At 48.0% G+C, this 144,179-nt stretch overlaps 2 protein-coding genes and 1 long non-coding RNA gene across 7 annotated transcripts in view; 1 reads left to right on the forward strand and 2 right to left on the reverse strand.

The window, feature by feature from the left end:
* Positions 1-12,355: 12,355 nt before the first annotated feature.
* LOC125939692 (monocarboxylate transporter 9-like) lies at positions 12,356-76,492 on the reverse strand. 2 transcript variants are annotated; one of them, XM_037710019.2, is made up of 5 exons: positions 76,258-76,492; positions 57,532-57,782; positions 46,832-46,975; positions 30,377-31,243; positions 12,356-12,595 (listed from the first exon to the last, which is right to left on the reverse strand). In XM_037710019.2, exons 1-5 carry the CDS (start codon positions 76,290-76,292, stop codon positions 12,399-12,401), a joined length of 1,494 nt encoding a protein of 497 aa, XP_037565947.1. In that variant the 5' UTR covers positions 76,293-76,492; the 3' UTR covers positions 12,356-12,398. The 2 variants fall into 2 exon arrangements, with proteins under 2 accessions (XP_037565947.1, XP_037565949.1); XM_037710021.2 differs by having other exon boundaries at positions 57,532-57,742; positions 76,258-76,491.
* On the forward strand, positions 52,029-55,031 carry LOC119445735 (uncharacterized). Its single transcript, XR_005190664.2, has 3 exons — positions 52,029-52,159; positions 52,931-53,037; positions 54,907-55,031. It is a non-coding gene; the product is annotated as an uncharacterized LOC119445735 (long non-coding RNA).
* A 29,447-nt stretch (positions 76,493-105,939) lies between the features above and the next one.
* LOC119445733 (monocarboxylate transporter 4-like) overlaps positions 105,940-144,179 on the reverse strand; it is a 228,214-nt gene continuing 189,974 nt past the window's right edge. The window contains exon 5 of one of the 4 annotated variants that reach the window (XM_049663570.1): positions 105,940-106,521. In XM_049663570.1, the coding sequence (XP_049519527.1) occupies positions 106,325-106,521 (197 nt within the window). In that variant the 3' untranslated portion in view covers positions 105,940-106,324. Of the gene's footprint in view, positions 106,522-125,090; positions 125,901-144,179 lie in introns of those variants that run through there. The other 3 variants (XM_049663566.1, XM_049663569.1, XM_049663565.1) reach the window with 3 other exon arrangements.

Raw genomic sequence — 144,179 nt, forward strand, 5'->3', positions numbered from 1 at the left:
GGCTGGGCCAACTGAAATGTAGGAATATGGAGCTTAAATTTGCGAGTTGGCCAACTTCAAATTAGGGGCGGGCTAACGTAAATGTGGGGGTTGGCCAACTTGATATTTGGAGGCAGGCCAACTGCAATTTTAGGGCAGGCAACTGAAATTTGGGGGTATGCTTATGCATGCTTGGAGAACTCCAGTGGTGTCTCATTTTTTATGTAGCCTGGTTGCATGGGCTCCTGGCATATTTTTGAGTTCCTTCTGCACTTTGACACGGTACCACTACGCTATTGGACTACGGCAGGGTGAGAAACATTGACAGTCTGCGCTGCATTTCAAGCAATTTAGGCTTTCGACACGGCAGCGAGCGTTGTGACGCAGTCAGCGAAATGCAGCTTGGCCGTGGGGACACAGTTAGTTTTCGCGCGTGCTGAACCTTACTGAGACAAGCATGTGGCACTTTCTCTGACCCGCAACAGTATTGTAACTATTTTTGGTACTTTTTGGGGGCACTATTCAGGCCCTGTGGCCACACCCCGCGTTGTGACGCAGTTTCGCGTTGACTGAATCTTACGAGGCCATGTTAGTTACGCTTTTTATGCCCCCCCCCCCCCCCCCCAGCCCCCAACAACATATACCTTCTTTCGGTACGCACGGCTGTCGAAACGTGACGAGCGACTACCAAGGGTGATAAGTTAGAGACCGGATTTTAGGCAAACGCCTTTTTATTGCGATAGCAATTATATGGACACTCAAAAGCAGATTTCTGCCGTCGGCGTCGCCGTCGGCGTCGCCGTCGCCGTCGCCGTCGCCGTCGCCGTGAGGTTCCGTATGACGTCATTTGGAGATGAAATCGTCGCCGCGCGCCGAACGCTGTATGTGCGAGTGAAAGGGCGCGAGGGGCGCGTCTTTCACGGGGAGTGAACGCACGGCGGAGAACAAACGCGCGTTCTGCGCCGTGCTCGCTTAAGGGCTGCAGAAGTAGGCGTCTCTTTTCTCCTTTACAATCACCATATATGTAGAGCAAACGCGCCTTCTTCGGACGCGCGAGAGGCCGTGGGGGAGGGGGAGGGAAGGGAGGCGACGTTTAGCTGCGGCACCAAGTGCCTATTTATATCAGAGGCTCCAGCAACAGTCACCAACGCCGCACGCATTTTGAGCTAACGCGCGCAAAACGCCGATGGCGTCGACAACAGTTCTGCGTGTTGTTGCTACCAAAGCCGCTCACCTTACTTCGTATGACATTGCTGTGTTGCTATCGCATTCATTGCTTCGCCCTTAGGGCGAAACTGTGACATTTTATTTGTTCCTTGGGCTCCTATCGCCCCATTTTGATATATGAGCATGAATTAGAGGTTAAGGAGGGCTTTCATAGTGTTCTTATAGTGCCTATAAATGCCTATTTCGGCGTTTGTGCCTAAATACCTATAACTGCCTCTTTTCAATATCAGAGCCTCTGTGAACACTATTTAGCCTCAAGTTTCGCTTTCGAGTGCAGTTAGAGACCGTTATTCACGTTACCGGGCAACACTGACTGTTCGGAATTCTATGCGGTTCAACCTAGTCCTTTAGTTCAACCAACTCCCGGACAACAGCTGCTAGCAGCATTGAAATGGGACGCGCCGGCCAGCATACGACGCCGCGCTGACATTGCGCGAGCGGTTGGCGAATGCGAAACCGCGGAGACCCGTCAGGGGAAAGGAGAGTGAAGAGCAAAAGAAGAAAGAAAAATTTGATGTGCACGCGGCTTTTGTTTTGCTTGTAATTTACTTTTTAAGGTGTTCACCGCCGTCGGGCGTTCCTTCTCAGCATACGAGTTCATTCTCAGTGACAAAGAGGAACAATTTTGAATCCAAAAATCTGGAGATGGTGGTAGTTTGCTATTGTTTTTACAATCTTCACAGTGATTCTTAGACAAGGTTCTGCGTGCTCTCCAAACAGATTTCTTCAAACACGTGCACTTCAAATGGGCGGAAGTGTATTTGGCCGTGTTGGGGCGTTTTGCCTGTACAATTCCGATAATTTCATTGTATATGAGAAAATTGCCAGAGCTGTACCTAACAGTCGTCATGTAAGAACATGTTAATTTCTTAATAAATTGTAGTCTCTCTTGCATTTATTATTTGTCTGTTCTTGTTGTGTCTTTTTCAAATTTAAGTGCGTCAGACAGACATAAAGTAGCGCTTTTTTAATCAGTATTCCCTGCTTTCAAGAATTCTTTTTCATGCTTGTTTCACTATATACGACGCTCGAGTATACATACAGTGGCCATTGAAAATGAATTTGAGCAGTGTGCTTATTGAATGAAGCCAATTGATCGTCATTAGTCCAGCAGTTTTATGGGACAATGGCACGGCTATGTTAAAGTGTTGGCGCCTTTGTGCCATCATAGACAATGACATTTCTTGTTTTCCTATCGTAGATATAGGCCGTGCACGTCTTCCTTTGAAATTATTTGCATTTTTGTAAACATTTAGTGCGCCTATATTTACGACGTTGGAGGCCTAAAACGTTGTTTTGCCTGCCTGTTTTTGGCGCCTAAAACGCGCTTTTTCAATGCCTAAAGATCCGGCCTCTAGTGATAGCACGCGAGTGTGTGTTGCTTGCTCCGGCAGAACGCGTGAGAGATAACGCCGAGGCACTCAAAAAAGTTGTCGCAGTTTCACCTGAAAGGCGAAGCATCAATTGCGATAGCAAACTTGTAGAGAGCTATACGGAGTAATGATATTAGCTTTATCAGCTGTATAAACTTGGACATGCAGCAGCATCGGCAACACGCAGAACTGTGGTCGACACCATCGGCGTTTTGCCCGCGTTCGCTCAAAATGCGTGCGGCGTTGGTGACTGTTGCCGGAGCCTCTGATATAAATAGGCACTGCGTGCCGCAGCTAAACGTCGCCTCCCTTCTCTCCCCCTCCCCCACGGCCTCTCGCTCGTCGGAAGAAGGCGCGTTTGCTCTACATACCGTGCTCCCTATAAGGGCTGCAGAAGTATGCATCTTTTCCCACCCCGAACCTCTACTACTACTACATACATGGTGATTGTGAAGGAGAACAGAGACGCCTACTTCTGCAGCCCTTATAACGCTGTATATGCGAGTGAAAGGGCGCGAGGGGCGCGTCTTTCACGGGGAGTGAACGCACGGCGGAGAACAAACGCGCGTTCTGCGAGCACGGCGCAGAACGCGCGTTTGTTCTCCGCCGTGCGTTCACTCCCCGTGAAAGACGCGCCCCTCGCGCCCTTTCACTCGCATATACAGCGTTCGGCGCGCGGCGACGATTTCTTCTCCAAATGACGTCATACGGAACCTCACGGCGACGGCGACGGCGACGCCGACGGCAGAAATCTGCTTTTGAGTGTCCATATAATTGCTATCGCAATAAAACCACGAACTTATACTCGAAAATTCCGTCTTCTGAATGACTGAAAATAGACTTTGCACCCACGCATTTGTTTTGAATGCGAGTAGAACGCATTTTGCGAGCGTCTAGCATGGGCTGGCTGGGAGCCTGTGTAGTGGCCTCTTCTGTGTACGTATAGTGCACCATCGCGTCGGCTGAGGCCAAGTGGTGCCAGCAAGGTGCAGTTGTCCGTGTACTTGGGCGTTACAGTGCAGGAAATAAGGCCCAGTAATCAGGTAATGCTTAGTCATATCTTATTTGAGGTATTGTTAGGGATGAGTCAGGTATTTTGTATGCTATGTATGTAAACATGAATTGCGTTTGTTGGTAATTTAGCCCGTTCAGTACTTTCACATGTTCCACTTTAGACGCGGTATTCCTATAGACTCAATAACAAAATGACTCATGCTTGCAATTCACTTTTCTTTTTCAGCTGATGCCGTCCGATGGCGCGTCGTACTTGAACTGTTTGCTGTTACCTCGTGCCACAACATTGGTTGAACGCACAAGAATCCCGGAAAGCCATTTATATAGAGCAAAATAACCATTTCCTCATTTCACAAGGAGTCTTGCGTCTACTTTATCAAATTGCACGTTGTACAGTTTTGATGGAGGCTTTTAAAGATTGTTCGCAATCATTTTCACTGAATAATAAAACGATTTTGCCGTAGAAGCAAAAACAAGTGCCGCGCATTTCAGCGTAGCCGCCGGAACACGTACCAGCTAGCGTTCAAAGCACGCTCCCAAATCCGAAACAGGAAGTGCAGTTCAGGTTTTAATGCCAGCCGCTTGGTGCGATACAGTCAGTTCGGACGTTGGGCTCTGTGGGAGTGTCCGCTTTAGTTCAAAGTCTTTCTCTGTGGGCGCGCTTTCAGGTGGTATCGAGTAGAATTACTGCATATGGCTCCCGCAGGGAGCTAGAGTTGCGAATAGATCCGCCATATTGCAATCCACTTTTGCGTAGTGAAGCCATCTCTCGTTCGCGAAGGGGCTACGTTCAAGGCCGGTCTCCTGTCAATCTTATTTATTGCTATTTTCTTTCGAGCGCGGCTTCTGTGTTGAGCATCGGCGTAACCATGCGAACGAGCGCAGCGAAAGATAAAAGGGGTAGCGCTGAAAGCGATGTTACTGGAATTGCTGAGGCCAAACGGAGCAATGGTGTCGCGGTAGGTCGGCTTCTATGCGGCAGATCAGAATTCCCCGTGACTGCGCTTAGCGAATGGCAACGGAGCGGCACATGGAAAACAGAAGCCCAACTCTTTCTTCCCGCCACAGCTACATAGTACAGTACCTCTAGTGTCGAGAGAGACGAACGCGATTGCTTGTAACCAGACGTAACTGCGAGCCGGCTTGCGCCGAACGAACGCGAAAGGCACATGACGACGCGAACGGCCCTGGGAATGCGTGACTGAGTGCATTAGTTAACAAAGCCGTCGTCAAGAAGGGGGGGCAATCGCGACAGCGCTACGTCCGTCTTTCGTGCGGTCGTTTTCACGGATAACGCATTTTCGCGGCGTTCTGACGCACGCCGCCCAGGCGTATCATCGGCGCAGAACGCGTGTACGCCGTAAGCCTTTTATTGCGATAGCAATTATATGGACACTCAAAAGCAGATTTCTGCCGTCGGCGTCGCCGTCGCCGTGAGGTTCCGTATGACGTCAATGGAGATGAAATCGTATATCGCCACCGATAAGTGGTTCTTGAGGGAAAGGGAAAGGTTGGCCGAACGCTGTATGTGCGAGTGAAAGGGCGCGAGGGACGCGCGCTTTCACGGGGAGTGAACGCACGGCGGAGAACAAACGCGCGTTCTGCGCTGTGCTCCCTTAAGGGCTGCAGAAGTAGGCGTCTCTTTCCTCCTCTACAATCACCATATATGTAGAGCAAACGTGCCTTCTTCCGACGCGCGACAGGCCGTGGGGGAGGGGGGGGGAGGGAAGGGAGGCGACGTTTAGCTGCGGCACCAAGTGCTTATTATTGCGATAGCAATTATATGGACACTCAAAAGCAGATTTCTGCCGTCGGCGTCGCCGTCGCCGTCGCCGTCGCCGTGAGGTTCCGTATGACGTCATTTGGAGATGAAATCGTCGCCGCGCGCCGAACGCTGTATGTGCGAGTGAAAGGGCGCGAGGGGCGCGTCTTTCACGGGGAGTGAACGCACGGCGGAGAACAAACGCGCGTTCTGCGCCGTGCTCGCTTAAGGGCTGCAGAAGTAGGCGTCTCTTTTCTCCTTTACAATCACCATATATGTAGAGCAAACGCGCCTTCTTCGGACGCGCGAGAGGCCGTGGGGGAGGGGGAGGGAAGGGAGGCGACGTTTAGCTGCGGCACCAAGTGCCTATTTATATCAGAGGCTCCAGCAACAGTCACCAACGCCGCACGCATTGTGAGCTAACGCGGGCAAAACGCCGATGGCGTCGACAACAGTTCTGCGTGTTGTTGCTACCAAAGCCGCTCACCTTACTTCGTATGACATTGCTGTGTTGCTATCGCATTCATTGCTTCGCCCTTAGGGCGAAACTGTGACATTTTTTATATCAGAGGCTCCGGCAACAGTCACCAACGCCGCACGCATTTTGAGCGAACGCGGGCAAAACGCCGACGGCGTCGACAACAGTTCTGCGTGTTGCCGGTGCTGCTGCATGTCCAAGTTTATACAGCTGATAAAGCTGCTATCATTACTCCGTATAGCTCTCTTCAAATTTGCTATCGCAATTGATGCTTCGCCTTTCAGGTGAAACTGCGACAACTTTTTCACTGCACGCACTGTCGCCGTTTTGACTGCCATGGTTAGAACCCCTTTCTGAAACTAAGGGCAGCCGACGGGCTTGGCGCGCAACAGATAAGGAATTCCAGGGAGTGTTTACTCGACAAGTGTACACCAGCTTGAAGTGCCGCAGTGACAGCTTTCATGGACATAAGGCCCACAATTACGACGCTATCTATTGTTCCGAAGGTCGTGCGCAGGTACAAGCGGGCGATGGGTCGACGCAGTAAATGTCAATCCCCCTTCCGTCTTAGTGTGCAGGTACTTCCTGATTATTAGTATTTCATTGCGCCCACTGTGCAGGTCTCTGGCTTTACACGGTGTACGCTTGATATGCCTTTGTGACCCTCTCCTTTGTTGCGTTCTTCTGTATGTTGTTTTTAGGTAGAGCAGCAACAACTTAAGCTGTGGTAAAAGGCAGTGGGCGTAGACGAGGTTCAATGCTTGAACAGCCGGTGGACCACTCACACGACGATCCTTGTGCATGTTTGGTGACTGTTGTGCCGGCGGACCTTCCCCAAAACCACTCGGCGGCGATTGGACCATAAATGTTTGGGGTGTGGCACCGAAGGATAGGAAACGTGGCCCCGCGGCCCCGACCAAGCCTGCGGGAGTAATCTTGAGGTGCTAAGCACCGTCAGCTCTCCCGATATAGAATCTTCCTATGTGTTCCTGTTCCACCTTGTATTTATATGTCTACTTCTTGTAACAAGCCCTTGTAAATACAAAGTGTCTAGAAGCTTCATATGTGTCTCCTTCCATTCCGTCGAAGCCGCCAGCCAACTTATCGCCGCTATCCTTATCGGTAATACTCTTCGCTTGCGTAGACCGTCTCTGTCAGTGCGTCTCGGACGCCCAAGGAGAAAACTAATAAATCTACCCTCGAGAGGGCGAAGAGCCTGTATCTTGCTCCCTGTTTTATAGTATTATAGTTAGGTAACATATTGTGTCAAATAAACGATGTAACCACTCCCCTCCCCCTCCCCCCCCCCCCTAATGCCTCATGCCGGGAGGGTAATACTGAAATAAATAAAATAAAAAATAAAGTGCCTCATTCGGGCTGGCTGAAAGAGAAGCCCAGTGATCCAAACTACGGCGAACTTATCTGACAGACTTTGTCACAACTCATCCAATATGTGTGGCACTTCCTTGAGAGGAAAGTGCCCGTTTGGGGTGTTTAAAGTGGGTATGCGATTTATTCTGCGACAAATTGAACACTTGCTGTCCGTTTCACCTCATTGGCTGCGTTACATGGGGTGTAAAGCGATTTACTCTTTGCTGCACTGAAACACAAAAATAAAACACTCGTGCCATTAGCAACATTTACTGTCGGCTGTATTTTTTCTCTAAAAGTGACTTTACACCTACAGCACCACCTAACAAATGATGGTATATTTGATATTGCGCATTCACTAGTATAGAATTTGCCATGCCTCTGTCGTCTAAGCCACTAGTTTGTTCCGTATTTCATTTAACGCCGTGATATTGCAATTCGTGGAAAATATTAGCACGGCTGGATGCATTACTTGCCTGGCTTCTTCCAAAATAAATCAGAATCAGAGATGAAGCATCTGTCGCAAAATAACACAGTGTAAGTCTTGAATAATTGATTGGTCAATTTATTCAAGGTGCTTAGAACCCGGAGGCAAGACAGGGGCAATGATAGACGCTGCAGCGGGATGCTCCGGTTAAGCTTTACCATCAGCAGCTTTTAAACTTGTATATAACTTTAGGCACGCAAGTGTTTTTTTTAATTTATTCTTTTCTATTTCAGTTCTGTATGTGCAGTCGCCAAGGCAGGGAGTGGTAAGCGAGAGCTTGGGCGCAGCAGAAGAACCCCATAGCCACAGAATTACCACACTGAATAAATTAGGCTGCAGGGTAAATGGGAAATTATATCCGAAATACAAATGGCGATATAAAGCATTGAAGAATGTTGTGAAAGTCAACGAAAGCTTCTTGTGTAAGCTGCTGCAGTTCCCCATGCCATCCGTTTTTCACGAAATCTTCTGGGCACATCAGCAGACACACAAAGAGGCAATCTCACTGCCAAACACAATGCTGACTGATACCACGACACAGTGCATTTTGTGTAATCACAGCAACCCCAGTTCTACCTGCGTAAGAACCCCCTCACCTCTCCCCTACCTCTAGTAACTTGGCTGCACTTTCGTTGCAATGGCTTTCCATCAAGGGGTCGGGCTCGACGCGTAGTTGCCTGTTATGGTTGGGGCACTACTGATCACCTCCTCTTCCTCCATTGGATGATGTCACCCGTGCGCGTGCTTAGCAATCACGTGCCATGGTTTCTTGTTTCCTTGCGTTTGCGCTTTCTCTCTTCGCTGTTTACTCTCCTCTGCGTTTTATAGTGTTCGTGATCGGCTGACGTCCATAGAGAGAAGTAGATACAAAAATGTCCCTTTATTATATTTAAGCATACGAACCCCTTGTGTCACCTTGACACATTATTTCTGGAAGATTGCCGAAGAATGGCGAAATACTAAATTTCGAATAAGCAATGTCGAAGCTCTCTCTTTGAGTACATACCGAGTCGAACATACGCAGCGGCCCAAGCTGTCTACTAGGCCAAAAAGCAGCCAGCAGGGAGTTGTATAATCAGGTACATTAGCAATGGCCCACGTTATCTGGTCGGCAAGACAGCAGCTAGCACATACTTAGTGGACAATGTTGACTCTCCTCTAGGTTTTACTGTGCGAGATCATCTAAGGTCCGTTCAAATGTGTGAAGTAGCGACGAAAGGTAGCGCTTTAAAGGGCCCCGCACCCGGTTTGACCATTTTGCGCTGATAAGTGCAGTGCCACGGCCGCTGGATAAAAAACTGCCGTGGCAGTGCATACAATGCGCGCTAATAACCATCGTGTCTCCTATGTACCACATCTCTACGCGCCGCGGAAAGACCTGAAATTTCAAACCATACGCCTTTTGCCCTTCTGCTCGCGGGCGCAGCTGGCGAGTGACGTCAATCGCGCAAGTGCGCTACCTATATTGCCATGCGGTGACGTGACTCTCAGTGGCACGTGACTGAGAAATATTCAAAGCAATAGCAGTTAATTGTTCGACCTGTTGCTTCAAAAGACGGATTGAAGTTTAGAGAAATAAGAAAGCCTACAAGCGAAATGTCTTCATGTCATTGCTTTACTTCATACCGTAGTTTCGTCCTACTTCCGTTTCGTCTGCTTGTTCCCATGTCGTGCAGTCGCGCGCGGAGAGAACAAAACTGTCATTTTCTACCGTGTACCAGCGCGCGATCATGCTGCGTGATCCGCTCGCGTCTGCCTCAGTGTTTGCGTCGTGCTAACTTATACGGCTAGTCAGTGGTCCTCGTGCAAAGCGCGCAAAATCGTGCGCTGCGCGAAACGAGACAAACGCAACCACACGCGCGCGAGACCGTCAGTGGAAAAAAAAGTGATAAAAAATAAGGCGGGGCCTATGACGTAAGCGTCACGCTATACTCCAACTCTGGTGTGGGGGAACGCTGGGAAGGAATTTCGTTTGCGGAGACTAGACGGGGGCAAGTGAAGAGAGTGTCTGTGTTGGCGGTGACGCTCGCCTCCTGAAGTCATGGATTCGCGGCACTGAAATATTTAGATATCGGCTATTAATCAACCAATTCGAAAATTCTTGCGGTAGAGTGCTCGCTAGAGGGCACGTAACAACTTCCAGCGTATACCGAAAATTTGCTATTCGGCCTGGTGTGGCGCCCTTTGAAAGACGTTGATACCGGATAAGGAAGGGGAACGTAAATCGTGTAGGTAGCGCACTCGGAGTTATTGCATTTCGTCAATGAGTGGCATCGGAATTAAGCTGCCAAATACATTAGTCGTACCTCATAGGAATCACCAATATGTGACCAAGATGCTATCGCATATTTGCGATGGGCTTTCTCCAGTAAACAGTAATCTTTTTAGGAGCGAAGCACCTTATGCGCCCGGGCTGTCGGCGTCTCCTGTCGTCGTCATTGTAGTCACGGCAAGCAAGCGGCTCGTGCCGAGTAAATTCCGTAGATATTTTTCGAGCAGAACATCTAGGGACTTGTTGTTGTTGTTGTTTCCTCAAAACATGGCTACAACAACTTTAGTGCCGAGCCCTTCCGCGTTAGTCGTCGTCGTCTTCCAAAGCTGGCTGCGTTGCCGCTCATCATTCCAGCGTAGTATTTCACTTCTCTTCTGTCGTCGTAATGGGGAGGCCGCGTTTACGGCGTTATGAACCATTGCTTAAGGCAGTATGAGCCCGTTAGCGGTGCATCACTGCATGCTTCGCACCTCCCCAGGTTTCACGTTAGTGGAGTGGCATTTCGCTCAATAGGTCATTTGACACTTACGCATAAAATTTAATTCACTGCTCAAACCGAGCCTACGACTTAACTCGTGCTAACTGTAATAACTAATAAAAACTAAAACAGTAAGAAAGGCTTCAATAATGGCCAAATTGCGGAGGTAGGTAAAGAAACGGTAACACTTCATTGTCAAAGAGATTACAAAGCTTGTCTTAATACTAGTGACGGCTTGGCCGCAAGACGGTTTCTTCTTTAAAGGGACACTAAAGGCAAATATCAAGTCGACGTGGACTGTTTAAATACTTTTCCAGAAACCTCAAACCTCCAGAAACCTCAAATCGTACAAAGAAAAGACTTAGTTTACGAGAAAATTGGATCTGAAGGGTCCAAGTACCTTTATAGCAATTCAAATCACCCGCCACGCCAACCGAGGAGTGGTGACGTTGCATGCGCCATTTTCTGCCGTTGGTGAGTGTAACGGCGCCCGAGAGATGGCGGTACGGTGCGCCGCTGCAGCGGATTTGGTAATGTGGCGTAGACCGTTCGGGCATTCCGCGACGTCGTATGGAAGTGGAATTCTCTGCTTCTTGCAGTTAGTGCGAGGTTCGCGAGCCAGAAAAATAAGCGCAACACTACACGATAACAGAAAAACTGAAACGCGAAAGTGCATGCGGCGCAGAGTCGAGCGAAAACGAAACCTTTTGACCGCCCGCGTCGTTGTCAACAGTGTAATGTCAGTTAGTTCTTTTTCGTAAAAGTGTAATAGAACTGGTGAAGTAGTATTTTCTTTCTTCTTATAATACAGTACAATGATGTTTTTATAACGAGTGGTTTAGTACTAGAGACAGAATTTAAATGAGGAGTGCCTTCGTCATCGGGCGAGTACTTGAATGTCCCGGGGGAGTCGCTAATCGTGTCCTGCATTTACCTTAATTTCTCTATTACTAAGGCTCTGCTCGCGATAATATTGACGCTTTACAGATACTCGTGCACTAATACATCACTTTAGCTTGACTTAGTATTTGCCTTTAGTGTCCCTTTAAAGTGAGTATTTCTTAGCAAAGAATACCGGACTTTGGTTATCATGGCTACTGCCATCTTGACAAATTGCTCAGACGCAGAAAATAATAAAATATGTCTACGAATGTGGGATTGAATTTCGGTCTTCCAGTAAGATAGCCCGAAGGCCTATTTAGCCACAATGGCCCACATACTTCCATCTGCCAACACCAAGTCGCTACATGAAACGTTTGGCGAGTGGGCCACGTTGTGCAGCACATGTTGCAAGAGCATGTGCACACGAGAGTAATTATAGTCGACCTCACCATCTGTCCTTCGCGCCGTAGTCATCTCTGCCTACTCACCTCTTCACCATTCTTCGTATGAAAAACACCAAGCATTGTCTTTATCCTCCTGACGTCACCACGACATCACCTTAATGTCTGCAGTTCTATGAACGGCTCTTGGCATTTCGGCATAGCTTGCGAACAGTGTAGTGGATAAACATAAAAAATATATGGCATTCAAGTGGTGACTGGTGTGGTGTATAAAAACAAAGTTTGCATGAAATTGAGCGTTTCGTAGGATGACAATAGACGATTGTAGGCATCACATCAGGTTTTATAGCATTCAGTTTATTATTTTACGAATGCTTCGCTTGAGGTAGGTTTCAACATGTGTATGTGTTCGACCCGCATAATTGTTTTCAACTCTACAGGGTCGTGCGTTGGCAAGTTCACAATTGATCGTTAACCACTTGGTCATGGAGCTCATACTCAGAAATTGAATAAAATACGAGGTCTGATATCTGTGCGTGAAGTTCAGCGGAGCTCTTCCGGCGGAAGCGTCCGAGCAGTGGCAGGACTCTCTAGTCGCGCGTTGAGATGTTTGGCAAGAACTGGTAATGACCTCTGCTCATTGCCTATAATGATACATACACGATGTGAGATTGTTATTCAAATGCACTGGTCTCTTCTGTCTCTGTTCTTTCCAGCGATGGCACAGGAGACTCAAACTTTGGGGGACAACATCGCCGCTGACGAAAGGCTTGAAACACCAGCACTGTAAGCAGCATGCCTACCCCGAGATTTAGTCCAGCAATCATGAAATAGAGCCTGTCGTAGGAGCCGCGGTTGTCCCGGAAGAAACCTGAACACAAAGAAAGAAAAGAAAACAAATGCCTATGTTGTTTTTAGAAACAGTATGTTTCCTTGTGAAACAGACGAATGGAGTTTTGATGCATAAACAATGGACTTCAGTTTTATCCTTATAAATGTACAAATGGAGAGAGACACACACTTGAATAAGTAATACGGAGGTGAGTCTAAATACTCCACTAGCTATGTCACTCAGGACGTTGTCTCTGAGGGATGAATAATGTAAACTGCGCGGTTAGGTCACTACGGGAATTTGTATAATGAACCCCCTACTGCGCAATGTTGTGGTGAGTGGCCAAGCAGAACTGACGCTTTAATGTATGACTCTTGTAATTTGTTCATTACTTGAAGTTTTAATATTATACTAACGATATTTACGTACTTCACGTGCAGCTCCCCTAGGAGTGGCGTAACCAGAAATTTTTTTTCGGGGGGGGGGCTCAAGTTGCAACGCGGCCTCCTCCTTATAAAAGTTGTCGAGGCATCAAGTACGTGAATAATAACTGCATGCCATTGCCAATGCCATTGTTTATTAGGTGCTGACAACGCATTATTTAACGTTACGGACTGTCAAGACAAGTAAATTATGTGTTTGTTTCATAAAAGAATAGCTTCGTATGTCCCAAAAATTGTAGCAGTAATAGCTGATATCAATGCTTCCGCTTTTTTTTGGGTCTGTCTAACAAGTACAGAAAATATCACACGAACTTTAGAACTATATCAGTTCGAAACCAGCAAAGCAGCGCATGCAGCTGGTATGAAAAACGTAAAGGCCATAAAATGAACAAGTTGACAAATATTTTGATGAATCTTTGTCATTTAACAACCTTGTTTACATTTTTGTACATATGCAACGGCCAGGGAAAAACCTCAATGACGCTGTCCTTCGTTGCAATGGATTGCACAGGAGCAGATGTTACCGGTCGTATATTGTAATTGCACCGAAATTATAGTTGCAACAACGAGTACATATAAAAAGCAGAAATTCCGCAAAATATACATTAGAAATGCGAAGATAGAGTGGAACATACAAATGCCAAGATAAACGGCAAGAAAGTGTCGCATGAAACCAAGTTCACTGCTTGTATACACAAAACCTCGCAACAAGATATTTAAATTTTCGTGTAAGTCTGCAATAAATCTACGTATCTAAGGAAACGTCACTGTATATAATCTGTCAAACAAGACAAAAAAACATGTTGCGCAGTCACAGGTAGTAAACTTCACGCATACGAGTATAAAGTCAGACGATCCAGGCAAGAACAAAACTATGATCTCAGAAATCGTGATATGCACTTGGGCCATGCTATGATCGCGACAGCACCATGTGGCTAGAATAATACAAAAAGAATGCAGAAATCAATACAAAATTGCGTATTTTAACTGCCTGCACAGCGGCAACAATTATTCTACGCCCAAAATCATAGAAGGCTATTGCTCGTTTCAAAAAAGAAGTAAAAACATGTAGCTAAAAAGGAAAGAAAAGGACAAACGAAAGCCACCGATGATGTGGCAAGTTGATTTACCTAACATCCGAGTGTGTTTTGGGGAAACGCCGCGTGTTCCGGGCTTTCAATGAGCAAGGATTTTCAAAATTGGTTAGTGATGTCCCCGGAATTTTTGTATTCCCAGGATAATTTTGATCATCATGCTAACTGTTACAATAAACGGTGAAAACTTCTGTTGTTTTAAAAGCTAATGAACAGTCATACGTTTTCATAATTACGAGCTTATATAGGAACGTGAAAGAGCAGATATTTTTACAAGCATTGATTTTTGATGCTTCGCTATCCAAACGATGAACTTCACTCGGCGGGGAGGTTTAGCGAAGCGTTCAATAACTTCGGACACGTTGATGGCGACGTCTCTGTAGGCGTATAGAAGCGCGAGCATAACCATGCGTTCCTCAGACACTGTAAAGCGCAAATGGTTTTTTTAGTAATCTCATGTTTGAAAATCTCTCTGCGCTGGCAGTGGCACTGGAAGGGTGACTAGAATCTGCAGCAGTTTGTACACACGTACATATAACCTGCATTCTCCATGAGAGAGGGCATCTATTCCTATGCTAAAACCTAAAAACACTCGATATCATTTCCTCAGCACCACGCTCGACAAGATAGACAGCCGTCCCCTCACGGAAGCCACAATTCTTGGTCCCTGGTCCCAGCCGACGTCGGAACCAACTGCTTTAAAAGCGCTAGTACGCTTTTTAAAAGAAACAGGACTTAGGGAAGAACTATAGAAAGTACGGAATGATACGTTTCTTTTTCTTTTCTTTTTAATCTTCTTTTGTTTCCTAATCTTTTCTGCCCTTACCCCATCCCCCTGTGCAGAGTAGCCAACCGGACACTTAACCTGGTTAACCTCTCTGCCTTTCACCTATTATTTTCTTTCCTTTCTTCATTTCTTCATTCGATATCGTTGACATCTTTGTTTAGGTACCTTGCACAGACAGTAAGCTGTTGGAATCCAGCAATATCCGTCGTTTCGTCAGCAAGTATGGAGAAGCAGCCTGCAGTGTTCACTTTTGCATCTAGACTTTCTTTGATAATTTCACCACAAGTTCCTATAATTTGGTTTTGTACATCTGCTTTAAATACGAGGCATTACTGGGGCAACTTTCCAAATGGTTCTTCAGATATGTATCTCCACAATCAGCTCGCATGCGAAGAAGCGCTCTGGAAATACAAGTATTTTCAGCAGGGGCTTTGCTTAAATCCATAAGACCAGTGTCCCTATCGCCACAGAGAGCCAGACCTTGCCGCCCGCAAAAAAGAACTGTCTCAAATTAAATAGGCCGTTGACTTTCGTCTGTTTTCTCTTATTTTACTTTGCCTGCCCTGGTCCAGCTTATCGATCACATTGGGTGCACTTCCTGAAAATGTTTGGAGAAAGTTATCAGATGCCAGCTGACAGTCACGGTGACATTTAATATTTTCGTGTGTGTGAAAGATTGCGAGCGCGTGCGTCCATTTCTGGAACGGCTTGGACACGCGCGTTCGAGTGCGTGCATGTTGGCCCAAGTTTATAAAAACATTAAACCCTCTGAGAAAGTTCCAGAATTAAAAATCAGAAGCACGCCTTTGGAAATATCAGTGCACTTTTCGCGTCAAAAGTGTATGAGAACTTTATACCCATCAAGTTTCGGAACCATGCGCTCCGTAGATTCCGGTGCCGCTGCGAGATGCCGCGACGCGCCCGCTCGCTATCGAAAAGCCCTTGAATTTTTGTGCTCGGCTGGGGCTCCTTACGTTATGTGACTCCAGGTGCATGGACGTTTATACGAAATCCACCCCGAGTTCGCAAATTTCGCGCCGAAATGTCTTTTCGAGTGTCAAAAAGACATTGTAGACAAAATCCAGTATGATTCCCGGCGCCGGTGGTTGTTTTGGTCGGCGGTGCATGACAGCACGAAAAAATTTCGGGGGGAGGGGCTGAAGCCCCATCAGCACCCCCCCCCCCCCCCCTGGCTACGCGCCTGTACACTAGGTATGCGAAGGTTCCGCCACAATTTAGCTGAATACATTTTACTGGGGAATACATCGCTAGCTTGACGAAACATGAAGGAAGGCGGGAACATAACAACACACTAGTCGTTTTTACAGCGAAGCTGTTAAGGGCTTAGTCTCCGATGGTCGTGTTCGAGTGCAGAAAACATTTGGCTGTGGCTTAACTCAGTTGTGCCTCGATGTGCGTAACGAGAGGTACGGTTAATCTTATTGTTTGGCGTGGTTCTCTCTACGATTACATCTTTATCGTTTAGCTTCGTAGGTCTGAGTGTTGAGGTTTGTTTGTTACTTCTCATTAAGGTATGGTTACATTAGAGACTAGACATTTGTAAAGTGTAATGCATGTATTTTGAAAGTATTCATCTTGTTGTTTCTCAATCCGCCGTTTGCATTGCGCTGTGGCGCCACCTTAGCGGGCTCCGCGAGAAACAATATGTACGGCATCGGGGCCCCGCGGGACGCAGAGGCACGCTGCAAGAAGCGAGCTGAAATGGGTTTCGGCATTTGTCAATCGTTGTAATTTTCGTTTTGTGTGAGTGGCCGCTTGTTGGACATGACGCCTAGGCCGGCAATGACTCTGGTGCGACTTACAACCGCAAGTCTTCGAAATATGATGACGGGATTTCGTGCAGCTACGCCGACAAAACCTGTCACCGTGCGATGTGCCTCTGAACGAATACATCGCACCGTAACGCGATTGACACGCCACCTACGCTTGTATTTCTGTTATTCGTATTTATTCGTACCGAATATGAGTCCAAACATGCTTTGGAAGTTGAAATGCACGAACGTGAGCACTCGCCAGGCGCCCACATGAAGTTTAAGCTGGGGTAGATTCCGCTCAGCGGAGGTTAGCCGTATCGTATGTAGCAGCGGGTTCATGCATTTGCTACTGTTAGACCTGCACTGAACGTACGCTAATAAGATGATAAAAACTGCTTTTATAGCTGAGTCTTGACCGCAGTGGCCATAGCTTTTTGAAGGGGCCACACTGCGCCCAAAGTATTTATGCAACGCAAGAACGGCGCATTTGTTTACATCGGCACGCGTACGACCATCGCTCGCTGTTCGCTTCAAGTACAGTAGAAACCGTGCACCGCGCACACGTATAAATGAGGAAATGTTCAAAGCATACATGAACACTTATCATGCACATATCAGAAGCGATCGCACTGAGATGACAAGGCATGAACGTCCCGGGCACATCGAAAACGGCGACAACGACCACCTAGCCGCACTGGCACGCGAAAATGCCGATGTCCGCCGTACTCGCGTGGCAACGAACGGTGTTGTTGCTTACGATGCAGTATCGAACGGGCCATCACTTGTTGCCTGTTTAGCATAAGAGGCAACCTGTTTTTTCGGTAACTACTAAATCTTGCAGCATAAAAATACTCTCCGTAGTTGCTCTTCGTTCATGGAAGCGCCGGCGACTGCGACCGACAGCCTTCGTTCAAGAACGGTGCCTGTACTACGGTTTTAGCACTGCACCCACTCTGTGTGTGCATCGTACTATGCTAAGAGTGGTTCACTTCAAGTCGGTAAGGTCAGTATCGAACTATATAAGCAGTTTCCTTCGTCGTACTTGCTTATCCTATATTTCAGGTCCGCCGGTAGCGGACGAAGTTGTAGGCTGTGTCAGGCCTAATAAAGCTGCCTGAACGAGATCGACACCGCCTCAAAATTGATGTGGAGGGCTTTAAAGGGCTGGAAATCGTGCATATCAGCGTCGGAAGCACGTTTCGACTCAATTTGAGCGTAATCAAATGCATACACGAGCGCATTTGCGGCGATATTCACGTTGTCGGTGTGATGTTCTCACTCGGCGGCCGCTCGCACGGCGATCAGCACTGGTTTTGTCGGCGCCGTCGGCACGAAAGCTTATCACACTACGATCACTCGCTGTCGACGGTCGCGTGGTCGGTCGCTCCTTCGTCATATACTTCTATGACAATATAGGTCTCCCACTGGCACAGTATCACAACTACAGCCGGTCGAGCGTTGGCGCCGGTGTGAGGTCGACTTCTGACCGACATCGGTGTCGTGTCGGCATATATTGTGATGTACCAGACGTTAACCGAAGATCGCTGTGAACAGCTGAAGTTTCTACCGAAACACAGCGCAAATACCGCGTCGTCGACCGGCACAGCGCCGGCAATAAAAGTTCGCGTGCTCGACTGCTATGCTGCATACGCGTGTGTCGTCAGCTGCACGAACCACCGACGCCGTATAAAACGTTTTCGCCGCTCGCCGCTAGGGTACAGCGCATGCGCACTAGGAACTTGCAAAAGGCGGATTGCCACAAAGACAATAGACAATAGATGGTTGGTGAGGCGGGAGGATAAAGGGTTGTCGTCCAGTTACTTGAACACATTTCGGGTGCTATCCTCCTCTGAATCCACTCGCCTGGCCGCTTCGTACTTACGACGCTTCTCGAAGCGTGCGGCTGGTTCTTCCTCTGTCCCCTCGGCTCGCTGTTTCCTCTTGGTTTCGTTCCGACGACGAAACCTGGCCTTTTCAATTTCTCCGACTCACTTTCCATATCTGCCGACGAATCCCACCAAGCCGGCCCTTCTATGCAACATCAGCACCTCCTCTTTGTAACGCGGTTTAACCGGCTCCTCCTCTGACGTCATGCCAGATGCAAGGGGCGAACGCTTGCAATGCAACTGCGGCGGCGGCGGCGCGTCGCCACGCCGTGGTAACTCGAGCAGCAGACGCTGGCGGCGGCGGCGCTTCGCGGGGCATGGGAACTCGAACAGACGACGCCTGATGGCGCTGCCAGCAGCTTCGGTTACTAGGCAACGGCTCAGCTCGCGGTGCGGCCACCGGCCACAGCGAAACGGCGAGAATGCGGCCAGTGAATCTCTCGCGACAGAAACACCGCCCAAGCACTCTGTCCAGATGGTTAACCACCGAAGCTGAAACGTGCGGCCCCGGCCTTTAGCAAGGGGGTAACCCCGACGCTGTATTGAAGCGTTTCTCAATTGGTTACGTGTTTGTGTTTCTAGGGGAACGCAAGCGCCAATGGCAGGCGGATGCTGTTAACCAGGACGCCGAGCTAACTCGAGATATCAAACGTATGCGACAACGGCGAGCTGAGGAGCCGGCGTTGCGGGCAGAGCAGGCATGGCGCAGAGAACGATGTCACTAACGGCGCTGCCAATGGCGCGCGCGCTTGGGTGTGACGTAGAGAACGACGTAACTGACGGCGCAGCCAATGGAGACGTTTAGAGAAACCTGGGACGAAGGGTTATTCGTTTCGCCAAGCCATATACAGTTTTCGCTGTAAAACTCTCATTGGCCGTTTGCTGTATGTGCGAGTGAAAGCGCACGAGGAACGCGCGCTTTCACGTAGAGCGAACGCACGGCGGAGAGCAAACGCGAATTCTTCCGTCGCTCGAAAGGCCGTGGGTCATATGCGCGTATGCAATGCGGGCATGCGCCACACGGGATTTTACTGTCGTTAATCGTGGCCTAACTGATGAGCATGTGATGTTATTGATGTCATGACCTATCAGTCATGTTAGTCATACATTCGTACCCTTCTATGCCAATTTTGTTATATACCAAGGGAACGAGACACGAGTCTTCGACACGTTCTCGATATGGTTTTAGCATGACAACACCCACCAACATCGAAATGCAACTCTTGCTGAGTTCGAACAAGGGACTTATCTAAGTTGCAAATACGTGTTCTGGACATCTCTTTTCCCACTCATACTGCAACATTGAATTAGCATTCATTAAACTCCTATGTATTGTTTCTTTCCATGTGGTTTCTTGTGCAAGAAAATCAATTACATTGGTGCATGTAAGTAACTTTCTCTTTGCACATCTAAAGCGTAGTATCCTGACTGCGCATTTAAAGACCAAAATGGAAAATGCCATATGGGTTGCACTCGTAATAAACGAGCACCAAAGTTGTAGTTAGACATGTCTGGAGTATGTCCGGTGCTCCCTGCAAAAAATCTAATAGGAGCGCGTTTCTTGGGATTCTTTTTATTTCCAGATAATCTGCTGCCGGCGATGTTCAAATTCGTATAATATACGTAGTTCGATGTGAGTTTTAAATTGCTCATTCTATTTCGCCTCAGGAGTATCCGACACTATATTTTTATTCAACAATCATAAAATGTAATGTTAATGTCACCACACGTTCCAATGTTCGAAGTGTATCTGGAATGCGTTCCTTTCGCATTAAAGGAACTCTTAACGGCAGCTCGTTTCAATATTCGGAAGGAACGAGAAACGAGCTTTCGTTCCTGTTTTAGAGGAACGTTTACAACACTGCCGCAGCGACCATAAGGCCATGGTCGCTGTGCTCCCTAAATAAATGAAGACCACCGGATCATATATATATCTCATTTTTTTCACAGTTGAAATAACCAATTCAAATACAAAATAACCAAACATCATATCCTAATAGTCATAATAGGAAATACATAATTCCCACCATAGTACCGCTTCGTTGGTCTTCCATCTACACCCCAGTGGAAGGGCTCACAGTTTTAACGCGATAGCGTTTAGGGCCCCGTGTCGCAGAAAATGCGGCGTCGGCATTGCCGTCCGCGGCCGAGAAAAGCATACCCAACCACGCAGTCCCTCCAAATATATTTTACCACTAAAGTTGCTCACACTTTGTCTTGAATTCTTTACAAAGTCATTCCTCGGAATTTTGATAGTTACAGCCCACAAACAGTTATCATGAAACAAAACACCGACAGCGCATGCCTTTTATGCTAAATCTTCTCAGGCTGAAATATGGAAGATGCACTCAGCAAAAGAAGGCCAGCCCACGAAGAGGCCGCGTTTCGTCAACGTTTTTGTTTGTATACTGTCGTTCCCCTTGCTGGCACACTTATGACAGCCCTCTCAAATGCATTTTTACGATTTCTTCGCTCGTCAAAATTTATTGAAAGAGCAAAGGCAACGAACGCTACAGTGCCGGCAAACGGAGCTCATTCCAGAGTGGTGTGGGTTTTTCATGCGCAGTTCTACACTCTGCAGCGGTAGCTCACATGGATAATAAAAGCATAAACGCGAGAACATAGCGTAGAACAATGTAGTTAAGGGACCACGGTTGCCGTGGTGCAACAAACATGTAAGAAACGCTGGCTGTATATGCCTTGATTTGTCAAAATTTATCTTGATTTTAACCCTCTAAATCTTGTTTGCTCACGACGAGGTGTTCATTGGCAAAATAATAAATTTTCGCATTCATTCACAGAAACGTTCAGCAGTAGCACGAGGACTAAACAACATATCAGGATAGTACACACATCAGTACCGTTTGATTTTTGAACTGCTTCTCAAAATTAATCCGTTCTTAACCAGTTCATCTTAAGCGGCGGTAATTTTAAGTAAAGCAAATTGAGGCTTTAAGCTGTCTGCCGCTCACAAAAAGGCATGCACCAATATTTATTCTCTTTTCAGTGCTACACGCTCTACCTAGTTCAACAATTTAGCGATGCTTGTTGCTTGGGAAGCCGTTCTGACCGATCTGCTTGGCGAAATTGACACAGTGGCTGGGTGCAACTTTTTGGGCGAAAGATGCCTTTTAGATCAAATGGCTGCAGCCAGCAAGAAGCCGTAGCTGCATTTGTTAGTGGTATTGGACACATAGAAAATATAAGCATTCACAAAAGGAGGCCAAAAATCAAGCGAATTCATATGAGACTTGCATATATAGTGTCGTTTATGAGGCTGGAATGCGAGGGGGTCTTTTATGGGCTGACGCAGCGATTAGTTTTCAGTTCGTATAATTAGACACCATTGTGGTTAGAGACATCGACATGCAGACGGTAGTTGCGTGACGATGTTGCACGACGACGCTGCTTGGAAGAGGCAGCCGAAGCTGCATTCTAGTGCCTCGAGTATGTTATAGCCATTCCAATTGGCGCGGTAAAAGACTTCTTCGTGGTTTTAATTCGACGTTGTAGTGAACGGAAGGGTTTCGCGAACAATGGGCGCCTCGTCATAACGTGATAACGATTGTCGGTTGCTTCCATTGCGCGAAGTGTCTACCATATTGCCTGTAAAGACCACTTCAGGCCACTATGAAACATTGCATGGTATGTAATGCCTTGGCTCTTGATCTTAACCACGCACGTTTTCTTTCCGGTGATTGCTATACATACATGAAGCGCAATCGTGTTAACAGCCATGTACAATGCTTTTTCTGGGTGGCTGTTTGGGATAAAGGTGAAAGTAGTAGCAAATTTTTACAGTAAAACATGCGCGCCTAGCTCTTGTTTTTACGCATTACTACAGTCCCCACTTTGAGTAAAATAACTCAACAGAGCAATAAGAAGCTTGATAAAAGCTTCGCAGGCGGTATCCTATTCTAACATGCGGATTTATACATAAAGTTGACACCAAATACCAACATTGCTGTTCCGTGTAAAACGAAATGTCTGCCATAACTAAGTACCGAAGGAATGATAGGTTTTGAGCGAAGCGTCGTACAATTAAACCTTTCCATACTGAATTTGCAGACATTGTTTTTACGCAACATTTATGAAGAGACACAGCGCACCTCGGCTTTGCAAAAGCAGCAACCCCTGCAACTCTATACAGCTTCGATATCCATGCAGCGAATTTTCACGATTCACGAAGTTTCAAAAAAGAAACTGCACTTTAGGAGTTGCAGCAGAAGGCAGCCAAAACAACCTTCAGCAAGTACGGCTGGCGCACTCCATACACCGAGTATGCACGTGCGCAGCAGGCGAGCGAGCCGGAGCGAGCGGCGTCCTGGCCGTGACGTCACTCGGGACAGGGCGCCACTCCAACTTCCCGCCGCTATTAGAATGCTGCGCTTTCGCTGCCGTGTCGTCACCGTGCCGAGCGCGCTCGCGCGTCAACGCTGCGTCGGACTATAATTTGGCCTTTAGAAGCCAACCCCCAGTATGGTCCCGATACTGGGGGATGGCTAAGTTTGGCTAAGAACCAACCAAGCCAAACCAAGTTAAGAGAAGGAAATAAAAAATAAAGCTAAGAACTAGCGAAGCGCAAAGTTAAAGCTAAGAACCAGCTAAGCGAAGCCAAGTTAAGCAAAGGAAAGCAAAGATAAAGCTAAGAACCAGCCAAGCGAAGCCAAGGTAAGCAAGGGAAAGCAAAGTTAAAGCTATGGAAAGTCCACCAGCTTCGCTGTTTGCCCAGTCTTCGCACCAATTAGTGTGGCCGGAACAGGCGTAGATGAAGATCCTTGGGATATACAGCCACGGAACTGGCGGCTAAAGCAGTTACGTCGGGCAGCGCTCTGAACCGTAACTTCGGCGTCGTCTTTCGCGAAGCGATCCCGATGCTGCCCCTGTCGGTGGTGTGCATCATCTGCAGTGCATGGTGTACGTCTTCTTCATCAAACAAGGATGAAACCGCGGCGTGCCGCTGTATGAATTGTAGAAATGCTTCAAAAGGAGGAGGAGGAGAGAAAGAGAAGGCAGGGATGTTAACCAGAAATGCATCTGGTTGGCTACCCTACTCTGGGGGACGGGAAAGAGGGAATAGAAAGATGAGGTAGAGAGATGAGGGGGGGGGGAGGTCACGGTGAGCTCGCGCACGCTCGCGGAGGGCCTGAGCAATTCAAAGGCGTTCACATAGGCCAGTCGTCCTCAAGTAAGACAACAGTGCCTTCACAGCTTTGTGGGCTGACGAGCGATGGGGACGGTCTTCAAGGAGCACCTGCACGGACAACGGTCGATCGTCAAGTCGTCGCAATGCGTTCGATAAAGTTTGTCTTTCCGACTGAAATCGATCGCAGTGACACAATAAATGTTCTGTTCTCTTCGCTGCCGAAGACGTCGCACTTTCGGTCATTCCAATCAAAGCACAGTACGCCTTCGTGAAAGCCACTCCCAACCACAGCCGGTATAGAAGCGATGCCTCACGTCGGTGAATCCCGGGGGAGGTCGGAGTTGGAGCGAAGGGTTCAGTTCGTGTAGCCTCGTGCGCCTTATATTTGGGGTGTTCCACTGTGTTAAAGAGAGCTTGCGTGCCAGCTGACGAAGCTGCCTACCAGCGTCTGTCCTGGAAAGAGGAATGGGAACGCCGTGTTGTTCTCGATGTGACTCTCGCGCAGCTTTGTCAGCGAGATCGTTTCCACTGATGCCGCAATGGCCAGGGAGCAACTCGAAAATAATTTCGTGGCCTTTCTGTTTGACGTCGTGGTGAAGTTTGACAATTTCGTACGTTAGTTGTTCGTGAGCTCCAGGTCGGAGAACTGCCTGCACACTTTGTAAAGCCGGTCTCGAGTCGGAAAACACGGCCCATGTACCAGGACTCTCTGCGTCTATAAATTGGAGTGCACTGCGCAGAGTCGTGATCTCTGTAGCCGTGAACGTCGTGTCATGTGACGTCTTGAATCGCATTGTTACTCCTCTCGTCGGTATAAACACAGCACCGCCAGAACTGGTCGATGTAGTCGGTCCGTCCGTATAGACGGGCACGTGACTGCTGTATCTCTCGTACAACAGAAGTAAGCTCATTGTTTGAGTGCAGACGGTGATAAATCTGACTTTTCCTGAAGTCCTGGAATTCTGAGTCGGACTTCAGGGCGGCACAAACACCATGGAGGAGACACCAGCCTGGCCGGAGGAGCATACCCCGATGTAATCGAGGCACGATATGCACTGACAGTTGTGCTATATGACGTGCGGGGTCTTTCCACGGTGAGTGCGGCGAGGTGGTGGCAAGGAGTCCGGGCAATGTGCCTGACATGTGCACGCATTGCCTCGATGGCGATGTGCGTTGTGATTGAATAATCTTGAGCAATGGCGATAGTTTCAGCCGTTGACGCACTGCGTGGTACTCCAACGCATATCCTAAGAGCTTGCGCCTGAATGCTTTGAATTGTACGCAAATTAGTTTTGCAGGTGTTGGATATAACAGGTAGGCTTTACCCGAGGAACCCAACAAATAACACCCTGTATAGCTGTAACATGGGTTCTGCGAATACCCCCCAGTTCTTTCCTGCAAGGAACTTGAACAGATGACAAATAGCCATCAGGCGCTTTTTCACGTGGTTGACGTGAGGAGTCCAGGACAGATCTCTGTGAATCACAACTCCCAAGAACCTGTGACTCTTGTTGAACGATATCAGTTGTCGGTTGATTGATATGCCGTATGCAGACATTGGCTTCCGCATAAATAAATGCCACCACTGCGCATTTTCCCACGTCACCTCCAGTCCTTGTTTACGAAGGTAGCATGATGTCGATGAGGCCGCCTTCTGAAGCCGAGTGCGAAGCTGAAGCCGTGTCACCCCCGACGTCCAGATACAGATGTCGTCGGCGTAGGTAGAGAGTCGAACGGGGCTTGGCAGGTTCTTGATTAGTCCAATAAGGGTCAGATTAAAAAGCGTCGGGCTAGGTACTCCGCCTTGAGGGACTCCGCGGCTACTGTAATACTGGGGTGTCGGGCCATCCCCGGTGAGCACGTAGAATGATCGCATCTGTAGGTAGCTGCGAACCCAGAGGTATGTCTTGCCACCTAGTCCTATTACTTCTAGCGCTTTAAGGGTGGCTTCAAGGGTGACGTTGTCGTAAGCTCCTTTAACGTCTAGAAACAAGGCAGCAGACAAGCGTTTACAGGCCTTCTGGAATTCGACATACGTTACCAAATCGACAACGTTGTCTATAGACGAACGGCCGCGCCTGAATCCTGTAACGTGTCTGGGTAAATTTCATAGTGCTCTAGGTACCACTCCAGTCGCGTTAGAAGCCATCCGTTCCATTACTACACCACTTGCAAGCGCGATCGGACGGTATGACGAAATGTCCAAAGGCGACTTGCCAGCTTTGAGGAGCGGAATCAGGCGACTTGATTTCCATTCCTGGGGAACGGTGCCTGTCTGCCACGAGTCGTTGTACAGGAGCAAGAGTGCCATTCGAGCTCGTTCACCAAGGTTACACAGAGCGCGGTATGTAATGCCATCTGGTCCTGGGGCTGACGAACGCCTGCATAAAGCGAGCGCAGCTTCAAGTTCGTCCAGAGAAAAAGGGCACTCCATACAGGGATCTCGTCAGGATGGTGAGTGGTCAGGCGTCTGCGTTCCAGTGGAGCTTGCTACACCGGCAATCCTCCTACAGAAGGATTCTGCGACTTCAATCTCCCTGCATTGTAGGTAAAGGGCCAGGGAATTGAATGGGTGGCGCTGTCCAGGGGTTGCACGGAGGCCCCGAACAGTTCTCCATATAAGAGACAAAGGCTTTCGGGGATCCAGAGACTCGCAGAAAGACGCCCATCTTTGTGAAGCCAGCTTATTCATTCGACGCTGTATTTTCTTCTGTGTGCGTTTTGCCAATCTCAAATCATGAATTGACTTTGTGCGCCTATATCTTCGTTCCGCACGGCGTCGAAGTGCACGAAGTTTCTCTAGCTCGATGTCGAATTCGGTCCGTTTGGAGCTTTTCAGAGTCGAATGTGTGGCAACCTGTAAGGCACCTTTTATTGCGTCCCCTAGGCTGGATGGCATCTCGTCTCGACAGCGGTCTTCCAGGATTGATTTAAATTTCGGCCAGTCGATGGATTGGACGGTACCGGAGCACTTGGAGCTAGTCAGCCCCTCAATCGTGAGATAAGTTGGGATGTGTTCATTTCCCGCGTTTCTACGTCCGCGAACCAGTTAACTCTTCGGTTAAAGGAGCGCGAAACAAAGCTGAGGTCAAGACAGCTACTATACGCCGTTCCTCGCAGATAGGTGGGGCTTCCGTCATTTAACAAACAAAGTTCTTGTCCAGAAGCAATCGACACCAATCTGCTGCCCCTCGAGTTAATCTTGGAGCTCCCCCAGGGCTAATGGTGGGCATTGAAATCCCCAGTGATAACCCATGGCTGTGGAGTCGTCAAAATTTCCCGTAAGCGCTCGCAGTTTAGACGACTTGATGGTGATAGGTAGGCTCCCAGAATTGTGAAGGTGACCTTGCTCTTCTTCACAGTCAAACACACGTACTGGTTTTCAGTGTCAGGTGGCACTGGATGATGAAAATATGTCAAGTCACAGCGTATGAAAACAATAACCTTGCTCCATTGCCCCTGGGTGGAAGACGTAATGCACTCATACCCGGACAGTGTGATGGGATATGACAGGTTTGGCTCACAAATGACAATAATGGGAAACTGATTTACAAATACAAACGGTCGAAAATCGGACATACGCGACTTAAGTCCTCTGGCGTTCCATTCAAAGACAGATGCATTCTGGACCTCCTCTCTGAACGATGATTTCTGGCGGGCCATTGCTTCACCCTAGGGCCACAAGCACTGGACCCAGGGCGTCCAGCACCTGCAGCGCGCTCTGCGCCGCAGGGGTTTTCATGTTGCTGAGTAGAACTCGCATAGCATCCATCAGTGACCGCAACATTATTATAACTTGGCGATCATCAGTCGTCGTTGGAGCAGTGGTTGGTGAGGGTGTCGATGGAGGTGGCATTCGAGGTGTCTCCGTGGCAGGTTGTGCACTTGGAAGCGCGGGCCACTCTTCGGGATGATCGACACTTGACATTTTCTTCGCTTGCGCGGCATCTTTCATGTTCGCGCTCCGCGTTGATGGAGCAGCCGTTGTGGCGGAAGACGTTGTGTTGCTTTGTGCGGTTTTACGTTGCGCTTTTCGGTGGCGGTGCCGTGGCCGTCTAAGTGTAGCGGCAGCCTCGCGGTGTGTGGAATGATCCCGAACCATGCGCTTTAGAACCGCGAATTCCTTCCGCACCCGCGGGCAATCCTTCGATGAGGCTTCGTGGGAACCGCCGCAATTAGGACACTTCAGGACGGTCGCGCGGCAGGCGTCTTCCAAATGGGACTCAGCGCACCGTGGGCACACGACATTGTTCACACAAACGCTTTTTATGTGGCCAATCTTGAAGCACTTGTGACATTGCAAGGACTTCGGTATGTATGGTGTAACTGGATGGCGGACATGACCAACTTTGACGTGAGAGGGAAGGCAATCTCCCTCAAACACAAGCTTCACGCAGCGTGTGTTTCCGAGTCTGGTAAGATGAGCGTTGAGCGTGCCTTCAGTTGCTGGCTTTATTAATATTGGCAAGTCGTCGCTAGAAATGGAAATGTCGACGTCATAAATGACGCCAACAGTGCCGTTACCGCCAGTAGCAATCTGTGGTCGCACTTGTACTTTGTCAATTTCTGTGACATTCCGAAGGCTTTGTAGTGTGCTACGATGGAAAACGTCTACAGCCATGACATTCTTCCGTGAGTTGATTCTCACATCCTTAATCTCATTCGGTGCAATACCCTCGAGTAACGTTGAAAGGACCTGCCTCTTCAGGAGCCGCAGATTGGTCGTGGGGTCCACTGGCAAGAAGAGCACAGTGTGCGGCCAGTGCTGTGGTGTATCCTTCACTGTGGAGACAGTTGCCGGCGATGACGCTCGCAGCAGTCTTCTTTTTGCCTTTCGGCTCATGACAACCTTGAAGTCGTCGTCCAAGGAATCGTAGCTGTCCGAGTACAACTCGGTGGCCTCGCTGTCCGTGTCACATGACTGGCTCCCGCGTTTCCTGGACTTAAGCTGGCCTGACGGCTGCGCGCCAGGAAGGTCCTCGGAAGTATCTTCGTCCATTGCCGCAACGAGGGAGCGGCAGCTTCCAGGGATTGCAACGAAACAAAGCGAAAACGCAGACAACAGTGCAAGCGTTCAGCTATAGAATCACTTCGTCGTCTTCGTCCCCCAAATGGGTTTGTGTTTGAGTTTCGGGGTAAGAGAATTATGTTTGCTCGTGTATTCAAATTACAATCTGACGCTGCCACGTCTCTAGGTGTTGGTTAGGTCGTACTTTATGATTTTTCGGACTGATTTTGTATGATTTTTCGGACTGATTTTGCTTTGAGAAATTAAATTTTGTTCACTAACGCCTTCCGCCACGCGGTGGGTCTGTGCGGTCGGTATGGATGATTGCTTCCGCCAATGACGCCGGCGAGCCCACGCCCACGCCGACACCGACTCCGGATTTTCTGCAACACGGGGCCCTTAACGCTGTCGCGTTAAAACTTTCACCGTGCACGTAAACGGCAAGGATGTCCGTATTCTTACTGACCGGCTGAAGCCAGTATACATTACTACAGACGAATCAGGAAACCCCAGGACACCCTCAGGCGTCAACCCACAACCCCCGATATCGTAGCCCGCTCCAGTTAATACACGTTACGGACATCGGGTACGCTTCACGCAGACAGGGCTTTCGACTCCGCTGCTGCGACTAACGCAATAAACCACCGTCCTTTTTCTATGTTGCGATTCGTTCCTCAGCCTTACAAAACATCACACACGATGAGTACGGCGCTCAAATTTCGCTTGAAGAAGTATCGTAATCATTGGTTATTTTTTTTCATTTCTGCACAACCAAAACTAAACTGTTATGTTTGTTTTGGGATATTCGAGAAATACCGTCATTGGTATCGTCATTATACCCTTTATAATCATCGGCCTATTTCAATTACACGGCAGGCCGTAGCAGCAATTTCCACTTATCGTTTTAATGCGTTAACATTCTTTGGGTTTTTCGCGCACTTTCCTGGGGTTATCTATGCATCTAGGTATGTTTTTGATCACCCGGTCTTTTGCATTTAACCGCTTTGCCGCCTACCTGGGTTATCGATTATCAGTGGTTTAATGGGTAGCCCATCAGGCTGCTGTGCTGAGGTAACACGGTTTGAACCCGACCATTCCACCAACTTGGGTCTCTGAGTACGTGGCAATGCCTACATACGTACCACGCTTAACGAACCTCTTTTACGCTGACATGGGTCACTGTAGACGCGGGACTGGGTAGGTAAAGCTGTTGGAAGCAACTCTTTGATGCCTAGTTGTAGCAATGAGTATGTGCCACTCGGTCGATGCTGATCTTCAATGAGCCTCTTTGTTGGCAACTTTGGCCACTGGGTATGTTTGAGTAATTGTGTGCCGCTGCTCAATGAAAGTCTTAGACGCCAGCTTGGGTAACTAGGTAACCCTAAGAATGCTAACACATTAATAAGCAGACGCACAATGAGAAAATTTATACACGGTATGAACTACAGCCCGTACTTAGCTCAAGCCAGCGACTCTGTAACTTCCTCACCTTGCAGTCAGTCCCCAAGATCCAATGACTGTGTAAACGAACAATATACTTGCATAAACCAGTTATTCGAATAAATATTTCAGTTTGAGAGTACAAACCGGAAAGTACACACATGCCATGTCACGTGGTGCAACAAAGCATTACAAAAACACTATTGTCTTGCTCGCTTCAGGAGCCTGTGCGTGCACTTACCAAGGATTGCTGGGCCAGAGAGGGACAGGGGTGCGCCGACGAGTCCTCCGATTCCATAACATAAGCTGAATCGATCCATGCCGACGTGGTCGGCGACCAGCACCGACCTTATACAGTGGATATAGCCTTGGGCCACGCCTGCCAGGCAAGCAAGTGCTACCATTTCCTCAAAAGCTGAGACAGACGTAATGACGGCAAAACACACAGCTGTCACAAGAAGGCATGCAACCGCAATGGGAGAGCGGCTGAAAGAAATTTTGTCCGACGCCAAGGGCACAACCACCCGCCCCAGAGCCTGTCCCAGAGCAGTGAACATAATAATTGTCTTGGCGCGCTCGAGCTCTGCTCCCTTGTCTGCAGCGTAATCGACTATGGTGGTCATGAACGTTGCAAAGGTGTAGTCCGCGATGACTTGCAGCAGCACCAATACAGAAAAAGGGAACCACTTAAACACTGTGAACACACTGGGAGGAGAGCTTGAGGATGCCAGCAGTTTCTTATTTGGAGAAGGCACAAACTGTTCCTTTTGTCTAACCGATTTCGTCGTTATTTTCATCGTGGGAGCGCTATCTGCATTAGCTTGCTGTGCGCTCATGGTATTATCCTTCTTGCCTTGGCAGATTTGTAAAGGGCGAGGTGTCCTAATTAGCATGACTAGTGGCACTATGTGTATCATGAAACCACCCGTGAGAAGAAGGCTGCCTTGCAGACCGTATTCCTTCACCAAAAGCGATGTCCAGGGAACGGCTGCTACACCGGCTGCGACCATGCCCACATCTTTGATGGCGGTGACAGTGGCCTTGTACTTGTCAAAATAGAGAAGCAAGTACATGGCGATGCCTAGCAGTGTGGTGCCGGTGCCGGCTCCTGCAATAAAAATGTTCGTAAATCACAAAAAATCTTAAAGAAGCTGGCGCTTACATTGTGGCAATAATTTATAAAAATAAATGTAATACCAAATAGTTCACACAAATATCATTTGTTTTCATTTTGTTTGTAGAATTTCGTATTATAAATATAGATAATAAACAGTAAATATAACACATACAAATAGAGTGAATTAACTTTTAGCGGTTGATCAAAATATATTCAGTTTTTTATCGGTAATTAAATTATGTTGATTAGGTGATACGTTTTAGATTCATGATAATTTCATCCGGTTGTCAATGTTTCTCTTTTATAAATCTTAATCAACCTACATATCTCTGGAGAACTGAATTGCCAGAAATATTTATACATTCACTTTAAATTGGTTTATTGAAAAAAGCAGAAAAAGAATGTAGCTTTTTCTAAGGCACAGCTTTAAACTGCGTGACACAGGACATGGCAATACAACCAAAGGCTCTGATTGAGAACCAAATGCTTTATTTCCAGGATTGACATGTTAAGGCAGGAGGGAGGAATGCGTGAGAGGGAAAGGGAAAAATAGGGTTATAAACATCCCAATTATGAATTGTCATATAGTGTGGAGCATTCTTTGTAATCGTTATTCATGAACCTAATATTATACCCTTGAATAATAATAAAATAATGTATGGGGTCTTACGTGCCAAAACGTGATTATGAGACACGCCGTATTGGGGGACTCCGGCTTAATTTGGACTACCTGGGGTTCTTTAACGTCCAACTAACTCTACGTACACGGGCGTTTTCTGCATTTCGCCCCTATGGAAATGCGGCCGCCGTCGCCGGGATTCGATACCGTGACCTCGTACTCAGCACACGATACAAACCAATACTGCCGTATTTTAGGAGGTAAGAAACTCCAAAAATTCCACGCATACTGTGACGATCTTTCCAATAATGTCGCTTTTACCTCCAATCTTGCGCTTGTTAATTGAAAGAAATGTACTTTTTTTTTATTCGTAATTTGCCCGGCTACGCGCGCGCCTGCGCTGCTATGCGTCCTCAGAAGCGCCTCTCCGTTGTTGCGGACGCAATTCAGGCGAAAGCCTTATGTGTATAATGGTGAGGGCTCCGTTTAAAGGCCGTTTAAAGGCCATGTAAGAGGACACGAAACGGTCCTCTTAGCATAAGCGGCGATAATACACACAAAACCGCGATTAAGGGTGGAGGAATGATTAGGCAAATCAACGGAAGTAATAATATGTTGCAAAGACGTGAATAAGGTAAATTAAGAGTGAATTGATGAGTTATGCAGTGGGGGAGTGACTTGCAAAAGAGATATGTCAGATTTGAGGGTCCAAATTAGAGTGAGAAAGCAAAAATAAAAAGGTCCGAGTAACGGTTCGAGTTTGGTGAACCATCTGAAGGGCGACTTAAAAAAACATGATGACTTGCAGAAATGACTAAATTGTGATTTCAGAGTGTTGTGACTCCGCAAAAAAGTGCCCAGTCACGCTTCGAGTTTGGTGAAATAAGGATGACAAGTTTGGTGAAATATGGACGTGTCATTGAGTTAGCGGCGCTCGGGCTTTCGTCTTCAAGTCGTCTTAGTAGTAGCATAAGGACCCCTGGTAATTTTTATATCATTGGTGGTGTTTTACGCGCGTACCTTGCACGCGCTATGCTCTCACCTGCGTTCTAACGGCGCCTCGGTAAGGCCAAATGCAAACGCGCTCGCTTGCCCGCGAGAAATTCAAAAGGATGTTCTATGCCACATGTCGATGCACACGTGTATGGCGTAATGGTTTGAATATCGGGCTTCCGAACTAGACGTCCCGTGTTTGAATGTTTTGGTGTTTATTTAACTCTTCATAAAGCAGTACTTTGCTTAAAGTGATGAGCGATGATGACGAAGCCGTTTGAAGCCAGAAGGACGTAGTTTGGCAAACCATAATTCCTACGCTGGCTGAGCTTCCCCGCGTGCAGCTCCCGTAGGCACAATTGGCAGAGCTCCCTTTAGGCAATTATGGTTTTGAAACTCTATGGCATGAGCTTTGGATTGATGTGTGTAAGACTGCTTTAACGGCGAAGCAGTTAGCCTCTAGGTGGTCGGGATTTTTGGTAGCGTACTCACCCAAGAAACGGCAAATGGAAATGGGGTTGATATTTAGGATTCCGTGTAAGAGAATTATCTTTCCTCTTATACTCGAATTACAATCCGATGCTGTCATCTCTGTAGGTTGTGTGTAATTTTATTACACATTTAAATTTGAGAAGTTCAATTAGTTCAATAACGCTCTCACGCCAGGCAAAGGGCCCCAAAACGAACAGCAGCTGGAGGACATGGTGTTTGAGTTTCCGCCTAACAGAATTAACTTTTCTCGTACGTTCAAATTACAATCCGATGCTGTCAAATCTGAAGGTTGTGTGTTAGTCGTACTTTACGAATTTTATGACACATTTTACTTTGACAAAATCAATTAGTTCACTAACGCACTTGCGCTAGGCGGAGGGCCTACAAGAATAAGCATGTACGCTGTGCTAACGATGCCGTCACCTGGCCTCCGCGGTCACTCAGGCAGACCTGAAACGACTACTGGAAGAGGGCTTTGTCTTTCAGTTTCTGCGTAACAGATTTATGTTTTCTCGTAGATTCGAGTAACCATCCGAAGCTATCATGTCTGCAGCTTGTGCCTGAGTCGTACTTGATGCATTTTTTGAGGCACTTTACTTTTAAACGTTAATTCAGTTCAATAAGGCACTTGCGCTTGGCGGACGGCCTAAAAGAACGAATATGTATACTGCACAACCTTACACGTGCGTGCGCGTGGCGTACGTCGCTTGTGGTGGTGGCGCTTGTCCAACGGCAGCACCAGCTTTTGTTGTACATCCACGTTCACAGGGTGGAATGTAGGCGGAATGTTTTGACGAAATATCGCGTCCGTGGTTCGTGCGCCCACAAGTAGGTCGAGGCAAGCGTAGGGCAGTGTGCATTCCTAGAAATTCACATATTCAAGCTTAAATGGCGCTCCGATACTTTTTGTTTTTACACGAAACGAAAGGGCTAACGGAAGGGAGCAGCCCACGATCCGGGGCGCTTAGTCAAAGAACGAATATGTACTACTACTACTAACCGAGCGATGGCGTCCTCTTCGAACCCCAACCCCTTACACTATCCCTCACAAAATCCCATCAATTTAAATGCAAAAGACATCCTTGCTCATCAGCGCGGAGTCCGCAGAAAATACCCACCGCCTCACCCACAACTTAGCGGGGAAGAGGCCGCCGATTGGCGCAAAATACAGACCGGGGTATTCCCCCATCTAAAACTGCTAAATGCCATGTATCCCACCCGCTATAGGGTCACATGCCCTTGGTGCAGTGGCATACCTACACTAATACATGTGACCTGGGAGTGTAGTAAGCACCCTCATAGGCCCACTAATAATATCTCAATGGAGCAGTGGGAGGCACAGCTCGCCCGTTCCGACTTGGCAGGACAAAAGTCCTTAATTAGCCAGGTCAGGCAGGCGGCAGAGGCCAGTGGGGCCCTGGACTGAGGGGCTACGACCACCGCTATACTTCAAATATTTTCCAGCCAAATAAAGTTTCTATATATATATATATAGTCAAAGAATGCTACGCATTTAAATTCTGGTAGAACAGATCTTACGATGAATGTGGGTGTTAATGCCGTTAGCATTCGTCACACTCCGCGTGAACGAGGCGCCAACGCCGGACCAAATTCCAAAGCCGACTTATCAGCTTCCGAAAATAATCCCACGAAAGCAAGGACAATTAGTAATGGGCCCTCTGGTGCGCCAGCGAACGCCGGTTGTGGCCCAAAGACCGCGTCCGCGCCCAGATTTGTCAAAACACAACAAAATATGTTCTTCACGCAAGGCAGTTACACACACACGTACCCACTTAGACTAGATACTTCACAATACAATCAGATGAGTATTCCCAAAACACAGGAAACTAATTACCGACAAGCAGTAAGAGTCTTAAGCACTAAGTGGTGGTGGCGTGTAGCAGAGGTAGAATACCCGGCTTCAAATCTGAAGGTCGTAAGTTCGAATCCTACTCCAGTGCACTACACTTTCAGGCATGGAGTGGTGCCTTACGCCGGCAAGAAAAAAATATGTTGCCGAGAGCTAGTGAGGCTATATTAGTTCAGGTGCAACCAAACTAGGAAGGCCAACTAAGCTTTATCAAAGTCACTCCCTCACCAGAACAGGAATTCGCCTCCCTGGTGCAGTATTCGCCCACTACCGAATGACTCCGACAATTAACCGTGGCCCTCAGTCTCCAGTGGCTGCGGAGCACCTGAACAAGGCGGCGGTCAGACCTGCTACACGGCAGAGGGTGCTAAGAATCTCTGGGTCCGGACAGGCCGCCAATCGAAACTGAACCTGGCAACGTTCAACACGCGCACCATCTCGAGTGAGGCTAGCTTAGAAGGACTATTGCCTGGGATATTATTGGCCTTGGTGAGGTCAGACGAACTGGTGAAGCTTATACAGTGCTGACTAACGGCCACGTCCTCTGCTACAGAGGTCTTCCAGCTAAGCGAGAATCCGGGGTAGGATTTGTAGTCCATAACAACATAGCGGGCAACATTGATGAATTCTGTGGCATTAATGAGAGGGTAGCAGTCGTCGTAATAAAGCTGAATAGGAGGTACAAAACTAAAGGTAGTACAAGCCTACGCCCCAACCTCTAGTCACGATGATGAAGAAGTAGAACAGTTTTATGAAGATGTTGAATTAGCAATGAGAAAGGGGCAAACTCAGTATACTGTAGTCATGGGCGACTTCAATGCAAAAGTGGGGAAAAAGGAGGTTGGTGAGCAAGCAATTGGCAACTACGGCATCGATTCTAGGAATGCAAGCGAAGAGATGTTAGTAGAATTCGCGGAAAGGAATAGGCTCCGAATAATGAATACCTTCTTCAGGACGCGCAGCAACAGGAAGTGGACCTGGAAAAGCCCTAATGGAGAAACAAGGAATGAAATAGATTTCATACTCTGTGCCGATTCAAGCATAGTGCGGGATGTAGAAGTGTTAGGTAAGGTAAAGTGCAGTGACCATAGGTTAGTGAGGTCTAGGATTCCTCTCAATTTCAAGAGAGAAAGAGTGAAATTAGTCAAGAGGAAACAGGCCAACCTAGAGGCAGTGGGTAAAAGCAGACCAATTCAGGCTGGTGCTCGTAAGCAAATATGCAGCTTCAGAAAAGGAAGATAAAGACAACATAGATGTAATGAATGAAACCGTAACTAGGTTGATCTCAGAAGCAGCAATTGAAGTGGGAGGTAAGGCATCAAGGCCACCAGTAGGTAAGCGCTCCCAAGAAACAAAGGACCTAATAAAGAAACGACAAAACATAAAAATGTACAACTCAAGATATCAGATAGCATTCACTGAACGGTCAAAACTTATCAACAAGAAGAAAGTAAGGAATATATGAAATTAGAACGTGGGAAAGATTGAGGAAGCCTTAAAATATGGACGAAGCATTAAATCAGTAAGAAGAAAGCTTGGCATTGGGCAAGGCAAGATGTATGCAGCTAAAAGATAAGCATGGTAATATCATCAGCAATTTCGGCGACATAGTAAAAGCAGCGGAAGAATTCTATACTGACCTGTTCAGTACCCAAAACTGCCAAGCTAGTTTCATTCGAAATAGTGATGAAACGGATACAGATGCTCTTTCTATAACTAGCGATGAAGTTAGAAGGGCTTGAAAGAAATGACCAGCGGAAAAGCAGCTGGAGAAGATGGAATAACAGTAGATTTATACAAAGATGGAGGAGGTATCAGTGCTTGAAAAGCTTGCGGCCCTTTATACGCAATGCCCCACAATTTCAAGTGTACCGGAGACCTGGAAGAACGGCAAAATTTTACTAATCCATAAGAAGGGAGACGTTAAAGAGTTGAAGAATTATAGACCCATTAGCTTGCTTTCAGTATTGTATAAAATATTCACCAAGATAATTTCCAATACAATCAGGGCAACACTTGACTTCAGCCAACCAAGAGAAACGGCTGGCTTCAGGAAGTTATATTCTATGATGGATCATATCCATGCAATCAATCAGGTAATCGAGAAATCTGCGCAGTACAGTCAACCTCTCTATATGGCTTTCATATATTATGAAAAGGCATTTGATTCAGTAGAGATACAATCAGTCATAGAGGCATTGCGTAATCAAGGAGTACAGCAGGCATACGTGAATATCTTAGCTAACATCTACAAGGATTCACAGCTACCTTGGTTCCCCACAAGAAAAGTAGAAAGTTACCTATCGAGAAACGGGTCAGGCAAGGAGACACAATCTCTCCAATGCTATTCACTGCATGCTTAGAAGAAGTATTCAAGCTCTTAGACTGGGAAGGCTAAGGAGTGAGGATCAACGGCGAATATCTCAGCAACCTTAGGTTTGCAGATGACATTGTCCTATTCAGCAACAATGGAGACCAATTACAGCAAATGATTGAGGACCTTAATCAAAAAAGTGTAAGAATTGGGTTGAAGATGAATATGCAGAAGACAAAGATAATGTTCAATAGCCTGGTAAGGGAAGCAAGAATTCAGGATCGCCAGTCAGCCTCTAGAGTCTGCAAAGGAGTACGTTTATCTAGGTCAATTAGTCACAGGGGACCCTGATCATGAGAGAGAAATTCACAGAAGAATAAAATTGGGTTGGAGTGCATACGGCAGGCATTGCCAATTCCTGACTGGGAGCTTACCACTGTCGTTGACAAGAAAAGTGTACAATCATTGCATTCGACCGGTGCTAACATATGGGGCAGAAACTTTGAGGTTAACAAAGAAGCTCGAGAACAAGTTAAGGAACGCACAAAGAGCGATGGAACGAAAAATCTTAGGACTAACGTTAAGAGACAGGAAGAGAGCGGTGTCGATCAGAGAACAAACGGGGATAGCCGTTATTCTAGTTGACATTAAACGGAAGAAATGGAGCTGCGCAGGCCATGCAATGCGTGGGATGGACAACCGGTGCACCATTAAGGTTACAGAATGGATACCAAGAGAAGGGAAATGCGGTCGAGGTCAGCAGAAAACCAGATGGAATGATGAAGTTAGGAAATAAGTAGGCAAATTGGAATACGCTAGCGCAAGACAGGGATAATTGGAGATCGCAGGGAGAGGCCTTCGTCCTGCATTGGACATAAAATATGGGCTTATGATGATGACGATGATGATGATGATGATGACTAAGAGTCCAACACGTAAAGTACAAAATGAATAGGATCACTAAGTGTCCAATCGTATTTATCCGTGCTGGTCTTGAGCCAGGTGATCTCGGCATAGCTCGAGGAAAATATCGAATACGGAACTTCTTCCGGAAACGCAGATGCTCGATGAATTCGTGGATTAGCTTGCCGGGGAATCCCCTTCTTCCGCAGACGGTCAGTATTCACGTAATATCTCTTCACCGCCGCTTTCTGATCCCCCTTCTGATTCCCGCACGGCGTTTTTATAGCTTTCACGGGCATTCTCTAATCTTCCTATCGGAGTCGTGATCCCGTAGCACGAACAAAGCCTGGGAATCTCCGTATTTTCTTGCATTTTCGGCTGCCGGTGTCGCAGCATCGTCGAGCAGGGTTGGTGAGTCATCCTGTTGGCGCACACTCACGCTGTAGTAATCTCTATCTCGACTCGCCGGGTGACAAGGTGTCTCGGCGTTCTCTCTCTCTGGTTACCGTCGCCTCGTTGATGCTTCTAGACGCTTAGACTCCGTTGGTCGCGTCGGTGGTTTCAAGCGTATGCGCTCTCCCCCTCGGCTGAAGGCAGCGTGCTTCTTTCGCTGGCTTGCGTGACACACGGCGCGCTTTGATTAGAACGGCCGCTGAACAGGACGCCCTGTCCAAGTAGTGCCGACAGAAGTACCCACACTTTTGAGATGCAGACGCGTACTCAAAAAGACACTTTTTCGGATACAAAAACATCCGCGACCAGCTCTTGTTCCGGCCGTAAGTCGTCAGGGTGTCTCGGCCTGCGCATGTGGCTGTCCTCGAGCGAGCGTATCCACGGAAGGACACGAGTACATTCGGGCTGTGTGCCACGTGCAGGGAAGAAATGTTTCGCATTGACTTAGATATTAATCGATAATTTTTTTACTACCCTCGTATGCCCGTGCACAGGCAACAGCTTTAGCAGCAAAACAAGAGGCAGGGAAACTGTCCAGTTTACAGTGTCGGGTTGCGCCATCAAGGATGCCTTCAGTGCCCGGTGGAAACATTCGACCATGCCATTTGCGATGGCGTGGTATGCTGTGGTGAGAATCTGCGAAGTTCCTAGCAAGGCCATGAGCTTTTTGAAAAGGGAAGGCTCGAACTGTCGACCTCGATCGGTGGTGATGGTAGAAGGAACGTTGAAACGTGACACCCATCCCGAAAGGAAAGCTTTAGCGATGGTTTCACTTTTGATGTCGGGAATGAGAAACGCTTCTGGCCACCGAGTAAAACGGTCAAAGCACGTCAGGAGGCAGGTGTTTCGATTTGATGGAGGCCATGGTTCTAGAACATGAATAGGGACCGTGTGAAAACGCCCCGAAGGTGGTGGGAAAGAACCGTACGGAGACAAGGTGTGACGAATGACCTTGGTTTGCTGGCAATTCAGACAACTGCGAGCCCACCCACGAATGTCCTTGTTGATGCCCGGCCAGGCAAAACGCTGGGTGATAAGGTGATGCGTGGCGCGGATGCCAGGATGGGAGAGGCCGTGCAGAGAGTCGAAAACAGGGCGACGGAAACCACTGGGAACAAGAGGTCTGGGGTTTCTAGTTGACATGTCGCCGAGAATGGTAACAGTGGAGGACGGAAGGGTAACTTCACGAACCGTGAGCGTTCCAGTCAAGGGGATTTTTGCGTCTTGTGCTTGCGCTGCAGCGAGGGCACTGAAATCGACAGTTGTTGGCGATGCGGCGGAAGATACCGACAGTGTTAGTCAAGAGAGCAAATCGGCGGCAGCGTTTGCGGATCCTTGCACGTGCCGGATATCAGTAATCAATTACGCGATATACGCGAGCCGACGGCTTTCACGGGATGAAAACTTGCTGCTCTCAGATTTGATGGCAAACGTGAACGGCTTGTGGTCGGTAGCGACGGAGAAACTTCGAGCTTCGAGTAAATGTCTGAAGTGACGCACAGTCATGTGCGCAGCGATGAGCTCACGGCCGAAAATGCTGTAATTGCTTTCGGTGGAGGAGTGATTGCATGAAAAGAACACTAGCGGTTGCCACGAACCGTCAACGCACTGCTAAATCTGGCTCTAACTATACCACGTCTTACGCATCTGTCATGAGACAGAGTGGAGCGTCATGTATTCGGTGAACAAGGAGGGTGACGTTTGCGAGCTGTGTCTTAATAGCCTCGAAATAGCTGGACATACTCTCAGACCATGTAATCGTAGTTGAGTTCTTCTTGGTTCCCTAGAGTAGATCAGTAAGTGGATGAATCATATCAGCACAGCGGGGGATGAAACGCCGACAGAAAGTTGTCAGTCCAAGAAACTCGCGTAGTTTATGTACGCAAGTGGGCTGAGGAAAGTCACGAATGACTTGTATAGGGTGCGGCCGGATGCCATGACGATCAACGTGGTGTTTAAGAAAGTCAAGATTAGGCACGCCGAACGTACTCTTGGCTTTGTCGACGATTGGAAAAGGCGTTGAAAAAGCTGTCGAGGATGTGAAAGGTGGTCTTCTGTATCGCGGCTGAAGATGAGGACATCATCGATGTATGCAAAGCAGAACGGAAGACCTCGGGTGAGTGTGTCCACGAAACGCTGGAAACATTGAGCGGCTTTTCGCAGACCAAACAGCATCCGCAGGTATTCAAAGAGACCAAAAGACGTTATGACAGCGGTCTTGTGAATGTCCAAGGATTCGACAAATATCTGATGATGCGCCTTCACGAGGTCTATCTTTCAAAAGATAGTTGCTCCATGCAGTGGTGCTGTGAAATCCGGGATGTTAGGCAAGGGGTAGCGACCGGGAATGGTGGCGTTGTTCAAGGCGCGGTAGTTAGCACGGCCGCCAGTCACCTGGGGACTTCTTGGACACCATGTGCACCTGAAATGCCCAAGGAGTTGATGATGGTCGCAAATGCCAATCTCAAGCATATGGTCAAATTCGGCTCTGGCAATCTTGAGTCTATCGGGCGCGATGCGTCGTGAACGACTGTGGATAGGTGGTCCGGTGGGGATAATATGGTGGGTGGCATCGTGCTTGACAGGACGCATGAAATTGGAGGGGCGAAGCAAGTTTGGGAATTTGTCGAATAATTACTCATGGGCCGATGAACGTGGTTTGTTGGTAACAGTGCTGACGCCGGCTGTGGACGCTATACCTTGCACCATTAGGTATGTCGTAGAATCGACAGAACGCTTGTGGGCCATGTCCACAAGCAGGTGAAACCTAAAGTCTCTAGATATTTTTTTTTTGCTTTCTTTGTCCCTAGATATTTTTTGCTTTCTTTAAGTAGGGACAAGCTTTGAAGCACCACCGACGAATCTCATTGGTCGGCGCTCATTTCTGCGGCCATGTTCTTCCTAACGCTGTTCCCCCGCAGTCACTTGCATGCTGCTGCGAGCAAACTTGAGGGCATAATGATGACGCATTATGTTTCTGTGCGCGTTTATCTTTTTGTCTTTTCCTTGTGCGAAGGAGTTTCTGAGGTCTACGCGACCGCAGATAGAAATGCGCAGGCGTCGTATTGCGCGACCGCAATACAACGCGGCAGCCGCCGCCACAAAGACAAACTTTGCGTTCGGCCTCAACAAAGCAGTACTAAACCGCTTTTAAGTTCGTATTTGATTGTCTGGCCCCATGGCTGAAACTTATATATAACTTGTGTGGTGCAGCAGCGGCCGTTGACGGTCGCAGGCTATCTACGCAGATACGCCGCTTCAGGAGGTTAGGAAGAACATGGCAGCGGACGGAGGTAGATGTCACTACTTAAAAAAGAACAGAAAATCTAGGGACTTTAGTCAAACCAACGAAGAAAGTCTGCACCAAGAATCGGGTAAGCCACGACCACTGCGAGGAAAATTCATCGGAACAAACGCCGGAGTCCAATGTTCAATGTCAGTGCGCGTTCACCATAAGTCGAGATGTTTGTTTTGTTGGCGCGTGCAGCATAACTGCACACCGACGATTCTTCGGAAATGCAGGCGAGGTTGGCTCAAGGCTAACTTCAGTACCCGTTTCAACGAGCAAACGGAGCCCAGAAGCGTTGTCGAAAGCTGAGAAAAATTGGAGGACGCTTAAGCTTCGCTTTTAAGAGTGGAACGCGATAGCATTGAAAGATCCCTGACTGCTTCGCACGCTTCCCGACAACTGCAGCTTAAGCAACCGTAATGGTTACCGGGAAGCACTGGCGGCGAACGCTATGCACGAAGGTGAGCTTTCTGCTAGAAACACGGCCTCTTGCGTGGGGCGATCCCGGAGATATTGCACAGCCGCACCAAAAAATTGCATAATTTTCCGGTTTCTGTTTTTGTTTCGTACTTTGAATATTTCAGTCTGAGAAGATTTAACATAAACGGCATGCGCTGTGGGCGTTTTGTTTCATGACATTTATTTGTGGATTGTCATTCTCAAAATTCTGAAGAATAGCTTAGCCAAGAATGTAAGACAAGGTATGAGCAACATTAATCATATAATGGTGTGGCAATATAACCCGCGTATACCGTATGTCATATAAGTAGGCATGGCATATACATGTACCTAAATATATTAGGAGGGCGCGCGGGGTTGGGAATGATTTTCTCCGCCACCCACCGACATCGCACGCCAACGCCGGTTGCCGACGCCGCATTTTCTGCGACTCGGGCCCCTTAACGCTATCGCGTTAATAGACAGTTTTAGCAGAGCGTTCCCGGTCCACTCCCCTCAGAGCGACGTATCCTAACGATTTGTGCACAGATGCTGAAGGTTCCGCTAGCGGGAACGCTAATGCGCCTGCGCACAACGCTCACATCGGCAGCGAAACGAAGAGCACTGCCCACGCTCCGCTACGGAGCTGTTTGAGGGGAGCGTTAGGGTGCGTCTACTGCTTGCTTTGTAGTTTTACAGCTACGCTGAGCCAACCCCACCTAGACAACTGGGCGCGTGTGGCTGGCGTCTCTGGAAGACACGCGTGTCAAAAAAGTTGTCGCAGTTTCACCTGAAAGGCGAAGCATCAATTGCGATAGCAAATTTGTAGAGAGCTATACGGAGTAATGATATTAGCTTTATCAGCTGTATAAACTTGGACATGCAGCAGCACCGGCAACACGCAGAACTGTTGTCGACGCCGTCGGCGTTTTGCCTGCGTTCGCTCAAAATGCGTGTGGCGTCGGTGACTGTTGCCGGAGCCTCTGATATAAATAGGCACTTGGTGCGGCAGCTAAACGTCGCCTCCCTTCCATCCCCCTTCGTCGCAGTTTCACCTGAAAGGTGAAGCATCAATTGCGATAGCAAATTTGTAGAGAGATATACGGAGTAATGATATTAGCTTTATCAGCTGTATAAACTTGGACATGCAGCAGCACCGGCAACGCGCCGAACTGTTGTCGACGCCGTCGGCATTTTGCCCGCGTTCGCTCAAAATGCGTGCGGCGTTGGTGACTTGCCGGAGCCTCTGATATAAATAGGCACTTGGTGCCGCAGCTAAACGTCGCCTCCCTTCCCTCCCCCTTCCCCCCCCTCCCCCACGGCCTCTCGCGCATCGGAAGAAGGCGCGTTTGCTCTACATATATGGTGATTGTAAAGGAGGAAAGAGACGCCTACTTCTGCAGCCCTTAAGGAAGCACGGCGCAGAACGCGCGTTTGTTCTCCGCCGTGCGTTCACTCCCCGTGAAAGAGCGCGTCCCTCGCGCCCTTTCACTCGCACATACAGCGTTCGGCGCGCGGCCACGATTTCATCTCCATTGACGTCATACGGAACCTCACGGCGACGGCGACGGCGACGGCGACGCCGACGGCGACGGCGACGCCGACGGCAGAAATCTGCTTTTGAGTGTCCATATAATTGCTATCGCAATAATAGGCACTTGGTGCGGCAGCTAAACGTCGCCTCCCTTCCCTCCCCCTCCCCCCCTCCCCCACGGCCTCTCGCACGTCGGAAGAAGGCGCGTTTGCTCTACATATATGGTGATTGTAAAGGAGGAAAGGGACGCCTACTTCTGCAGCCCTTAAGCGAGCACGGCGCAGAACGCGCGTTTGTTCTCCGCCGTGCGTTCACTCCCCGTGAAAGCGCGCGCCCCTCGCGCCCTTTCACTCGCACATACAGCGTTCGGCGCGCGGCGACGATTTCATCTCCACTGACGTCATACGGAACCTCACGGCGACGGCGACGGCGACGGCAGAAATCGGCTTTTGAGTGTCCATATAATTGCTATCGCAATAATAAGCGAAATCAACGCAGTTACTTAGGCGGCTTCTTGTAGAACACCACCGCTCGCCGCTCCTAGGACTGAGCCGGAGAGTTTCCCGAGAAATTGCAGGAAGACGCGCACTTTCTCACGGCTGCGCCGAAGGTGCGGTGATACCAGCATTCAACGGGACGCGGCGATCATGATGAGGAATGTCGGCGTGACGATGAGGGGCGGTGTGACGGGGATTGAGACCGTGCAGATAGGGTGGCAATCTGCGCGGATAGGTGGTTCATCTGGCTTCGAAAGTCGTCACGAAGTGCCTGCAGATCCGGTGCCGAGAGACGAGAGGCCTCATTTTATTGCGGATGCCGTCGCGATCGAAGAAATGGGTGGGGAGGCGACGTCCATCATGGAGTCGGCAAGTTGCGCCAGATTCGCCAGAGATAAACCAGCTTGCAGCGACGAGCACAACGTGGACAGTGGAAGGCAGACGCTGCAAGAACAGCTCTCGGAGTAAGTCTTACTGATCGAATGAGGCAGCCTTATCACCGAGTAGTTGCTGAACACGGCGCAAAAGCTGTGACGGCCTGCGGTCGCCTAGTTCTTCAGCGGAGAGTATGTTCTGGAGTCGTTTCTTTCCCGACGACAAAGCACACTTGAGGAGCTCAGCCGACAAAACGTCAGAGGGGTTGGTCTCGGGCCGAGTAAGAATGAGGTCTCGGATTGCCGAGGCAATCTCTGGAGGAAGCGCAGACACAACTTGGTGAAATTTTAAAGTCTGCGATGTTAGCCGGGTCGTCACGATTGGCTGTTCACTTGCGCTAGCCAGAGGGAGGGATCAGCTGGCCAGAATTCCAGAAGGCGGAGCAAGAAAGCCGAGACTGACTGCCTGGGACGCTGCGGGGTCGTAGGAGGCTTGTTTGGTGTCACCGGTAGATTCCATTCTCACCGTAGTCAGCACCTAGTCGCAATGATTGGAAAGTCCGTGGTCACCAATATTGTGGATGTAGCGTGCATGTGTTGCACGTGAAGCAGCTCCGTAAACACAAGTAAGCACAAATCTACAACATGAACTTATATTAAAACCTTTCGAGGCGAAAAGAGACAAACTTTCGACGCTGCTCGACGAGTGTCCAGTTCTGCTTTGTGGTGAAACCTGCTAGTCGCCGCCAGAGGCACCGGCTGCAGTCACGGAGGCGGCGCGTGTTTGGTGCGAACGCGCGGAAACGTGGACGGCGTCGGCAGCTGCTCTGCACGTTGCCTTGTTGGTGCTTCTGCAAGCCCAAATGAACACGCTGCTAACTTACAGATGGTTCCATACGGTGGTGATTGGTGGAGAACGATTGGATACAAAGGATATCGCCTTCATACTGCAATGAGAACAGCTTGCACACGTTGCGCGTCGCCTACATACAGGGTATCTCAGCTAATTTTAGCCCAGGTTCTAAAATATGCTGGTGCCCTAATAGAAGGAATTGACAAGGATACCTTGTTGGCCACTTGCTGAAGCAGGTCACACTATCTTTTTGTACTCTGTACAATTGTATATTTAGGCGCATATGTACTAGTCAAACTAGCAAGGCATAAATTTCATTGAAAAATCTTTTATGGAGAAAGTTGTACAGCGAATACTCAGCGTACGAGTCAGAATTTTTACCTTCCTATTTATAATGTAATAATTTGTGTTAAAAATTAAAAAATAAAAGCACACAATGCGCATCGCCATATGTTTGAACAACATCACAATATCTTTCTTATCCCTTATACGTACCAAATAATGTTACTCGTATATTAGGAATATAGGCCAGTCTTGTGTTCATGATATGTGTATCAATAGCCTAATTTACTTCGTATTGTTGATCTCGGGAAATTCATTGGATTTTTATTTGTCTGGCTTGCAATAAAAAAGCACAAGCATTTACGATTTTTTCTCATAACAGCTCAGTAATTCTAATTGTAACATTTTGCGTCACGTAAGTTTCTTGCAGCAGATTACAGGAAAGTAGTACACTATATAATATTCATGACTGTAAAACAAGGCCCCAAAGCACTATACTGAAAATTATGCGAATATTTTCTTAGGCTTACCACGGGATCTCCAAGAAAAAGAACGCCCCTACCATCACTTTATCCAACAGCCATTCGCAAAGTACACCGACCTGTTTTTGTTAGGTGCTATCAAGGCCTATGAACGATACAGTAAGACACTCTCATTACTACTCGTACCTTGTATCACTCCAAAGGTCAGAGAAAGCCAAACAATATTTGGTGCGAAGCTAGATGCCACGACGCCTGCAGAAGCCATGATTCCACCGACAAGGGTGATGTGGTAGATGGAGAACTTCTTTTGCACGGCGCTGACAAGAAGGCCTGAAAAAGCATTATTTTCAATATACAGGGTGTTTCAGCGAACACAGAGCAAAGAAGCTTCCGCGCCTATAGCGACTTCAACCTAAAGGACCTTACGTTGTCAAACTCATTACATAGCTTTCTACTATCACAGCCCTGGATCAATCTTTGGGAAGCCAAACAACATCATTATTTTGCCATTACAGCACTGAAGTGCTCGATACCGACTTTACTATTTCAGTGTGGCAGTCTTCCCCGTTACCATGCAGCGCCTAGGCCGTCGTCTTGTTGTCCTTGCGCATTTTCCAAGTTACATCTTTGCTTTCTCCATAAGCAGAACTGCTGCCAACTTCACCGGAAGGGAACGGCAGTTATTCCGCTGCGATATTGTGCTGTTGAGATCCCGGAGCTTTCTTCACTTAGCGTTATGGTGGTGCGACTCGAATAGGGGTGGCACCCTCGTGTACGCACACTTTAAAGAACCAAGTTTAGGATTTATTCTAAATTGCGTTCGACTAGCCGTAGCTGCAGTCAATATACCGGGTAATCTAATTGAAACCAAGAACACGACACACTATCTGCCAACGCGTAAAGGAGCAGAGCTTTCGTTAAGCGGTGCTGAACCTGGATTAAGGAGCCACCTAAACTAGGCTCAGTTTTCTGTGATTGCAAAAGTCTCCATCAAACCACGTGAGGCGTTGTGCACCAATGCGCCTGTTGACAACTGGTTTGATATAATCGAACACTTAACCGCTTTAACAAGCACTGACCACGCGACTTACTATTTCAGTGAGACTTGGGACACTGCCGCATTCGTTTGAATTAATGCAGCATTTAACACGTCTAATCAGCTAAGTGGAGCGATAAGTGCGATATCATTTCCCATTTATGAACGTAGTGCGGCTCCACTTCGCTCACTTCGAACACAATGCCACTATGGGAATCAAACGTTTTACCCATATATCCTCTGCATTTGCTGCACCCCAAGGATTAAATAGATAGCGAGAATAACTATCTGATGCCTCCTTTCAAACTCTGCCCTGGGGGAGAGGGAAGCGGATAGGAAAGAAAAAAAGTTGTCGCAGTTTCACCTGAAAGGTGAAGCATCAATTGCGATAGCAAATTTGTAGAGAGCTATACGGAGTAATGATATTAGCTTTATCAGCTGTATAAACTTGGACATGCAGCAGCACCGGCAACGCGCAGAACTGTTGTCGACGCCGTCGGCGTTTTGCCCGCGTTCGCTCAAAATGCGTGCGGCGTTGGTGACTGTTGCCGGAGCCTCTGATATAAATAGGCACTTGGTGCCGCAGCTAAACGTCGCCTCCCTTCCCTCCCCTTCCCCCCCCTCCCCCACGGCCTCTCGCGCATCGGAAGAAGGTGCGTTTGCTCTACATATATGGTGATTGTAAAGCAGGAAAGAGACGCCTACTTCTGCAGCCTTTAAGGAAGCACGGCGCAGAACGCGCGTTTGTTCTCCGCCGTGCGTTCACTCCCCGTGAAAGAGCGCGTCCCTCGCGCATACAGCGTTCGGCGGCGCGCGGCCACGATTTCATCTCCATTGACGTCATACGGAACCTCACGGCGACGGTGACGCCGACGGCAGAAATCTGCTTTTGAGTGTCCATATAATTGCTATCGCAATAATAAGAAAGTGCGAAAAAGGAAAGGGTTCATGAGTGATGCTCGCCCACACGACATCGTTGACTGCAATCAAAGACGATCTCAGAAAACAGACGTCTTTTAAAAGTGCAGCAGGGCTCTGGTAGCTTTCTGGGCCGATGACGGTCGAGTCCATGGTTCCACCTTATTTCATGAACGCTCTCTCGTCCGCTCATCTTAAAGATGCATGTAGACTGCCTTTGGTGATCGAAAAAAAAGGGTAGTCGACATGGATGTGATGTTTGGTCATGCTGCAATCACCAATGTTCAACGAGGCACTGCCTATGATGGCAATGCGAAAAGAGTAGGCGCTTGTAAAAGCGATGCCGAGCCACTTGCGACAGAGTGTAACTGGCGAATAATCTATACAGAGGCAGCGGAGGAAGTCGCAATGAGGGTTAAAGGAGCGCGCTCGCCAGAGTATCTATTTTGCTGAATTGCAATGCTTTAATGCACTGCAAATAGGTGAATATTGTCTGTTTGACCTTGTTACTCCCAGGCGGAGAAACTTCCCCCGAACTTGTGGAAAATGTAGGTATTTGGGACAAGTCGGAGGAGTAATTCCGGCTGCAACGCAATTGAAGTCCAGGCCGGAATTTTCGCTCAAGTCTGCCGACATTTTATTAGGGCAGCTCATGACATTGAGCCATTGAGGTCTTCGTAAAAGTCTAGACTTTTCCATTGAGAGTTATACGAAGAAGAGTTCGCGAAAGAACTTCGTTGTTGGTGGCTAGACAACGCCAGCGAAGATCACCAGGAGTGTTTAAAGATGGTTCCTATCGTGGTGCATTGGAATGATCTCGAAAACAGAAACATTTTTATTGCGATAGCAATTATCTGGGCACTCCAAGCAGATTTCTGCCGTCGCCGTCGTCGTCGCCGTGATGTTCCGTATAACGTCCAAGGGCGATAATATCGTCAGCGCGCCGTACGTGCGAGTGAAAGCGCGTGAGGGACGCGCGCTTTCACGGAGAGCGAATGCACCGCGGAGAGCGAGCGCGACCGTCGCGCAAAAGGGCGGTGGGGAAATGAGATGGAGGGAGGGATGGGGCGACATCGTCCTGGGCACCAAAGGCGCAAGGGGAACTGGCGACTCAGTCTCGCACGCGAAAAGAGGAAAGCGGGAAGGCTACGCAAGAGGGAGGAGGTGTGTCTTCTACTCTGCCCGCAACCCTTATGAAAATGAACCATGAGTTTCTGATTAGGACGTTATGCATTTCTAATGTGCCATCAGACAGGCATCAGAAATGCATCGTCTAATGTTGTTTAGCATCACAAGTACATCAGAGACTCAAATGGCAATGCATATTAGGATTTCTGATCAGAGGAGTAGACAGCTTTTTTTGGTCTTTGCTAATGTCAAAGCACATGACATAAAATTGTGTATGAAACCGACTTTTATTTTTAATTCTTTTTTCTTATTTTTTATTTTATGCAGCGAAGCTGTCCTTGGTTAGGATCTAGAAAAAAATGTCTCCAAAATGTTGACAAAAGATAAGTGGGACCGATCCTGGAGGTAGTGCAAAAATGGTCCAGTGCAATGACGTATACCTGTGTGGGCTCGGGAACCTGTAACGCGTCCCTTGAATTACCCTTGTCACACGTGGGACCCAGAGAGACAAAAACAATGCGCCGGAGTGATGAACGCTGTTGCCAAAACGCTAGTCTATGACGATGCGTGTTGAAACGTCAGTGAAACGTCAGTAGCTGTGTCTCATTCTCTCGTGAGATACCGTAAAAACCGGAATATAGGTCGAACCTTCTTTTCAAAAAACCATTGCGAAAAGTCGAGCCTCGTCTTATATACCGGACATTGGCGGAAAAACTACGGAAGTCTTGCAACAATGGGCAGATGAAGTAAACAGTCGCCTTCGGCATCGCATTCAAGCTGCTTTTTCACATATTGTTTCAAAATGAGCAGAAGCCGATGGCAATTCACCGTCGTCTTCAAGAAAAAGGCGATTGAGTACGTGGAAGCCCATGGCAACCCGCCAAGTTGAGGTGGGCTTCGTATCGTGTGACCATCAACCCGCGTGTTTGTCAGCACCTTATAATCACGGCACCGAGCAGCATTTAAATAAATACTGTCACCATTGTGCAACCGGCTGAGTCGCATTTGTTTAAAGGTAAGGTTGTGTTTCGGTACTTTTACCATTGAAAAAGATTTTTTTTTTCATTTTTAGAATTGGTTAGTTAGGGGGTCGACCTATATTTCGGTTTGACCTATAGTCCGGTTTTTACGGTAGCCATTTCCCTAGCGACGTCATCAGTTGCCCCTTGGACTGGGTATGGGTAAGACCCGTGTCGCTCACTCCGAAGAGGAAGAGCGCGCCTTCGAGGAGTGATGGCGCACTCAACAGCGTGAATGGATGCGAAAGCGACGAGAAGCCGATACGCGTAGCGGCCTAACGTGCTGAGGCCGATGGTGCAAGGTGGTGCGAATCTAGTCGCCTAAACTCGCTTTCTCTCGCACGTACAGAATACGGCGCGCGGCGATGCAACGAAGTTATGTGTTGTGTCTTTCCAACCATTTAACATAACCACCAAATGAAAACAATTTTGAATATAATGAAGCAAAACCAACAGCCTCACTGGTCTTCGATCTGCACATAGTGAAAGGGTTCCGATTTTTTTTTTTGGGGGGGGGGGGTCGGAGGGGGCTAATAATAAAGATTATCAGTCTAGCATATCGAGCACAATTTACAGGCAAATCGCAGTGTTACATAGTTTGGCAAAAATGTTGATTTACAACCAATTCTGGGGTTTATGCGAAAACCACGATCGAGACACACTGCAGAGATTGTTTCGCCAATTTCTGAGCCTACAGCTGATGTTAACGACAGCAGGAAGTTATCTAAAACGAAGGGACGGCGCAGGCAGTCAAAATCATTCAACTCACGCCCCAGCGACGGCTTTCAAAGGATAAAATAACCAGATCTCTAAGGTCATGCTTTTACTGGCTGCAGACGGCGGAAGCAATCCAAAATTGAAAATACCTCATAGAATTTCTACGACAAACTATAGCGTAAAATGTGGACTGTTCGGTGGTTTCTTTTGCCTCGCAGCATATATAGGTAGCTGGGTGTAACACGGCCCAAAACATGAGTTTACTGGTTATTATTGTTGGCAGTCACGGAGGCCACAGCAACCTCACAAGTATGCAGGTGGCGCTGTCGTTTTTCCTCAGTCTTCAAGATGGCGGTTGTATGTGCGAGCTGCAACTGTGCTGCAACGATGTGTTGCTTGATCGTGTGTTTTTATGTTTGCTGTAATGAAACCGTACGTAGTTAGCGTGCACAAAAGTGCCAGAAAATACCTTGTGTCTCGCTGCAAACTCGCTGTGTGCGTGACGCGCCAGGCAAATGTGGACCAACGATTTTCATGCCGTGGCCTTTGTCTGCTTGTCGTGGAAAGTTGGGTGGACGACGAATAATGTGTGTTGTTAGCGTGCCTCAGCTCGTCCACTACGCAGCGACATCTATGATGGGAGTAATGTCGTCGACGCAGCACCGGCAACTTGGAGAGCGTCGTACCATTGAAAAGGTAAGCAGTCGTGCTTGCCAAGTACACGTGTGTTGTGCGTGCTCCTCGTGCGTGCATAGCGTGCCTTGCGAACGTAGGAAATAGAACTTCTGCGACAACAGTGAAAACTGCGCTTGTGCATGCTGCGCGCTGTTTGTCAGAATTTAGTTGGGCAAATTTATTGCTTTGATGCGAAATTGAATATCCTGATAAGCGTTTTCTTCCGATGAAAAAGATTACGTTCGGAAATAATCGTGTTCACCTGTGCGTGCGCTTCCGCTTTTCTGCTGCAGTTGCATAATAACGACTCACCTGTCTCTTCACCGATTCTTACTGCAATTACGTTTTTTCGGTTATAAATTCTTCGACGTTGTAAATAATCTCTGCTTACCAGGTTTTCGGTTTACGAGCAGCTTGAGGAGAAAATGTAAGCAGTCACAGCTTGCTACTAGTGCAGCGTTCTTTTCAAAACAAGGGGTGTTGCCATAACTTTGACGTAATTAAACATGGCAGGGGAAAGTTGTTTAAACTAAGTCATGAAAGCAAACTCTAGTATGTAAACAAACATTTCTTGTATGAGCTGCTGCGTGCGTGTTCAAGATGTTACTTTGATGAAGGGGTCCCTATTATCATGGAATTCTTCAGTGACTCGACCTTGTGCTCCGTTGCCACCCTGCCCTAGTGCAGACATGTTTTCGTGACTGTATTTATGTGCACCTTACACGTGTTCACAATATGACAGTTTTATTGTGCCAATCAATGCTATACGTTAACACTGAACTCATTTTCCAGTGGTGAGACCGTGACCCTATAGCAGTGTCCACATAATGGCAGGGAAATGCAGGGATCCCGCAGCCATGGCTACAGCAGCACGGCGTGTAATCTGGATGTCATGTCAGGTATGTATGAAGTGTACGTGTACCAGAAAGTACGATCTTGGTATGATTTGTGTATAAGCTTATCGACATATTTCTTAACTCAGCTTACTAAATAGGCTAAATATTTATGCAACTTTATTCAGCTTGCTGCTTATTTGTGTTCATAACATTATGCACACATTATCGTGTTCTACACAAAACTAAACCGAACATGTCCTGATGTTTAGCATTTTTTTCTCGCGTCAATCACTTGGCTGCAAGTTCAATTTTATTTTTGCTTTGCACACAGAATATTACACTTCTTATTTTGGTTTTATTGCTTTGAAACTGTTCCTTATGCTGTAGCCTCTATCTCTGTATTTTTTCTTTGTTTATGCCACACGCATGTGCAGTTTTTGTGCATGTTAGAATTCGAACGGTGGTGTGCCAAATATGTCAAAGGTCTAAGTGTGCAGCGTGGTTACCTCTGCTTACCATTGTTACTTTGACATTGCTATTTACAATAATTTGTCTTGTTCTCAGATTAACTGCCACTGGCAATTACACATATGATGAGCTTAAATTTCTTCAAATGAAATGTGAAGGTGTAGCCTTGTGACAGCTGAAGTATGGCAGCAACGTCGAGAGAACTTGCGACAACTATTAGTACAGTATGCCAACGGATACCCATCCCTGTATTTGAGCATTTTCTGAGAACCAGCCGTGTCCACTAGGTGAAATTTGTAGCGTCCTTTTGAGTTTGCCGGTCAGTTCATGGTAACTTCAGGACAAAATTCACACTGTGAGAGAAGGGAGACCATTACTAATGGGTTGCTCACACCCTAATGGGGCTGGCTCACACGTCTTTTTATTTATGCGGTATGCCTGATTTCACGTGTCAATTTTCCACTGTAGGTGAAAAGAGGTGACCGTAATCTGGCCAGAAGCCCTATTGCTGCAATGCATGGCCAAGACGAATGAGCATACTGGTCTTTTGAGTCAAATATGGTTGATATCTTAAGTACATATTTAGGCATCAGCCAGTCTGCACTATGCATTTGACATGTGAAAGGAGTACAATACACTGCCTCGGACACACACTGGACAAATTTAGTGGTAACCAAGCAAGCCTCGCTTACCTGCTCACCTTTCAGAATTAACTTACGGACTGTCGTTCATATCTTGTCTACATTATTTCTTTCTGGTTATATATGGGCATAGCAGTCCACAAGCGAATTGAGAAAGACACCCAGGCAAGGGAGGCTTGCTTAGTTAAAGATACCACCAAACTTGTCTTGTATCTGTTAGGGATTGTGTGGTCTATTCCTTTGATCATGTGTATATTTGGTCAGATTTGCAGGGGGCAGACTGCCCGGTGCCTCAACATGTGCCTGGGAGAGCACCAACATAGGTGTGACATAGGCCAACATAGGCATGACATAGTGGACTTGAAATGCATGAGAACTATGCCGGTAGCTCATGCAAATATTCTATAACGGCTGGCACTTAAATGTCTCGGGGTTGCATTGGGTTGCCCGTACACCAGCACTCCTATGCTTGTTTCCACACCAAGTGATCAGATAGGAAGATTTTCCAATTCCCGCTAGCAATCCACAGACACTGCTGCTCTTTGTCAAGTGGAAACGAATACAGCCAAAGTAGTTCACAACACGTACACCCACAGCTGATCCATGTTGCATGTTTGTACAGCCAAGAGAAATTTGGGCATAATGTAGTTACTGCTACACCCAAAGGCTACACAGCGGTTCCTCAATGACGTTATGTCAACCGACATCGCATAAACTTTTCGCACAACTAACATCTCCAAATCGTTTCGCAGCAAGTGATACAGTGTGTATTCCTGTGGTCCATTGCCAAGTGTTGTTAATTTTCTGTCCTTTCACCATGCAGGGTACACGTGCACTCACTTCAAGACGACGACCCTCCACCTCAAAAACAGTCTCTCTTCAAAGACTAGCAGGTAGATTAAATGAAAGGAAAATACCACATCCATAACCAGACAGATACTATGTTTTCCTTACATTTAACCTCCTTCTTTCTTAGGGGAAGCATGGTATATGCACAATAAATGTTTTTATCAACTTTTTTTGTTGAGAAATGTCTGATGTGCAGCATATGTACGGGCCCACGTAGATGTTGGATGTTGGAAAAAGTGCTGCACCTTAGCTTGGTATATGTATATCAAGCAATATCAAGCACCAAGGACACATCAGAAAATGGTGCCACACGTGGTGGCTAATTTTGTTTTAGGAATTCTATGAATTCCAGCAATCTAATGTATAAACTCCGTAGAGGCTCATTAGGAAGACATGACACGGTCACACGATAACTGCTTTGGAGCACGCATTAGGAAGACATTTCATGCTCACAAGAAAAACACTCATCAAGTATGCATCAGAACGACGGTGGCCAATATGTTTTAGAATGGCATTAGGAATACATCAGAATATTTCCGAAGAAACACATCAGAGACTCATTTGGCTGTAATGTCAAAAGTCATCAACCTTCATGTGAAACTCATCTCATATTTTCTTAAGGGAACTGCGCACTTGTACTTGAGCGGACGGTCGGCCGCACCGTATCTTGAAATCCATCTGCGGACGGCTCATAGCTTTGTATGCGCTGCGCTTTCCCCGCTCAGTTTCCGTTAAAGCGATAGACCCCACGAACCTTCGCTCGCTGCTGCTGCTGCGCTTGCTCACGCAAGCGCTTTGACAGCTGTTGTCTGCGGTAGTTAAGTGGGATCATCGAGTGTTTGCTTGTGCGCGCTGACACCATGCCTATTAATCCAGTTAGTAGGCGAATGTGTCGAAGTTTATACAGCCGATAAAACTACTATCCTTACTACGTATAGCTCTCTACTGATTTGCTATCGCAATTGATGCTTCGCCTTTCGGGCGAAACTGCGACTTTTTGAAAACATCTTTGTTGAAGAGTCCCTGCTGGGTTCAAAAGGGGAACGGAGAGACAATTTGAGAACCAATGACATAGAATAAAGGTGCAGATTCCGTGCAAATCTGCACGGAATGTCGATATTTAAAAAAATCAAGGCAAGTTATAGGATCCACATGGCGACACCGTGGCAAGATATATTATGAAGAATGCTGTCAAAATTTTAACGAAAAATTGTGGACTTAGCATTGCGTTGATGGTTCTTCATTTTGAAATTGAAAACTGGCAGAAACACATGTCTCGCTGTAATCTGCTTATTTTCCATATTTCATTCCTGAAGGTGTGCAACTACGTGCAATTTTAAAAGTACAGATGCGAACTGCTGTCGTGGCCAAAGTATTTACCCAGCCATACTGCTCCCGAAGAGGAAGGTCATCGATAAACTGAATTTCGTAGAGAAGAATATTGAACTCACGCTGCATGACATCAGATTTGCTACGGACCTTAGCAAGATGCCACAAGGAATTCGAATTACGACAGATCGAGGTGGGCCAACGAAGCAGTGCTTCAGAATTCCGGTTCAGAAAATGGGCAGCTTGCAGGCTGGAGTAAGCAGCGAAGCTGGTGATGGACCTAGCTGCTTCCAGGTTTTACTAGGTTTGGCTAAGTTTTACTAGGAAATGATAAGTGCTGCTAGGCACGGTATTCCGAATAGGCTCGCACCCGAAGCGCAGATGCTCACTTGGCCGCGCAGTGCGCTTCAAGATGAGCGGCTTCTTCTTCCGGTATCCGGATCTTCTTTGGCCCTCCCATGTCAAGGCTACATTTACTCGCGACAGAGTCCGCGACAGTTGTGCCGCCATCGCGGCGGCTCCGAGCCTTATCTCCCCTGTGACGTCACGACCAAGCTGCGCCGCCACACTTGCCAGGGCGTGGCTGGTCGAAACCTGCCGAGCTGCTCCCTACGCCGCCCTCGTTTCCCCTGCGCGGACGCGGGAAACGGCGGAAACGTGGGCGGCGTCGGCAGGAGCTCTGTGCGTTGCCTTGTTGTTGCTGCTACAATTTCTTCCTCTCACTTTCTCTTGCCCTCTCCCGAGCATTGCGCGCGCATGCTCTCCTTCCCCTTCCTTAACGTCTCATGTGACGGCAACATGTGCACGGCACGGAGAGGAGGCGAGGCACACGCCGCGCCGCGAGGTGGTTGCTAGGCAACGCAGTGACGTCATAGCTCAGCGAGTTTTTGCGGCAGGCGGTACTTTTTACGGTTTAACTAGAACGCCTTCACTATTCAAAATAAGATTGCCATGAAGTAACAAAGGTGTGACCTGGCAAAAAAGAACCGTAGTGTAATGTGGGAATATTACGAGCCGTCTGTTCATAGCGATTCAGAAGCATTTTCATGCCAGCCACCGTTAGCCATAAAAAGAGGGAACCGGTTCAATGGAGAAGCCCAGCTGGCTAAAATTATTGCGACACGTTCCACTCATTGTGCAACGTGTGACTTTGAAACGCAATACCTCGTCAAATACGATGGAATAATCAGGTAAGTTTTCAGCAAAATATTTACGTAAGCACATAATCAAACATCGAGACTGAGGATAAAACATTGGTGGATTTTCGTACCCACGCATCCGCCAGAGATGACGAGTGCGCTCTGCGGCCAGGCAGCTTGCTCGCGCCCAACATGATGCTTTTCCATGAACAGGACGTATAGGTACCCATAGCTGGATGAGGTTATGCACAAGAGGAAGGTGATGCAGGCAGTGGCTACCGGTACACCCCAGCACGTGTCCAAGTCCACATAACGCTGCCGTTCAGTTGAGCCACTCTGCATCTGAGAGCCATATTTAGGATGCTGAGGCAGGGAGGATTCGCTGAAACACAAACAAAAATGCGTGGGTTTGTGGAAATACCACGCCTTAATGATCAAAAATGACGCAATAAATGCGACTGCACAGGGTCTTCACATTTGGTGAAAACTGTCAAACTGCCAACCTATCACCTTATTCAGTTTATTGTGCAAGCTCGTGAACCCGTCATTTATTCTCGTGTCATAAACTATCTCAAATCTGTCAATTTCTTTCGTAATTACCAGTATGGGTTTAATAGGTGTGTCCTGTCCGAGACACGTTTGGACATGTTCATCCACGATCCTCATGTTAACCCGGACGTTGACACCCCAAATAATGCCATTGTCAGTGATGGGATTGGCCAAGATTGTTTTAGAGCAGGTTTTGTAGCCACAAAAATGACAATTTGGAGCAGATTTTGTAGCAATCAAAAATGATGATTCTGAATGATTGCGGGCCATACACTATTCCTGCACGTCAAAAATGGTTCCAGAGTACCGGCACACATCATTGCAAACATTTATGAGAAAGATAATCCGTGTACGCGACCACTCACGAACAAATTACAACCATCACGTGGCTGCACTGAGTCAACCTGCACGCTCAAAAAAGAAAATGCTGTTCATCCTTAGCAGTAACGCGAGCCATCCAAAGGCACACACAAAAAAAAACTGACAGCAATACAGTCACTGGGTATGCAGGAGGGCCATTTGTGCAATGTTATTTTAGGCCTAACTTTTTTAGCTACGAAATAGCAGCTAGAAATGTGCTGCGTTTCGAGCAAACACAGATAAATACAACACAATAAAGCAACTAATAATATGAAATGGGGTAAGTTTCACTTTGGCGAGCGCCATGACACAGCCAGCCGTGAAGTCCGCGCCGTCGGTCGAGGAAAACTTCTCCCATCAAAGCCACACCACTCGTACAAAGTGGAAATGCTAGACACACCAATAACGCGGAACGGGTAATGCACGCGTTACTAGGCATGACAAAACTGCATACCAAACTGCGTGAAACTAGCGAATATGGCGCATAGAGTTTCCTAATGGCAGACCGCGAACATTCACTGGATTGGATTAGCACAGTGACCTTTTAGGTAATTTAGCTTTATGAATGGCAGGAGACAAGATGGAACTCTTTGCTTAGGGTGGTGGCAACCGCCACCTGGCATTGACCACAACTCCACGTTGCAGTGGCCTCCGAGATCGCGTGGCACGGCTCGTCTTGGAGCAGCTTTGGAGCAGTTTCTCTCGTTTGTCGCATGAATGAAGCAGCTTAAACGGAATGTAGCAGATTAGAAAAATTGTAGCAGAATTCCCACCATTGACTTGTTCTTGACTCCGCCGAGGCTTTTGACAGAGTAGTGCATGCGCGCCTAATGTCATAATTGTCCTGCATAAACCTATGCACTAAATATTTGCTTGGATCAACAAGTCTTTCACTTATGGTTCCCAGTAGGTGTTTCCATTTACCCATTTGTCTACATCCATTTGGGCATCATCTGGTGTACGTTGAGAAGTTGTGGTCTGGGCCCCTGCTAATTCTTAATGTACGTTAACAGCCTGTCCTAAATGTTTCTTATATGTGCATGTTTGCTGAGGACTTTGTTGTTTGCAGGACCATTAGTAACCCGTCAAACCAAATTGTCTCTAATGAAGAGCTCCACCGCATCCAGAAATATTGTCATGATGAGCAATAGCATTGAACTGCACTAAATGTAATGTTGTATCCTTGAGTCACCGCTGTAACCCACTCTCCTTCCCTAACAACATCACCAAAACTTGAACCGGTATCCTCTTGAAAATTTCCTGGGGTTACCTAATCTAATCATCTAAGTTGGAACGTTCATGTAGCTAACATCATCTCAGCAGCTAACGAAACGTTGAGCTTCATTAAGCGTTATCTACGCAAAGCACAATATATGAAACTTCCAGCTCATAATCATTAGTCCGATAAAAATTTGAATACGGGTCCCATGTGTGGAATAACTCCGAAATTGTTCTCACTAATGATCTTCAGTCAGTTCAAAAGTGAGTAGCATGGTTCATTCATTCTTTATATTCCTATAACGTCAGCGTTTCCCCCCTAAAAGCACGATGCAGTTTATCTCCACTGTCTTCTCGCGGTCGTATTGCCACCTTATCCCTTGCCAATAACTTATCTCATTCTACACTCAATCGCGAGCCCTACATAGTCCTTGCCCTCTTGATATCTCATTGCACTAGTTATGCATTTCAAGTTGCTCGTCCACATGGCCAAACAGAAACAATCTCTGCTGCTTTTTTCCCAGACCAGCCTAATAATGGACCGGATTGTTGCACTATATCGCTCCCACAACTAGCCCATTATCCTTCACAGCAAATGTAAGAAATCATATTTCACGTTAAAACCAATTGACAATTTTTTATATATCTCCAATCCAGTTTTTGTGTAATACCCCGTTATGGTGCCTTCCAGAAAATGAAACGAAAATTAAAAAAAAACGTGCATGTAGGCTGTAGCTTTAAAATAAAGCCTTTTGCACTCCGATCACTACTGTCCGAACCACTGTGACAGCGACTGGAGCTTTCAGCTCGCGTTAGTGAAAAAGTCACACGCACACGCAGCAGACTCACAGGGTAAGTTGGAGGAGCGGCTCCATAGGAGCTTCATTTTCGGCAGCACCCACGAATGGGTCTTTCACGACAACAATTTGAACTTTCCGCCAGGCAATGATGGCTAGCTACACCTTGTGCTGCTGTCTGCACAGCGGTGCGATGTGGCCAACGTTGCCTGGTTGCAGCCGCGCGCACAGCTCTAGATTCGCTTGTACAGCAGCGGTTCCTACCTTGCAAGGGGTAGGAACCGTGCATAACGTGCACTGATACACAAGTATCGAGACTTACGTGGCGCACATGTAACCTGCCTTGAACGACGGCACGATACGACGCGGTTGATGATGGCGGTGATGATAATGATGATGATGATTTATTGGCATCCCTTTTGAAACATAGTGGTGACAACTAGTCACCTAGCCTACTTGAGTTAACCATGTCCAACTACGTACATGAAACTGCTACATGTCGGGACACCCAGTCGAATAGAACGTAACTGCAGTGCCATGTTTGCACGTTTCAATAATTACTTCGTAAATCTCCCATAATTGGGTAGGAGCCTGGTGATAGCTACGACGGACACCGGCTGCTGCAGCGCGCAACATTGCCAACTGAAACGGCTATTGCAGTAAGGCCATAACAGCTTATGCTGTAAAAACATTCCCACTTTGATTGAGGGGATCAATTCTCGACAAGAACTATAGGACCTCAATACATATTTTGCAGAGCAGCATGTCAACCCTTTGCCAATTGTCGAAGTATGCGATATAGTGGTCCATTCAGTGGTGCCTGTGATGTGCAGGTTCTTGTTTGAAGGCAGGTCTCTGAGGCAGAGCCTCAGAGGACCGAATCAAAGGACGAAGCCGTTGGTTTTAAAGAGCAGAACAAGACATTTAATATACACGTTAAGATGGAAAGTAGGAGAAATTAAGGAAAAGCAGAAGTAATAAATAGAAAGGAGGACACAAGAAAAAAAATCCAAGTTAAACACCACACAGAGCTAGGGCTTGGCATAGATGATAGCGCGCGTAACAGTTCGATGTGGAAGGGTGGCGGCAAGGCGACGAAAGAAGGCGGCGTTCGTCTCACCAACGTTTTGGCGTCGCTGAGCGATGGGCAGGAAACCCGAGCGTAGCAGCGCTGGCTTGTAGAAGGCACGCTGGCGGCGTGGCGGCCCGGACAGTTAGTTGGAGGCGGCGTTGTGGCCACGCAGCTCGGTGCAAACTCAGGCCCGTGGCCCAACTGTTTGCGTTCTGCCTGCGGGCTCACGAGTTCACCGACCTCGGGCAGCCATCCGTGGTCGGGTGGAGTGGCGACGTCTGGGAACTGGCTGGCAGGAGGCCCCGGCCAGGTGAAGTCGTGGAGGCTCGGGTCCGGAACCCGACGGCCTGTCTTCAGCTCCCGGTCCGGTGGTCGTCCTTCGCCCGGCGCCGCTTCTGGAACTCCCCCTTCTCTTCGGTCACTGCCTCGTTTTTCTTCCCTCTGGCCCGTGTGTCCCTTTCGGATTGGTCACCTTCGGGCTCCGTGGGCATCGGTCATTGGCCCCCGTGAGCGCCGTGGTTCTTTCCAATTGGATGGCGCTTCGTTTGTTTCTTTGTTTCTTTGTGCCGCGTGTTCACGCGCCGGGCGGTCTTCGGCGTCGTCGTTTTCCAAATTCGCCTCGGCGCGCGCTCTCCTTGTCGTCTGCTCCTTGTCTCCAACCACCGCACCTTGTCGCACACTACAAATATCACCGTCGCGCACCCCCGTCGCGCACCACTGCACCGTGTCGCGCACCACACATCACAGTGCCCAAGCATGCAGAAACGTAGTCCTAAAGCTCTTGGCCCTGGGCTTCTTTCAAGTGAACATTGCTCTTGGCAGTACGGTGGCGAAATGAGCCTAACTGAACCAGATGCCTTTTCCTGTATTAGCGGCACGAATGGCTGTCTTCAGTACAGCAGAGTCAATTACGCAACAATCACAGATTAACAGCCATAGTTAGAAGCTCAGACTGGTGCCCATGTTCACATTGAAATTTTCTTCATGCTATGAATGCGCGGAACAGGAGGCCCGGCAGTACAAAATAGGTATTTCCTGGCCTTTGCTATCACATCTTCTAGTTAGAAGAGAATTACACGGAATGTCTGATTTTTGTTTAGGTTGGGGAGGATTCAAGCACGGAAAAATATAATTTGGCCTGTTGTTATAGCAAGGATTCTTTTTGTACAAATCTTTTTCTTTCTCATCTACAATCCTGATGATAATGGTGATGGAGCACCGTTCTTAATAAGGATCATGAGCGAGGAGGAAAATATTTGGTTTTAATAATACTATTTAGGCAATTTGCTGTATGGGCGCTTTTGCACGATCGCTCCTTCAAACAGGAATTGGAAGCGCCAAGGCTATACCAGAAGGCACTCTGTAGGCACTGACATCACCCTGAAGTATTTTTGCCCTCAGAGCATGGCCGCAGATCTACAACACTCATAAGTGGGTACCAGCCAGACAAGACCATCTTTATGTAAATGTGCAAGGGTTTGACAGGCTAAATTAAGAAGCATAGGTGCATTTTTGCGGGTACACGCACACGCATTTGCGCTCCTGCTGAACAGCTGCAAAAACTATAGTTTTTGCAGCTATTCAGCAGGAGCACGAATGCGTGTGTGTGTAAGGCTCGTACTAGCAGGGGAAGCCAAAACTCAGCGCTGGCTCCGGGAGGGACGAGTCAGCGGAGCATGAGAGGGCATCAACTTGGCATAACCGCTTTTGTAGCCAAACACGCTGCAGGTCTGCAGATAATCTTAAAAATCTGGAACCGCATCCACAAACTTCATGCAGTGTGACCGTAGAGTAACATTTGGATTACAAGAGTGGCCACTCCAGCCTAAAAGTGGCCGAAATACGCAGCTTCTTCCACCCGCTAGAGGGCAATACAACACTCCCCGTCTCCAAGGGAACGCACGTACTAGTTAGCTACTGTAGTAACTTTTCTAGTGCACTATACGTCTATTTGTCTATGTGGCTATAGACGTAGACGTTATCAACGGGATCAGACGGCCATGAGCAGTGGATGATAAGACTAGTATATAGAATAAAGCATAACGCATGGCTACAAAATATCATTCAGGGTGTGATCAGGCAAGGCGACGCTACAAAAGATGTGCGATAACGTCTACGTGGTCTTTTTTGGGTTCGTCTGCGAGAACGTCTGTCTCCTTGGCTGCTGCTTGGTAAGAATGCCTTCATTACGTTCTTTTTTCCCTTCATTACTTTGCAAATTGCTTATGTATTTGTCACTTCAGCCGTAAGTTGACATTTGTCACATTGTGCTGTTCGGCACAGAGAGCTTTTCTTGTGCTCTTCACTTTGCGCATTGTGTTCAAGGATTGCTTCACATTATGTAAGAAACATCAATTTGGAATACTGCGTAGCGCGTTTGCGAGAAAATCGTTTCTTGGCGTGAGAACGTGAGTCGGCAAACGCCGGTATACGTAGTCTGAATTCAATGCACGTGTGTGGAATTGTGTGAAAGAATGCAGTAGTGTTTAGGTTCGTTATTCGTGGCGTGTGCAGATTGCTTGAAGACTTTGCTACGAGCGCAATTAGAGTAAACTTGCGAATTGAGAAGAGTGTTTGTAAGCTGTGGCTACGAGGTATTCTGAATAAACACTCCTACCTCAGTAGCGCAGTAGGACAAACGTTGTTTTCCTCTTTAATGCTAATGATGTCTTCTGCATTTTTACTGTTCTGTGGGGTTTTTCATAATATCGCCTGTTTATTCCTTTTGCGAAATTTATTCTCAACATATGGCACCTGTATCGGCACGTCTTGCACTTTGCAGTGCAACCATCTTTCTGTGCTTGCGTTCATCGAACGTTGCGAAAAAAAAAAAGCGTGCATGTGCTTAATGAGAATATGACTTGAAAAAAAAATGTTTCGCCTCTTCCAACACTTGTCATGTTACTTAAAATGTCTGCATAAACACACAGTGGTATCGTGTACACCTTACACGAAGCTATTCGATGCATGCAAGGAATGCGTTAAAAAAATCGAAATATAGCCTCCGGGACGAGCACTCGTACGGAAGCGCTCTTGGAGGCCGTGTAATTGTTATAATCATCAGAAGATAGCCTTCGAGATTAGTTTTCCTGTGGTCCAAATCTCTGAGTCTGTGTAGATTCTACACAGCCGCTAGGTGCGCTGCGAACCAAAATCGGCCGTAGGGGCCAATGGAAGTGTCCTCTCTTATCCTTGTCTGTGTTACTCTATGGTGTGACGTCCAGCGGCAGGCCGCGGGCGTCGTTTTGGCTGCCCACGCGTTTTTACTGCCCACGCGTAAATCGCGGCGCCATCAGTTTCTGTAGAGGTAAAAAATATCACGTCCCCTCGCGATGCCGCGCTTGCCTTCAGCTATCCCAGTGATAAGCAGTTATGCGACGCAAAGCTAAGTTACCTAGAACAACACTTCAAGGGTGCCATGCAGGATGCGCCGAGTTTCTCGTTCGCACGAGTTTTACCCGAGTTTGCTCGATGGAAGTCCATGAACGGAGATAGCAAGGAACGTGCAATAATAGCAGGCAAAAAGAAGTGTCGAGATAAAGCCGCGTATGACAACATAAGCACACCCTGCGCGGCGCAATGCTTTCGCGCTTCAAGCACAGAGGACTGCGCAACAAAACATACCAGCGCCGCGTATTCTTATCAACGTATTATCGCAATTTAGCAAGACCGTCACTGTCCCGCTGTCTATCTGCACACTTGCCATGAGCCGCTTGCCACGCCTTTTCTCTGGCGCGTCAAGGGCGTGCCTCCTCTTTCGGGCATTATCTTTCTATCCACCTTCGAATGCGAACAGGGCACATGCGGTGCATTCTTGCCCCTACTCTTTCCCTCAATCGAATACTATGAAATACAACAAATAAAATAACGAACATTTTATTTCTTAAAGTATTGGTTTCTCGTTTTGAATGCTATAAATTTGTGATGACAAACAGACATTGAGTGAATTATTAAATTTTGCACTTTTTTGGCCGTGAGTGGCGACAATGAGGAGAAAGCTTACAAGGGGATACATTCTAAAGGGTCGCACGCACGAGGGAGTTAATACGGTGAGCAGTCACCAGGGGCGCTGCAGTGCTTTGTTCGATAAAGTCAGTAACGACAATGATCTGTTCATTTCCTGTCTATTAGGGGAATGGCAACGCGGCGCTGCGGCATAGCTGAGGCTCTATTCTGGACACGCATGGCGGCTGCACGGCCGCCATTATCCCCCATCTTGGCTGTCTCATTGGCTGTCCAGAGGTCATGTGTTTTGAAATTTGTGCCAGGAAACGGAAGTTTTGCAAAATGCAATTTTGCGTTTTCGTCAGAATGACGAAACGTGACGTGGAGCTGCAAATTTTATCGACTAATACTTTTTTGTGGTCCTTGGCACCTATATTGCGACTTTAGCGCTTTAAAAAGAAAGTGTACGGTAGCGTGCAGAAGCCCGTGGAATGCATCTGCAATTTCGCGAATATGTGGTGGCGTTCCAAGATAGCCAGCATGTCAGTTGTTCATTGGCTGAAATAATATCCCGTGAAGAACGTCACAGGAGGGGCCGTTTCGTAAACGTCAATTTGACGTTGCGTGACGTTGCGCTGGGCCGCCATTGCACAGATTTTCCGCCATAATTTGTGGTGCGACGAGCCGCGCGAATTATGGTAATGAGCGGCCATATGCAATAGCAGTCGAGAGGCATGCGTATCGCCGCATTTTCCCTGTCATTTGGGGCCATGAAAATATTTTGTTCACGACGCGTACTCATAGCATTTGCATCGCTCTCGGGTGGTGTCGGCATTTTTGTTTTGCAACATCATTTCTATGAAAAACACGTTTATTTGAAATAGTATTGGTTGAAACTAGCAAACTTCTTGCGAATTTTTGCACTTTTCGCTACTGCGTTTGTATTATAATCAATATTAATGTCTTTTAGCGTCATTAGAGGTTATGGCAACGGCGAATTTTTAATTTATAAAAATAATTGTACGCAAGGCGGCGTCTTCAAGTTTCCTCTCGCGTTGCGAGTAAGCAGCGAAGTGAACAAGAGATGGCAGTGCCGGCGCTTGCGTCGCACAAGCGGATACCTGTGGCGCGCGCAACGCTATCGATGATCTTCGGCCGCTTCTCAGTCAGACGAGTCGGGCTGAGTCACTTGCGGTTCACGAGATAGCGATAACGCGGCCTAGAGCGTGCGCTGATCATCACTGGAAGGTCGCGTATATGTTGTCTCAAGGTAGAAAGAAAGCGCGTGGGCGCCAATATACGATAAGTTATTCCGTTTCCTGAGGACACGCATCCTAGCTAATGAAGCAGACGACAGGTTTTGCGCATGCAGACGACGGAAGCGGGAAACGATTTTGATGATATAATCGCACGCTTTGAGCTAGCTGCTTTATTTTTACTGGGGAGGAAAACTGTTTTGATTTATCAAGAATGCTAGGTTCAATGCCTACATTACAGTTTCTTAGGTGAAACGTCAAATTTGCGTGACGTTACGAAAGCAAAACGGGGCTATTAGCGCCATTTTGTAAGCGTCGCGCTAAGTCACGCCTCGAAGAAAATGGCGGAATGTCCAGAATAGCGGCTCTGTTCACCGCTGAGACGGCTATTATTGTTCACCACTGAGACGGCTATTAAGGCCGCCGCTTTACCAACTGAAACGACACTTTAGCCATAGAGACGGGAGCAACGACTGTCGCAGCAAAATGGCTGTGTGGTATTCTAGGGTCAGTATATAGTGACACAGCACAGTGAAAATGCACCAGTCTATCTGCGTGCGCGAAGTCTCCGCGATGCATTGCGAAAAAGAGCGGGCTGCCCAGCGACACAATTCATCGCTTGTCACCAATGCCCAGTGAAGGTGCCTCCGTGCGCATATACCCAGAATTTAAGTGTGTTGTTCACTCCAATGTGCTTGCCGATTGCCTCTGCTGCTGAGCTAACAGTGATCGCAGATGAATATCGTAACCACAGCGCAGCAATCGCATTTTGGCGGGTGAGGGCTCTTGTGTGCAGTTAGGAAATTATACTTCCGACGCAGGAAGGTGTTGCAGTAGTTTAGTGTGCCGTGCTTGTCATGAAAAAATGCCATCGTACTGGGTGTGTCTGCGCTGACTGCTGACCGTGTTGGCGACACTTACGTCACCGATGACAGAGCAACCATCTCAAACGACAGCTGCAATACGTTGTCGTTGGAAAACACTTCGCACTGCTCAGGATCTTCATCCACCACGGCGCATCGACGCCTTGCAAGCAGCTACAGTGATGTGCCGATAATTATTTGCTGTACGCTACGTCTCCACAATGCAGGCAATGAACCGTGTCGTGGGGACATCACAGCCCAAGAAGATATATGCATAAGCCAGCGAAAGCCGACGCTTTTTCTTATAGTGGTGCTCAGTACATCACCGATAACAGGGCGTTGTGCGTGTATTATTTCACTGGTCAAGATCGTTGATGCCTCTCAGTTCCGCACCATGTCGCTGTTGCCGAAAAATAAGTTGGGCGTGGCCGTACCGTGGTGGGCGCGCACAAGAGTTACATGCCTCGCGCGAGGTGTGACCTATGGTTTTGATTTACAGGCGAACTCGTGCCAAACTCGTACATCGCGAAACCCCCCTCGAGTTGAACTCGCGAACATGGCTGTGGCAGCAGCAGCCTGTATCATCGCATCCAGCGGCAGCAAGCGTCAATATGACCATCTGGACCCGTTCACCTACATGTCCGACGTAGAGTTTCAGCGTCATTTTTGCCTTTCCACAACGTCAGTGCGCTTGCTGTATGACGAGTTAGGCGACGGCCCTCGTCTGCGGAGACAGCGTGGCGGGCAAATTATGCTTTCTCAGCACAGACTGGTGTGACTACGTTGCGGAAGAAAACTTCGTGCGAGCGCTTCGGCCCTCACTGGCTTCAAGCGCTGTTCGTCCCCCGCGCCCCAGCCCCAGGCCAGGTGCGGCGTAGTCATAGAAGTACTGGGCACTTGCGAGCACCTGGGGTTCAACCCGGACCAACAAACCTGCGAAGAATCAGAGTGGACGCCGGGCTGCCTTCCGATGAAACAGGCACCGAAAGCAGTTTTCGCAGTTACATGGTACCGCTGCACTGCATGGGCAGAGAGGCGAAGGAAGTTATTCGCCAACACGGACCACCTCGACCATTTGGGTCACGTACAGCGTGAGCAAAACAGTAGACATGCCTGTTGAAGGAGATGACCGCCCATTGTGCCCTCTATCGGAACACGTCAGCGCCAACTGGAGGAACTACCTCTGTAAGGTCGCGAGGGACGAGCTGCTGGCGCGACATCCACTCGATGGCCCCGGGATGATAGCGAAAATGACCAGTGCCTTCTTCGCGTCGAGCAAAAGTACCATCGAGGCCGCCTAATGATGGACGACAACGTTCCGCCGAGCCGCCAAAATTATGGCGGTGTTAAAGATGGTGGCCCATGCGTCTTCGTCATGGTCTCCGTGACCAGGAGGGAGTGCTGCGACTTTTCAAGGTCGACCAACGAAAGGCGGCGATGCTTGGCTCAATTATTGCAGTCAATGTTCAACTGGGGATCATTGTTCATAGTGCCGAACTGGCCGCATACAACTGTATCCAAAATTTAGTGGATGCTAACGGGCTATGCCTCAATGTGCATTGGTAGACAGTCAACCACAGCTCGAACTTTGTGGACCCCATCACGGGCGTTCACACGCAAAAAATAGACAGTGTCAAAAAGTGAAGCGCGACCACGTCAGCGGTGGGTACAGGGTAACTGCTCCGATGCTAGAGTCCCACCTGGGATGGATGTGGTGGCAGTCGATGGCCACGTGCGCTGCAAAGACCCTTTCTCGCGTTTGTTAGAAGCTACGGATCGCTCGGGCTGCCCAGAATAAAGACTTTTCGGCGGTTGTTAGAAGCCATCGCCAGGCGCTAGCCAGTATGACGGTGGGTCACAACGTAAAAGAAAATAACGAGTAGTGTTCTTAATCTTCTATGAGTACTTCCGGCATTCCTGAGTGCTTACACGGTAAGCGCGCGGCAAACCACTTCTGCGATAGCCGACGCTCATTTTGTCTCGCAGCCTTAATTTAGCGTGAGCAACGAGCGATCTGTTGAAAGCCCAGTGGGAAAACCAAGCGCACACTAATCTGTGCTCGGAAATTGGGGTGCAAGCACGTAGCAAGCCGCACCCATTCAATCCTTAGGAAAGAGAAGCAGCAACGAGCGATACGTTGAAAGCCCAGTCCGAAAACCAAGCGCACATCAATCTCTGCTCGGAAATGTTAGCGCAAGCACGTAGCCAGCCGCGCCAATCCAATCCAGAGGAAAAAAGAGGAGGGCGAGCGTTCCCTCGTGGTATAACGCGAAACGTATTAAACTATAAATTAGTCCAATACACATTCAGCGTACATCTTGTAAACTTTAAAATGCTTATAACCCACGTTAATGTGACTAATGTTATCGTACTAAATGAATTTATTTTATAACTTGCTTGTGCTTGCAACGCACTCAGTGGAACGACAAGCAAGTGAAAGAAGGCACGACCATGCACCGACCGTATGATCACGTGAGCCCCAGTTTGTCGACCGCCCATATGGCCGGGCCCAAGGAATGATAGCCACCCATAGTGAATCTAGATAAACCAATGAAACTGGAGGCGTGCCGACGGACAAACTTTGCCTTGTTACCATTAGTTGTTTCATTTTGGGGCGTCGCCAGAGCTCGTGAAGATCCCGAGTTTCGCCAAGCTTGGCGCATCCTGCATAGCACGCCTGTTCCCGAGGTCACGGAACTGAGTCTGGGACTCAAATTGAGATTGTTCATCCATGTAGGCACGCGGCTGCAATCGTCGCCTAGAGATTCGCGAGGCAGGAACACTTGTTGTTTACATTAAAGTCCCTATATAGTAAAAGTACCGCCATCTACTCTTTTATTAAAGTTTTACATCCATCCATCCATCTACTCTTTCCTCCGCCGTCTCCTCTCCTAAAGCGCTTGATGTTTTCTTTATTTTTTGCTTGCTAAAGCAAGTCGACGGTGGCGGCCCTAGAAACTCCACGCTGAAGCTTTCAGGCCAGGCGCGCGCTGCCGCCGCCGCCGGAGACTGCGGCTGCGCAGAGTGACTTTCAACATGGATGTGAGTGAAAAAAACAACAATATATAAACAAGTGAAAGCGCGCGCTATCAACCTCCAATCGGAGATACAGGAGACAGCGGAGTGGCGTTGATCAAAGAATGGCAGTACTTTTCTTATATAGGGACTTTAGCTTACTTCTGTTCCGTTCCGCGCTTGCCCTTCAACATGGCTGCGCCCTGTTTGCAACGCTGGGATGTCCATGAAGGTGTGCGCAGCCCATCCTGTCAGCACACCCTACGACATGTCTACCCTTCCCCCAAATTTTCACTTGGCTGATAACTTTAGTGCTCGCCAGTCCAGGACGATGCATTCCTGCGGTGACAGGAATACTGTAGGCCTTGCCCTCGAAGTGGCGGGGACATTGAATCTGGATGTAGTTTGGCCTCACAGTAACGATGGCGACTTAAAGAATCGACAGGCCGGGAAACAAAGTTTTGTGACTTGTGTCCATCAAGAAGACCAGGCCCTGGAAACTGACTGCATTATGCCTAACTACTCGTCATGCAATCCACTGCAGGAAGATATTGAAGACTGTAAAGAAGGACTCAGCAGAGTGCTTGATGGTGGTTTCACACTAGACGTAGCTGCTAAAGCATCCAAAAATCAATGTATGACGTTACTACACAGCTCGTGAACGAGATTACGAGCGGGGACTCAAAGTTTAATTAGGAAGACGCAGTAACTGTCATCAACATCCTCCCATGTATGTGCACTCAAGTTAATTCTCTCAATTTCAGTGTCAATGTTGGAAGATTTTGCAAAATAGACAATATATTTTGACGCACGCTAGACACCTATTGATTAGGGAGAAACTTAGAAGACAGTGCCCTGTTAAGTTCCTTGTTTGGAAGGGAGAATTCTCTGCGTCAGTGACTCTCCGCTTGCTACAGAGGAACTCGTACCCCAATCCTCTGCATATGAGCCGAATCGACCCAGACTATGACGGAACTTTCAGTTGTGCACAGTGTGGTGGGCTTGTGAACTTGGGACACATGTTGTGGGGATGCGCGACGCAGGCCTCCTATCTGGAGGACAAGAACAAGTGGGACGGCGCTCTTAGGAGCAGCGAGCTGCAAGACCAACTCTGGGCTGTCCAGAAGGCCCGCGAAGCGGTGGAGAGCCTAGGGCTCCCCGTCCCGACGTGGGAGGTGCCCTCTACACCTTGACGAACAGTCTGGTGTCCTTCAGGACCCTTTTTGGAAATAAAGTTCAACCACCACCACCAACTTAGAAGACAAACCATTTCAAACATCAGATTTACTACACAAAATGTAGGCTCGAAGCACGAGTGAAGAAAATAAAGCGGTATTCGACATTTGTTTTTAGCAGCCCCTCGATGCATACTAATATCTATGAAAGGCCATCGGATCCTACTTAAATCCGATAGCTGTGCTGCTACGGAAATAAAAATGGTTCCCGTTAGACGATACTACTCCAACACACGTAGACAGAAAGCGCGACTTTGCTGGAGCCAAGGCGATCAAAGGAGATCAACTTGAAGAATGTTGCAGAAAAAAGAAAAAAAAAGCATTTTTCAGTGGGCCTTGAGCGCCGACTTCGGTGAGTCTCTTGAAGATGTCCGCAGTGCTCTTGCGATCGAGGAGCAAACTAATCCTGCAAATTTTTCGTTGAGCCCGTCTCATCAAAAAAGGACAGGGAAAAGAAGAAAGAAAAGGAGGTGCTTCTGGAAAGAGAAGCGCACCGTCAAAACAAGATAAGTTCCTGAAACCACTAGCGAAGGAACGCCAAACAGTCTGCAAGTTTTTGTGGTAACTAGCAGGATAAAGGCACGGCCGCAATGAAGATTCAGCTTCAATTGATTTATACCAACAAGTCAAAGAAGTCCCACTGAAGGCGCCGAGAACATTGTGACTAAGAAATGAAGAAAACCAGACTCACGCGACAGAAATAACGGGCATAAGCCTGTGATAATGACATGCCAATATAATGGACACGGGAGAACAATCATAATGCCGAGAGTAATCAACTAACCAAAAAATAAAGTTAGACCACGCAAAAATTACACCACCGTGACATCGGACATAGTATTCACGGGACACAGGCAGATAGCAGCGCCGAAAGGTATCACGGTCATTAATTGAGAAGGACCATCGTACGAAAATGTCACAATCAGTGGAAGCATTACTCCAAGAGGGCGTCTTGCGCAAGTACGGATATCCTTAGGCTCTACCCTAATACTCACTGAGACACTCACAGAACACGACTGCAGTATGCACCGTAGATTTCAGTCAGACTACTGATTGATCTTACTCTGCGCCTAACTAATGGCAAAACTTAGTCAATTAGTTAATTAGGTAATGACTAACCTTAGTCTGTGCCACACTTCACGAAACTTGAGTTGCGAGTGATGAGCGAATTTATGCTGATTATGGTCCCGTTGCCTGTATACCTGAAGAATATCACGGATTTATGGAGTTCAACAATCCGCTTCTGCAAAAACGACCTAGAACTTCACAGATATTGGGGTGTCCATCCAACTCAGCAATATATGGTAATATAAAGCCGGTAAGAGCCAACATACAGAAGCGGCCGTTAAGCTTAAAAATATTTATGGATGACCACAACGTGCCGTTTAGTTTAAGCCTGAGGCCATCCTGTCGATTGTCTATAGCCGCGGAGTACCGTGACGTGTGTGCATGAGACTCTAACTCCACTTTTTTGTTCCCAATATGAGGCAGCTGCTACACAAGGTATTCACAGCGATTTGATTACGGCCGCCTACAAGTGCGAAGTGGTTGCGCTAAGAAATTTCGTGGACTGTTCCACTCCTTTCCCAATTTCCCTTTATCACTGGCGGGAACTTGTGGAAAATAAAAGGCGACGACAGCCATGATTGAAGTACACATATAAGGGCACAATCGTGCATATTGAAGTTCCTTAAAGCGCAAGATTTGGGTAGCCTAGAGTTGTTTTCGGTTGTTTTTAACGGCTAGCGAATTTAAAGAAATAAAACAAACGGCTACGTTTGGTCTAGACAATGATCTCTGCCACATAAAAGCACGGGCTCGAACGAGAAATCGTTGCATTCGTTTACTGCACAGTTATCAGAAACACTTTCCTTCATGTATTTATTGGTCACCCGAAAGTGCAGGGGCTTTGCATATAACAGATATACGGCTGCAATTCTTCGCCTTTGTGAGCATCGAATTGTATGATAAAAAAGTCTCAAGAAAAGTTTCTTAATGTAGAAACTGGAAGACGACCTCAAGCGGAAGTTTTATGATATATGTTATATGCGCACCACTTGAAACGAGGACTAGAAACGACATACCCAAGCGCAAACTTTCAACTAGTATTAATGGTAGGAAGTCGAGTGGTTTGTAGATACATGTGACCAAACATAAAAAATATTATAAAATTTGCATGTGTAATCAAAAGAACAGACATGCACACGTACATGCGCAATATCAAGATGGCCAGATAAATTATAAATAACAAGTAGGGCTCAAGACACACATATTGATGGCCTACGAATCTGTCACCAAGCATCCGCAATATTCGGTGTCGTGAATAAAGTGTTTCGCTACGGGGACGCTTTCTTTGTGGTCTTGGCAGGAACTCGAACTCACTGTTGGAGTGATGTAGTTGAAGTACTGGAGACTTGTAGGTCACGCCTGAGTCCTTTGATCCTAACAAATTAACCGAAGAGGGATCTATTCGTTTCCAAACACATGAAGCTTATTTCTCCGGCTCCAATATAAGCCACGAGCAAAGAAGCCCCTGTTACCCAACTGTTCGAAGCTCGTGAAGCCATTCAAAGCTAGTGGAAAGGAGGGTGGCAAGTACGTGTTTAAAGAATCCCCTGCAGAAGTCCTACCTACACGTAGTGGAAAATAGCTTCCAGGCTCGGTTGGTCGGCTCAAGGATATCAAGGGGATGTCACCCTATCTGTTCCGGAGGCTTTGTTGCAGGCTGTCGGGTGGTCTGGGTTATGCACGGAACCGAGACTATGAGAGATCGAGAAGAGTCGAATTCAAGGGACGGCTGTAATACCGTACTTTCATGACGTCTCCCACTTTCGAAAGAAGTTGGGAAGCCGTGTCTGGGTAAAAGTGGTGTTCACGGCGCCCCACAAGTTAGCGACATTATGTAAGGTAAAGGGGGAAAGCAGAATAAGCAAGACGACATGCACAGCGAGCAACAGGAAGAAGTCTGTGGATTGCCCAGAAAAAGTGGTATATGCGATCCAGCTTGACTGCGGGAAAAGTAGAAAGGCGAGAAGGGCAGATGCGCGATGATAGGCTTTGGGAACATGATAATAATGTACATTGGACGGTGCAAGGGCATCTGGGTTTGCAATATCGTGATTGCGATTGTCCGCCGTTGTTCGGTGACTGCGGGGTTAAAGCCAGGCACAATAATCAGATGACATATGAGAGATAATTGAAGCGACAGAAATTCTACGCATTGGGAAAAACTGTGTCAGGTGTGGCTTCATTGGAACTATCACAGAAAGAGCTTAGTTATTTTTACGGGGCCAAATTTTACAAAAGCTTGACGACAGGTGCGTAGGCAATCATTATTTGTGTCATGAGTCGTACTTATTATTTAGAATTTATGTGGCTATCTTGATGGTGCGCATGCACATGTACAACTCGGTAATTTTGATTGCACAAGCATATTTTATGATCTTATTCATGTTTCGTGACATGTGCACATAAAACCACTCGACTTGCTACCAATAGAACCAATCGAAAGGTTGCGCTTGTGTCTCGTTTCTAGTCTTCCTTTCAAGAGGTGCGGAAATAACTTTTACCATGAATTGTTGCCAACTAGCCCAAATCAGAACCCTTCGCCGAAGTTTTAGCTCAGAGGCTGCTATATTAATACACGAGAACGGAGAAATCTTTCTGGGCCCTAAGTCACCAAAGTTGATTTGGTTTGTGGCATTTGAAAGTAAAAGGTGGATAAAGTCACTGATTGAAGCGAATTTTTTCATCTAAAGCGTAATTCTTTTCATAAAAATTGCTGAAAACTATAAAACTTTCAAAACTCAAGGATCAAGTTGAGAACTCTGCACCTTAGCCAAAAAATATCGGGTAATGTGTATCAGGGAGGCAAAATTGTTAGGGTTCGTGAAACGTCTTGTGCGTGCTGCAGACGGCAGACGGTGCGTGCTCCAGCAGCTCCGTACTTTGCGCGGCCCTGCGCGGTCGTGCGCGCCCCACCTTGAAAGCGATCTGCAGACGGCGGCGTGCTGTGTTCTCGCCGCTCAGTTTGCGTTGAAGTGATAGACATCATGAAGGTCACTTCGTTCGCTGCTGCTATCGCGCTTGATTACGTCAGCGTTTTGACAGCGAGTGTCCACGGTCATCGAATGTGATGTGTTCATGTTTGCCTGTGCGCGCTGACATCATGCTTGAAATTCAGTTAGTAAGCAAATGTTTACAAGTTTACACGGCCGACAGAACTACTTAGTTCAAATATATGTCTACTAAATTGCAATCGCAATCGATGCTTCGCTTTTCGCGAGAAAATGAGCTTTTCCTTATACAACGATATATAAGTAAGGCGCGTGGGTAGTACTGTTACAAAAATATAAACAATGGTACCGCAACATGTGCTTGTTACATAAGGCGGTACCATACAAGCGACCCCTTTGACCAATCGTCAATATTTTTGACGCCAAAAGTTCGAAGCTTCTCTCAAAAATAAATTAGGAACCTTTATTTGACCCCGGGATGCCACCCCTGCTACTATACAGAGAATACATACGAAAAGTCTCATCGCTTACCATGAATCAGGGCACAGTCGTCTAACCTCCGTCATACCAACCAGTGCGGTCAGTGGAAGCGCGGGCTGTGATCATGTAAAGCACCGACGGAGCTCGGTATGTGCTTGTCGGAGCTGCAGATCTGCCTTCTTCCTCTTACGACTTGTTTCCTCTCTTTACACATACGATAACGGCCCACCTTGACAAACGTTTATCAGCTACCCGCCTGCAGCCTCGTAGTATACTAGCTGATATGAGCTATCTAACGGGGCCGTCGCTCTTATTTATCAATAGAAAACCCTTGCATAAATAAAAAACAATAAAGAGGTGCAGTTGTAAACACTATGACGCCGTCCCACGGCCTATTGCACTTTCCGCCTTTCCCGCCCCGTTTTTCTCTCTCTTCCTCTTTGACTTAAGTCCACTTTAAAAGTAATTCGAAGACGATTGCCTATGTTATCCATCACGAATGCGAGGTCGGATTTATATGGCACTGGCTGTACACCCTTGCATTTTCTTAACATTGCACAGCGAGCGTCGACCGCACGGACTCTCAGCTTCGATGTAGCGGCAAGGAGCGGTGAGATCGGCGACAGTATACACGGGCGCGCAAGGCGAATTCTAGTTCGAATGCCATCTGCTGCTTTGTTCGCTTCAGGAGTGCACCTTGCCGCTTCAAGGTCACTTACACACCATGTTGGCGATGCTCGTGCAATAGTAATAAAAATTGCAAAGATGTAAAATGTTCAGCTATTCAAACAAATCAAAGCCTATATGGATCCGGCGCTTTTTGCATGGGTAGAGTGGAAGATTGAGCGCTGGTAGATTGCGGAAGGATCATACTGCAGTCAAAATGCGTCACAAAAGTTCTCGCTTTCATCGTATACTAGAATGCGTCATCTCGGGGTCCTGAAGCCATGTCGGAAGCCATGAACTCCGAGTATCAAGTTTGAATCGCGGAGCACTGTACGTGGTTTGTGAAGGCTGGCACTAGATTGAGCTAGACCGCGGTCTAGTGAAAGACGGCGAACGCCGTGACATATGATCAGAATTTTTAGGGTTTTCTTGCTGTGAAGTATACATGCCAACCAATCACACGAGGTTGCATCTCCATCGATGTGGGTTAGCAACTAAGTTAGACAAAGTAAAATAAATAAATAAAATAAATAAATAACAAGCATGCGCAAGTAGTGGCTCCATATACGGTGATTATACCATCTAGCAGCAGTATTTAAAAATGAAATGTTTTAAACTTGCCAACATGTCGGTAATAAACACGCTAAGAGCCAATATACCCCGAGCTTTGTTTCCTTCTCGGAAGCAAGAACGACAGCGCCAATTATTGGTCGCAGGTAGGAAAACGACAGCAAAGGCAAAGTGGTGAGCCAGATGGGAGTATTCGTATTGCTACCCAGAACTGGGGTGGTAGATATATGGGTTGGAAAAAGGGCGAAGGGACCAAGATAAAAAAATCAGAGCCGTTTCACTTCTGTGACAAAGGAAGCCAGAGAAGCTGTGACTACGGTGGGTCTGCTGTTGTGAATATTGCCCCGACGATGAGAATGGGCGTATCGTCATTGGGCATCACCCAACCGAACATGTCTATCATGAACGTTCCTGTTGAACTCGCGTTGAAACATGGCCGTCGCAACGTGGAATTTGGCGCTAGCGTTGCTGAGGCATGCACCACCGTTGCGTTCCTGGAGGGAAAGACGACGCCGACGCTCCGCCTCAACATCTCGCTCCTCAACTCGGGGTCTGCGGCTCTTCGCTGTCGTTACGACTGGGCTTCGGAAGCCCTCACGCTAGAATCGGCACGTCGACGACGAGTCCTTTCCTGAGAGCGTTAGACGTGGCGTTGCTCAAACGCGCTGGGACACGTCGTCAGTTGCTCATGAATGGCTCACACCCCCGTGAACGGGGCGTCCCCATTACGACGAAAAAAGGGAAGTGACATCCTACGCTGGAATACTTAGCGGCAACGCAGGCAGCTGCGGAAGCAGACGACAACGAAGATAGCGGGAGCTGTGGCACGAGCGCGTGCTCAGCACGGTATTTGGATACCGTGCTGAGCACGGTATCCAAACGGCACGAGAGCAAACCGAGGGGCGCCAACGAGCCAGTTGCGGAAGAAGACGACGCTCCAGCCAATGCTGATGATGATAGTTTTAAAGCAAACCTTTATATGTCTAGGAGAAATATTTCATGTCCAGTCGAAATAGCCTGTGTACAAAAAACTACCATCATCAGCATTGGCTCGAGCGTCTTCGTCTTCCGCAGCTGGCTGTGTTGCTGCTCATCACTCCGGCGTAGAATTTCCCTTCTCGTCTGTCGTCGTATGCTTAGATTTGGCAGATACGCATACGAGGACCGAAGAGAAGTGAAATTACGCGCCGGAATGATGAGCGGCAACGCAGCCAGCTGTGGAAGACGACGACGAATGGGGGAGCAGTGGCTAGAGCGAGTGCCAAGCACGTGCACGAGCGCAACCCAAGGGGCGCCAACGAGCTAGCTGCGGAAGAAGAGACAAAACCCTGAGTATAACCCTGAGTACAAGACACAAAACCCTGAGTGTAAACCTGAGTACAAGACACAAAACCCTCAGTATAAAAGAATAGTCGCGGAAAACAAAGTACTTCGTAACAGTTTAGAGTAGCTACGAGCCGAGTTTGAAGCTTTTAAGCGCATGGTAAATAACGGCAAATCACAGCAACCAATACAATTTGCGCAACACACTTCCAAAGCAGAGCAGACACCACTGCAACATAGTGCCGCCTCCAGCGCTCCATCGTTAACACTGGAACAGTTAGCACAAAACTTGCACCAAATGTTCGCAGGGATACCTAAACTCAAGCGAACGGTAGAGGATGCCCAAACAAAAGCTGCAGCCGCCCCCCGAAAAGGGCCAGCCAGAGCCCGGGAGCCCCTAACCGGCCACCGAATGCTACAGATCTCACCGAAAGTGGTAGTACTATCCATGGTTAAGACTACAAACAACAGGAAGACCGGAGCCATTGAAATTTGGCAATGGAATCGCTTCACGCACTATGCAGAATCGGCGCCAATCCGTCGCGACGTTGTCTATATTCAGGAGGTAGGGAAACAAGCTAAAACTCAAAGGATACGAGCTTGATGCTCACCTGGATAACCCTCAAGTAGCCACCTTTGCCACGAATAATGTCGCGATTAGCGTACATTATTATTTTTTTCTGGGGGGGGGGGGTGCAGCTACCCACCATCAGATAATCACGGTTTGGCCTATGAAAAGAGGCAAACCAAAAACAATTGTTGTCCACATTTGCAGTCCTCCCAGAAAGGAACAGGCGTATTTCGAAAACGTGGTGGCCACCGTGATGGGACTCGCTCAAGGTAGGGACAAAGTCATATTGTTAGGAGACTTTGGCGCCAATCGTTCAAACTGGGGCTACAGTAGAGACAATTCCAAGGGCATCTTGTTAGCGGACGCAGTAGAGCACTACGGACTATCCAACTAACCCAACCGGATCTCCCAACGTGCATCAGAAACAGCGTGTCCAAGGAAAACTCCCCGGACCTTACGTTCACCAATAACGAAAGTGACGTGATGGACCAACCTAGGTGAGATCCTAGGAAGGGACCACTATATTTTAAGCATATCGGTTAATGCAGCCAACATTCGAAGAGCTATTCGCAAGGCAAGGCTATCCGACTGTACCAAATTTCGTGAAAAACTAAAAAAAAACAAACGATCGGAAGCATAACAGACATGGGAGACTGGGCTGAGCGGATCAGACTTATCCACGCTGGTCTCACGAAAACGATTGAAACGACAACGGAGACTCCAGCCGTAGACAGTCACCTCTTGAATCTCTGGGAAGCTCAGAGAGGTCTCACAAAACGAGGGAAAAGGCAGAAGTTTAATCGCATCTGAGGATTCGCATAGCTCAGCTAGCACAGGAAGCTAACGTTAGGCGACAGCAATTGTCGCAAGTTTAGCGACTCGATTCGGGGCATGTTGACTACTAAAAAACACGACACATTCTTTGAAGTATGGTCGACCCGGAGGAACAAGAACAGCCATGAACCACACACTGAAGCTTCTGGAAAACGAGTTTTAAAGCAGGGAAGCCGACATGATAGAAAAAAATTGAACAGATATATGTAAGAACGGCCCCGACCGGGCAATCCACCAAACCCGTTTACAAAGGACAGGACGAACCCGAACTGGACAGCCCCATAACCCTTGAGGAGGTGTACGCCGCGGCACATTCCTTCAGGAAAAACACCGCCCCAGGGGTAGATCAGGCCACGAACGCAATGATTCGCAATCTACGTGGTGACACGCTAAAGAGTTGACTGAATTCCTTAACAACGCTGTCTGGACAGAGGACGGCGTCCTTCCCAAAGAAAGGAAGGAAGCCAACGTAATGCTGATTACCAAACCGGGCAAGCCCCGTAATCAACAACCTTTGACCCATATCCCTAACGTCATGTGCAGGTAAACTCCTTGAAAAGGTTGTAGAGGTGTGGCTCTCGAACCACACAAAACTCAACATGTTTCCTCCAACGTGTTCGGTTTCCGACCCCACGTGTCGGCGCAGGCCGTTTTTCTTACTACTAAAACACGAGGTCCCGCACCCCAACAGAGGTTGAGAAGGTAAATTTGTATTAGCATTGGATATCAAAAAGGCCTTCGACACCACCTCCCACCGCACTATTTTGCAGACACTGCAAGCGGTAAGCTGCGAAGCATGAATTTATAACTCGTGCGCTCGTTCGTCAGTGACCGCACGGCTACAATCGGACTAGGCTCCACGAGGTCTGACACCTTCAGCTGTCCTGATAGAAGCACCCATCAGGGAGCTATACTCTCTCCACTGCTATTTATTGTGGGGATGAGAAAGGTATCCCTGAAGCTAGATAAACACTCGAATCACGACTGTTCGGTATATGCCGATGAGATCACGCTTTGGACGCACCAGGAGTCCTATCGGGACAAGAAAGATACTCTTCAAAAAGGCTATAGACGCAATCGTGAAATACACGAGGGCGGCGGACATGGCGGGCACACCCGATAAATTGGAACTCATTGGCGTGAGTGCGAAATACACAAGAAAGAAAGACTGGGTGCCAATCACTCTCACTCTCGACGAGGCGCCGATTCGAGAACTGGCGACACTCAGAATATTGGGGATGTGGATACAGCAGAACGCTGGAACATCACACACCCTTCAAAAACTAAATGTGGTCGCAGGAAACGTTGCCAGCATGATACGGAGAGTGGCAAGAAGCAGAGACGGTCTAACTGAGGGAGAAACCAACAGCCTGGTCCACGCATTCGTAATCAGCCGGATCACATACGCCCTTCCATATCAGGCCTTGACGAACCAAGAGATAATACAGGCAAACACAATAATCGGAAAAGCCTTCAAAGCCGTCCTTGGTCTTCCCGAATGCGCTAGCAGAGAGAGATACGAGGGACTACGCCTGCGCAATACTTCTGACGAGTCGCGATGTTATATACTCTGTTGTACACTGTTATATACGAAGAACGACTTTGTTCTTCAATTCAGGGCAGGGCAGTATTGGCGAGGTTAGGCTTTACATTGAGGCCCCAGTATTGCGGAGATGAAACTGCACAGATAGACCGCAATGTTCGATCGCACATTGCGGTGGCCCCAATTCCAAAGAACATGCACCCGAAGTGCCATCCCGGACGACGCAGAGCAAGGGCAAAGATTCTTTACAAACGTTTTGGCATGGGACCGGGAGTGTATTACACAGTGCTAGTCGAACCAGCTCCGACATGTTAACCGTAGTCTCTAAGTGTCAGAACAACTTAACAACATTCTTCAAAACCTTCTCGGTATGCGTGGCAGAGGCGCCAAACTAATTCGGCTGTCGTATTATCCGACCCAAGGCTGTTTCACATGTTGCGGCTGGAGCGACGAAAATCGTTGCAGTCGCACGTGTCGCAATGCAATTGTTTGAATTCTCACTATACACGATGCGATTTCAACGATGCGACTTGTGCGACGCCCAGGGTTGCTCGCGGCCAAATTTTGTGACATATCTCGTGTAATTTTTCAAGTGTAATGGAAACACCTGTGCATTAGAAAATGATTGACCAGTGTTTAATAGGAAAAAATAATACGCGTGTTTTGTGTTTTAAAACGTTTTGGAGTGAGGGACAGCGGTTTATGAAGTTCAATACCAGGAGACATGGCGGACGTAAGCAGGTGTTCGCAGCTGGTCTTTCAGAGCTGTGCGCTGTCTCGTGTGTCTTTTATGCCCATGTCGTTCTTCCTGCGAAACAACAAATTACAAGAGGACCCATCAACAAGCCCATATAGCTGTTGTCATCACATATGCAGTATTCGCAATTCGGCTGCAGCGAGGTTGTCATGTCAACGCAGAGAGCCTCGCGCTACCCGTGCTTAATGTCAGCTTCTGAAGAAAGGATGTGTGCATATTGCTCGTAATTGCGTATAAGCGGTTCCTACTCCTAGCAATATTCTTGCACCAAATTTAGCAGTAAGCACCAACCCAAAAGTTCACGTCTGCACCTGAAGCAAGTCGCAAATGATCTGTGTAATCTTACTGCATGCACAGGCGGCAAGTTTTCATTTTTCCGGGGGGGGGGGGGGCTGGGGCCCGACCAGCTTCCCGAACCACACCCATGTATGCATCTTTATATATATATATATATATATATATATATATATATATATGCATGCATGGGTGAGCTGTCATTGCTTGTTGGCTTCGTATGATATGATTAAAACGAATCGGGCCCCTCGTTTCCCTTTCTTCTCGTAACGTAATACGTAACGTGGGCTCGAATCTGGCAAGATTGCAGCCTCCAGGTACCATATGCGGATTTGTTGAGCAGTTGCCATCACGCAAACAGATCACGTGCACGTGACACCTGCGGCAGAAAGGATGTTCCACATCCGCCCCGAGGTTTGTGAGTGGTGGCGCTGGCTTACACTCCCAGGGTTAGTTCTAGTTGTAAAACATAAATAGCCCAGAAATCGGATGGGAAAACGGCTCCGCGGTAGCTCAATGGTGAGAGTATCGCACGCGTAATGCGAACACGTGGGTTCGGTCCCCACCTGCGGAGAGTTGTTTTTTCATCCCTTTTAATTTGCATTAATTTATCATTTCTTTATTACAATAAGTAATACAAATAATTTCCCCAATGTTGTTCTTGTGTCATTGTTTGTTGGCTTCTTGTGATATGATTATATATATATATATATAGCCTTTAATAACAGTTACACTGGACACTTCGTGTGACCTTAAAAGATTGTTCACTAAAGTGACGAGCTTATATGAGTATTTGCAACACCTCAGAGTATGAGACAATTAAGTTTTACAGCCTGAGTCCTCTCGCACCGCCAAGAGACTGGCGTCTCTTGGTTGAGCCATGTGACAAGCGGATTCAGTTAAACGCGTTAGAGAGATACCTGTGTTTTGTGCGTACACAATACACATCTATGAAAACGCAATGTAACGCCTTGTAAACGATTTAATACAAAAGATACAATCAAGAAATCCTTTCCTGACGAAAGGTCAGTTATTGAGAAGTTAAGACATTACATATATAAACATTAAACGATATATAACAATTTCTGAACACAACCTTTGACTAATGTGATTCCATAACGCCATAGTTTCACTACATGTCAAAGCATGCCTTATGCCACTGGTTTCCTTTATTTTCCGGAGGCAGAACAAAGGATTATAGAGTTAAAAATTATCAGGTGCCCAAATAAATAAATATATTAACAAATAAATAGGTAAGAAAGCGATATCTCAAAAGCTCGAAAGCACTCGATAGCCAATATAGGAACAACGTGGATTGTGTTTTTGGGAAGCAAATGCAGCGTACGACGAATATAATTTAATAAGAAAAATGCACAGACTAGGGAGTTTTACAAATGGCCCAACCACGCGTCTTTTCTTATCCAAATGCCCTCACTCTGCTTGCGCTGTTATTAGTTCTTTTGTATAACTTTTTGCGATGTTTTCTAACCTAGGTGGTTTCCTTTGACTTGTAAGTTGGTGCCTTTCTCCCATTAAAGACATCAATTCGTTGTCTGATGCGATGATTTCACCATCCTTGACAAAGTGTTCGTTCGGGCACTGGATCTGGAAATGAAGTCGTCGGAAATCTTAATCAAATTGATTTTGCGGGAGAGTTCTTTGTGTGCGTGAAGAAATTGCCCGTTGGTTCAAACGGGCTTCTCCAGTCGTCGACCGCAAGTACATTTTCAATCACCGAAGGCAAGAAAAGGACCTCTCGGGTGTGGTCGACGAGACCGGTATGGCCAACGCATTTTATTGCGATAGCAATTATATTGACACTTCAACCGGATTTCTGCCGTTGGCGTCGCCGTCGCCGTGAGGTTTCGTATAGATAAAATCTTCGCCGTGCGCCGTATGCCCGAGCAGAAGCGTGCGGGGACGCACGCTATCACGGAGAGCGAACGCACTCAATCTCCCACGCGCAAGCAAGGAAGCGGGAAGCGAGCGCCGGAGGGAGCGGGGGGGGGGGGGGGCACTTTACCTCTGCCAACAACCGCGCTCGTCGCTCGCCCGCACCGTCTCTTATCTCCACACGGCTCTGCCCTTTATGCGCTGTGCATTCGCCACTCAGTTTCCGTTGGAGCGATAGACCGCACGTATATCTTCGCCCGCTGCGGATTATGCGCTTGCTGCCAGCGTTTTGACAATCGTTGTCTGCAGTCATTCAGTGTGATCTATTCATGTTTGTTTGTGCGTGCTCACACCACAGTTAGTAATAGTCGGGCCACATTTTCAAACGCACGCTACACATGCAATGCTGCCCGGATCGGCAGTGCAGCGCTACAGATGTGTCCCTTCGCACGCGCTGCCCACGGTAAGCGCTTCTCATCAACACCACCGTTTCACACGCGCCTTCTCGTGGTCATCGAGTCTCTCTTCCTGTCGATCTACTTACGCCGCAGCACACCTGCTTAATTAATCAGCTGATATTTACTACAATTCATATTGCTACCAAAGCCGCTCACCTTACTTCGTATGACATTGCTGTGTTGCTATCGCATTCATTGCTTTGCCCTTAGGGCGAAACTGTGACATTTTTTTTAGCTTGGCTATTTCCAGCAAAAGGTTTCGCAGGTGTTTGCCCTTGCCCCCCGTAAACATGTGCACGACGTCCCCAAATGTGTGCAATGATGCCGGCCTTTGCTGGCTTAAAATGTCAATCAGCATATTTCTGTGCAAAATCAGGCATCCTGGTTCAGGGTCGTCACCGTATAACTATGTTATTATATGCTGCGTCTTCCTTCCCTATGGCAAGCTGCTCAATGCTGCCACATATCAGGTGCTGCCACATATCCGGTGGATACCTGTTGTTTAACGAAGACAGCACTGTGTCAAGTACTTCATAGAACCTCCGGCGGTACATGTCACTTGCTGATGGAAACACGTGAGCTGAGGAACCTTCTTGATAGCGGCGTGGAGTCTTCTTTCGCCTAGCGGCTAGAGCACACGGGTCCTCAACTTCTACTTTTCCTGCTTCTGCCATAGATATGTGGGTCACGCGCTTCACTTTGCAGTTAATCTGCGCCGAGTTCAAGCTTGGGACATCCCAGATGGCTGGTCCCTTCACGTGTGCTGTCTCCCCGCGCGCTTAGTGTTATGTTTCCGCGGGTGCTTATACGGTGGGAAATACGCTTCCTTTTCAGCGTCAGACGCCTTCTGGCGAAGTACCGATAATCGAGGTGCCCATTATTGATTTTGTCGTTGGTCCTCATGCTGTGTTTGTAGCCGGTGCACATTGCAACGTCCGCAGCCACGGTAGAAGCAAGCTGAACGCCTGTTTTCCATTTCTCCTTTTATTGCGACAGCAACTGTGTCGACACCCCAGGAAAATTTTCACTGTCGTCGTCGCCGTGGTATTCCCTATAAAGACCAAAAGTCATATAAGGGAGCGACCCATACACTGTGGGTGCGAGAAAAAGCCCGTCACACTGTGCCGGAAAGGATGGTGGCGTGATGGACATTATCTTCCAACGCGCTCAATGTTCGGTTTAATTGGAGGTCACTTGATCAAATGCACGTATGTGGAGGAGAGCACGCGTCTTCTCATCTAGCCCTGCCACAGCTTCAAATTAGCGTGTGCGGTTGACGCTTACGCGGCCCGCGTGCCGTATCCAGTTATTGGTAATCATTGAGGGGTGGAATGATCGAGGGCGAGCAGGGATAGCTGCTAACTTCTTGAGCGCTGTCTTACTTCTTATGCTGTTTTTCCACGCCCCAAGTGTTGCAGATCGTATAGCCTAAGAGACAGGGGTAATTGAAGATCGCTGACAGAAGCCGTCCTGTAGTGGACATAAAAATATGCAGATGATGAATCTAATTTTAAGCATGGCTATCTATTTTTAAGCATGGCTGTACGAACCGTTCGCCCCCGCTGCCGGCGTTCATCATAATGCCAGCGTTGTGATAGCGACTGCTCGTGGTCATCCAGCGGGATATTTACAGGTTTACATGGTCCGTGCACTCAACGATGTTTCTTATTTTAATTAGTGAGTAAGTGTTACTACAATTCATATAGGCGATATAACCAATGTACAGACTCGTGTGAGGGCTGCACTTTTTTGCCACAATTTTGACGAGCCTTACAAAGGACCGGGCCATTTTATCAAATTTTTCCAACTACGAGTATGAAATCCGCCGTAAACCTCCACGATCGCCTTCTCTCCCCATTTATAGTCGTGTACAACTTATGAAGGCAGCGGCATTTTCCCCTCAAAGGTGGATGCACACGAGCATCCGCCAATGGGCGTGCACTCTAGACTGACGTCATGAGCCGGGCGGCCGGTGACCTCGCCGACGGAAGACTTGGCAACCCGCGCTTCGAGCTGAGCCGAGTCGCGTCAGCTTGACTATTTTTTTAGTCGCGGTGGAAATCGGCTGCTGTGCTTCAGTGATCAGGGCGGGGCGCCTCTCCTGTCTTCTTAAGTTATAACCAACTTTTTTTATAGTTGCGACGCGCGAATGTACGCTGCGTCAGAAAATTCGCAGTGGAGCGCGATCGCAATCGCGCTGAACGCGATTGCTTCTCGGTTGGATTAAAAAAAATATTTCCTTCAAGTTGGGGTTGCAGCTCTTACACGAATTTATACGGGAAGAATCTTGTTCGAGCATAATTGTCTTATGCTTCGCTATCATTATTACTACTTCGCCTTTCCGGAAAAACTGCAGCCTTTTTTTTCTGAGTCCTAGTAGAAGCTCTGCTGCGTATGACTGCTATTGATTCTGATTTCGAGTGAATCCGGCTTGGCCTCACTCCGGTTACTAAGTTAATTAATATATTTATGGCCTTGCATGCACGTTGCGATGTTTCCATCCTCAATATATGTTGTAAATTATTTTTTTTTCATGAGTCGCTAGCATTACCTACTGGAAAGAGCAGCAATGCAGAGACACGTATCATTCACGTGTATTTCACACACCGCTGATAAAATATTCTGCCGAAGGGGTCACTGAAGTCTGCAGGTTTTTTCAGTGTCAAAAAAGTGTGCAAAGCAACCTGTAGCGAGTTAAACATACTGCAACATAATCATTCTCTAGACATGTGCTATCCATATCATTAGAAATAATTGTTAGTTGGCTACCTCTTTCTCTTTCAAAATACATTAAATTTTGTCCTGTGTACACATCGAATTATAATGTGTCTGTGCATGGTGTTCACACTACAAATTAAAATAACATGTTGAAGTGAAAAAATACGGATGAGGGAGCCGCCGTTGGTGCTACTAATGCGCTTGTTTTCCTATTGCCAGGATTTGCAAAAAAAAAGCGAAAGTATGAAGAAAAGCCGTGCACGTCCGCGTCAACAATGATGCAGTTAGCTTTTAGCCGCAATAAAAATTGAAGGCAAAATGTAGAAGCAACTCAAAAGAAACTATAAACGGTTCGGGCAACAGGACTCTGGTACTGACATTTTAGGAGCGGGGGCGGGGGGGGGGGGGGGTTCGGCATCGCCCCCCCCCTCCGGAGGAGGCTCGAGCCCCGGAGCCCCCCCACCCCGTAGTCGGCGCCTATGACTGAATGTGCAGTTGAATTTGTGTTGTGAACTTTAATCTTAACGCCAGTTTGGTTCGTCCGTCGCGGCGCGTGTGCTGTAATTATTCATACAAGTGCTCTCGGAATATTTCGAAGGGCGCACAAGCCAACACCACATTTTTTAGGAGCTGCAGTCATTTGTGTAGGTAGTATCGTATCATTCTCATACACATGGGTGTCGGCTGCTTTTCGAGTCCTGTTTCTTGTGCTGTTAGTGAGCTGTGAATCTGTATCAAGAAGCTTAAGTTAATATGCTGCAGTACGCAGCGCAGCCGCATAGCCCCACGGCGAGCATTAAATATCTCGTTAGGAGTACGCGTTTTTGTGTTTAATAACAAAATCGAACGCTAAAATGTTGTATTCATAGTGACAAGTGAGTAAGAAGCTATCGAAACTATCTGCTAATAGCATCCGTGTGCTTCTACCTGCTTCAGCACATCATCTTAAAAGTGAAGCTGAAAACCCCATATAACCAAAAGCATATGCAACAGGAGCAGGTGCTATGGTTCCTTTCCTTGAAATGAAAGCCAGCATCCAAGTCTGTTATTCTAGTCATGTACTTAACCTATATTATACCAATGTTAGAGCATGCTAATTGGAGCCATTTCAAACTAGATTATTTGACCAAAATAAGAAAGTGCAAGGAAAGCGTCAAGGTACAATCTAATCTGGTATTCCCGAACCGATTGTATTGGGAAAGCTTTATGCCTCCCTGAATTGCCTGCGTTAATCCAATGCTGAACACAGGGGAAGCTGATTCCCTTTCTTGCTGTTGAAAAGCTGCTAGAATATCAATAACAGACTATATATGTTCTGAGGGAAAGTGAGGGGCACTGTATAGGTATCTTTAAGCTTTTGTATGAGCTTTCATCATGAACGAGAATGGGATGAAAACATTTACCTTTGCAAGACTCAGAATCCAAACATTCTAAAATTTTTGAGGAGACCACAATAAGTTTTCAAGATATAGACAATAAAAAGTGTGCCTAAGTACAAGTACACACTGAGCACACTTGAGTGGTTGAGTGGCCAGCTGCGAATGCAAAAGCGTCCATAGCTGCTACCTCAAGGTAACTTCTAGGTGCCACATGTGTTCTCCTATAGCTCATGTACCTGACAAGGGGAATGATTATGCGTGGTCCCATTGCAGCATTGGCCTGTGTTTGTTCTTTCTTTTTTGCAATAGGCGGTGGTCAACTGACTCCGTGTGTTTATGTATTTAGCATTTGTGTGCAACTTAATGTGCATGTGTTTGTATCATGTTCTCATTGTTGTACTTGCAGTGATGGGAGCATCTTTTTACAGCGAAAGCTGAATATGTCTAGGGAAAAAGAAAAAGCGTTCGTCCTATATTTCGCTAAACGTCTCCATTGGATGCGCCGTCAGTTACGTCGTTCTCTACGTCGCACCCAAGCGCGGGCGCCATTGGCAGCGCCGTTAGTGACGTCATTAGCGAACGCGTTCCCTCCATTGCCACGTTGACGCTGCTCCGCCCGCAATGCCACCTCCTTGGCTTGATGTTGTCGCATGCGTTCGATATCCCGAGTTAGCTCGGTGTCGTGGTTAGCAGCATCCGCCCGCCATTGGTACTTGCGTTCCACTAGAAACACAAACATGTAACCAATAATTGAGAAACGCTTCAATACAGCTTCATGATTAACCCACTGCTAAACACCGGGACCGCACGTTTCAGCTTTGCTGGTTATCCATCTGTACGGAGAGCTTGGGCGGTGTTCTTAAAAATATATATATTACACCACAGTCATTTATTCAACTTTGTGTTAAAATGCACAAAATGTGGCCACCCAGTAATGGCCAATATAACCAGCAGTATCGCCAAAAAATATGACGCAGACCCAATGCACTTGCTTGAATCGACATGAGGCGAAGCTTTCATGCAATGGCCAGTTAAACTCTGGAAAACTAACTGCAATGTGAACAGTTGTCCTTATTTCATCCGCTGCAACACATATGCAATGTTTGCTCATGCACCGCACAGGTCACATAATGTAATGTATACATAGCTCCGTGAACTCACTCAAATGTCGGCTCACTAAGAATTACAACTAACCATGAGTCTGAGTTCGTGTGAGCCTGTTTGAGTATAATTTTGGTGAATACGAGCAGGAGGAAGCTCAGTTGAGTAAACTTTAGGTGAATATTGTCACGTGATAGTCACGGTAAGCTCAGCTCAGTATAATTTTGGTAAATGTGAGTCAGATCATTCTCGGCTAAGTAGATTTTTGGTGAATAAGACTCATTGCATGCTCGCCTGAGTATAATTTTGATGAATATGCGTCAGAGCAAGCTCAGCTGAGTAGAATTTTGGTGATTGTGAGTCAGAGCAAGCTCGGCTAAGTAGATTTTTGGTAAATATGAGTCAGTGTAAGCTCACCTGAGCAGAATTTTGATGAATATGAGTCAGAGCAAGCTCAGCTGAGTAGAATTTTGGTGAATATCGGTCAGAGCAAGCTCGGCTAAGTTGATTTTTGGTGAATATGACTCAATGCAAGCTCGCCTGAGTAGAATTTTGTGAATATGAGTTATATAGAGCAAGTTTGGCCGCGTATGATTTTAGTGAATATTAGTCAGCGCAAACTCGGATAAGTAGGATTTTGGTGAATATGACCCAGATCAAGCTCCGCCGAGTAATGATGGGATATGGTTGTACCAGTTTATGCAGTAATACATATAATTGCAGACTCATTAGCAACATTGCCTCCATGTTGATGGGCAAGGCCTACGCCTCGTGAAGAGTCTGCACACTTTATGAACAGTGGACATGCAAGAACCATCAACACTTGAAAATATGCTATAATTCACTGGAAGGAATGCAACCGGCTGACTTCACTGCACAATTTTGATCTGCTTTTGTTTATTTTGTTTTCTACTGCGTATAAAAACAAGGTGTTTGCCTGCTTTTCTAATTTTTGCATGTGTTTTACAGGAAGTAGAGAAAGGAAAGGCAAGGATTGTTATTACGAAGTAGTTTCTTAGAATGCTGCGATATGTTACGACCACCATAAACATAGAAATTCGATGCCCCGAAGTAAGTGAAATATGCAATTACCATTTAATGTGAAGGTTAATACAGGTGCAGTAAAGATGCAAAGTCTACCACACATTGAATGTTTATTGGTTTTTGTTCAGCAGAAAATGATACGTCAGAAAAATGAGAAAGAACTGTTTAAATAACGCTTCGAAAACAAATAGACAATGCCGTTTATTCCCATTCAAAGCGTTAAGTATGCTATTGTAGAGCATTCATTACGGTACATAATTTGCACGTTTGCTTTGCGAGCTTCATAAGCAGTCGCGTCTCGCAGCGGAAGTAACAGAACTTTGAAATGAGATAATTCATTTGGGAAAATGCGCATGAAAGCCCAAACCAACCGACTGCTACTAAATGGTCGCCCGTATAGTGTGAGTATTTAACCGTAGGATTTGTCCGTAGTTGCATATTTTTAAAATTGTTCCGTCCCCAAAAGCATACCACGCTACAACTGTGGCTTTTTTGTATATCGCGAGTAGCTTGTACAACCAGATAATTCGGATGACATCCGAAGGCCATGCCTTCCCGTGAGGGACACCTCGTAGTATTTACCAACTCGCAGCACGTGTTAATAACGGAAAAGCATCCGGAAGGACGTACTATCAGCATCCGAAGCTGACGTAAAAAAAGCGTCGCGTCGTTAGCAACGTAGCGTGTCAACAAACGCATAGAAATCACAGAACCGAATCTGACCTGGGAGTTTTTATCTGTAATGTTCGCATGTCGGTGGTGATGGAACGTACCGATTGCGCAATCCATGGCTCCACTCAATTATTTTCCTCGCTTTTCGATGCTTGTTCAGCGGACCTTTATATACAAAAAATGTGGTTGATCCCTCTTATATAGGAATCGGTATAGAACACGAAAGTGAAACGTGTCTTCACAGAAGTAGTGTAATGTTTATTGCACATTGATATATAATGTCTATTGGTGTTTTGTGGCTAAAGCGCCCTTAGGCGTTGATGCACCCACGCTGACGCCTGGTGGCACGTCTCCTCCATCACGACTACCAACGTCGATGACCATGAGCAACCGTCGTGCATATGGAAGCTGCACTACGCTGCACACGCTAGCACAACGCGAAAGACGAAGCACGTAACTGACACACTAATACAACGCGCAAGACAAAGCACGTAACTGAATCGTCACCGAGTCAAATCAGCGCGTACAGCGCCTCGTAATTGCAGCCTCCGCGATCAACTTCAGAAACATTTTCAGAGCTAATTGCGGAGGCCACGCTCCGCTGTGCTGAGTACGGTGAACGCCACCTAGGTGGCGTTGGTAGTGCTTCTTGATGCCAGCGTCCCTTCGAATGCTGGCATCGAGGCGTCGTAGTGCTGAGACCACCGAAGCGTTCACTGTCGGTGCGCGTTAGTGTCATAATGCAGTACTTCTCTTTTCTGCTCGTAGGCGGCGGCACCGCCCCGAGCAAGAGCGCGGGTACACGGAGGAGTGTTAGATATATAAGGCGCGTCTGTGTAGCTCTCTGCAAATGCGTTTGTGGCGCAATGGGTTAAACGCTCGGCGATCTATCGTCGCGGACCGAGAGGTCGTGGGTTCGATTTCCAAATTTTGCATGTTTGTGGAACTTTTTCTTCTGGTTTCTTTCGTTGTATTATGTTCTATGACGTATTTCCGTGACGGAAATACGTCAGTGAAGTCTTGGTGGACCCCGGCATAAAACACTTTCGTGTTAAAAAGTATCTGTAAACGTCGTGGTGAGCGACCGGCGCCATTTCCCAAAGCAAACCGCGAAATAGCTCTCGGCGCAATTTCGACAGAAAATCGCAGCGATCGCTCCAACGTTTAATCATAGCCAAACATTGCAGAGTCGGCACTGCGACTGCGATTTTCGTCGCATGCGACGGAAATAGCACTTCCGGTGCGATGACAATCGCATCGTGCGAAACGGCCTTCACAAGCAGCCTGCCGCCTGTTTCTAAATGGGACGGCACCCCAGTCAATAATCGAAAACATTGGGCAACGAACTAGAAGGGCACCACACTATCATATGGTGTCCAGCAGATGAGGGTCTGGAAGGGACTGCGAGGGCAGACCGTATTGCTCGAGGATTAAACGTCCGAGTGACAGCACAACAGAGCGACGACCTTCCAGCAAATTCTCCTGACATCTTTTTACAGCAAAGGCATAAGCAGAGACGTTTTGCGACATCCTCACTCGAATTTAAACAGCGAAAAGAGAGGGACTGGCGTCGTCTTCACACGAATACCTACCCCAACCTGCACCTACCTACACAGAGTACACTCCCGGAGGTTCATTGACGAGTGTCCTTGGTTCACAGACATACCCACACTAAAACACATCACATGGCAGTGTCCGAAGAGGCCTCCGCATATAGACAGCCCAATAGTGCTTAAAGATGCCCTCATGAGGAATAGCCAGTAGGAAGCATTGCTTGCGGAAGAGGGCCGGGAGAGTAAATTGGCTCTTCTGGATCAAGCCCAGCGAGCCGCTCGTGCCAGTGGAGCCCTGGATAGGGGCCCCAACCATCGTGTCTTCTTTTATTTATTTTCAATACAGTTTTTACTCACTAACTATGTCGTCGTAATGGGGAGTCACGTTTATGGTTGTATGAGTCATTGCTTAAAGGGGTATTCATTGTCTTACGTAACGGACATATATAATTTTGAATCAATTGAATTTCGAGCAATCGTAGGCGGCAATGGCGCGCAATGCTGCTAACAACGCCGCCGAGCAAACTTGAGACATCAAACGCAAGCGACACCGGCGGACTGCGGGCATACCGTCAGTCACGTCGTTCTCTCCGTCGCAGTCGAACGTGTGTGCAAACCTCATAACTGAGAAATACTTTATTGAAGCCTCGCGATTAACGCAGTGATAAACGCCGGGGCCTAACGGTTCAGCTTTGCTGGTTAACCATCTTCACGGAGTGGGAGGGCCGACGAATTTTTGTAGCGTTAGCTACACTGGCCTAGCCAAGCCCGTTTCGCGCGGCACATTCAGAGCCGTGCTGCGCATGCGCAAGGATCAGTGATGTCACACGGATTGCGCACCGGAGCCACCGGAGCCGGCACCTCTCGCGCACTCCGCCGCCGCCGCGCGCGACTCACCGCCGCCGGTCTGCGCATTCCAGAGGAGTGACGTCGTAGCCGTGGTAGACGCACTGGCGCCGGCACGCGCTCGCTGTGCAGTCGCCGTCTGACACTGCGCTGGAGCCGCTGCGCTTCTGACTGGCGTTTGCCAGTGTGGTATAGCCATGGAGAAGGAGAGCGCAAATGCTGCTCAACAGCGCAGAAGAACGGAGAAGCTTGACTCATCGGATCCCGAAGTAGTTGCCTGGCAATTAGCGGTTGAGCGTAGGAGGAATGAACAGAAGAAGGCTAAACGTGCTGCGGAGACACTGGAGCAAAGGGACGAACGTCTAGCAAAGCGGTGTCGCCAGGAGGCTGAGCGACGTGCCCGACCACCCCTGCAGCAACAACAAAACGCCGTCGATGACGTCAATCATCTGAACCTTTGCTAACGCTACGTATATCCTGGCATAGCCGAGCTAAGCCACTGCAACTTTTTTTCTTCACGCGGACACAATTCTGGGGGCACTAGCCGTTAACCGCTTCGCTGTAAAACATCGTCGCAGCGCCAGACATTGTAGGGGAGGGAACGAGCTACGTGGGATGTGATATGGACGCTGGACACTGAAATCTTGCGTTCATATTTTCCGTGCTGGACATTGTGTCTTTAGTACGTTAATTTTAATGGGTACCATTTTGTAAGCTGCGTGATATGCGTTTTCCCCCATAGCTACAACCTGGCAGTGTACATTTAGTTCAGCCTTGTAGGATGCTGCCTGCTATTTTCACGGCAAGAGCTATGTTGCATCAGTGAGACATTTACATTTTGTATCGTTTGTGTTTTTTTCAAGCGAAAGCTTTTCTAAGCCAGTCGAGCCAAAATTCACCGTCGCCAGCAATTTGACCTTCATTTGATCGCATCTGAGCTGTAGCCTTGGCAACTCACCACGTGACTTACTGCACCAATCTCCGCCGGTGCCTGACCGACGTCTGACCAACCGGCAAGCAGCGCCTGACCACCCCGCGGGTATACATATCGCCCGGCGAAATGCTTCACTGGAGAGGGTCCGGAATGCCAAGCGCGCGAAGCTAGCGTCGGAGACTGAGGAAGAGCGAGCCGTTCGGCTCGCAAAACGCTTCGACTTGTCGGCTTATAATTTATACCCGGCTTAACAATGAGTACATACCTATGTATAATAATTACAGCTAAATCAAAGGTTAACCAAGTGCAACCAAGGCTTAACCAGGCTAAACCAAGCTTTCGCTTGGCATGTCCAGGGATAGCCCGGCTAAGCCGCAGCCATTTTTATTTTGCTTAGAGTTGGTTCTTTCTATAATAAGACACAACTGCAGAAACGGATACTAATGGTGCTTGGCACGGGTGCTTACTCTGTGCCTCTGTCGCACCATATCTTACCTTTGCTTTTATTCATGTGTTCGTATGTTCAACTACCCGCCGCGGTGGCTTAGTCAGCTAAGGCGTTGCGCTGCTGAGCACGAGATCGCGGGATCGAATCCCGGCCGCGGCGGCCGCATCTCGATGGAGGCGAAATGCAAAAACGCCCGTGTGCTTGCGTTGTAGTGCGCGTTAAAGAACCCCAGGTGGTCAAAATTAATCCGGAGCCCTCCACTACGGCGTGCCTCATAATCAGAACTGGTTTTGGCACGTAAAACCCCAGAATCAATCAATCAATCGTATGTTCAACTGACATGTGACGTGCCTGTCACATGTCAAAAGCATTAGCATTTGTGTTGTTTCAAAAGGTTAGCTAGCACTGCAGATTATTCTTGGTTTCTTACTACCGTAGGTGTTGCAAGCGAAACACGTTCCGGTCTCTTCATGTAAAAATGAGAGCGTTGTTACGACGTTATATTTACTGTTGGCTTTTAGCCTCCTTTTTTTGTCGTGTTCCGCTGCTGAACAGTTACAATATTACACGCAGTCAGCTTTTGCTTTCCTCTGCTTTGGCCACGCTATCGACAAGATATGCTTAGACTTGGGTGGGCGGTGTTAGCCTGCTGCTGGAAACGCGCGATTTATCTCTTGAATTTTAACTTGAGGAGCTTCAGATCGGCATTTCCTTCCGTCTGGTCCCACCCAACGTAACCGCTGCAAAGAAAAGGTAAGCAGATGGCTGGCGGTTTGTAGCCGGAAGTCTTTGCTGGATGAGCGAGGGACATTGGGACATTGGGATAAGCGGCGGGTGCCTGTCGCAGTGTACGGCGCCTGGATGAGACAGGCGCGCGGCCCATTCGTCCAGTCGATTCTACGCGGCGATCAGGGCCAGCAATTCGTGACGCGTTAAGGACCTTGGTCGTGCGCGGCGCACGGTGCCAGAGCTGTTTTGGCGGCGCACCACGCAGAAGCAATTCAACATGAGCGGACACTCGGCGAATACTGGTAATAGGAACTGGTAATGCCATCCATTAGCTGAAGTGAGATTGTGAAAAAGAATGTGAAATAAAGTTACCAATGCTTTACGTTTTTATTCTTTCTGGCTAAAATAATAAAAAAGCTTTGTGTATAGATGAACTTATATGTTGCGATTTGTTTTGCCTGCCTTACCTAGCAACAAGCCAATGACGCGCGAGATGCACGCGTCATGCGCCAGATACGCCACTGAAACGCGTGAGACCGGCTCTGCATGTGAGCGTTCACCTGTTCGGCCACCTGTCCCTTTTAATACGTAAGAATTCTTTGGCGAGTACCTCAGCCCCGCCACGCACAAAGTGTCATGCCTTGTATTTGCACAAAAATGAGTAACTTGCAAAGTTGGGACATTTGTTCGTTATAATAGTGTAAACGTAGGTGATTGGTAGCTTTATAACCATTAAGGAACAACTTAAACAAAAAAAATATCGCAGCTTATCGCGAAAAGCGAAGCATCAATTGCGATAGCAAATTAGTAGAGACCTAGTCGGAATAGGGGTAGTAGTTTTAGCGGCTGCATAAACTTGAGACACATTCGCTTACTAAGTGAATTAACAAGCGTGGTGTCAGCGTGCACAAGCAAACATGAGTAGATCACACTGAATGACCGCAGACAACGACTGTCAAAACGCTGGCAGCAGGCGCTACCACCGCAGCGGGTGAAGGTTCGTGCGGTCTATCGCTTCAACGGAAACTGAGCGGCGAATGCACAGCGCATACAAAGGTCACAGCCATGTGGAGATAACAGACGGTGCTGGCGACCGCCGCAGCCGGGCAAAGTACAAATGCAGTTCTTGGCAGAGTAGAAGCTGCCCCCCTCCCTCCCATGCTGCCTTCCCGCTTTCTTGCTTTCGCGTGGGAGATTGAGAGGCCAGTTCCTCTTGCGCCTGGTTGCAAGATAAGCATTTGGTGCCGCAGCACAGCATCCCCCCCCTCCCTCCCTCCTATACCCCCACGGCCTTTCGCGCGACGGTCGCGTTTGCTTTCCGCCGTGTGTTCGCTCTCCGTGAAAGCGCGCGTCCCCCGCGTACTTTCATTCGCGAATACGGCGCGCGGCGACGATTTTATCGCCTTTGTACTTTATACGGAACCTCACGGCGACGGCGAAGGCCGAAATCCGGTTGAAGTATCCATGTAATTGCTATCGCAATAATGGTGATAACGGGGGATACCCAAAGGGGTACATATGGAGCACCATGGGAAATGCTGGGGAAGCCTATAGGAGGGGCGGGCCAACGGAAATTTGGGAGTGGTCAACTTGAAATTTGGAGGTAGGGGGCAACTGATATTTGAGGGTGGGCACACTTGAAATTTGGATGTGGCCAACTTGAAATTTGCGCGTAAGTCAGCTTAAATGTGGGGGTGGGAAAACGGAAATTTTTGGGTGGGCCAAACTGAAATTTAGACGTGAGCCAACTTCAACTATAGGTGGTCTAACCTAAATTTGGGGGACGGCAACTTGAAATTTGAAGGCAGGCCAACAACGTTTTGGGGGTGGGCGAACTTAAGTTTGAGAGTGGGCCAACCAAAATTTGGAGGGTATGCTTACGCATACTTAGACAACTTCAGTGGTCTTTCTGCATTTTTGTGTAGCCTGGTTTCTTGGGCTCCCGGCGTATTTTTGGATTCCTTCTGCACTTCGACACAGTATCACTCCACTATTGGACGATGGCAATGTGGGAAGTTTTGGTTGACAGTCTGTGGTGCATTTCAAGCAATTTGGGCTTTCGAAAGTGCAGCAAGGGTTGTGACGCAGTCAGCAAAAAGCAGCTCGGCCCTGGTGACGCAGTTAGTTTCGCTTGTGCGGAATCTTACTGATACAAGCATGGGGGCACTTTCCCTGACCCGCAACATAATTGTAACCAATTTTGTACTTTTCGGGGGTACTTATGAAACACATTGGTCACATCCCGCGTTGTTACACAGTTTCGCGTTGACTGAATCTTACGGGGCCAAGTTTCTTACGCTTTTTATGCCACCCCCCAAACAACATAGACCTTATTTCGCTACTCACGCTTATCAAAAACGCAAGCAGTGACTACCAAGGGTGATAACACGGGTGTGTCTTGCTTGCTCCGGCAGAACGCGCGAGAGATAGCGCCCAGGAGCTCTAAGACACGAAATTTGTAACTCAAAAATTCCATCTTCTGAATGACTGAAAACAGGTTTTGCACCACGCATTTGGTTTGAATGCGAGTAGAGGGCATTTTGCGACTACCTAGAATCGGCTGGTTGGGAGCCTGTACAGTGGCCACCTCTGTGTACGTGGCGTACCATAGCATCGGCTGAGGCCAAGTGGTGTCAGAAACGTGAAGTTGTCCGTGTACTTGTGTTTTTACAGTGCAGGAAATAAGGCCTGGTAATGAGGTAATGCTTAGTCGTACCTTATTTAAGGTATTTTTAGGGATGAGTAAGCTATTTTGTACACCTTGTATGTAGAAGTGAATTGCGTTTCTTTGTAATGTTGCTCATTCAGTACTTCCGCACGTTTCGACTCTACACGCAGTACACCCGCCGTGGTTGCTCAGTGGCTATGGTATTGGGCTGCTGAGGACGAGGTCGCGGGATCGAATCCCGGCAACGGCGGCCGCATTTTAATGGGAGCGAAATGCGAAAACACCCGTGTACTTAGATTTAGGTGCATGTTAAAGAACCCCAGGTGGTCCACATTTCCGGAGTCCCCCACTATGCCGTTCCTCATAATCAGAACTTGTTTTGGCACGTAAAACCCCATAATTTTCTGCACGCAGTATACCTATAGTCTGAATACCAAAATAAGGCATGCTTGTCATTAACTTTTTTTTTTCCAGCTGATGCCGTCCGATGGAGCTTCGTACGGGTACTATTGCTGCTACGGCGTGCCACAACATTGCATAAATGCCTAAAAAGCCGTGTAAACATTTGTATAGAGCAAAATAAACATTTCCTCATTTCACAAGGAGTCTTGCGTCTACTTTATAAATATGCACGTTGTACACATTTGATGGAGGGTTGTAAAGATCATTCGCAATAAAGATCGTTCGAATATTTTCACTAAATATTAAAACGGTTTCGCCGTAGAAGCAAAAACAAGTGTCATGCCGATCAGCGTAGCCGCCGTAACACGTGCCTGCTAGCATTCAAAACGCACGCTCGCAAATCCGAAACAGGAAGTGTGGTTGAGGTTTTAATGCCAGCCGCTTGGTGCGGTACAGTCACTTCGGCCGTTGAGCTCAATGAGAGTGTCCGCATTAGTACAATGCCTTTCTCTATGGGTGCGCTTTCAGGTGATGTCGAGTATAGTTGCTGCATATGGCTCCCGCAGGAAGCTTGAGTTGCACATAGGCCCGCTATCTTGCAATCTACTTTTGTGTAGTGAAGCCATCTCTTGTTCGCGAAGTGCTACGTTCAAGGCCGTTCTCCCGTCAATCTTATTGATTGCTGCTTTTTTACCGTCAATCTTATTGATTGCTACAACAAATGGGCCGCGTGACTGCGCCATTAGTGAACCAAGCCGTCGTCAAGAGGGGGGGTGGGGGTCACTGCGTCACGTCCATATTTCGTTCTGACACATATCGCGTTTTGACAGCGTTCTCGCGAGCGCATCGGAGGCGTATCATCAGCGCAGAACGCGTGTTCGCCGTAACCATTTTTCACTGCGCGCACCGTGGCCGTTTTGAGTGCCATCGGAACCCCTTTCAGAAACTAAGGGGAGCGGACGGGCTTGGCGCTCAGCAGATAAGGACTTCCGGGGAGTGTTTACTCGCCAAGTGTAGGCGAGCTCAAAGTGCCGCAGTGACAGCTTTCATGGTCACATGACCCACAATTACTACGCTATCTATTGTTCCGAAGGTCGTGCACAGGTACGAGCGACTGGTCGACGCAGTAATTGTCAATTCCCCATCCGCCTTAGTGTGCAGGTGCTTCCTGCTTATTGGTATTTTATTGCGCACACTGTGCTGGGCTCTGTTGCCTTACACGGTGTATGATTGATATGCCTTACACGGTGTATGATTGAAAACCACTCGGTGGCGATTGGACTATAAATGTTTGGGGCGTGGCATCGAATGATAGAAAGCGTGGCCCCGCTGGACTATACTTGAAAGTTCTAAGCACCGTCGGCTCTCCGGATATAGGATCTTCCTATGTGTTCCTGTTCCACCTTGTATTTCTGTGTGTAGTTCTTGTAACAAGCCCTTGTAAATAGAAACTGTCTACAAGCATCACATGTGTCTGCTTCTATTCACCCGAAGTCGCCAGCCAACTTATTTATCGCTGCCATTTTTAGCAGTAGTACTCTTCGCTTGGGACTATCTCTATCGGTGCGTCTCGGACGCCCAAAGGGAAGAACTAATCACTAATACATCTACGCTCGAGAGGGCGAAGAAGAACCTGTATCTTACTCCCTGTTTTAAAATATTATAGTTAGGTAAAATTTGTAATTACAACAATGTAACCACTCCCCCCCCCCCCCCCAAACACACAATGTCTTATGCCTGGAGGGTATTACTAAAATAAATAAAATTAAAAATAAAGTGGTTCGTTCGGGCTGGCTGAAAGATAGACCCACTGATCTATACTAAGGCGAACATATCTGAGGTACTTTGTCGCAGTTCACCCAATATTTGTGAAACTGCCTTGGGAGGAAAGTTCCCATTTGGGGTGTTTAAAGTGGACACAAAAGTGATTCTGCGGCAAAAAAAAAACACTTACTGCACGTTTCACCTCGTCGGCTGCGTTACATGTGGTGTAAAGCGATTTGCTCTTTCCTACACTGAAACAGAAAAGTATAACACTCGCGTCATGAGCGACATTTAATGTCAGCTGTATTTTTTTCTCTCAAAATGACTTTACACCTACATGACCATCTAAGAAAATTTTACCATATATTTCATATTGCGCATTCACTAGTATAGGATTTGCCATGCCTCTACCGTCTAAGCCACTAGTTTTTTCGGTATTTCATTCAGCACCGTGATATGGCAATTTGTGGAAATCATCAGCACGACGGGATTCACATTACTTGCCTGGATTCTTCCAAAATAAATCAGAATCAGAGATGAAGCATCTGGTCGCAAAGTAACATAGTGTAAGTCTTGGATAATTGATTGGTCAAATTATTCAAGGTGCTTAGAACCCGGAAGCAACAGAGGGCTATGAGAACACAGGGGCAATGATAGACGCTGCAGCGGGATGCTCCGGGTTAAGCCATACCGTCTACAGCTTTTAAAATTGTATATAACTTTAGGCACACAAGCGTTTTTTTTGTATTTTCCTTCTCTATATGCGGTCGCCATGAGAGGAAGCGGTAAGGGAGAGCTTGGGTAACATTGGGTAATTGGTAGCTTGGGTAACATTGGGTAACCAAATGCAGCAGCAAGCAAGAGAATTACCTATAGCAAGAGAATTACCACAGTGAATAACTTAAGTCACAGGGTAAACGTGAAATTATCTCCGAAAAAAAAATGGTGATACAAAGCATCGAAGAATGTTGTGAACATCAACGAAAGATTCTTGTGTAAGCTGCTGCGGATCGCCATGCCACCCGTTTTTCACGAAATCTTCTGGGCACATCTGCAGACACACGAAGATGCAATCTCGCTGCCAAACACAATGCTGACTGATACCACGACACAGGGCATTTTGTGTAATCACAGCACCCCCAGTTCTACCTGCGTAAGAACCCCCCCCCCCTCCCCTCTCCTCTACCCCTAGTAACTTGGCTGCACTTTTGTTCCAATGGCTATCCATCAAACGGTCGGGCTCGACGCGTAGGTGCCTGTTATGGTTTGGGCACTCCTCCTCCTCGCCTCCTCTTCCCCCAGTGGATGAAGCAACCCGTGCGCGCGCTAAGGAATCACGTGCCTTGGTCTCCTGCTTCCATGCGCTTGTGCTTTCTCTCTTCGCTCTTTACTCTCCTCTGCGTTTTATAGTGTTCGTGATCGGCTGACGTCCATTGGGAGAAGTAGATACAAAAATATCCCTTTAATATATTTAGGCATACGAACCCTTTGTGTCACCTTGACACATTCATTCTGGAAGATTGCCGAAGAATGGCGAAATACTAAATTTCGAATAAGCAGTGCCGAAGCTCTCTCTTGGAGTACATACCGAGTCACACATTCGCAGCAGCCCAAGCTGTCTACTAGGTCACAAGGAGCCAGCAGGGAGTTGTATAATCAGGTACATTAGCAATGGGCCCCGTTTTCTGGTCGGCAAGACAGTAGCAACCACATACCTAGTGGACAAAGTTGACTCTCCTCTAGGTTTTCATTGTGCGAGATCATCTGAGGTCCGTTCAAATGTGTGAAGTAGCGACGAAAGGCATCGCTTTAAAGCCCCCCCCCCCCACCCGGTTTGACCATTTTGTGCTGATAAGTGCAGCGCCACGGCCGCTGGATAAAGTGAAACGTGTCTTCACAGAAGTAGTGTAATGTTTATTGCACATTGATATATAATGTCTATTGGTGTTTTGTGGCTAAAGCGCCCTTAGGCGTTGATGCACCCACGCTGACGCCTGGTGGCACGTCTCCTCCATCACGACTACCAACGTCGATGACCATGAGCAACCGTCGTGCATATGGAAGCTGCACTACGCTGCACACGCTAGCACAACGCGAAAGACGAAGCACGTAACTGACACACTAATACAACGCGCAAGACAAAGCACGTAACTGAATTGTCACCGAGTCAAATCAGCGCGTACAGCGCGTCGTAATTGCAGCCTCCGCGATCAACTTCAGAAACATTTTCAGAGCTAATTGCGGAGGCCACGCTCCGCTGTGCTGAGTACGGTGAACGCCACCTAGTGAACGCCACCTGGTTGGTAGTGAACCGGTGAACGCCACCTGGTTGGTAGTGCTTCTTGATGCCAGCGTCCCTTCGAATGCTGGCATCGAGGCGTAAAAGAACGGCCGTGGCAGTGCATGCAATGCGCGCTAATAACGATCGTGTCTCCTATGTACCACATCTCTACGCGCCGCGGAAAGACCTTAAATTTCAAACCGTACGCCGTTTGCCCTTCTCCTCGCGGGCGGAGCTGGAGAGTGACGTCAATCGCTCAAGTGCGCTACGTATATTGCCGTGCTGTGCCGTGACTCTCAAAAGCACGTGACTGAGAAATATTCAAAGCAATAGCAGTTAATTGTTCGACATGTTGCTTCAAAAGACGAATTGAAGTTTAGAGAAATAATAAAACCTACAAAGCAAATGTCTGCATGTCTTTGCTTTACTTCATACCGTAGTTTCGTCCTACTTCCGTTTCGACTGCTTGTTAACACGTTTTGCAGTCGCGCGCGAAAAGAACAAAATTAAGTCATTTTCTACCGTGTAACAGCCCGCGATCGTGCTCCGTGATCCGCTCGCGTCTGTCTGAGTGTTTGTGTGGTGCGAACGTAAACCGATAGTCAGGTGTCCTCGTGCAAAGCGCGCAAAATCGTGCGCTGCGCGAAACGAGACAAACGCAACCGCTTGCGCCCGATACCCTCAGCGGAAAAAAAAGTGATAAAAAATGAGGCGGGGCCCATGGCGTATGCGTCACGCTAAACTCCAACTCCGGTATGGGTGAACGCTGAAGGAACTTCGCTTGCGGAGGCTAGACGGGGGCAAATGGAGGGAGTGTCTGTGTTGGCGGTGACGCTCGCCTCCTGGAATCACGGATTTTCGGCACTGAAATATTTATATACCGGCTACTATTCCACCAATTCGATAATTGTTGCGGTAGAGCGCTCCCTAGAGGGCACGTAACAACTTCCAGCGTATAACGAAAATTTGCTATGTGGCCTGGTGAGGCGCCCTTTGAAAGACGTTGATACCGGATAAGGAAGGGGATCGTAAAGCGTGTAGGTAGCACGCTCGGAGTTATTCCATTTCATCAATGAGCGGCATCGGAATTAAGCTGCCAAACACATGTGTCGTACTCCATAGGAATCACCAATATGTGTGCAAGAAGCTATCGCATATTTGCGATGGGCTTTCTCCAGTAAACAGTCATTTTGTTAGGTGCGAAGAACCTTGTGCTCCCGGGCTGTCGACGTCTCCTGTCGTCGTCGTCGTAGTCACGGTAAGCAAGCGGGGCTCGTGCTCGCACTCGGCACGCACTCATGTTGAGCGCGTGCCGAGCGCTCCCGCGTTCGTCGTCGTCGTCGTCATCGTCCAAAGCTGGCTGCGTTGCTGCTCATCATTCCAGCGTAGAATTTCAGTTCTCTCCCGTCGTCATAATGAGGAAGCCGCGTTTACGGTGTTATGAGCCATTGCTTAAGGCAGTATGAGCCCATTAGCGGTGCATCACTGCATTCTTTGCACCTCCTCAGGTTTCACGTTAGTGGAGCTGCATTTCGCTGAATGGGTCATTTGACACGCATAAAATTTAATTCACCGCTCAAACCGAGCCTACGACTTAACTCTTGCTAACTGTAATAACCGATAAAAACTAAAACAGTAAGAAAGGCGTCCGTAATGGCCAAATCGCTGAGTGAGTTAAAGAAACGCTGATACTTCATGGCAAAAGACATCATCAGGCTTGTCCTAAAATAATACTAGGGACGGCTTGGCCGCACGAAGGTTTCTTTTCTAAAGTGGATATTTCTTAGCAAACCATACCGGACTTTGCTGATCATGGCTACTGCAGTGTTGGCAAATCACTCACACGCCAAAAAGAAATATGTCTACAAATGTGGGATCGAATGTTGGTATTCCAGTAAGATTGCCCGAAGCTCTATTTGGCCACAATGGCACACACACTTCTCTCTGCCAACACCAAGTCGCTATTTGAACCGCTTGGCGAGTGGGCCACGTGGTGGAACACGTGTTGCAAGAGCATGTGCGCATGAGAGGAGTTATAGTCGACCTCACCATCTGTATTTCGCACCGTAGACATCTCTGCCTATTCACCTTTTCACCATTCTTCGTGTGAAAAACACAAAGCATTGTCCTTATCCTCCGGTCGTCACCGCGACGTTACTTCAATGTCTGCAGTTCTATGAACTGCTCTTGGCATTTTGGCATAGCTTGCGAACAGTGTAACGGATAAAATTATACATTATATGGCATTGAAGTGGTGGCCGGTGTGGTGTATACAAAGTTTGCGTGAATATGCGCGTATTTATTTTAAATTAGTTATTTCACGAATGCTTTGCTTCAGGTAGGTTTCAACATGTGTGTTCAACTCGCATGATTGTTTTCAACTCTACGAGGTCGTCAGTTGGCAAGCTTCCCATTGATCGTGAACCACTCGTTCATGGAGGTCATACTGAGAAATGGAATAAAATTCGAGGTCTGATATTGGTGAAGTTCAGCGGAGCTCTGCCGGGCGAAGCGTCCAAGCACTGACAGGACTCTCCAGTCGCGTGTGCTACATGAACGAAACCATGTACTATCCGGAATAGTCGTCGTTGACGGCTGTCGAGTTGAGTGGCAAGAACGTTATTGGTCACTGCTCATTGCATATAATGATACATACACGATGTGAGATTATTATTCAGATGCACTGGTCTCTTCCGTCTGTGTTGTCTCCAGCGATGACACAGGAGACAAATTCTTTGGGGGACAACATGGCCGCTGAAGCAAGGCTTGAAACACTAGCACTGAAAGTACCATGCCTACCCCGAGATTTAGTCCAGCAATCATGAAATAGAGCCTGTCGTAGGAGCCGCGGTTGTCCCGGAAAAAACCTGAACAAAAAGAAAGAAAGGAAAACAAATGGCTATGTTATTTTAAGAAGCAGCATGTTTCCTTGTGAATCAGTCAAATGAGTTTTGATGCATAAACAACGGACTTCACTTTTATCCTTATAAATGTACAAATCGAGACTTCAATGAGTAATACGGAGGTGATTCAAAATACTCCACTAGCTATGTCACTCAGGACGTTGTCTCTGACGGATGAATAACCGGAGAATGTAAACGCCGTGGTTAGGTCCCCAAGGAAATTTCAGGTATGAACCCCCTACTGCGCAACGTGGTGGTGAGCGGCAAAGCGGATCTGACGTTTTCACATATGACTCTCGTTTTTGTTCAATAATTGAAGTTTTATTATTATGCCAACAATATTTACGGATTTCACTTGCATCTACGCTAGGTATTCGAAGGTTCGACCACACCTTAGCTCAATATTTTTTATTGAGGAATAGATCGCTGGGTTGACGAAACATCAAGGGAGGCGGGAACATAAACAACAACAACACACTAGTCGTTTTTCTTGGTGCTTTATTTCCCCAGCGGTTAAAATCCTCAGCTCTAACCGCTCACTAATTCAGTTAGCAGCTTAATGTTCGACAATGATATTCGCTGTATATTTCATCACAAAAATAGCCTCCCCTAACGCTCACACAGGGAAGTCACCGAAGGCCATGTTCCGCATAACGCGCCCACCCAAGCATCAAACCTATGTGAATTACAAGCGTTACGTCGGCTGAATACCTCGTGTGCATTGGCACGTGCCACTTTGACGAGCGTGCCATGTGCGTCTGCAAAATGACAAGCGTATGTCAATATCGCCCACACACATCGAGATATACGCGAACTCACACGACCTTAGGGATGCTCGTCCGAGCCGGACGGCCATGAATGGAATAAGAAAATTATCAACAGCCAGCGTTATAAGTATCGCTAACACTTTGAGCGTCATTGACGTACCGGTACGTTTGCGCATTTCTCTCGCTCCCGGTTCCTTTCGACGTTCCTTTTGTTAGATATGAATGTGAGGAGCACAGCAAGAGAGCATTTGCCATCATTGGTGTCATTTTAGAACGCAGCTCTTAGGAGCCTGTTTCTGCGGCGAGAGTCGGCGTCGTTACTTGTAACCGTGCGAACGAGCACAGCGAAAGATTAAAGCGCGAGGAGGATTAAAGACGTGAGGAGGAAAGTGGAGAGGAGGGTGCAGCGAAACCACGGTGTAAGAATAATAGAGAGAGTTGCTGACACTCTCCCCACAACGCCCGCGAAAACGCCGCCCGCTCGGGTCCAGATAATAGAGAGGTTTAGCTTGTCCGGTAACCGGGTAAACGCGGGCGGGCCGGGCGTTGGGGTGTTTTGCCGGAACCGTAAGCGTGAACGACCTGTATGGTGCTACCACCTGGTGGCGCAGACATCAAACAGACAAAAAGCAGCTAATATTGCAGTAACCATGTGTATTCCACTTCTCTGCTGGTGTAAATTTTCGGCAGCAACACGATTACGCCACTGCCGAACATTTACACCAGCTTTATATTTACATTTACATAACGCAAGGCGCGATGAAGCGCCTCGCAGCCACATCGAGGCTCCCCCGGCTACCGAGGGACCACATACGAATTATCGTCAGGCCGAGGAACGGACTTGACATCAGAAAAACAAGCCAAATTAGGCTCGCACAAGCTCTTGCCATGGCGGCTGCTCTAGCCCCGGCAGAGACCGAGGGTGACATCGTTTGCCCTAACGTTGCCCAGAACATTCTCGTCGTTTCCTCTCCGACGAAGAAGAATGCAAACACCTACGCAGGGATCCAACAGATTCGACTAAGCGAAGGATCATACAAGGCGGTGGCATATATGGCGGCCCCCATTAACACCTGTAAAGGAGTCATACGAGGCGTGGTCACCGACATCAGCGAGGCCCAGCTCCACATGATGATTGTCAACCAGCGATATCCAAAGGCCCTAGAAGTCAAGAGGATCAAGAACATAACTACAGTGGCAGTGCTTTCCGACGGCATGAAGGTGCCAAACTACGTCATGTGCGGCGTCAGCTTGCTACGCTGCACGCTCTACAAGCGCCAAAGCGACGTGTGTTACGCGTGTGGAAGCCTAGGCCACAGGGCCGATGTTTGCCCCAACCCAAACAAGAGGGTGTGCAGAGGCTGTGGACTCAACTCCCCACCCGAAGATCACCAGTGCTCAACGAAATGTGCCCTTTGCGGAGGACCACATCCCATGCCTGACAGAATGTGTGAAGAACGCTTTCAAGTTTCTTACGTCGTGCGACGGAGAAGACAGCGCCGAAAGCACGCCAAAAAGACTCAGCAACAGCTGGCCCAGGAGGGCCCGCCACGTGATTCCAGCGTGGCAAATGCTCCCAGGCGGGGGCGCTGCGTCACGCGAGCTGGCCGCCGGCGTAGCTCTCGCTCTCGTTCCAGAGGGCGCTCTCACTCCCGGGTGCGCATCCAGGAAGAGCCTACCTGGGCGGATCGTGCGAAGCCGAAGCCAGCGGCGCCGCCCAGGGCACTGCACGGGCCGATTTTTGCGGCCCCGGCCCGGCCCGGGCCTGTTTTTACATTGGGCGACCCGCCCGAGCCCGATAAAAACTTTTATGGCGAGACCCGGGCCTGGCCCGGGCCCGGAAATAATGTACGTTACCCGCCCGGCCCGGCCCGCCACCCCTTACCTTAAGCCAGAGCCCGGCCCGAGCCCGGCTCGAGCCCGGCTCGAAACCGGCCCGAAACCGGCCCGAGACCGAAAAATACATGTTTTTCAGAGTTGAGAAGCCCGAGAATAACTCGCAGAAAGCCCGAGCCCGGCCCGGGCCCGGGTCAGAAAGCACACGCCGTGCCCGAGCCCGGCCCGAGCCTGTGAAAAAACTGCTCTACCCGGCCCGGCCCGGCCCGTGGGCCGGGCCGGGTCCGGGCTTTCGGGTAAGCCCGAACCCGTGCAGTGCTCTAGCGCCGCCACCAAAGGTAACGCAGGTAGCATTGCCTGAGCATAGGGAACACCCCAGGGTAGCTACGTTGATCCAAGAGAAAGCTCGCCTGAAGGCTGAGCTTCAACAGATGAGGGCTGCCTTTGAGTCGTTCCGCAAATCTTACTCCTCACAGGGCGAGAGACCGCAGATGCCCCCACCAGGGGAGGCACAGGCGGGCTCGGGTAAACGTAGGGCCTCGCCGGCGCAAGGAGAGTGGGACTCTATGGAGACCGAGCCCAACAGCATGGCACTGGAAAGCATGCAACAATCGATTAAACAACTTGCTGATAGCATGACTACCCTACTTGAAAGAGGGTCGTCTCTTTAAAGTACGCATGCAGCGCTAGCTACGGCGCGCTCGCCTCTGAAAGGCCCGAGCATTGCACAGTAACCTTCAGGCGCGGTAGCAGTGAACCCCCTAAGGTAGTAGCTAATTGAGAATAGTAATCATGGCGGGTAACGCTAATCAGTAGGGATGGTAATATCGATGAACGATTAATCGATTAATCGACTAAAATTACGCCGCAAAACGATTAATTGTCATCGATGTCTACCTTTAATTTAATCGGTTTAATCGATTAAAGTAGTTCGATTAATCGTTTTCCAGACGATGACTAAAGTGGCGTGAAAATTTGAAATCGTACTATAGAATGCGGAGTACGAGCAACGGCAGCGCGGCTGCGAAGACTGAGAGCGACTGTTGACTGTTTTCCCGAGTCCTGCCGAGCTGGCCAAGCGCTTCCCCGCTTTACGCACGCGTCACACAAGGTGCCTGGGGCCGGAGTGACGCCGCCCCAGTGGAGGAAGAAATGAACTCGGACGTGAGGCTGCAAGTCTTGGCAAGCGAACTCACCGTCAAGCCATTTCTTTCGCTTTTACCTCGCAGTATATAGTCAGCACGTGACCCTGAGAGACAACGTATTGGCCGATAATGTTTGGTTCGCAGTAGTTTCAAACGGGTGCGCTCCCGTTCAGCTGCGCTACTGCCCTGCACCCGGCAGCATTAAACCTACCACGCGCTCTGATGTGGCGATCACGTGTTGCGCCGTTACTTCATGTCAGTCGTGCTGCGATGATATCTTCTAATTTCTCCTTCCTCCATGCCCACCCTCCTCAGTAAGTGCCATTTTAACATGCAGGGTGTCCATTTTTAAGTTCTACGGAATTTTAGAAATCGCCAGTGGCAGGTAGCGTAATTTTTATCATTGAGCTGGGTTATTCGATGAGGTGGACATTAGCACGAGAAATCGAAACACATATTCAACTAATTAACAAAAATCACTAATTAACTTTAGTTTTTACTTTACGACACATATTGCAATTTACGAATTGTAGCCGTGAGCTTGTCAGGCGTATCCACTTGGAATGAATTTACAGAATGATTTTTACAGCATCATCGAGGAGGATGAAGACGAAGTGAACTGAGCAAGCGTAGCTTCTTGCCTTGCTGCGATAGTTTTGTCATAGTGCAGGCTTAATTGTGTCTTGGGCGAGAAGACATCTGAAGCGATGACAGCTGGCACGCCATCGCTTGCGTCAAGCATGCCTCGTCGCACTCTATCTCCCAGTGATATAGCGTGAGGCTCGCCACGTCGACATGGAGATGTCCGGTCCCTATTTCTCCACAGTGACCCTAGGACTCCGACAACGACTACACCGTCGTGGAGGGCAGGCGACTGAAGAGGAAATACCGCAGGACAACCAAAGATGTGAGTGAGCAGCGCCCCAATGTACCGCTACACCGATTACATGATTGCTTTTGTACCTTCGACGTGTATAGAATTTAAATTCCGTGCACAGACAATAGTCAACACCTACCTGGTAATGGCTCCGAAAGGAATTAACGAAGTGCGCTTCAACACCAGAAAAAACGTAGTCACAGTGGAAGTAGCGACGCAAGCCGCCCTAGAAAAATTGAAAACCGTGCGCATAGACTAGGACACATAGAAGTCCGGTCGTTCTTGTGCATCAGTGGTCACACTAGGGCAGGCGTTATTTCCGATGTCGTGATTGACATCAGCGACGAAGAGTTCCAAAGGCGTCTGTCGTTCGACAGTGAAGGTCCTCGACTTTCAGCGCTTCGGTCGCTCGACGAGCGTCAAGCTTCTTTTCGAGGACACACGCTACCTGATCAATGTCAAGGTGGGCTATGTGAGGCACCCGGTGCGTCCTTATGTGCCCCGACCAATGCAGTGTCACAAGTGCCTGAAGCTAGGCCATGTCAGCGCTGTCTGCACAGGCCAACGGCATGCCTCCGCTGTGGCGGCAGTCATGACTATCTTCAATGTACAGTAAAAGAAATGAAGTGTTTGAATTGTGGGGGACCCCACGAGGCCATTCAAGGATTGCCCTAAACAGAAAAAGGAGATAAAAATACTGAACCAATGAGCAAGACAAGTATGTCCCACAAGACGCGCAGCGTCAGTGAAAAACCGGAGGAGACGATCACGTCGTCGACGTGGGCAAGCTGTAGGTGCAAACGAGAGCTCCTTTGGCTCCAATTCCACAGGTCCAGCAGAAGGTAGTTCAATCGGCCTCGATCGATCTCTCCGAGCATTGCTTAAAGCGAGCCTCAGCAAGCCCGGATTCAAATATATGGCCATGCTTGCCGCCAGCGTAGACGGGCCTTAGACTGTCAGCGCGAGCAAGGACAATGCACTGAAAAATCACCATTGGACTCTGTCATCAAAGCGATGCTGCGTGAAATAATCGACGCCCGCAGCTGCTACTGACTGGTTTAAATACGCCAGTGGCGCTAACAGCTGCAAAAATTATGCAAGTCATAGACAGTCTTCTGGCTACACTGTAGTAGCATCTACCTCTGCCCGCGAAGGTGACTGTGCTGTTCTGGGAAGTCATAGTGTTCACCACGATGGGAACTCATCATCGTGTTCACCATACCACCATCCTCCTTCCTCTTCACATCCTATCTCTGTTATTCCCCAAATCCCTTCCCCAGCGTGGAGTAGCAGGCTAGAGGCACTTCACTCAGGCCGACCTCTCCACCTTTCTGCCATTAAAACGTCTCTCTCTACGTCTACAGAATGACACCAGCTTGGTGATATGCACCATCGTATACTCGCCGTAAAAATGCACTGTTGGTCCACTTACTTTTTTACCAAAATGCATTGAAGTACAAAATTAACTAAAACGCCCATGTATTTCGTCCCACCCTTTGAGAAATAATATTTCGAAACTGGCCGTCATCCTGGAAATTCATTTCAAGTAGGTGCGTCTTGCAAACTCACCGCTACGATTCGTAAATTGCAATATGTGTCGTAAAGTAATTAACTAAGAAGTTTCATTAGTCAATTTCTGTTAATTGGTTGAATATGTCTTTCGATTCTCGTGCTACTGATGTCCGCCTCTTCGAATAACCCAACTCAACGATAAGAATTATGCTACCTGCAACAGGCGATTTTTAAAAATTCCGTAAAAGTTAAATATTGTCAGCTAGTAGTGACGTGAAGGAGAACAGTCGCAAAACCTGTGAATGACGAAACGGATGGTTTATTGGCAGAACCTGTGGCCCACAAAAGCAGTTGCACTCGAAGCACAACGATAGCGGCGACACAGTCGGCGATCGTCTCGAAATCTGATCAGCGGCGAAATGCGTCGGCTTTTATAAGTCATCGAAGGTTCCAGGGCGACCCAATCGAAGCACTGGGGGTCGCCCTGGTGCCCGCGTGTCTTCCAGAAAGTACTAGACCAGTTTGCGTCGCTCATACAATCAGATTACATAAGCGTCCGTGACAGTAGACAACGGATAGAAGGATCGATAACGTTCGAGAAACTTCCGTCCTGCGCCCTGCGCCGAGCGATAACGTTTAACATTTGTTAGCCGGTGAAAGCGGTCACCGGGGAAAGAGAAACAAGTACACGTGTTAATATGAACACCCTGCCACTAGTCCCTAGTGGCAATTATAGTTGACCTCTAACAAATTAAACATTATTCTTTATCAAAGTTTATACGCTTGTATTTCTTATCCTGGGTTCCACCTTTCAAAACGGTTAAATAGGTAAAATAGGTGAGTAGGTAACTGTGTTTCAGCCTTTTTAAAGCGCCCGAAAAAATTCGATTAATCGATTAATCGACGAAAAACCCCGCATCGAAAGCGATTAATCGATTATACGCTAAACCGATGAACGATTAATCGTTATCGATTAAAAAATTCATCGACCATCCCTAATCTCGCGCAGCTCCGCCGCCGCCGCGCGCGACTCCCGCCGCCGGTCTGCCGCATTCCAGAGGAGTGACGTCGTAGCCGTGGTAGACGCACTGGCGCCGGCACGCGCTCGCTGTGCAGTCCCCCCGGGGGGCCCGTCTGACACTGCGCTGGAGGCCGCTGCGCTTCTGACTGGCGTTTGCCAGTGTGGTAATAGCCATGGAGAAGTGAGAGCGCAAATGCTGCTCAACAGCGCAGAAGAACGGAGAAGCTTGACTCATCGGATCCCGAAGTAGTTGCCTGGCAATTAGCGGTTGAGCGTAGGAGGAATGAACAGAAGAAGGCTAAACGTGCTGCGGAGACACTGGAGCAAGGGACGAACGTCTAGCAAAGCGGTGTCGCCAGGAGGCTGAGCGACGTGCCCGACCACCCCTGGCAGCAACACAAAACGCCGTCGATGACGTCATCAGCTGAACCTTTGCTAACGCTACGTATATCCTGGCATAGCCGAGCTAAGCCACTGCAACTTTTTTTCTTCACGCGGACACAATTCTGGGGGCACTAGCCGTTAACCGCTTCGCTGTAAAACATCGTCGCAGCGCCAGACATTGTAGGGGAGGGAACGAGCTACGTGGGATGTGATATGGACGCTGGACACTGAAATCTTGCGTTCATATTTTCCGTGCTGGACATTGTGTCTTTAGTACGTTAATTTTAATGGGTACCATTTTGTAAGCTGCGTGATATGCGTTTTCCCCCATAGCTACAACCTGGCAGTGTACATTTAGTTCAGCCTTGTAGGATGCTGCCTGCTATTTTCCACGGCAAGGCTATGTGCATCAGTGAGACATTTACATTTTGTATCGTTTTGTGTTTTTTTCAAGCGAAAGCTTTCTAAGCCAGTCGAGCCAAAATTCACCGTCGCCAGCAATTGACCTTCATTTGATCGCATCTGAGCTGTAGCCTTGGCAACTCACCACGTTGACTTACTGCACCAATCTCCGCCGGTGCCTGACCGACGTCTGACCAACCGGCAAGCAGCGCCTGACCACCCCGCGGGTATACATATCGCCCGGCGAAATGCTTCCTGGAGAGGTCCGGAATGCCAAGCGCGCGAAGCTAGCGTCGGAGACTGAGGAAGAGCGAGCCGTTCGGCTCTGCAAAACGCTTCGACTTGTCGGCTTATAATTTATAACCCGCTTAACAATGAGTACAATACCTATGTATAATAATTACAGCTAATCAAAGGTGAACCAAGTGCAACCAAGGCTTAACCCAGGCTAAACCAAGCTTTCGCTTGGGCAGTCCAGGGATAGCTGAGCTAAGCCGCAGCCATTTTATTTGGCTTAGAGTTGGTTCTTTCTATAATAAGACACAACTGCAAAAACGGATACTAATGGTGCTGGCACGGGTGCTTACTCTGTGCCTTTGTCGCACCATATCTTACCTTTGCTTGTTATTCATGTGTTCGTATGTTCAACTGACATGTGACGTGCCTGTCACATGTCAAAAGCATTAGCATTGTGTTGTTTCAAAAGGTTAGCTAGCACTGCAGATCATTCGTGGTTTCTTACCTACCGTAGGTGTTGCAGGGAAACACGTTCCGGTCTCTTCATGTAAAAATGAGAGCGTTGTTACGACGTTATATTTACTGTTGGCTTTTAGCCTCCTTTTTTTGTCGGTTCCGCTGCTGAACAGTTTACAATATTACACGCAGTCAGCTTTTGCTTTCCTCTGCTTTGGCCACGCTATCGACAAGATATGCTTAGACTTGGGTGAGCGGTGTTAGCCTGCTGCTGGAAACGCGCGATTTATCTCTTGAATTTTAACTTGAGGAGCTTCAGATCGGCATTTCCTTCCGTCTGGTCCACCCAACGTAACCGCTGCAAAGAAAAGGTAAGCAGATGGCTGGCGGTTGTAGCCGGAAGTCTTTGCTGGATGAGCGAGGGACATTGGGACATTGGTATAAGCGGCGGGTGCCTGTCGCAGTGTACGGCGCCTGGATGAGACAGGCGCGCCGGCCCATTCGTCCAGTCGATTCTACGCGGCGATCGGTCCAGCAATTCGTGACGCGTTAGACCTTGGTCGTGCGCGGCGCACGGTGCCGAGCTGTTTTGGCGGCGCACCACGCAGAAGCAATTCAACAATGAGCGGACACTCGGCGAATACTGGTATAGGAACTGGTAATGCCATCCATTAGCGAAGTGAGATTGTGAAAAAGAATGTGAAATAAAGTTACCAATGCTTTACGTTTTATCGTTTCTGGCTAAAATAATAAAAAGCTTTGTGTATAGATGAACTTATATGTTGCGATTTGTTTTGCCTGCCTTACCTAGCAACAAGCCAATGACGCGCGAGATGCACGCGTCATGCGCCAGATACGCCACTGAAAACGCGTGAGACCGGCTCTGCATGTGAGCGTTCACCTGTTCGGCCACCTGTCCCTTTAATACGTAAGAATTCTTTGGCGAGTACCTCAGCCCCGCCACGCACAAAGTGTCATGCTTGTATTTGCACAAAAATGAGTAACTTGCAAAGTTGGACATTTGTTCGTTTATAATAGTGTAAACGTAGGTGATTGGTAGCTTTATAACATTAAGGAACAACTTAAACAAAAAAATATCGCAGCTTATCGCGAAAAGCGAAGCATCAATTGCGATAGGCAAATTAGTAGAGACCTAGTCCGAATAGGGGTAGTAGTTTTAGCGGCTGCATAAACTTGAGACACATTCGCTTACTAAGTGAATTAACAAGCGTGGTGTCAGCGTGCACAAGCAAACATGAGTAGATCACACTGATGACCGCAGACAACGACTGTCAAAACGCTGGCAGCAGGCGCTACCACCGCAGCGGGTGAAGGTTCGTGCGGTCTATCGCTTCAACGGAAACTGAGCGGCGAATGCACAGCGCATACAAAGGTCACAGCCATGTGGAGATAACAGACGGTGCTGGCGACCGCCGCAGCCGGGCAAAGTACAAATGCAGTTCTTGGCAGAGTAGAAGCTGCCCCCCTCCCTCCCATGCTGCCTTCCCGCTTTCTTGCTTTCGCGGGGGAGATTGAGAGGCCAGTTCCTCTTGCGCCTGGTTGCAAGATAAGCATTTGTTGCCGCAGCACAGCATCCCCCCCCTTCCTCCCTCCTATACCCCCACGGCCTTTGGCGCGACGGTCGCGTTTGCTTCCGCCGTGTGTTCGCGCTCCGTGAAAGCGCGCGTCCCCCGCGTACTTTCATTCGCGAATACGGCGCGCGGCGACGATTTTATCGCCTTTGTACTTTATACGGAACCTCACGGCGACGGCGAAGGCCGAAATCCGGTTGAAGTATCCATGTAATTGCTATCGCAATAATGGGATAACGGGGGATACCCAAAGGGGTACATATGGAGCACCATGGAATGCTGGGGAAGCCTATAGGAGGGGCGGGCCAACGGAAATTTGGGAGTGGTCAACTTGAAATTTGGAGGTAGGGGGCAACTGATATTTGAGGGTGGGCACACTTGAAATTTGGATGTGGCCAACTGGAAATTTGCGCGTAAGTCAGCTTAAATGTGGGGGTGGGAAACGGAAATTTTGGGTGGGCCAAACTGAAATTTAGACGTGAGCCAACTTCAACTATAGGTGGTCTAACCTAAATTTGGGGGACGGCAACTTGAAATTTGAAGGCAGGCCAACAACGTTTTGGGGGTGGGCGACTTAAGTTTGAGAGTGGGCCAACCAAAATTTGGAGGGTATGCTTACGCATACTTAGACAACTTCAGTGGTCTTTCTGCATTTTTGTGTAGCCTGGTTTCTTGGGCTCCCGGCGTATTTTGGATTCCTTCTGCACTTCGACACAGTATCACTCCACTATTGGACGATGGCAATGTGGGAAGTTTTGGTTGACAGTCTGTGGTGCATTTCAAGCAATTTGGGCTTTCGAAAGTGCAGCAAGGGTTGTGACGCAGTCAGCAAAAAGCAGCTCGGCCCTGGTGACGCAGTTAGTTTCGCTTGTGCGGAATCTTACTGATACAAGCTGGGGCACTTTCCCTGACCCGCAACATAATTGTAACCAATTTGTAACTTTTCGGGGGTACTTATGAAACACATTGGTCACATCCCGCGTTGTTACACAGTTTCGCGTTGACTGAATCTTACGGGGCCAAGTTTCTTACGCTTTTTATGCCACCCCCCAAACAACATAGACCTTATTTCGCTACTCACGCTTATCAAAAACGCAACCAGTGACTACCAAGGGTGATAACACGGGGTGTCTTGCTTGCTCCGGCAGAACGCGCGAGAGATAGCGCCCAGGAGCTCTAAGACACGAAATTTGTAACTCAAAAATTCCTTCTTCTGAATGACTGAAAACAGGTTTTGCACCACGGATTTGGTTTGAATGCGAGTAGAGGGCATTTTGCGACTACCTAGAATCGGCTGTTGGGAGCCTGTACAGTGGCCACCTCTGTGTACGTGGCGTACCATAGCATCGGCTGAGGCCAAGTGGTGTCAGAAACGTGAAGTTGTCCGTGTACTTGTGTTTTACAGTGCAGGAAATAAGGCCTGGTAATGAGGTAATGCTTAGTCGTACCTTATTTAAGGTATTTTTAGGGATGAGTAAGTTATTTGTACACCTTGTATGTAGAAGTGAATTGCGTTTCTTTGTAATGTTGCTCATTCAGTACTTCCGCACGTTTCGACTCTACACGCAGTACACCCGCCGTGGTTGCTCAGTGGCTATGGTATTGGGCTGCTGAGGACGAGGTCGCGGGATCGAACCCGGCAACGGCGGCCGCATTTTAATGGGAGCGAAATGCGAAAACACCCGTGTACTTAGATTTAGGTGCATGTTAAAGAACCCCAGGTGGTCCACATTTCCGGAGTCCCCCACTATGCCGTTCCTCATAATCAGAACTTGTTTTGGCACGTAAAACCCCATAATTTTCTGCACGCAGATACCTATAGTCTGAATACCAAAATAAGGCATGCTTGTCATACTTTTTTTTTCCAGCTGATGCCGTCCGATGGAGCTTCGTACGGGTACTATTGCTGCTACGGCGTGCCACAACATTGCATAAATGCCTAAAAAGCCGTGTAAACATTTGTATAGAGCAAAATAAACATTTCCTCATTCACAAGGAGTCTTGCGTCTACTTTATAAATATGCACGTTGTACACATTTGATGGAGGGTTGTAAAGATCATTCGCAATAAAGATCGTTCGAATATTTTCACTAAATATTAAAACGGTTTCGCCGTAGAAGCAAAACAAGTGTCATGCCGATCAGCGTAGCCGCCGTAACACGTGCCTGCTAGCATTCAAAACGCACGCTCGCAAATCCGAACAGGAAGTGTGGTTGAGGTTTTAATGCCAGCCGCTTGGTGCGGTACAGTCACTTCGGCCGTTGAGCTCAATGAGAGTGTCCGCATTAGTACAATGCCTTTCTATATGGGTGCGCTTTCAGGTGATGTCGAGTATAGTTGCTGCATATGGCTCCCGCAGGAAGCTTGAGTTGCACATAGGCCCGCTATCTTGCAATCTACTTTTGTGTAGTGAAGCCATCTCTTGTTCGCGAAGTGCTACGTTCAAGGCCGTTCTCCCGTCAATCTTATTGATTGCTGCTTTTTTACCGTCAATCTTATTGATTGCTACAACAAATGGGCCGCGTGACTGCGCCATTAGTGAACCAAGCCGTCGTCAAGAGGGGGGGGTGGGGGTCACTGCGTCACGTCCATATTTCGTTCTGACACATATCGCGTTTTGACAGCGTTCTCGCGAGCGCATCGGAGGCGTATCATCAGCGCAGAACGCGTGTTCGCCGTAACCATTTTTCACTGCGCGCACCGTGGCCGTTTTGAGTGCCATCGGAACCCCTTTCAGAAACTAAGGGGAGCGGACGGGCTTGGCGCTCAGCAGATAAGGACTTCCGGGAGTGTTTACTCGCCAAGTGTAGGCGAGCTCAAAGTGCCGCAGTGACAGCTTTCATGGTCACATGACCCACAATTACTACGCTATCTATTGTTCCGAAGGTCGTGCACAGGTACGAGCGACTGGTCGACGCAGTAATTGTCAATTCCCCATCCGCCTTAGTGTGCAGGTGCTTCCTGCTTATTGGTATTTTATTGCGCACACTGTGCTGGGCTCTGTTTGCCTTACACGGTGTATGATTGATATGCCTTACACGGTGTATGATTGAAAACCACTCGGTGGCGATTGGGACTATAAATGTTTGGGGCGTGGCATCGATGATAGAAAGCGTGGCCCCGCTGGACTATACTTGAAAGTTCTAAGCACCGTCGGCTCTCCGGATATAGGATCTTCCTATGTGTTCCTGTTCCACCTTGTATTTCTGTGTGTAGTTCTTGTAACAAGCCCTTGTAAATAGAAACTGTCTACAAGCATCACATGTGTCTGCTTCTATTCACCCGAAGTCGCCAGCCAACTTATTTATCGCTGCCATTTTTAGCAGTAGTACTCTTCGCTTGGGACTATCTCTATCGGTGCGTCTCGGACGCCCAAAGGGAAGAACTAATCACTAATACATCTACGCTCGAGAGGGCGAAGAAGAACCTGTATCTTACTCCCTGTTTTAAAATATTATAGTTAGGTAAAATTTTGTAATTACAACAATGTAACCACTCCCCCCCCCCCCCCAAACACACAATGTCTTATGCCTGGAGGGTATTACTAAAATAAATAAAATTAAAAATAAAGTGGTTCGTTCGGGCTGGCTGAAAGATAGACCCACTGATTTAAACTAAGGCGAACATATCTGAGGTACTTCTCGCAGTTCACCCAATATTTGTGAAACTGCCTTGAGAGGAAAGTTCCCATTGGGGTGTTTAAAGTGGACACAAAAGTGATTCTGCGGCAAAAAAAAAAACACTTACTGCACGTTTCACCTCGTCGGCTGCGTTACATGTGGTGTAAAGCGATTTGCTCTTTCCTACACTGAAACAGAAAAGTATAACATTCGCGTCATGAGCGACATTTAATGTCAGCTGTATTTTTTTCTCTCAAAATGACTTTACACCTACATGACCATCTAAGAAAATTTTACCATATATTTCATATTGCGCATTCACTAGTGTACGATTTCCCATGCCTCTACCGTCTAAGCCACTAGTTTTTTCGGTATTTCATTCAGCACCGTGATATGGCAATTTGTGGAAATCATCAGCACGACGGGATTCACATTACTTGCCTGGATTCTTCCAAAATAAATCAGAATCAGAGATGAAGCATCTGGTCGCAAAGTAACATAGTGTAAGTCTTGGATAATTTATTGGTCAAATTATTCAAGGTGCTTAGAACCCGGAAGCAACAGAGGGCTATGAGAACACAGGGACGATGATAGACGCTGCAGCGGGATGCTCCGGGTTAAGCCGTACCGTCTGCAGCTTTTAAAATTGTATATAACTTTAGGCACACAAGCGTTTTTTTTTTTGTATTTTCCTTCTCTATATGCGGTCGCCATGAGAGGAAGCGGTAAGGGAGAGCTTGGGTAACATTGGGTAATTGGTAGCTTGGGTAACATTGGGTAACCAAATGCAGCAGCAAGCAAGAGAATTACCTATAGCAAGAGAATTACCACAGTGAATAACTTAAGTCACAGGGTAAACGTGAAATTATCTCCGAAAAAAAATGGTGATACAAAGCATCGAAGAATGTTGTGAACATCAACGAAAGATTCTTGTGTAAGCTGCTGCGGATCGCCATGCCACCCGTTTTTCACGAATCTTCTGGGCACATCTGCAGACACACGAAGATGCAATCTCGCTGCCAAACACAATGCTGACTGATACCACGACACAGGGCATTTTGTGTAATCACAGCACCCCCAGTTCTACCTGCGTATAAACCCCCCCCCCCTCCCCTCTCCTCTACCCCTAGTAACTTGGCTGCACTTTTGTTCCAATGGCTATCCATCAAACGGTCGGGCTCGACGCGTAGGTGCCTGTTATGGTTTGGGCACTCCTCCTCCTCGCCTCCTCTTCCCCCAGTGGATGAAGCAACCCGTGCGCGCGCTAAGGAATCACGTGCCTTGGTCTCCTGCTTCCATGCGCTTGTGCTTTCTCTCTTCGCTCTTTACTCTCCTCTGCGTTTTATAGTGTTCGTGATCGGCTGACGTCCATTGGGAGAAGTAGATACAAAAATATCCCTTTAATATATTTAGGCATACGAACCCTTTGTGTCACCTTGACACGTTCATTCTGGAAGATTGCCGAAGAATGGCGAAATACTAAATTTCGAATAAGCAGTGCCGAAGCTCTCTCTTGGAGTACATACCGAGTCACACATTCGCAGCAGCCCAAGCTGTCTACTAGGTCACAAGGAGCCAGCAGGGAGTTGTATAATCAGGTACATTAGCAATGGGCCCCGTTTTCTGGTCGGCAAGACAGTTGCAACCACATACCTAGTGGACAAAGTTGACTCTCCTCTAGGTTTTCATTGTGCGAGATCATCTGAGGTCCGTTCAAATGTGTGAAGTAGCGACGAAAGGCATCGCTTTAAAGCCCCCCCCCCCACCTGGTTTGACCATTTTGTGCTGATAAGTGCAGCGCCACGGCCGCTGGATAAAATGTGGTTGATCCCTTTTATATAGGAATCGGTATAGAACACGAAAGTGAAACGTGTCTTCACAGAAGTAGTGTAATGTTTATTGCACATTGATATATAATGTCTATTGGTGTTTTGTGGCTAAAGCGCCCTTAGGCGTTGATGCACCCACGCTGACGCCTGGTGGCACGTCTCCTCCATCACGACTACCAACGTCGATGACCATGAGCAACCGTCGTGCATATGGAAGCTGCACTACGCTGCACACGCTAGCACAACGCGAAAGACGAAGCACGTAACTGACACACTAATACAACGCGCAAGACAAAGCACGTAACTGAATTGTCACCGAGTCAAATCAGCGCGTACAGCGCGTCGTAATTGCAGCCTCCGCGATCAACTTCAGAAACATTTTCAGAGCTAATTGCGGAGGCCACGCTCCGCTGTGCTGAGTACGGTGAACGCCACCTAGTGAACGCCACCTGGTTGGTAGTGAACCGGTGAACGCCACCTGGTTGGTAGTGCTTCTTGATGCCAGCGTCCTTCGAATGCTGGCATCGAGGCGTCGTAGTGCTGAGACCACCGAAGCGTTCACTGTCGGTGCGCGTTAGTGTCATAATGCAGTACTTCTCTTTTCTGCTCGTAGGCGGCGGCACCGCCCCGAGCAAGAGCGCGGGTACACGGAGGAGTGTTAGATATATAAGGCGCGTCTGTGTAGCTGTCTGCAAATGCGTTTGTGGCGCAATGGGTTAAACGCTCGGCGATCTATCGTCGCGGGCCGAGAGGTTGTGGGTTCGATTTCCAAATTTTGCATGTTTGTGGAACTTTTTCTTCTGGTTTCTTTCTTTGTATTATGTTCGTGTATGTTCGTGTGACGTATTTCCGTGACGGAAATACGTCAGTGAAGTCTTGGTGGACCCCGGCATAAAACACTTTCGTGTTAAAAGAACGGCCGTGGCAGTGCATGCAATGCGCGCTAATAACGATCGTGTCTCCTATGTACCACATCTCTACGCGCCGCGGAAAGACCTTAAATTTCAAACCGTACGCCTTTTGCCCTTCTCCTCGCGGGCGGAGCTGGAGAGTGACGTCAAGCGCTACGTATATTGCCGTGCTGTGCCGTGACTCTCAAAAGCACGTGACTGAGAAATATTCAAAGCAATAGCAGTTAATTGTTCGACATGTTGCTTCAAAAGACGAATTGAAGTTTAGAGAAATAATAAAACCTACAAAGCAAATGTCTGCATGTCTTTGCTTTACTTCATACCGTAGTTTCGTCCTACTTCCGTTTCGACTGCTTGTTAACACGTTTTGCAGTCGCGCGCGAAAAGAACAAAATTAAGTCATTTTCTACCGTGTAACAGCCCGCGATCGTGCTCCGTGATCCGCTCGCGTCTGTCTGAGTGTTTGTGTGGTGCGAACGTAAACCGATAGTCAGGTGTCCTCGTGCAAAGCGCGCAAAATCGTGCGCTGCGCGAAACGAGACAAACGCAACCGCTTGCGCCCGATACCCTCAGCGGAAAAAAAAGTGATAAAAAATGAGGCGGGGCCCATGGCGTATGCGTCACGCTAAACTCCAACTCCGGTATGGGTGAACGCTGAAGGAACTTCGCTTGCGGAGGCTAGACGGGGGCAAATGGAGGGAGTGTCTGTGTTGGCGGTGACGCTCGCCTCCTGGAATCACGGATTTTCGGCACTGAAATATTTATATACCGGCTACTATTCCACCAATTCGATAATTGTTGCGGTAGAGCGCTCCCTAGAGGGCACGTAACAACTTCCAGCGTATAACGAAAATTTGCTATGTGGCCTGGTGAGGCGCCCTTTGAAAGACGTTGATACCGGATAAGGAAGGGGATCGTAAAGCGTGTAGGTAGCACGCTCGGAGTTATTCCATTTCATCAATGAGCGGCATCGGAATTAAGCTGCCAAACACATGTGTCGTACTCCATAGGAATCACCAATATGTGTGCAAGAAGCTATCGCATATTTGCGATGGGCTTTCTCCAGTAAACAGTCATTTTGTTAGGTGCGAAGAACCTTGTGCTCCCGGGCTGTCGACGTCTCCTGTCGTCGTCGTCGTAGTCACGGTAAGCAAGCGGGGCTCGTGCTCGCACTCGGCACGCACTCATGTGAGCGCGTGCCGAGCGCTCCCGCGTTCGTCGTCGTCGTCGTCATCGTCCAAAGCTGGCTGCGTTGCTGCTCATCATTCCAGCGTAGAATTTCAGTTCTCTCCCGTCGTCATAATGAGGAAGCCGCGTTTACGGTGTTATGAGCCATTGCTTAAGGCAGTATGAGCCCATTAGCGGTGCATCACTGCATTCTTTGCACCTCCTCAGGTTTCACGTTAGTGGAGCTGCATTTCGCTGAATGGGTCATTTGACACGCATAAAATTTAATTCACCGCTCAAACCGAGCCTACGACTTAACTCTTGCTAACTGTAATAACCGATAAAAACTAAAACAGTAAGAAAGGCGTCCGTAATGGCCAAATCGCTGAGTGAGTTAAAGAAACGCTGATACTTCATGGCAAAAGACATCATCAGGCTTGTCCTAAAATAATACTAGGGACGGCTTGGCCGCACGAAGGTTTCTTTTCTAAAGTGGATATTTCTTAGCAAACCATACCGGACTTTGCTGATCATGGCTACTGCAGTGTTGGCAAATCACTCACACGCCAAAAAGAAATATGTCTACAAATGTGGGATCGAATGTTGGTATTCCAGTAAGATTGCCCGAAGCTCTATTTGGCCACAATGGCACACACACTTCTCTCTGCCAACACCAAGTCGCTATTTGAACCGCTTGGCGAGTGGGCCACGTGGTGGAACACGTGTTGCAAGAGCATGGTCGCATGAGAGGAGTTATAGTCGACCTCACCATCTGTATTTCGCACCGTAGACATCTCTGCCTATTCACCTTTTCCCCATTCTTCGTGTGAAAAACACAAAGCATTGTCTTCATCCTCCGGTCGTCACCGCGACGTTACTTCAAAGTCTGCAGTTCTATGAACTGCTCTTGGCATTTTGACATAGCTTGCGAACAGTGTAACGGATAAAATTATACATTATATGGCATTGAAGTGGTGGCCGGTGTGGTGTATACAAAGTTTGCGTGAATATGCGCGTATTTATTTTAAATTAGTTATTTCACGAATGCTTTGCTTCAGGTAGGTTTCAACATGTGTGTTCAACTCGCATGATTGTTTTCAACTCTACGAGGTCGTCAGTTGGCAAGCTTCCCATTGATCGTGAACCACTCGTTCATGGAGGTCATACTGAGAAATGGAATAAAATTCGAGGTCTGATATTGGTGAAGTTCAGCGGAGCTCTGCCGGGCGAAGCGTCCAAGCACTGACAGGACTCTCCAGTCGCGTGTGCTACATGAACGAAACCATGTACTATCCGGAATAGTCGTCGTTGACGGCTGTCGAGTTGAGTGGCAAGAACGTTATTGGTCACTGCTCATTGCATATAATGATACATACACGATGTGAGATTATTATTCAGATGCACTGGTCTCTTCCGTCTGTGTTGTCTCCAGCGATGACACAGGAGACAAATTCTTTGGGGGACAACATGGCCGCTGAAGCAAGGCTTGAAACACTAGCACTGAAAGTACCATGCCTACCCCGAGATTTAGTCCAGCAATCATGAAATAGAGCCTGTCGTAGGAGCCGCGGTTGTCCCGGAAAAAACCTGAACAAAAAGAAAGAAAGGAAAACAAATGGCTATGTTATTTTAAGAAGCAGCATGTTTCCTTGTGAATCAGTCAAATGAGTTTTGATGCATAAACAACGGACTTCACTTTTATCCTTATAAATGTACAAATCGAGACTTCAATGAGTAATACGGAGGTGATTCAAAATACTCCACTAGCTATGTCACTCAGGACGTTGTCTCTGACGGATGAATAACCGGAGAATGTAAACGCCGTGGTTAGGTCCCCAAGGAAATTTCAGGTATGAACCCCCTACTGCGCAACGTTGTGGTGAGCGGCAAAGCGGATCTGACGTTTTCACATATGACTCTCGTTTTTGTTCAATAATTGAAGTTTTATTATTATGCCAACAATATTTACGGATTTCACTTGCATCTACGCTAGGTATTCGAAGGTTCGACCACACCTTAGCTCAATATTTTTTATTGAGGAATAGATCGCTGGGTTGACGAAACATCAAGGGAGGCGGGAACATAAACAACAACAACACACTAGTCGTTTTTCTTGGTGCTTTATTTCCCCAGCGGTTAAAATCCTCAGCTCTAACCGCTCACTAATTCAGTTAGCAGCTTAATGTTCGACACTGATATTCGCTGTATATTTCATCACAAAAATAGCCTCCCCTAACGCTCACACAGGGACGTCACCGAAGGCCATGTTCCGCATAACGCGCCCACCCTAGCATCAAACCTATGTGAATTACAAGCGTTACGTCGGCTGAATACCTCGTGTGCATTGGCACGTGCCACTTTGGCGAGCGTGCCATGTGCGTCTGCAAAATGACAAGCGTATGTCAATATCGCCCACACACATCGAGATATACGCGAACTCACACGACCTTAGGGATGCTCGTCCGAGCCGGACGGCCATGAATGGAATAAGAAAATTATCAACAGCCAGCGTTATAAGTATCGCTAACACTTTGAGCGTCACTGACGTACCAGTACGTTTGCGCATTTCTCTCGCTCCCGGTTCCTTTCGACGTTACTTTTGTTAGATATGAATGTGAGGAGCACAGCAAGAGAGCGTTTGCCATCATTGGTGTCATTTTAGAACGCAGCTCTTAGGAGCCTGTTTCTGCGGCGAGAGTCGGCGTCGTTACTTGTAACCGTGCGAACGAGCACAGCGAAAGATTAAAGCGCGAGGAGGATTAAAGACGTGAGGAGGAAAGTGGAGAGGAGGGTGCAGCGAAACCACGGTGTAAGAATAATAGAGAGAGGTGCCGACACTCTCCCCACAACGCCCGCGAAAACGCCGCCCGCTCGGGTCCAGATAATAGAGAGGTTTAGCTTGTCCGGAAACCGGGTAAACGCGGGCGGGCCGGGCGTTGGGGTGTTTTGCCGGAACCGTAAGCGTGAACGACCTGTATGGTGCTACCACCTGGTGGCGCAGACATCAAACAGACAAAAAGCAGCTAATATTGCAGTAACCATGTGTATTCCACTTCTCTGCTGGTGTAAATTTTCGGCAGCAACACGATTACGCCACTGCCGAACATTTACACCAGCTTTATATTTACATTTACATAACGCAAGGCGCGATGAAGCGCCTCGCAGCCACATCGAGGCTCCCCCGGCTACCGAGGGACCACATACGAATTATCGTCAGGCCGAGGAACGGACTTGACATCAGAAAAACAAGCCAAATTAGGCTCGCACAAGCTCTTGCCATGGCGGCTGCTCTAGCCCCGGCAGAGACCGAGGGTGACATCGTTTGCCCTAACGTTGCCCAGAACATTCTCGTCGTTTCCTCTCCGACGAAGAAGAATGCAAACACCTACGCAGGGATCCAACAGATTCGACTAAGCGAAGGATCATACAAGGCGGTGGCATATATGGCGGCCCCCATTAACACCTGTAAAGGAGTCATACGAGGCGTGGTCACCGACATCAGCGAGGCCCAGCTCCACATGATGATTGTCAACCAGCGATATCCAAAGGCCCTAGAAGTCAAGAGGATCAAGAACATAACTACAGTGGCAGTGCTTTCCGACGGCATGAAGGTGCCAAACTACGTCATGTGCGGCGTCAGCTTGCTACGCTGCACGCTCTACAAGCGCCAAAGCGACGTGTGTTACGCGTGTGGAAGCCTAGGCCACAGGGCCGATGTTTGCCCCAACCCAAACAAGAGGGTGTGCAGAGGCTGTGGACTCAACTCCCCACCCGAAGATCACCAGTGCTCAACGAAATGTGCCCTTTGCGGAGGACCACATCCCATGCCTGACAGAATGTGTGAAGAACGCTTTCAAGTTTCTTACGTCGTGCGACGGAGAAGACAGCGCCGAAAGCACGCCAAAAAGACTCAGCAACAGCTGGCCCAGGAGGGCCCGCAACGTGATTCCAGCGTGGCAAATGCTCCTAGGCGGGGGCGCTGCGTCCCGCGAGCTGGCCGCCGGCGTAGCTCTCGCTCTCGTTCCAGAGGGCGCTCTCACTCCCGGGTGCGCATCCAGGAAGAGCCTACCTGGGCGGATCGTGCGAAGCCGAAGCCAGCGGCGCCGCCCAGGGCACTGCAAGGGCCGATTTTTGCGGCCCCGGCCCGGCCCGGGCCTGTTTTTACATTGGGCGACCCGCCCGAGCCCGATAAAAACTTTTATGGCGAGAAATAATGTACGTTACCCGCCCGGCCCGGCCCGCCACCCCTTTACCTTAAGCCAGAGCCCGGCCCGAGCCCGGCTCGAGCCCGGCTCGAAACCGGCCCGAAACCGGCCCGAGACCGAAAAATACATGTTTTTCAGAGTTTCAGAGAAGCCCGAGAATAACTCGCAGAAAGCCCGAGCCCGGCCCGGGCCCAGGTCAGAAAGCACACGCCGTGCCCGAGCCCGGCCCGAGCCTGTGAAAAAACTGCTCTACCCGGCCCAGCCCGGCCCGTGGGCCGGGCCGGGTCCGGGCTTTCGGGTAAGCCCGAACCCGTGCAGTGCTCTAGCGCCGCCACCAAAGGTAACGCAGGTAGCATTGCCTGAGCATAGGGAACACCCCAGGGTAGCTACGTTGATCCAAGAGAAAGCTCGCCTGAAGGCTGAGCTTCAACAGATGAGGGCTGCCTTTGAGTCGTTCCGCAAATCTTACTCCTCACAGGGCGAGAGACCGCAGATTAGGGGAGGCACAGGCGGGCTCGGGTAAACGTAGGGCCTCGCCGGCGCAAGGAGAGTGGGACTCTATGGAGACCGAGCCCGACAGCATGGCACTGGAAAGCATGCAACAATCGATTAAACAACTTGCTGATAGCATGACTACCCTACTTGAAAGAGGGTCGTCTCTTTAAAGTACGCATGCAGCGCTAGCTACGGCGCGCTCGCCTCTGAAATGCCCGAGCATTGCACAGTAACCTTCAGGCGCGGTAGCAGTGAACCCCCTAAGGCAGTAGCTAATTGAGAATAGTAATCATGGCGGGCAACGCTAATCAGTAGGGATGGTAATATCGATGAACGATTAATCGATTAATCGACTAAAATTACGCCGCAAAACGATTAATTGTCATCGATGTCTACCTTTAATTTAATCGGTTTAATCGATTAAAGTAGTTCGATTAATCGTTTTCCAGACGATGACTAAAGTGGCGTGAAAATTTTGAAATCGTACTATAGAATGCGGAGTACGAGCAACGGCAGCGCGGCTGCGAAGACTGAGAGCGACTGTTGACTGTTTTCCCGAGTCCTGCCGAGCTGGCCAAGCGCTTCCCCGCTTTACGCACGCGTCACACAAGGTGCCTGGGGCCGGAGTGACGCCGCCCCAGTGGAGGAAGAAATGAACTCGGACGTGAGGCTGCAAGTCTTGGCAAGCGAACTCACCGTCAAGCCATTTCTTTCGCTTTTTACCTCGCAGTATATAGTCAGCACGTGACCCTGAGAGACAACGTATTGGCCGATAATGTTTGGTTCGCAGTAGTTTCAAACGGGTGCGCTCCCGTTCAGCTGCGCTACTGCCCTGCACCCGGCAGCATTAAACCTACCACGCGCTCTGATGTGGCGATCACGTGTTGCGCCGTTACTTCATGTCAGTCGTGCTGCGATGATATCTTCTAATTTCTCCTTCCTCCATGCCCACCCTCCTCAGTAAGTGCCATTTTTAACATGCAGGGTGTCCATTTTTAAGTTCTACGGAATTTTTAGAAATCGCCAGTGGCAGGTAGCGTAATTTTTATCATTGAGCTGGGTTATTCGATGAGGTGGACATTAGCACGAGAAATCGAAACACATATTCAACTAATTAACAAAAATCACTAATTAACTTTAGTTTTACTTTACGACACATATTGCAATTACGAATTGTAGCCGGTGAGCTTGTCAGGCGTATCCACTTGGAATGAATTTACAGAATGATTTTTACAGCATCATCGAGGAGGATGAAGACGAAGTGAACTGAGCAAGCGTAGCTTCTTGCCTTGCTGCGATAGTTTTGTCATAGTGCAGGCTTAATTGTGCTTCTTGGGCGAGAAGACATCTGAAGCGATGACAGCTGGCACGCCATCGCTTGCGTCAAGCATGCCTCGTCGCACTCTATCTCCCAGTGATATAGCGTGAGGCTCGCCACGTCGACATGGAGATGTCCGGTCCCTATTTCTCCAACAGTGACCCTATGGACTCCGACAACGACTACACCGTCGTGGAGGGCAGGCGACTGAAGAGGAAATACCGCAGGACAACCAAAGATGTGAGTGAGCAGCGCCCCAATGTACCGCCTACACCGACTTACATGATTGCTTTTGTACCTCTCGACGTGTCTAAGAATTTAAATTCCGTGCACAGACAGATAGTCAACACCTACCTTGGTAATGTGGCTCCGAAAGGAATTAACGAAGTGCGCTTCAACACCAGAAAAAACGTAGTCACAGTGGAAGTAGCGACGCAAGCCGCCCTAGAAAAATTGAAAACCGTGCGCATACTAGGACACATAGAAGTCCGGTCGTTCATTGTGCACAGTGGTCACACTAGGGCAGGCGTTATTTCCGATGTCGTGATTGACATCAGCGACGAAGAGTTCCAAAGGCTTCTGTCTTCGACAGTGAAGGTCCTCGACTTTCATCGCTTCGGTCGCTCGACGAGCGTCAAGCTTCTTTTCGAGGGACACACGCTACCTGATCATGTCAAGGTGGGCTATGTGAGGCACCCGGTGCGTCCTTATGTGCCCCGACCAATGCAGTGTCACAAGTGCCTGAAGCTAGGCCATGTCAGCGCTGTCTGCACAGGCCAGACGGCATGCCTCCGCTGTGGCGGCAGTCATGACATATCTTCATGTACAGTAAAAGAAATGAAGTGTTTGAATTGTGGTGGACCCCACGAGGCCAATTCCAAGGATTGCCCTAAACAGAAAAAGGAGATAAAATACTGAACCAAATGAGCAAGACAAGTATGTCCCACAAAGACGCAGCAGCGTCAGTGAAAAACCGGAGGAGACGATCACGTCGTCGACGTGGGCAAGCTGTAGGTGCAAACGAGAGCTCCTTGGCTCCAATTCCACAGGTCCAGCAGAAGGTAGTTCAATCGGCCTCGATCGATCTCTCCGAGCCATTGCTTAAAGCGAGCCTCACAAGCCCGGATTCAAATATATGGCCATGCTTGCCGCAGCGTAGACGGGCCTTAGACTGTCAGCGCGAGCAAGGACAATGCACTGAAAAATCACCATTGGACTCTGTCATCAAAGCGATGCTGCGTGAAATAATCGACGCCCTGCAGCTGCTACTGACTGGTTTAAATACGCCAGTGGCGCTAACAGCTGCAAAAATTATGCAAGCTATAGACAGTCTTCTGGCTACACTGTAGTAGCATCTACCTCTGCCCGCGAAGGTGACTGTGCTGTTCTGGGAAGTCATCGTGTTCACCACGATGGGAACTCATCATCGTGTTCACCATACCACCATCCTCCTTCCTCTTCACATCCTATCTCTGTTATTCCCCCAAATCCCTTCCCCAGCGTGGAGTAGCAGGCTAGAGGCACTTCACTCAGGCCGACCTCTCCACCTTTCTGCCATTAAAACGTCTCTCTCTACGTCTACAGAATGACACCAGCTTGGTGATATGCACCATCGTATACTCGCCGTAAAAATGCACTGTTGGTCCACTTACTTTTTTACCAAAATGCATTGAAGTACAAAATTAACTAAAACGCCCATGTATTTCGTCCCACCCTTTGAGAAATAATATTTCGAAACTGGCCGTCATCCTGGAAATTCATTTCAAGTAGGTGCGTCTTGCAAACTCACCGCTACGATTCGTAAATTGCAATATGTGTCGTAAAGTAATTAACTAAGAAGTTCATTAGTCAATTTCTGTTAATTGGTTGAATATGTCTTTCGATTTCTCGTGCTACTGATGTCCGCCTCTTCGAATAACCCAACTCAACGATAAGAATTATGCTACCTGCAACAGGCGATTTTTAAAAATTCCGTAAAAGTTAAATATTGTCACGTAGTAGTGACGGTGAAGGAAACAGTCGCAAAACTGTGAATGACGAAACGGATGTTTTATTGGGCGAACCTGTGCCCACAAAAGCAAGTTGCACTCGAAGCACAACGATAGCGGCGAACACAGTCGGCGATCGTCGAAATCTGATCAGCGGCGAAATGCGTCGGCTTTTATAAGTCATCGAAGGTTCCAGGGCGACCCCATCGAAGCACTGGGGTCGCCCTGGTGCCCGCGTGTCTTCCAGAAAGTACTAGACAGTTTGCGTCGCTCATACAATCAGATTACATAAGCGTCCGTGACAGTAGACAACGGATAGAAGGATCGATAACGTTCGAGAAACTTCCGTCCTGCGCCCTGCGCCGAGCGATAACGTTTAACATTTGTTAGCCGGTGAAAAGCGGTCACCGGGGAAAGAGAAACAAGTACACGTGTTAATATGAACACCCTGCCACTAGTCCCTAGTGGCAATTATAGTTGACCTCTAACAAATTAAACATTATTCTTTATCAAAGTTTATACGCTTGTATTTCTTATCCTGGTTCCACCTTTCAAACGTTAAATAGGTAAAATAGGTGAGTAGGTAACTGTGTTTCAGCCTTTTTAAAGCGCCCGAAAAAAATTCGATTAATCGATTAATCGACGAAAAACCCCGCATCGAAAGCGATTAATCGATTATACGCTAAACCGATGAACGATTAATCGTTAATCGATTAAAAAATTTCATCGACCATCCCTAATCTCGCGCACTCCGCCGCCGCCGCGCGCGACTCACCGCCGCCGGTCTGCGCATTCCAGAGGAGTGACGTCGTAGCCGTGGTAGACGCACTGGCGCCGGCACGCGCTCGCTGTGCAGTCGCCGTCTGACACTGCGCTGGAGCCGCTGCGCTTCTGACTGGCGTTTGCCAGTGTGGTATAGCCATGGAGAAGGAGAGCGCAAATGCTGCTCAACAGCGCAGAAGAACGGAGAAGCTTGACTCATCGGATCCCGAAGTAGTTGCCTGGCAATTAGCGGTTGAGCGTAGGAGGAATGAACAGAAGAAGGCTAAACGTGCTGCGGAGACACTGGAGCAAAGGGACGAACGTCTAGCAAAGCGGTGTCGCCAGGAGGCTGAGCGACGTGCCCGACCACCCCTGCAGCAACAACAAAACGCCGTCGATGACGTCAATCAGCTGAACCTTTGCTAACGCTACGTATATCCTGGCATAGCCGAGCTAAGCCACTGCAACTTTTTTCTTCATGCGGACACAATTCTGGGGGCACTAGCCGTTAACCGCTTCGCTGTAAAACATCGTCGCAGAGCCAGACATTGTAGGAGAGGGAACGAGCTACGTGGGATGTGATATGGACGCTGGACACTGAAATCTTGCGTTCATATTTTCCGTGCTGGACATTGTGTCTTTAGTACGTTAATTTTAATGGGTACCATTTTGTAAGCTGCGTGATATGCGTTTTCCCCCATAGCTACAACCTGGCAGTGTACATTTAGTTCAGCCTTGTAGGATGCTGCCTGCTATTTTCACGGCAAGAGCTATGTTGCATCAGTGAGACATTTACATTTTGTATCGTTTGTGTTTTTTTCAAGCGAAAGCTTTTCTAAGCCAGTCGAGCCAAAATTCACCGTCGCCAGCAATTTGACCTTCATTTGATCGCATCTGAGCTGTAGCCTTGGCAACTCACCACGTGACTTACTGCACCAATCTCCGCCGGTGCCTGACCGACGTCTGACCAACCGGCAAGCAGCGCCTGACCACCCCGCGGGTATACATATCGCCCGGCGAAATGCTTCACTGGAGAGGGTCCGGAATGCCAAGCGCGCGAAGCTAGCGTCGGAGACTGAGGAAGAGCGAGCCGTTCGGCTCGCAAAACGCTTCGACTTGTCGGCTTATAATTTATACCCGGCTTAACAATGAGTACATACCTATGTATAATAATTACAGCTAAATCAAAGGTTAACCAAGTGCAACCAAGGCTTAACCAGGCTAAACCAAGCTTTCGCTTGGCATGTCCAGGGATAGCTGAGCTAAGCCGCAGCCATTTTTATTTTGCTTAGAGTTGGTTCTTTCTATAATAAGACACAACTGCAAAAACGGATACTAATGGTGCTTGGCACGGGTGCTTACTCTGTGCCTTTGTCGCACCATATCTTACCTTTGCTTTTATTCATGTGTTCGTATGTTCAACTGACATGTGACGTGCCTGTCACATGTCAAAAGCATTAGCATTTGTGTTGTTTCAAAAGGTTAGCTAGCACTGCAGATCATTCTTGGTTTCTTACTACCGTAGGTGTTGCAAGGGAAACACGTTCCGGTCTCTTCATGTAAAAATGAGAGCGTTGTTACGACGTTATATTTACTGTTGGCTTTTAGCCTCCTTTTTTTGTCGTGTTCCGCTGCTGAACAGTTACAATATTACACGCAGTCAGCTTTTGCTTTCCTCTGCTTTGGCCACGCTATCGACAAGATATGCTTAGACTTGGGTGAGCGGTGTTAGCCTGCTGCTGGAAACGCGCGATTTATCTCTTGAATTTTAACTTGAGGAGCTTCAGATCGGCATTTCCTTCCGTCTGGTCCCACCCAACGTAACCGCTGCAAAGAAAAGGTAAGCAGATGGCTGGCGGTTTGTAGCCGGAAGTCTTTGCTGGATGAGCGAGGGACATTGGGACATTGGGATAAGCGGCGGGTGCCTGTCGCAGTGTACGGCGCCTGGATGAGACAGGCGCGCGGCCCATTCGTCCAGTCGATTCTACGCGGCGATCAGGGCCAGCAATTCGTGACGCGTTAAGGACCTTGGTCGTGCGCGGCGCACGGTGCCAGAGCTGTTTTGGCGGCGCACCACGCAGAAGCAATTCAACATGAGCGGACACTCGGCGAATACTGGTAATAGGAACTGGTAATGCCATCCATTAGCTGAAGTGAGATTGTGAAAAAGAATGTGAAATAAAGTTACCAATGCTTTACGTTTTTATTCTTTCTGGCTAAAATAATAAAAAAGCTTTGTGTATAGATGAACTTATATGTTGCGATTTGTTTTGCCTGCCTTACCTAGCAACAAGCCAATGACGCGCGAGATGCACGCGTCATGCGCCAGATACGCCACTGAAACGCGTGAGACCGGCTCTGCATGTGAGCGTTCACCTGTTCGGCCACCTGTCCCTTTTAATACGTAAGAATTCTTTGGCGAGTACCTCAGCCCCGCCACGCACAAAGTGTCATGCCTTGTATTTGCACAAAATGAGTAACTTGCAAAGTTGGGACATTTGTTCGTTATAATAGTGTAAACGTAGGTGATTGGTAGCTTTATAACCATTAAGGAACAACTTAAACAAAAAATATCGCAGCTTATCGCGAAAAGCGAAGCATCAATTGCGATAGCAAATTAGTAGAGACCTAGTCGGAATAGGGGTAGTAGTTTTAGCGGCTGCATAAACTTGAGACACATTCGCTTACTAAGTGAATTAACAAGCGTGGTGTCAGCGTGCACAAGCAAACATGAGTAGATCACACTGAATGACCGCAGACAACGACTGTCAAAACGCTGGCAGCAGGCGCTACCACCGCAGCGGGTGAAGGTTCGTGCGGTCTATCGCTTCAACGGAAACTGAGCGGCGAATGCACAGCGCATACAAAGGTCACAGCCATGTGGAGATAACAGACGGTGCTGGCGACCGCCGCAGCCGGGCAAAGTACAAATGCAGTTCTTGGCAGAGTAGAAGCTGCCCCCCTCCCTCCCATGCTGCCTTCCCGCTTTCTTGCTTTCGCGTGGGAGATTGAGAGGCCAGTTCCTCTTGTGCCTGGTTGCAAGATAAGCATTTGGTGCCGCAGCACAGCATCCCCCCCTTCCTCCCTCCTATACCCCCACGGCCTTTGGCGCGACGGTCGCGTTTGCTTTCCGCCGTGTGTTCGCTCTCCGTGAAAGCGCGCGTCCCCCGCGTACTTTCATTCGCGAATACGGCGCGCGGCGACGATTTTATCGCCTTTGTACTTTATACGGAACCTCACGGCGACGGCGAAGGCCGAAATCCGGTTGAAGTATCCATGTAATTGCTATCGCAATAATGGTGATAACGGGGGATACCCAAAGGGGTACATATGGAGCACCATGGGAAATGCTGGGGAAGCCTATAGGAGGGGCGGGCCAACGGAAATTTGGGAGTGGTCAACTTGAAATTTGGAGGTAGGGGGCAACTGATATTTGAGGGTGGGCACACTTGAAATTTGGATGTGGCCAACTTGAAATTTGCGCGTAAGTCAGCTTAAATGTGGGGGTGGGAAAACGGAAATTTTTGGGTGGGCCAAACTGAAATTTAGACGTGAGCCAACTTCAACTATAGGTGGTCTAACCTAAATTTGGGGGACGGCAACTTGAAATTTGAAGGCAGGCCAACAACGTTTTGGGGGTGGGCGAACTTAAGTTTGAGAGTGGGCCAACCAAAATTTGGAGGGTATGCTTACGCATACTTAGACAACTTCAGTGGTCTTTCTGCATTTTTGTGTAGCCTGGTTTCTTGGGCTCCCGGCGTATTTTTGGATTCCTTCTGCACTTCGACACAGTATCACTCCACTATTGGACGATGGCAATGTGGGAAGTTTTGGTTGACAGTCTGTGGTGCATTTCAAGCAATTTGGGCTTTCGAAAGTGCAGCAAGGGTTGTGACGCAGTCAGCAAAAAGCAGCTCGGCCCTGGTGACGCAGTTAGTTTCGCTTGTGCGGAATCTTACTGATACAAGCATGGGGGCACTTTCCCTGACCCGCAACATAATTGTAACCAATTTTGTACTTTTCGGGGGTACTTATGAAACACATTGGTCACATCCCGCGTTGTTACACAGTTTCGCGTTGACTGAATCTTACGGGGCCAAGTTTCTTACGCTTTTTATGCCACCCCCCAAACAACATAGACCTTATTTCGCTACTCACGCTTATCAAAAACGCAACCAGTGACTACCAAGGGTGATAACACGGGTGTGTCTTGCTTGCTCCGGCAGAACGCGCGAGAGATAGCGCCCAGGAGCTCTAAGACACGAAATTTGTAACTCAAAAATTCCTTCTTCTGAATGACTGAAAACAGGTTTTGCACCACGGATTTGGTTTGAATGCGAGTAGAGGGCATTTTGCGACTACCTAGAATCGGCTGGTTGGGAGCCTGTACAGTGGCCACCTCTGTGTACGTGGCGTACCATAGCATCGGCTGAGGCCAAGTGGTGTCAGAAACGTGAAGTTGTCCGTGTACTTGTGTTTTTACAGTGCAGGAAATAAGGCCTGGTAATGAGGTAATGCTTAGTCGTACCTTATTTAAGGTATTTTTAGGGATGAGTAAGCTATTTTGTACACCTTGTATGTAGAAGTGAATTGCGTTTCTTTGTAATGTTGCTCATTCAGTACTTCCGCACGTTTCGACTCTACACGCAGTACACCCGCCGTGGTTGCTCAGTGGCTATGGTATTGGGCTGCTGAGGACGAGGTCGCGGGATCGAATCCCGGCAACGGCGGCCGCATTTTAATGGGAGCGAAATGCGAAAACACCCGTGTACTTAGATTAGGTGCATGTTAAAGAACCCCAGGTGGTCCACATTTCCGGAGTCCCCCACTATGCCGTTCCTCATAATCAGAACTTGTTTTGGCACGTAAAACCCCATAATTTTCTGCACGCAGTATACCTATAGTCTGAATACCAAAATAAGGCATGCTTGTCATTAACTTTTTTTTTTCCAGCTGATGCCGTCCGATGGAGCTTCGTACGGGTACTATTGCTGCTACGGCGTGCCACAACATTGCATAAATGCCTAAAAAGCCGTGTAAACATTTGTATAGAGCAAAATAAACATTTCCTCATTTCACAAGGAGTCTTGCGTCTACTTTATAAATATGCACGTTGTACACATTTGATGGAGGGTTGTAAAGATCATTCGCAATAAAGATCGTTCGAATATTTTCACTAAATATTAAAACGGTTTCGCCGTAGAAGCAAAAACAAGTGTCATGCCGATCAGCGTAGCCGCCGTAACACGTGCCTGCTAGCATTCAAAACGCACGCTCGCAAATCCGAAACAGGAAGTGTGGTTGAGGTTTTAATGCCAGCCGCTTGGTGCGGTACAGTCACTTCGGCCGTTGAGCTCAATGAGAGTGTCCGCATTAGTACAATGCCTTTCTATATGGGTGCGCTTTCAGGTGATGTCGAGTATAGTTGCTGCATATGGCTCCCGCAGGAAGCTTGAGTTGCACATAGGCCCGCTATCTTGCAATCTACTTTTGTGTAGTGAAGCCATCTCTTGTTCGCGAAGTGCTACGTTCAAGGCCGTTCTCCCGTCAATCTTATTGATTGCTGCTTTTTTACCGTCAATCTTATTGATTGCTACAACAAATGGGCCGCGTGACTGCGCCATTAGTGAACCAAGCCGTCGTCAAGAGGGGGGGTGGGGGTCACTGCGTCACGTCCATATTTCGTTCTGACACATATCGCGTTTTGACAGCGTTCTCGCGAGCGCATCGGAGGCGTATCATCAGCGCAGAACGCGTGTTCGCCGTAACCATTTTTCACTGCGCGCACCGTGGCCGTTTTGAGTGCCATCGGAACCCCTTTCAGAAACTAAGGGGAGCGGACGGGCTTGGCGCTCAGCAGATAAGGACTTCCGGGGAGTGTTTACTCGCCAAGTGTAGGCGAGCTCAAAGTGCCGCAGTGACAGCTTTCATGGTCACATGACCCACAATTACTACGCTATCTATTGTTCCGAAGGTCGTGCACAGGTACGAGCGACTGGTCGACGCAGTAATTGTCAATTCCCCATCCGCCTTAGTGTGCAGGTGCTTCCTGCTTATTGGTATTTTATTGCGCACACTGTGCTGGGCTCTGTTGCCTTACACGGTGTATGATTGATATGCCTTACACGGTGTATGATTGAAAACCACTCGGTGGCGATTGGACTATAAATGTTTGGGGCGTGGCATCGAATGATAGAAAGCGTGGCCCCGCTGGACTATACTTGAAAGTTCTAAGCACCGTCGGCTCTCCGGATATAGGATCTTCCTATGTGTTCCTGTTCCACCTTGTATTTCTGTGTGTAGTTCTTGTAACAAGCCCTTGTAAATAGAAACTGTCTACAAGCATCACATGTGTCTGCTTCTATTCACCCGAAGTCGCCAGCCAACTTATTTATCGCTGCCATTTTTAGCAGTAGTACTCTTCGCTTGGGACTATCTCTATCGGTGCGTCTCGGACGCCCAAAGGGAAGAACTAATCACTAATACATCTACGCTCGAGAGGGCGAAGAAGAACCTGTATCTTACTCCCTGTTTTAAAATATTATAGTTAGGTAAAATTTTGTAATTACAACAATGTAACCACTCCCCCCCCCCCCAAACACACAATGTCTTATGCCTGGAGGGTATTACTAAAATAAATAAAATTAAAAATAAAGTGGTTCGTTCGGGCTGGCTGAAAGATAGACCCACTGATTTAAACTAAGGCGAACATATCTGAGGTACTTTCTCGCAGTTCACCCAATATTTGTGAAACTGCCTTGAGAGGAAAGTTCCCATTTGGGGTGTTTAAAGTGGACACAAAAGTGATTCTGCGGCAAAAAAAAAACACTTACTGCACGTTTCACCTCGTCGGCTGCGTTACATGTGGTGTAAAGCGATTTGCTCTTTCCTACACTGAAACAGAAAAGTATAACATTCGCGTCATGAGCGACATTTAATGTCAGCTGTATTTTTTTCTCTCAAAATGACTTTACACCTACATGACCATCTAAGAAAATTTTACCATATATTTCATATTGCGCATTCACTAGTGTACGATTTCCCATGCCTCTACCGTCTAAGCCACTAGTTTTTTCGGTATTTCATTCAGCACCGTGATATGGCAATTTGTGGAAATCATCAGCACGACGGGATTCACATTACTTGCCTGGATTCTTCCAAAATAAATCAGAATCAGAGATGAAGCATCTGGTCGCAAAGTAACATAGTGTAAGTCTTGGATAATTGATTGGTCAAATTATTCAAGGTGCTTAGAACCCGGAAGCAACAGAGGGCTATGAGAACACAGGGACGATGATAGACGCTGCAGCGGGATGCTCCGGGTTAAGCCGTACCGTCTGCAGCTTTTAAAATTGTATATAACTTTAGGCACACAAGCGTTTTTTTTTTGTATTTTCCTTCTCTATATGCGGTCGCCATGAGAGGAAGCGGTAAGGGAGAGCTTGGGTAACATTGGGTAATTGGTAGCTTGGGTAACATTGGGTAACCAAATGCAGCAGCAAGCAAGAGAATTACCTATAGCAAGAGAATTACCACAGTGAATAACTTAAGTCACAGGGTAAACGTGAAATTATCTCCGAAAAAAAATGGTGATACAAAGCATCGAAGAATGTTGTGAACATCAACGAAAGATTCTTGTGTAAGCTGCTGCGGATCGCCATGCCACCCGTTTTTCACGAAATCTTCTGGGCACATCTGCAGACACACGAAGATGCAATCTCGCTGCCAAACACAATGCTGACTGATACCACGACACAGGGCATTTTGTGTAATCACAGCCCCCCCAGTTCTACCTGCGTATAAACCCCCCCCCCCTCCCCTCTCCTCTACCCCTAGTAACTTGGCTGCACTTTTGTTCCAATGGCTATCCATCAAACGGTCGGGCTCGACGCGTAGGTGCCTGTTATGGTTTGGGCACTCCTCCTCCTCGCCTCCTCTTCCCCCAGTGGATGAAGCAACCCGTGCGCGCGCTAAGGAATCACGTGCCTTGGTCTCCTGCTTCCATGCGCTTGTGCTTTCTCTCTTCGCTCTTTACTCTCCTCTGCGTTTTATAGTGTTCGTGATCGGCTGACGTCCATTGGGAGAAGTAGATACAAAAATATCCCTTTAATATATTTAGGCATACGAACCCTTTGTGTCACCTTGACACGTTCATTCTGGAAGATTGCCGAAGAATGGCGAAATACTAAATTTCGAATAAGCAGTGCCGAAGCTCTCTCTTGGAGTACATACCGAGTCACACATTCGCAGCAGCCCAAGCTGTCTACTAGGTCACAAGGAGCCAGCAGGGAGTTGTATAATCAGGTACATTAGCAATGGGCCCCGTTTTCTGGTCGGCAAGACAGTTGCAACCACATACCTAGTGGACAAAGTTGACTCTCCTCTAGGTTTTCATTGTGCGAGATCATCTGAGGTCCGTTCAAATGTGTGAAGTAGCGACGAAAGGCATCGCTTTAAAGCCCCCCCCCCCACCCTGGTTTGACCATTTTGTGCTGATAAGTGCAGCGCCACGGCCGCTGGATAAAATGTGGTTGATCCCTTTTATATAGGAATCGGTATAGAACACGAAAGTGAAACGTGTCTTCACAGAAGTAGTGTAATGTTTATTGCACATTGATATATAATGTCTATTGGTGTTTTGTGGCTAAAGCGCCCTTAGGCGTTGATGCACCCACGCTGACGCCTGGTGGCACGTCTCCTCCATCACGACTACCAACGTCGATGACCATGAGCAACCGTCGTGCATATGGAAGCTGCACTACGCTGCACACGCTAGCACAACGCGAAAGACGAAGCACGTAACTGACACACTAATACAACGCGCAAGACAAAGCACGTAACTGAATTGTCACCGAGTCAAATCAGCGCGTACAGCGCGTCGTAATTGCAGCCTCCGCGATCAACTTCAGAAACATTTTCAGAGCTAATTGCGGAGGCCACGCTCCGCTGTGCTGAGTACGGTGAACGCCACCTAGTGAACGCCACCTGGTTGGTAGTGAACCGGTGAACGCCACCTGGTTGGTAGTGCTTCTTGATGCCAGCGTCCCTTCGAATGCTGGCATCGAGGCGTCGTAGTGCTGAGACCACCGAAGCGTTCACTGTCGGTGCGCGTTAGTGTCATAATGCAGTATCTCTTTTCTGCTCGTAGGCGGCGGCACCGCCCCGAGCAAGAGCGCGGGTACACGGAGGAGTGTTAGATATATAAGGCGTCTGTGTAGCTGTCTGCAAATGCGTTTGTGGCGCAATGGGTTAAACGCTCGGCGATCTATCGTCGCGGGCCGAGAGGTTGTGGGTTCGATTTCCAAATTTTGCATGTTTGTGGAACTTTTTCTTCTGGTTTCTTTCTTTGTATTATGTTCGTGTATGTTCGTGTGACGTATTTCCGTGACGGAAATACGTCAGTGAAGTCTTGGTGGACCCCGGCATAAAACACTTTCGTGTTAAAAGAACGGCCGTGGCAGTGCATGCAATGCGCGTAATAACGATCGTGTCTCCTATGTACCACATCTCTACGCGCCGCGGAAAGACCTTAAATTTCAAACCGTACGCCTTTTGCCCTTCTCCTCGCGGGCGGAGCTGGAGAGTGACGTCAAGCGCTACGTATATTGCCGTGCTGTGCCGTGACTCTCAAAAGCACGTGACTGAGAAATATTCAAAGCAATAGCAGTTAATTGTTCGACATGTTGCTTCAAAAGACGAATTGAAGTTTAGAGAAATAATAAAACCTACAAAGCAAATGTCTGCATGTCTTTGCTTTACTTCATACCGTAGTTTCGTCCTACTTCCGTTTCGACTGCTTGTTAACACGTTTTGCAGTCGCGCGCGAAAAGAACAAAATTAAGTCATTTTCTACCGTCTAACAGCCCGCGATCGTGCTCCGTAATCCGCTCGCGTCTGTCTGAGTGTTTGTGTGGTGCGAACGTAAAGCGATAGTCAGGTGTCCTCGTGCAAAGCGCGCAAAATCGTGCGCTGCGCGAAACGAGACAAACGCAACCGCTTGCGCCCGATACCCTCAGCGGAAAAAAAGTGATAAAAAATGAGGCGGGGCCCATGGAGTATGCGTCACGCTAAACTCCAACTCCGGTATGGGTGAATGCTGAAGGAACTTCGCTTGCGGAGGCTAGACGGGGGCAAATGGAGGGAGTGTCTGTGTTGGCGGTGACGCTCGCCTCCTGGAATCACGGATTTTCGGCACTGAAATATTTATATACCGGCTACTATTCCACCAATTCGATAATTGTTGCGGTAGAGCGCTCCCTAGAGGGCACGTAACAACTTCCAGCGTATAACGAAAATTTGCTATGTGGCCTGGTGAGGCGCCCTTTGAAAGACGTTGATACCGGATAAGGAAGGGGATCGTAAAGCGTGTAGGTAGCACGCTCGGAGTTATTCCATTTCATCAATGAGCGGCATCGGAATTAAGCTGCCAAACACATGTGTCGTACTCCATAGGAATCACCAATATGTGTGCAAGAAGCTATCGCATATTTGCGATGGCTTTCTCCAGTAAACAGTCATTTTGTTAGGTGCGAAGAACCTTGTGCTCCCGGGCTGTCGACGTCTCCTGTCGTCGTCGTCGTAGTCACGGTAAGCAAGCGGGGCTCGTGCTCGCACTCGGCACGCACTCATGTTGAGCGCGTGCCGAGCGCTCCCGCGTTCGTCGTCGTCGTCGTCATCGTCCAAAGCTGGCTGCGTTGCTGCTCATCATTCCAGCGTAGAATTTCAGTTCTCTCCCGTCGTCATAATGAGGAAGCCGCGTTTACGGTGTTATGAGCCATTGCTTAAGGCAGTATGAGCCCATTAGCGGTGCATCACTGCATTCTTTGCACCTCCTCAGGTTTCACGTTAGTGGAGCTGCATTTCGCTGAATGGGTCATTTGACACGCATAAAATTTAATTCACCGCTCAAACCGAGCCTACGACTTAACTCTTGCTAACTGTAATAACCGATAAAAACTAAAACAGTAAGAAAGGCGTCCGTAATGGCCAAATCGCTGAGTGAGTTAAAGAAACGCTGATACTTCATGGCAAAAGACATCATCAGGCTTGTCCTAAAATAATACTAGGGACGGCTTGGCCGCACGAAGGTTTCTTTTCT

This window comes from Dermacentor silvarum, chromosome 3 (genome assembly GCF_013339745.2).
Source record: "Dermacentor silvarum isolate Dsil-2018 chromosome 3, BIME_Dsil_1.4, whole genome shotgun sequence".
In the NCBI taxonomy this organism is placed as follows: domain Eukaryota; kingdom Metazoa; phylum Arthropoda; class Arachnida; order Ixodida; family Ixodidae; genus Dermacentor; species Dermacentor silvarum.

Excerpts from the sequence above, each read along its gene's own strand:
- LOC125939692 (XM_037710019.2), bottom strand. The coding sequence starts at position 76,292 with ATGACGGAGGTTAGACGACTGTGCCCTGATTCATG. Across the intron at positions 46,976-57,531 it reads CATCTCTGGCGGATGCGTGG|GCCTTCTTGTCAGCGCCGTG; the intron begins GTACGAAAATCC and ends ATGCTTTTTCAG. Across the intron at positions 12,596-30,376 it reads CTCTGGCCCAGCAATCCTTG|GTTTCTTCCGGGACAACCGC; the intron begins GTAAGTGCACGC and ends CTTTGTGTTCAG.